The following is a 144179-nucleotide window of genomic DNA, read 5'->3' as shown; positions in this document are numbered from 1 at the left end:
TTATTGTAGCTAATTCAGAGGGCAGTTAAGAGCCATGTTGTGTGGGATTAGAACACATAGGCCAAACCAGGTGAGGGAGAGAGGTTTCTTTCTCTATAACAGGACATTAATGAACCCTTTTTTTAAAAAAAAAACTTCACAGTCATTTCATTGCTAAATTCCCCCCTCCCCCTGCTGAACAGAATTCAAATTCTCAGACTGCATTCTCTAGATTACTCAACCAGTGAGAATCCCTATGCTACCATACATCTCTAATTCTATATTTCAAAGTGGGGTAAGTGAACAAGTTCACATTCTCAGTTTAATCTTGCATTGCTATTAGTACTACTGGATGAGACTGAAAGTTATTGGACTCATGCTTTAAAAAAAGACCAAATTGCAGAACTTCCAGGGAAACTGGGAAAATTAAAATGGGGAGGGAAAATCATTTGGAAAGATGCTAGGACCTTTGAAAATGGAACAAAATGGTCAGCAGTTGCCAATGATGTAAGTTAAATACACTCACGTGACACAGAAGTAACCTTCCTCTGCACAGTAACACTTGTCACAGCCTCTTTCAAACTTCTGACCTGGTTTGAAAATCTTGTCCTTGTGTTTGCATTTTCCTGCAAGTAGGGAATATTGACGTTAAAATAGAAATGTTGGTCAGTCCACCTGCATTGGTCAAGATTAAGCACATTGAGGATAATTTTATGTAGGATTGCCCCTTGTTGAGAATGGTCCTGCAGACCTACCCATTTCAGACTATTTGCTTTAGTCCAGGAGTGACAAAGTAAATGTACAGGAAGGGTTCAAATTTTGGAGCAACATCAGCAGTGACGTTTTGTCCCTGCATATAGACTATCCCACTTACCCGGATGTGAGTATGTACAACTTGGATATTAGCACTTTTCATTAGAAAAATGGGATGAAACATTCCCTCTCTGAATTGGTATCAGGATTGCTAATTTAGATGGAGTTTAGCAGGGTCCACAACAGCACAACGCAAGGTGTAGTAACAGTCTGGTATGTTGACGGCCTGTTAAGTAACTTTTAGAGAGAAAAAAATGATTCATTGGCGTTTCAACAAGTTGTTATTACTTGATTAAACGGACAGTCTGAATAAAGCACACTGCATCAGAATAAGGGTTTGAAAGCACCCTTTAACCTTGCCTTTCCATTGTCCTTCTAGCGCGGATGAAGTGCTAATACTGGCTGCTTGCCAAGAGGGCTGTGTTGGAATAGTCAAGGAAGGGGATTAGAATAGTCGCACACAATATTTTAACTACATTTGCACGACTTTGACTATTATCGAAAGTTCGTAATGTGATTGCATTATTGACCTTAAAAAAGGATTTCAGCTAGCCATCTGCCAGTAAGGCACATTATATTCACATGTGCAAATTCAACATGGTTTCAATCAACCATGATATTGTTGCCCACTCTGAGTGGAACGCCACACCTCCTGCAAGAGCTGTTTCTCAATTGCACCTCATCCATTAAGTGGAAGTTGGATGTTTCTCATCTGTAAACAGTGAATTTGGCAATGTGAATTGGCACCATTATAAAAACAAGAGCATCTGTCTCCTGTAGGCGCCGAATGCACAGTTGAAACCAGCAGCCCGCTAACGCTCCAATTTCAGCTTTCTTTCCCATTGATTGAGTTTTTTTTTTAAAAAGTGACTACTATCCTGTCCATTGCCTCTCCTCCCCGCTTCTAACCTGACTATTTTTTTAAATGATTAGAGTAACTCTGTACACATTTTATTCCGACATTCACAGTTGAGCAGTGTCGGGACAAACAGCAAATTAGAAATCACTAGGTCTGAAATTAAGAATATTAATGCTGAAATACGCAGCATCGGTAAAATTGTCCATATTTCAGGCGTACACCAACATCTTTGGTGACCGACGATGCATTTTTCAGCATTCTACTTCCTTATTTGGAGATTAAAATATAAAATTTACTTGTAGGCCAAAGTAACTGCGTCGAATATTCATCTTTTCCAAAATTTGCAAAATGTAATTCGTTTTGTGTGTGTTAACGGTGCCCTGAGTCTACTAACACAGATTGGTGAAAAAACTCCCGCCAGCTCCTTTGGGATTAGCGGGAATCCGAATGCACCGACTCCACTAGTGTTGTGCCCTCGGCTCAAGATACTTCAGAAATTAAGTTTTACCAAATAGTAAATTTAGCCTTTACAATGTCAGCTGTGAACACAAATAATTTGACGATCTAAAGGTTAGTTTTTTTATTTCTCCAAAAGTCGATACAAAAACATGCACTTATGCTTGAGAACCTGGCTGGAGCAAGACAGACCTCATCGTCAATCCGAGACCATGGATATAGAAACCACAAATTTACAGCACAGAAATCTAATATAGACCATAGGGTAACCCAGAAACTGGGAACACATATTGCAGGAGATAGGGTCGGCTACAAGATCAACAGTGAACCAATGGCAGAGAAACACCTGGATCCCTCATCGTTCCTTGTTACACTGAACAAATCTTGGAGTCTTCCCATCATGAACTTGATATATTCTTCCCATTTTCTGGTTCAGCAGCACTCAACCCCAAGTCAACACTTCCCCTACTAATACACACAGCCTGCTCTGTCCCCTTTTGCACTGGCTGCAGTATGAACACATGGCAGCATCTTCGGGAGGGCTCCTGGTCACATTTTCCTTACCTAGACCGTGATAGACCGCTGCCTCGGAGTGGCTCGACACCCAGAGCAGGATCAAACCGAAGCAGAGCACTACGAAGACGGTCAGCCGATGCCAGGAACAGCTAGGAGCCATCACGGTGTCACAGAGCGGTAGCTTCAGCCGATACAGAGGACGGTAAGCGGACTGAGCGTCAGGCTAACGGGTCTGGCTTTATATAGAGGCAGCCGCCAGCACCTGGAGTCTCCCCCCCGGCGGTACTCGGATCTCTTAGAATCGCTGCCAGGAAAAGTCATTTCCTCCCTGGTGTGTTTTGCTGGGGCTCGCACTGGCTGTTTTGATGATTGCAAACACACTGAAGCCTGCAGCTGTCTCCCTCCGGAGAGCGCCAGCCCCCAAACACCAAATATTGATTTAGTTCACACGTCGGCGCGCCAGGAATCCGTAACATTTCCTCCCCCTTCCGCCACCGCCAGCCAAAAGCGTCGCCACCTCCCATGGCAACAAGCGCTGGGTCCGCCCTTTCTTCCCGGCAGCAGAAACAGCAAGTGCAACCCAGGGACCTTCTGGGTGCTTTGATCTAGGTACCTGTAGCTCCCACCCCGCGGCACAGGTATTAATTTGATATTTACAGAACTGTTACAGCGCAGAAGGAGGCCATTCGGCCCATCAGGCCTGCACTGGCTCTGGGAATGAGCAACTCACCCAGTTCCATTCCCCCACCTTCTCCCCTCACTAACCCTGCGTTATTCCTTTTCAAATAACAGTCTAATTCCCTTTAGAATGCTTCAATTGAACCTGCCTCTACCACACTCTTAGGCAGAGCATTCTAAACGCTGCATGAAAAAGTTTTTCTTCATATAACTATTGTTTACTTTACTAATTATTTTAAACCCATGCCCTCTCCTTCTTGGTCCTTTCACGAGTGGGAATGGTTTTTCCCAGTCAGCTCTGTCCAGACCTGTCATGATTCTGAACACCTCTATCAGATCTCCTTCAAAATACACCAAATTTGCAAATCAAAATAATGCCTTTAACCCCTAACCTTGGTTTCCTAATACATGGAGAGACTGTTAGCTAATATGAAAGGGAATTCAAACATCTTCTGTAGGTAAATAAATAATAAAAGGAGGAGTACGGCCTCTTATGCAATGAGGCAGGGGGCATGGCTGAGGCACTAAATGAGTACTTTATCAAGGAGGAAGATGCTGCCAAAGTCATAGTGAAAGAGAGGGTTAGTTGAGACACTGGATGGGCTAAATCTGATGAAAAGGAAGTATTAGAAAGGCTGGCTGTACTTAAAGTTGATAAGCCACCAGGAAAAGATTAGATACATCCAAAGATACTGAGGGAAATAAGGATGGAAATTGCAGAGGCATCAGCCATAATTTTCCAATTCTCCATCAGTAGGGAAGTGGTGCCAGAGGACTGGATAATTGCGAATGTTACACCTCTGTTTGAAAAAAGGGTGTAAGATTAAGCCCAGCAACTGCAGGGCAGTTAATTTGGTGGTGGGAAAGCTTTTACAAATGATAATCAGGAACAAAACTAACAGTCACTTGGACAAATTTGGATTAATTAAAGAAAGCCAGCATGGATTTGTTAAGGGAAAATGGTATTTAACTAACTTGATTGTGAGTTTTTTTGGTGAGATAACAGAGAGAGCTGATGCCGGTAAAGTGGTTGATGCGTACATGGATTTCCAAAAGGTCTTTGATAAAGTGTTGCATAACAGGCTTCGAAGCAAAGTTAAAATTCCTGGAATAAAATAATAGTGGCAGCTTGGATACAAAGTTGACTGAGTGACAGGAAACAGAGAGCAGTGGTGAACAGTTGTTTTTCAGACTGGAGGAAAGTAAATGGGGTTATGCGGAGTTGTTAGTAGACCACAGTTAGTAGTAACTGTGAGGAGGATAGTGATAGTCCTCAAGAGGACATAGGCAAGCCGGTGGAATGGGTGGACATTTAATGCAGAAAAGCATGGTGATACATTTTGGTAGGAAGAATGAGGAGAGGCAACAACAAGAATAAAGGATACAATTCTAAAGGGATTCAGGAGCAGAGGAACCTGGGGTGTGTGTGTGCACAAGTTGTTGAAAGTGGCAGGACAGTTTGAGAAAATGGTTAAAATGGCATATCTGTTCCTGGGCTTTAAAAATAGTGGCATAGAATACAAAAGCAAGGAAGTAATGGTGAATCTTTATAAAATACTTGTTTGGCTTCAATGACACCAGGCCCAATTCTGTGCACCTCACCTTAGGAAAGAGGTGAAGACATTGGAGACGGTGCAGAAAAGGTGCACAAGAATGGTTCCAAGGATGAGGAACTTCAGTTACGTGGATAGATTGGAGAAGCTGGGGCTGTTCTTCTTACAGAAAAGAAGATTGAGAGAAGATTTGATAGAGGTGTTCAAAAACATGAGGGGTCAGGACATGGTAGATAGGGAGAAACTGTTCCCTTTGGCAGAAAGGTCAAGAATCAGATGACACTGGTTTAAGATGAATGGCAAAAAGAAACATGAAGATAAACATTCTTATGTACCTTGGGTTTAGGATCTGGATTGCACTGCTTGAGAGTGTGGTGGAGGCAGGTTCAATCATGGCTTTCAAAAGGAAATTGAAAAGAAAAATATTGCAGGGTTATGGGGAAAGGGCTGGAGAGTGGGACTAGTTGAATTGCTCTTGCAGCGAGCCAGCATGCACACAAAGAGCGTGCTGTAACCATTCTATAAATCACAAAGCTAACATGCGTGCACAGGAAGCAAATATTATGTTAGCCTTTATTACAAAGGGATTGAAACATATGATTAAAGAAGTCTTATTTTAATTGTGCAGGGCTTTGGTAAGACCTCACCTGGAGTACTTCAAGAGAAGGTTGAGAGAAGATTTCATAAAGGTGTTCAAAATCATGAAGGGTCTAGACATGGTAGATAGGGAGGAACTGTTCCCATTGGTGGAAGGGCCAATTTTGGCCTCCATACCCAGAGGGAGTGAAACAAAGGTTCACTTGAAAGCTTTTTGAGATATGGCCTCTGTCCTATGACAAGAAATTGAGTAGACCATGAACAGATCCAAATCTGCCACACTCATTTATGGCGAGCATAATTTCTCCTGCTTATTACCTGGAAATATCCCAGTTCTAAAGATCGCTTCCAGTTTGCAGCACGATCCAATTCAGTTTGTCCAATCTGCAGTTGATGAAAAATCCAAAGTAGTTATCTTTCGGCCACCCTCCTCCCCCCAGTATGCAAAATCAGACTTTACACTTTGTTTTCTTCAGTATATCCCTGTGTAAAACAGATATCCCCATTTACAATTATTTGCACCTGGTTGCACCATTTGAAATCAGTTATCCACAATTAGAATTGGTTGCTCCCACTTTGCTAAGTTGCCTTCAAGTTAGCGTTTATTTGGTTGCTCCACTTAGAATTGGTTATCCCCATTTAAAATAATGCCCTCTGCTTTCACCCTCCATCTCCTTGTAATAAAGGCCAATGTTCCTTTTGTCTTCCTAATGATTTGCTATACTAGCATGCTAACTTTTTGTTACTCATTTACAAGGACACCCAGATCCCTCTGTTATGCAGTGTCACAACCGGGATGGGAGGCGTGCAAGGATTGCCTCACCCCACTACTCCGCAGGTCGCACCGTTAGTTTAAAAGTTTAATTCACTCACCAAAATGGCCAATTATTTACCTTGGCTGCTGTTGGACCCAGAATAGAAGAGACTTTAACCAGGCTTCTTTCAATAAACTCAGAATGATTGATTTATTATAAATTAAACTTCTTTCTTAAAACAAATTGCAAGAAGTGGTTAACACATAATTTGTAATCTGGAAATGTAACCATCTATCCCTCTTAAAATTCCACAGCGCGTGCACACACACACACACACACACACACACACACACACACAAATAAACAAAGGACAAACAGATAGGGTTAAAGTGAAATACTGCAGATGCTGGAAATCTGAAATAAAAGCATTAAGGGCAGAATTTTCTGCCTGTCGGGCGGGCCATGTAGGAGTGGGCACAAGCAGTTGCAGACCCAATCGCTGCCTGTGATCGGGTCCATGCCGCCATTTTGTACATTGACATTGTCTCCACATTAACTGACCCAATGTTCTTGTTCTTCCTTTCAGCATCAGTGGATCAGGGCCAGGAGGAAGAGGCAGAGGGGCCCCCTCTCACACCTGAGGGTCCTGAAGTCTCTGACCCACCAGCATCACACCATCTCTGCCAGACAGGCACCAGCGTAGATGCTGGCACCTCGGTGGGAATTAGTGTCCTGAGGCACAGCGGTGAGGGCATTTCACAGTCGCTGGAGGAGCTGGCGGATACAGAGTGTGTCCATGGCGTCAGCAGTCGGAGGACTGCAGAGGACCAGGTACATGCTCAGTCGGTGGCTGATGATGTGTCTCTGGAGTCGTCCATGAGGCAGCAAACGCTGGATGTCCAGCAGGATGTGCGGGAGGATCTGGCGGAGGCTATGTTTGGCTTTGTCTTCAAGATGGAGGAGTCCACGCAGACCATCGCCAATGCAATGAGCCTCATGGCCAAGCGCCATGCTTCCTCCATGGACAGAGTGGTGACTCTCATGGAGAGGCTCCTCCAGGAGACCAATCAGAGCTTCCTGGGGATGTGCGCGGAGCAACAAGCCCTCACAGTGGCATTGACCTCAGATGGTCAATGCCAACGTGGGAGATGGTTTGAGCACCAAGTTTCCCAGCTCTGTGCCCATCCATCCATTTATGGTGAGCAGGAAGATCTGAAGTGACCTCATGTCTGTGCAGCAGCTGCCTGTCGTCTCTGCGGGTTCCTCTCAGGACGCTCCGGATGAGGGTAGCAGCTCCTCCACCCCTCTGCCAGTGACTGTGGCATCCGGTGAGGCTGTGACGACTGGGGAGATGCCAGCTGTGGAACTGGCTGCTCCCTCCCTGGCGGGGCCAGCACAGGCTCCACAGGCCAGAAGACGGCCACCAAGGTCAACGAGACCAACAGGGCCGCATGGTGAGCAGGCTGTCTCAGATGCCAGTGCCTGTAAGTGGACAGAACCTAGCCATAGCACCTGAAAGCGTAAATTTAAGGCACCTTAGGCACACCACGGGTTTCTCACTGGTGCTTTTGTGTTGCCCCACATTGAGGTCATGATTAGTTGGTGTGGTGTTTAACACCTTTGTCATTTTGTTTATCTAAGATCATTTTGTTATATCATTAATGTTACCCATGATGTTATGAGTGAGTTGTGTCACATTGAGCTTTATTGACAAGGCCCTTAGTTAATGTTCCTATCCAGGCAGATTTAGCACTCAGGTATCGAGTATGGAGCCTGCAGCACAGGCTTTTGTTGGAGGTCCATCTGTGGTGTTCTAGCTGAAGGTTCATTGGATTAAAACCTCCCGGGTGTCCCTGCCTCCCTGGAGTATGCCAGCATCTACCCCCTCAGCATTTCCCTGTGCGTGCTCATCCTCTGACTCACTGCTGGACTCATCATGTGCAGCTGCAGACACTGCGTCTATATCTTCATCGTCCACAGCGTTGCCCCTTTCCAGCGCCAGATTATGGAGAGCGCAGCATGCAACCACTGTCAGCAACACATGATCTGGGGGGTATTGCAGTGCGCCCCCTGAGCAGTCCAGGCATCGGAAGCACATCTTGAGAAGACCGATGGTTCTCTCCACCACAGCCATTGTGGAGACGTGGCTCCTATTGTACCATTGCTCAGCTTCTGTTCTTGGATGGCGGAGAGGTGTCATGAGCCACCTTCTGAGGGGATAGCCCTTCTCACTCAGCAGCCACCCATCCAGGCGGGCTGGAACACTGAAGAGCCCCAGCACCTGGGAGTGTCTGAGGAGGTAGGCGTCCTGGGAGCTGCCTGGGTACCTTGCACTGACTTGTAAAATTAGCATCCTGTGATCACACACAATCTGCACGTTCATGGAGTGGAAGCCCTTCCTATTGACAAAGGCACCGGGCTCACCTGATGGCCATGTGTGTGCGGTCTATAGCACCCTGGATGCGGGGGAAGCCAGCAATCACTGCAAATCCTCTGGCTTGCTCTGTCTGGCTGGCCTGGTCCCAGCGGTAGTGGATGAACGTCAATGCACGCCTGAACAGAGCATCTGTAACCTGCTTGACACAAGTGCGGACAGCTGATTGGGAGACACTGCAAAGATCACCCACTGAGCCCTGGAAGGAGCCAGAGGCATAGAAGTTGAGGGCAGCTGTGACCTTTAGAGCCACTGGCATGGGGTGTCCACCCACACAGTTAGCTGAGATCTCAGGGCCTATCACCTGACAGATAGAGTTTTCTGTCTCCCTTGAGAGGCCAAGTCTCCTTTGGCACTGCACCTCAGACATATTGAGGTAACTGCTTCGCTGCCTGTATACCCAGGCATAAGGATAGTGGCATCTTCTGTGGCCTCTTCTGCCTTGGACTTCATGTTGGCCCTGTGCCCTTTGTGCCTGTGCCTCTCCTCTCAAAGGTGGCTCCCCTGGAGGTTGAATGTGGACTCCTGGCCTCATCCCCCTTCTGGCCCTCCCTTCCTCCTCAGAGAACACAACTCCCATTCCCAGGCTAAGGGAAGGCTTCCCGAAACCTGCAGGCCCCAAAAAGGATTGTCTCTGTAGAGTGCTGACCTGAAGGTTGTGAGTCCTGTCCAAGCAGCTGGTGTGAGTTTTGAAGTATTTCTGCTCACACAGGCAAGTATCAGTGACTTTCCAAATTAAATATCTGACTGAGCACATTTGTGACCCCACTGACCCCTCTTATCTCGCCTGTGGATGAAGTTTATACAAGTGTCTCCAACCCGCCTGCCCGCTGCACCAGTGCGACGTCCTGATAATCGCACCATCAAATCGGGACACTCGCCCGATGTCACCGTGCGTCATTTTGCGCATCGGTGTTTGGGGCCCATCCATCCCCCACACACCGACGGGAAAATTCTGCCCAAAATGCTGGAAAAATTCAGCAGGCCTGACAACATCTGTGGAGAGAGAAACAGGGTTAACATTTTGAGTCTGTATGACACTTCTTCAGAGCTAAAGAGAGTAGAAATGTGATAGATTTTACACTGGTTAAGAGGTGGTGGAGCAGCTGAAGCAAAATTGAAGGTCAGTGGTAGGTGGGAGCTAAGGAGGGATTGAAAAAGATGTCATGGACACAAGACAAAGGGAGCGTTAGTGTAGGGGTAAGGACTAAAGAAGGTGCGGATAGCGGCAGAAGGTGTTAATAGCAGAACGAAGGTGAGTACTCTGCGAAAGCACAACATAGAAACAAGTGACAGATGGCCCTGTGGGGGTGAGTGGGGGGTGATTGGGGAAAAACTATTTAAAAAATGAATAAATAAATACTAAAAATGAAAATAAATAAGAAAAACAATTATAATTCAAATTTTAAAAATTTGATTGAAAAAGGAGTAGAGATGGAGGAGAGAGTTCATGGTCTGAAGTTGTTGAACTCAACGTTAAGTCCAGAAGGCTGTAAAATGTCTAATTGGAAGATGAGGTGCTGTTCCTCCACTTTTCATTGGACTTCACTGGAACATTGCAGCAGGCCAAGAACGGACATGAGAGCAGGATGGTGTGTTTCAATGGCAAGCAACAGGGAGGTCTAGGTCATGCTTGTGGACTGAGCAAAGGTGTTCTGCAAAGTGGTCACCCAATCTGCGTTTGGTTTCTCCAATGCAGAGGAAACTGCATTGGGAGCAGCAGATACAGTAGACCAAATTGAAGGAGGTGCAAGTGAAGTACTGCTTCACCTGAAAGGAGTGTTTGGGCCATTGGACAGTGAGGAAGGAGGAGGTAAAGGGGCAGGTGTTGCACGTTCTGTGATTGCATGGGAAGGTGCCATGGGAAGGGGATGAGGAGTTGGGGGTGATGGAGGAATGGTCCCTATGGAATGCTGATAGGGGGAGTGAGGGGAAGATGTTTTTGGTGGTGGCATCATGCTAGAGTTGGCAGAAATGTTGGGGGATGATCCTTTGAATGCACGGGCTGGCAGGGTGAAAAGTGAGGACAAGGAGGACCCTATCATGGTTCTGGGAGGGAGGGGAAGGGGTGAGGTGTGGGAGACGGGTCGGACACGTTTGAGGGCCCTGTCAACCACTGTGGGGGGAGCCCTCAGTTGAGGAAAAAGAAAGACTTGTCAGAAGCACCGTTTTGGAAGGTAGCATCATCGGAACAGAAGCTATGAAGGCGAAGGAACTGGGAGAATGGGATGGAGAATTTACAGGAAACAGGGTGTAAGGAGCTATAACAAAAACAAAAATAGAATTACCTGGAAAAACTCAGCTGGTCTGGCAGCATCGGCGGAGAAGAAAAGAGTTGACGTTTCGAGTCCTCATGACCCTTCGACAGAACTTGAGTTCGAGTCCAAAAAAGAGTTGAAATATAAGCTGGTTTAAGGTGTGTGTGTGGGGGGCAGAGAGAGAGAGAGAGAGAGAGGTGGAGCGGGGGTGTGGTTGTAGGGACAAACAAGCAGTGATAGAAGCAGATCATCAAAAGATGTCAACAACAATAGTACAAAAGAACACATAGGTGTTAAAGTTAAAATTGGTGATATTATCTAAACGAATGTGCTAATTAAGAATGGATGGTAGGGCACTCAAGGTATAGCTCTAGTGGGGGTGGGGAGAGCATAAAAGATGTAAAAAAAAAAGGAAGGGGGAAACAGAAAGGGGGTGGGGATGGGGGAGGGAGATCATGACCTAAAGTTGTTGAATTCAATATTCAGTCCGGATGGCTGTAAAGTGCCTAGTCGTAAGATGAGGTGTTGTTCCTCCAGTTTGCGTTGGGCTTCACTGGAACAATGCAGTAAGCCAAGGACAGACATGTGGGCAAGAGAGCAGGGTGGAGTGTTAAAATGGCAAGCGACAGGGAGGTTTGGGTCATTCTTGCGGACAGACCGCAGGTGTTCTGCAAAGCGGTCGCCCAGTTTACGTTTGGTCTCTCCAATGTAGAGGAGACCACATTGGGAGCAACGAATGCAGTAGACTAAGTTGGGGGAAATGCAAGTGAAATGCTGCTTCACTTGAAAGGAGTGTTTGGGTCCTTGGACGGTGAGGAGAGAGGAAGTGAAGGGGCAGGTGTTGCATCTTTTGCGTGGGCATGGGGTGGTGCCATAGGAGGGGGTTGAGGAGTAGGGGGTGATGGAGGAGTGGACCAGGGTGTCCCGGAGGGAGCGATCCCTACGGAATGCCGATAGGGGGGGGTGAAGGGAAGATGTGTTTGGTGGTGGCATCATGCTGGAGTTGGCAGAAATGGCGGAGGATGATCCTTTGAATGCGGAGGCTGGTGGGGTGATAAGTGAGGACAAGGGGGACCCTATCATGTTTCTGGGAGGGAGGAGAAGGCGTGAGGGCGGATGCGCGGGAGATGGGCCGGACACGGTTGAGGGCCCTGTCAACGACAGTGGGTGGAAAACCTCGGTTAAGGAAGAAGGAGGACATGTCAGAGGAACTGTTTTTGAAGGTAGCATCATCGGAACAGATGCGACGGAGGCGAAGGAACTGAGAGAATGGGATGGAGTCCTTACAGGAAGCGGGGTGTGAGGAGCTGTAGTCGAGATAGCTGTGGGAGTCGGTGGGTTTGTAATGGATATTGGTGGACAGTCTATCACCAGAGATTGAGACAGAGAGGTCAAGGAAGGGAAGGGAAGTGTCAGAGATGGACCACGTGAAAATGATGGAGGGGTGGAGATTGGAAGCAAAATTAATAAATTTTTCCAAGTCCCAACGAGAGCATGAAGCGGCACCGAAGTAATCATCGATGTACCGGAGAAAGAGTTCCAAGTGAGGGCACGAAGCAGCAACAGTACAGTCATTGGTGTGCCGGAAAAAGGGTTGTGGGAGGGGGCCTGCATAGGACTGGAACAAGGAATGTTCCACATACCCTGTAAAAAGATAGGCATAACTGGGACCCATGTGGGTACCCATAGCCACATCATTTATTTGGAGGAAGTGAGACAAGTTAAAGGAGAAATTGTTCAGTGAGAGAACAAGTTCAGCCAGATGGAGGAGAGTGGTGGTGGATGGGGATTGTTCGGGCCTCTGTTCAAGGAAGAAGCAGAGGTCTCTCAGACCATCCTGGTGGGAGATGGAGATGTGGAGGGTTTGGATGTCCATGGTGAAGGGGAGGCTGTTAGGGCCAGGAAACTGGAAATTCTTGATATGATGTAAGGCATCAGAGGAATCGCGAATGTAGGAGGGAAGAGACTAGACAAGGAGGGAGAGAATGGAGTCAAGATAGGAAGTAATGAGTTCCGTGGGGCAGGAACATGCTGACATGATGGGTCTACCAAGACAGTCCTTATGGGTTTGGGAAGGAGGTAGAAGTAGACTGTGCCGGGTTAGGAGACTATGAGGTTGGAATATCTGGAGGGAAGATCTTCAGAGGAGGTCAGGTCAGTGACAGTGTTGGAAACAATGGTTTGATGTTGGGTGGTAGGGTCATAGTCCAGAGGCAGGTAGGAAGAAGTGCCTGAGAGTTGGCGTTCAGCCTCTGCAAGGTAGCGATCAGTGTGGCAGACAACAACAGCAGTACACTTGTTGGCAGGTTTGATAACAAAGTCAGGGTTGGACCTGAGAGAGTGGAGTGCAGCAAGTTCAGAGGAGACAGATTAAAGTGGGTGAGAGGAGCAGAGAAATTAAGATAGCAGATGTCACGCTGACAGTTCTCAGTGAAAAGATCAAGAGGAGGTAAAAGGCCAGAGGGAGGGGTCCAGGTAGAGGAAGAATACTGGAGGCGGGCAAAAGGATCTATTGAACAGGGGGGAGGACTCCTGCCCAAAGAAGTGAGCACAGAGATGAAAGCGACGAAAGAACAATTCAGCATCTTGCTGAGCCCAAATCCACTGAGGATAAAAAAAATATTTTTTTTAAAATGAAAATAAATAAGAATAAATATAAAATTAAAATTGAAATGAAAAGAAATGGATTAAGAAGGGAGTAGAGATGGAGGAGAGAGTTCATGGTCTGAAGTTGTTGAACTCAATATTAAGTCTGGAAGGTTGTAAAGTGCCTAGTCGGAAGATGAGGTGCTGTTCCTCCAGTTTGTGTTGGGCTTCACTGAAATATTGCAGCACATCAAGGACAGGCATGTGGGCATAAGAGCAGGATAGTTTGTTGCAATGGCAAGCAACAGGAAAATCTGGGTCCTGCTTGTGGACAGAGCAAGCAGTGACTGTTCCACAAAGTGATCTCTCAGTCTGCGTTTTGTCTCCCCACATTGGGTGTAGTGAATACAGTAGACCAAATTGAACGATAGGGTCTCTGCAGAGATGGGCAGTTGAAGAAAAGACTTTATAAAACAAAGGGTAAAGTTCACAAGGTTTTGACGTTGTCAATCTGGAGCTCCTTTGTGTGAAGAGAGATCAATAGTCCCAGTAGATGCCTGGAGATTCTCACCAATGGAGCTTTGGCATGGAGGAAAATAGAGCCAGATCAATTCTTTTCATAACTGTCTCTTGGGTTTCCGAAGACAGACAAGTTCCACTGAGATGAGGATTCCTAGCTAGGTACTGATAAGCACTCTATTTCAGGCAAGGCAAGGAGACTGCAAGCTGAGTAGCTTCACTTTCTCAGTTCATTCCCAACTGAGTTCAAAAAACTCAAGTTCAAAACTTAAAGCTCCACTGTCAGGTGATTTCCAGTAAATCACCAAACCTTTGCCTTTAAACCAGTTTCACCCACCACCCCCCCCCCTCCATCAATTGAAGTTATTGCAGTTCAATCAGCAAACAGCTCTTTGAGAGGCATGCTTGTTCACATTCCAAGGTGAAATTATGACTCTTTAAAAAAGTCAGCTTCCAAGTGTCCAGATAAGGCAATGTCCTTCCGTATTTTAAAACAAAATATTGTGCTGGAAGATATGGTTCTGACAGCAGCATTCCCTCTCTCCATTTAATTAATATTCTGTTTTTCTATTCTTCTTGCCAAAATGGACAACTTCACGTTATACTCCATCTGCCCAAATTTTTGCCCACTCACTTAACCTATCCATATCACTTTGCAGCCTCTTTATATCCTCCTCAAAACTTCCTCTCCTCCCTATCTTTGTATCATCAGCAAACTGGGTTACAATATAGTTCGCCCCTTCCTTCAAGCCATTGATATAATCTTTTATATGAATCCAGGGGTTCTACCACTTCTTAAAAGGATCACCCCTCTGTAATATCCAGCATTTAGCTGCATGTTCCTTTCCCTCCATACATTACCCAACCCCCATCTTCACACAGCACTTAAGTGCAAGCCTGAGACCCTCAACTGAGCCAATTACCCAAAATGGAGACAAATAGAGATGGTGAATCTTCCAGTCACTATAATCATCCTTTCTGAGCCAGCAGAAAAAGAACTTGAATTAAGATTCATACATGGGTGCAACAATTATATCTGAAAGCTATATGTCGCTTCTGGAACTTGATTATTCATTTTAAGTGTGTGGTGTCCTAGTGGTTATGGTGGTGGGCGAGCAAGCCAAAGGTTGTGCATTCAAATGACAATACAGCAAGTCTGGTAACATGGTTTCACAGTATGATGAGTGTAAAAGCAGGGAAGTCTTGCTGTAACTGTACAGCACATTGGTGAGACCACACCCAGAGTGTCATATACAGTTTTGGTCTCTTTACTAAAGGTGAGATGTACTTGCATTAGAAGAAGTTCAGAGAAAGTTCTGATTCCTGGGATGAAGTGTTTGTCTTATGAGGAATGGTTGAACAGGTTGGGCCTATACTCATTGGAGTTTAGAAGATCTTACTGAAACATGTAAGATCCTTATGGGGCTTGACAGGGTAAATGCTGAGAGGGTGTTTCCCCTTCTGGGGGAATTTAGAATTGGGAGGGGGGCACATTTTAAAAATAAGGGGTCTCCCATTAAGATGGAGATGAGGAGGAATTTCTTCTCTCAGAGGTTAGTCTTTAGAATTCTCTTCCACAGAGAGCAGTGAAGACTGAATCATTGAATATATTCAAGGCTGAGCTGGACAGATTTTTGATCTATAAGTAAGTCAAGGGTAATAGGGGACAGGCAGGAAAGTGAGTTGAGGCCACAATCCAATCAGCCATGATGTTATTGAATGGCAGAGCAGGCTTGATGGATCAAATGGCCTACTCCTGCTCCTATCTCCAATGATCTTTATAGAATCACCTTTCACAGACTTTGATCAGTCCCTTAAGCATATTGCAGTGTCAAGGGAATAATTGCTGTATATTAACTGTCCCTTTCTTCCTCTATCTCATTCTTACTGATACACAGTTTCTGATCACTTGTACTATTGGTATAGTCCTTCATGTCCAATGTGGCACAGTTTTGTATGTTAGGGGGTTTCTGAACGATTCCAAGTCACAGGTGGATAGAGATAAGCATGGACTTTTGGCTGGTCTAGAACAAATGTGGTCTCTCATTCACAGCTGCCAATGACTTCTGCAGTGACTCCAGCATTTCCCATATGGGAGTCCATCCTTGTATTGATTACTGTGTGTGAAAAATGGCCTGCGTAGCCTAAATTTGGTTCTCACCAGTTTGACTTTGTTCCCTTGTCTTCCGGTCACAGTTTTACTTGACATAGCGATCCAGATATAGTCTTTGTACACCATTTAACATTTTATATACCTCTCTGATACATTAATCCTCTTTCTTTTAAGGCTGAAAAGTCCAAACTTCTACAGTCTTCCCTCATGTCAATGGTAGTGAGTTTTTCAGAATATGATTTTGAATTTTGCTGCGCAATATTGTCTGTTATTGTCTGTCTGTTTCTTGCAATTCTAGAGAGATGGCTGCTTGAATTCCTTATACAGGGGGAACTTGCAAGTGGAGGCTGGAGAAATAGCGGAGGTGTTGAATGATTACTTTGCATCTGTCTTTACAAAGGAAGAAGTTGCTCCTCAGGCAGAGGTGAGAGAGTAGGTAACTGGTACACTAGAAGAACTAACAGTTGAAAGGAAGGAGGTGTTGGAAAGGCTATCTTTACTTAAAATAGATAAGGTACCAGGACCAGATGAGATGCAGCCAAGGGTACTGAGGGAAGCGAGAGTGGAAATTGCAGAGGCACTGGTAATAATCTTCCAATCTTCCTTAGATACAGGGGAGATGCCAGAGGACTGGAGAATTGCAAATGTTCCACCCTTGTTCAAAAAGGGGTGCAAGGATAAAGCTGGCAACTACAGACCAGTCAGTTTGACCTCAGTGGTAGAGAAACTTATGGAAACTATAATATGGGATAAAATCAATAATCACTTAGAAAAGTGCAGAATAATTAAGGAAAGACAGCATGGGTTCAGAAAGGGAAAATCATGTTTATCTAACTTGCTGGAGTTTTTGAGGAGGTAACAGAGAAGGTTGATAAAGGAAACACTGTTGATGTGGTGTATATGGATTTTCAAAAGGCATTTGATACAGTGCCACACAACAGACTTTTGAGCAAAGTTCTAGCTCATGGAATAAAATGGAAAGTAGGCACTTGGGTAAGAAATTGGCTGAGTGATAGGTAACAGAGAGTAGTGATAAATGGTTGTTTTTCAGATTGGAGGAAGGTTTGTAGTGGAGTTCCTCAGGGGTCAGTGTTGGGACCCTTGCTCTTCCCGATATATATTAATGACCTAGATTGTGGTGTGCAGGACATGATTTCAAAATGTGCGGATGATACGAAGATTGGAAACATTGTTAACTGTGATGGGGATAGTCTTGAACTTCAAAAGGACATAAATATTTTGGTCAGTTGGGCAAACAAGTGGCAGATGAAATTCAATGCAGAAATGAGTGAGGTGGTTCATTTTGGCAGGAAAGATATGGTGAGACAGTATAAACTAAAGGGAGAGCCTGTAAAGGAGGAACAGAGGGACCATGATGTACATGTGCATAGGTCAGAGCAGGTTGAGAGAGTAGTTAATAAAGCATATAGTTTCTTAGGCTTTATTAATAAGGGCATTGAGTACAAGAGTAAGAAGGTCACGTTAAACTTGTATAAGACACTAGTTAGACCTCATCTGGAGTACTGCGTCCAATTCTGCACACCATACTTGAGGAAGGACATTAAGGCATTGGAGAGAATACAGAGGAGATTCACAAGAATAATTCTCGGGATGAAGAACTGTAGCTATGAGGATAGATTGGAGAGATTGAGACTGTTTTCCTTGGAGAAAATAAGGCTTAGAGGAGACTTGATAGAGGTATTCATAATCCTGAGGGGAATGGACAGAGTAAGTAGTGAGAAACTGTTCCTACTCAAAGGAACATCAAGAACTAGAGGGCACGGATGCAAAGTAATTTGCAAAAGGAGTAAATGTGATGGGAAAAAAAATTTTCACCCAGAGGGTGATTGGAGACTGGAACAAACTTCCTGAAAGGGTGGTGGAGGCAGGTTGGATCGAGGTATTTAAAAGGGAATTGGATTGCTGTCTGAAAAGAGAGAATGTGCAAGGTTGCGGGATGAGGCACGGGAGTGGGACTAGGTGGAATGCTCTTTCAGAGAGCCAATGCAAACTCGAAGGGCCAAATAGCCTCCTTCTGCACTGTAAAGATACTGTGATACTGTGATTAAGTTATTATGGCACAGAAGGAGGCAATGTCAGACCTTTGTAGGACAATCCTGTCAGTTCCATTCCACTGCACTGTCCCCAGAGCCCTGTCCATTCAATTTCCTGTTGAAATCATTGATTGGCTTTGTTTCCATCACCCTCGTAGGCAGCAAGTTCCTGGTGACAAGATCATAAAATAATTTTGAATGAAGAAATATCAAGACAACTAAGATAGAAAGAAGCTCGGTTTTGTAATTTGGAGGGTGTGGCAGTTATTTCACCTTCACCTAGATGTGAGTCTTAAGAGTAACACAACTGTTGGTCAGATGGCTCATTCTACTGATGTGACAACATTGTGATATTACTCAATCCCTAGATGATGGCTGAATGTGGAAAAGAAAGACCATTTTGAAAGAACACATTGGTGTTTGAATAAATTACATTGTAATACCTGCGTTAAATAAACCCCAGCAGCATGTCGCATAGTAAAATTTAAAATTGCCTGTACTACGTATAATCATAGAAATTACTGCATAGAACAAGGCCAGTTGACCCATCTGCACCAACCCTTTCTCTTTATCTGTGGTTCCCTTGTCTAATTCCATTTCCTTACTCTGTCTCTGCACCTTTTCATCTTACCAATTTTCAAATGATTATTCAATTTAAATAAAATAATGTTATAGTCTCTGTCTGAATAGCCACCTGTGGTAAAATACTACAAGTTCTTTCTACTAGCCCTTTGTATGAAAAAGAAAAGCAATTGCACCCTTTATCCTTGTTTTGTTTCATTCATGGGATGTGGGTGCCACTGTCCATCTCTAATTGCCCTTGAGGAGGTGTGGGTGAGCTGCCTTCTTGAACTGCTGCAGTCCATGTGGTTTAGGTACACCCACAGTGCTGTTAGGGGGGGGTGGAATTCCAAGATTTTGACTGAGTGACATTGAAGGAACGGCGAAATATTTCCAAGTCGGGATAGTATTTGGTTTGGAGGGGAACTTGCAGGTGGTGGTGTTCCCGTGCACCTGCCCTTGTCCTTCTTGGTGGTAGAGGTTGTAGGTTTGGAAGATGCTGTCAAAGGAACTTTGACAAGTTGCTGCAGTGCACCTTGTAGATGGTACACACTGCTGTTACTGTGTGTTGGTTTGAATGTTGAAGGTGGTGAATGGGGTTCCAATCAAGCAGGTTGTTTTATCCTTGATCATGTTGAACTTCTTGAGTGTTGTTGGAACTGCATTCATCTAGACAAGTGGAGAGTATTCCATCATTCTCCTGACTTGTGCCTTGTAGATGGTGGAGAGGCTTTGGGGAGTCAGGAGGTGAGTTGCTTGCCACAGAATTCCCAGCCTCTGACCTGCTCTTGTAGCCATAGTATTTATATGGCTTGTTCATTTCATTTTCTTGTCAATGGTAACCCCCCAAGATGTTGATAGTGGTGGATTCAGTGATGGTAATGCCATTGAATGTCAAGGGTTGGATTCTGTCTTGTTGAAGATGGTCATTGTCTGGCACAAATGTTACTTGCCACTTATCAGCCCAAACCTGAGTGTTGTTCAGGTCTTGCTGCATATGGACACGGACTGCTTCTAGTAATACAGCCCTCTTGTTCCTGATTTGTCAACCAGTGGAAATTTTCATCCATTATTTATCTTCCCAAAATCTTTCACCATTTTGAAAACTTCAATTGCATTCCCCTTTAACCACTTACATTCCAGTGGAAAAATATCAACATTTTTACACCTTCTCAATTACAAACTCTCACTTATGATATGATTCTAGTTAGTTTTCACTGTACCCTTTCCATGAGTCTAATATCCTTTCCCAGATTGCGGTAACCAAAACTGTATGGAATACTCCAACTGAGACCTAACCAATGTCTTGTACAAATTCAACATCATTTGAAGATTGCATTTATTTTTCTTCATCACTTTTTCAGCCTACAATTCTGAACGTTCCTAAGAGAACCTGCAGCTGTACTTAGACCCTCTGCCAGGCATTCCACAGTGGGCTGCAGATCTGTGAAGCAGTCAGATGGCACTGCCCAGGTGCAACTGATGTCCTCCTCCCACAGCTGATGTACTCTTCCACAACAGCTGTCATTCCTTGCAAGCTGAATACTTGCCACAGATTCCAATCATTGTCACGGTTCAAAACTCCTAGTCATGCAACAAAGGGCTTTCTTTGGCTCATGCAAATCCAGGACTGTTTTGTGGAGTGAATTTGTGAAGAAAGTGAGGGAAGGCTTGATGGGAAAGATACCTCTGGCCTAAACCAACCTGTTACTCAGCACTCTGACAAGGATGGCAGTTGCGTTGTGGATCTGTCTCTTTGCCAATATGAGAACCTGAATTAAGCAGTGGGCAAGCAATGGAGATCTTAGCAGCCACCTGTGCTGGTAAGTTGCGTGGTTTGGACTGGTAAAACTGCACCGTATCCCTGCATTCACTTGAGGATCCCTAAACCTCAACTCTTGCCAACTTGGACCTGACACCTGAACTTAGCCAGGGAGGGTACATACTTCAGATTAGGCACACAGTAACTGTGCCCATGTAGATATCTAACTGGCCTGATTTGGAGATTGCTAAACATAATGATGAATTTTTCTGTATTGTTACACACCCGGTTGACCACACAGAAGAAAACCAAACATTGAAGCATTGTAATAATTAGGACAGACTTTAATTTGCATATATTTACTTCAAATTGTTTAGTTAAGCCACCCCCCTTTGGCTCTCCTTGCCATACACTGAGCAGGCAAAATATCACACAGGTAATCTGTTTATAGGACTTCCTTATGTCCCTTGTGTCAACTACAAGGCATAACACAATTGATGACATCCAGGAAAATCTTTCTGCCAATACTCTCTGTCTTCTATTCTGTGGAGGGCCATCCATTCTGCAATGAGTTGAGTCTTAGGGACGACTGAATATAACTATGTATTTTCTTTAGCTACCAAGGCTGAATTGGAACATTCAATAAGCCTGAGTGATAAGCAACCCTGAAACTTGACCTCCTCACCTTCAGATTGGGGTAACAGGTGAGCACCTGAAAGATGAAGTGTAACATTCTAGAAAACAAATGTCATTGAGAACAAGTAAAGGCTAGGAGGATAATTTCACTAATTATCCAGGAAACGTTTCCATTCAAATATAGTAAGTGCTGTATTGAATAGTGGTGGACTTTGGTCAGGAAGACAAACAGGTAAGCCTTGTAAGTGGCCACATTCCTGCACAGCGCACAGCGGTAAAAAGCATGTCTCGAATCTCACTGAAAACACTCAGACATCCTCCTACCGGCCACAGGATGAGAGAACAGGAACAGTCTGTGCTGTTTCATACATAGACAAAATAAACAGAGAAAATCTCGAACCACAAAAATCTCAACTATTTCTTCTTACAAAGGTCATCTGGCTTGCCAAAAAGTTGTTTTCCAAGAAGATAAAATTAGAAACATTTCCAGTCAACTTCATTCTACTGACTCATATCAGGGTGTTCCTTTAACCAAAGACAATCTCTCAAATAAGACTACCTCACTATGGAGGTAGATTTGACAAGGATACCTTCCGCTGATTTTTCAAAGGCGTTTATTCCATGTATACGGGCACAAACACTGTGGGATTGAAAGGGGACAACAGGGAAGATTTGGAAATGGAGTGAATCACCCTCATGAGTAAGATCTCTAAAACTTGTTTGTCATTTGGGCCTTGTGGTTTGTGAGTTCATGGAACGAAGTGCATGGCCTCATTATTGTGTATACTGAGAATACTGTTGATGATGATGTTAAGCTCAGAGCAGATTTGATGAATGAATGAGACCAGTGAGTTATACCAATTTCCATCACCAGCAGAATATATTTTTTTTTAAACAGAGGGACACAACAGGTTTCTTTCATCATGTAAAAAGATAAAATAATGTATATTTCAAGGCGCAAACTCTTCTTTCAGAACAAGTCTGGCTGAGGATCTACACCAGGTATTAATCTCAATAGCTTCTTTTCATATCCTGCTGTATTTTCCCATTTCTGTTTAATTACAAGTTACAATTCAGTATATTGCATTTATTACTTTTAGTCTATCGCAAAAGAATTAAAATATTAGGGTAAAGAAGATTTTCTACAATTTTGTAAGGCTTTGTGAAACCACACCTTCAGTACTGTGTACAGTTCTGGCCTCCTTAGCTAAGGAAGGATATATTTGCCTTATAGAGAGTGCGAGGTATGTTTACTAGACTGATTCATGGGTTGAGGATGTTTCCCCTGGCTGGGAAGTCTAGAACTAAAGGTCATAGTCTCAGAAAAGGAGTTTGGCTGTTTAGGGCTGAGGTGGTGACAAATTTCTTCACTTAAAATGTTTTGAATTTTTGGAATTCTCTACCTTAGAGAGCTCAGTTGTTGAGTATATTCAGGACAAAGATCAATAGACTTTTGGACACTACAGGAATCAAGGAATATGGGGAGAGTGTGGGAGGTGGAGTTGAGGTGGAAGATCAGTCATGGTTTTACTGAATCACAGAGCAGGCTCAAAGGATATTTTGGTCTACTTCTGTTCCTATTTCTTATTGTCCTTTAGTATGTTCTGACAGGGCTGCCAACCCTCCCGGAATAGCCAGGAGTCTACTGGAATCAGCATCAATCTCCTGGTGGCCAAAGAAAGCAATCCGGGAGATTTTAAAACGATATTTTAAACAAGACCTATTGAAGCTTTTTGTCTTGCATTCTTCAGAACACTTTGCAAGAATACCAATATGGGGGGAGACAGCAATTTATACTGTATGTGACCAGTGAGTCTCTTCACATACGGTATAAATTGTTGTCTTCCCCCTATTTTGGAATCCTTGTGAAGTGTCCTGATGAGTGCAAAACGAAAAGCTTCGACATGTCTCGTCTTTAAGCAATACTCAAGTTCTATACTACCAAATGACTATTGATATTTTAAACAAATCAGTTCCATAATTCATCACCGGCAACCACTAAGAAGAAGGAGAAACTACAACTCCCATCATGAGGCACTACCACACTGTGACATCACATCAGGTGCTGCACGGCCCAATCAAATACAAACCAAAAAAAAAAGCCAGGAGGGCTCCGATTGGCTGGGATTTTAGCGGGCTGCGAGGGGATTGGTGGGTTTTGAATTTAATTGAGGGAGCAAGCGTGAGCAGTGAGCATTAGTCCAAGTGTGAAGGGACCGAAAGAGGGTTCGGATCATTTTATTTAATTAAAAACGGAGATGCAGAGAGAGAAAAAACAAGATCTGTTCAGTTTTAGCAGCTTTTAATATCCCTGCTTGAAACCATGCCACCGGATTTGCATCGAGCCCCTTAAGAGTGAGTAAAGCTTTTTTTCCTCTAAACTTTAACTATTATTCACCCTTGCTGCAAATTCATCCCATTTGCCTAATTAAAGTTGGTGTGTTTTCCTCTCTTACACTCCCCGTGAACCTGCTCACGCCACTCTACCAGCTTTCCATTTCATCACTTCCACCATCTTCTCCTGGAATATTTCCAGTCAGGAGTTGGCAACCCTATATTCTGATGCAGGGTCTCCACCCCAAAACAGTAAATCTACATTTGCCTTTTCAGAGGCTGAGGACCATTCATGTTCTGCTTTTCAGCATGTTTAGCTTTTATTTCTACTTTCTTTCCAGTTGCCTGCACCATGCTATTCAACCATTTAATATTCAACCATTCTACCTAAATGACAATGATCTCAACTCCTGTGTTTTGTAGCTAAAAAGTAAAAAGTAAATTTTTTGTTACGAGTGTGTTTTTATGGTCCACTTATTTTCTTTATACAAGAAGTTTGTGGGTTGATATTTTGGAATGTTTAAGTGCGGTCATGGTGAGTGGGTTGTCATGGCTACTGTATATATGTGTCTAAATTCTATTTACTTTTAATTAGCAATAGCTCGAGGAATGGTTGCTGTAGTTGGATTATTTCTCAAATCCATGGGATAAATTCCAAATCTTTACTGAATGCTGTATGCACTATGCTATATGTATCTGTGCTGTATGCACTGTGCTGTATATATCCGTACTGTACACTGCATGCTGTACTAGATGGTGGGCATTGCCCATAATAGGCATTGACAAGTAATAAAGATATTTGTATAAGATTAGATGGAAACAGTAAATGTTAAAAATATGCTTGACAACTTTGTAGCACTGTCAAGACAACTTCATTAATTACAGAACCAATAACTCCTTTAAAGTGTTTCAAAAAAATATTTTTCACTCTCTACTCCAGTGTTTTCTTTAATGAGCTGTACCTCCCCAATGCAAACACTTCCTGTCAACTGGCCAGAAACATCTCACTATTTGAAAAGCAGCTTTGTATTTAGTGGACACAAACAGCAGAAGGCATTAATAATGTCCAGGCTGCTATGACCACAGAACATTCCAGACTCTTTAGTGATGTCTCAGGGAAAGACCACTTTGCATTGCAGTAATCTCTGAGAATGTACAGCTATAGGTCAGTCAAATTGACTAACAGGAACCGCAAATCTTTACCACAAACAGTGACGCACCACAGCTGATGGAGTGGTGGTGAGATTTTATTTTTTATTATTCATTCATGGAATGTGGGCTTCGCTGGCTGGGCCAGCATTTATTGACAATCCCTAGTTGTCCTTGAGAAGGTGGTGATGAGCTGCCTTCTTGAACCGCTGCAGTCCCTGTGGTGTAGGTACACCCACAGTGCTGTTAGGAAGGGAGTTCCAGGATTTTGGCCCAGCAACAGTGAAGGAACGGCAAGATATTTCCAAGTTATGATGGTGAGTGACTTGGAGGGGAACTTCCAGATGGTGTGTTCCTATCTATCTACTACCCTTGCCCTTCTAGATGGTAGTGGTTGTGGGTTTGGGAGGAGCTGTCAAAGGAGCCTTGGTGAATTCCTGCAATGCATCTTGTAGATGGAAGACACTGCTGCCACTGTGTGCCGGTGGTGGTTGGAGTGAATGTTTGTGGATGTGGTGCCAATCAAATGGGCTGCTTTGTTCTAGATGGTGTCAAGCTTCTCAAGTGTTGTGGGAGCTACACTCATCCAGGCAAGTGAGGAGTATTCCATCACACTCTCGACTTGTTCCATTTAGATGGTGGACAGCATTTGGGGAGTCAGGAGGTAAGTTACTCATTGCACCATTCCTAGCCTCTGACCCGCTCTTGAAGTCACAATATTTATATGGCTAGTCCAGTCCAGTCTCTGGTCAATGGTAACCCCCAGGATGTTGATAGTGGGGGATTCAGTGATGGTAATGCCATTGAATATCAAGAGGCAGTGGTTGGATTCTCTCTTGTTGGAGATGGTCATTGCCTGACACTTGTGTGGCATGAATGTTACTTGCCACTTGCCAGCCCAAGCCTGGATATTGTCCAGGTCTTGCTGCATTTGGACATGGATTGATCCAGTATCTGAGGAGTCGTGAATGGTGCTGAGTATTGAGCAATCATCAGTGAACACCCCCACTTCTGACCTTATGATGGAAGGAAGGTCATTGATGAAGCAGCTGAAGATGGTTGGGCTGAGGACACTACCCTGACGAACTCCTGCAGTGATGTCCTGGAGATGAGATGACTGATCTCCAACAACCACAACCATCTTCCTTTGTCCTTTGGATAAGATGTTAAGCCAGTTCTACTGTCCAACCTGACTTCTCTGCTGGCTTAGGTGGATATTAAAGATCTACAGTCAGCTCTTCTTAATTTAATTTAAAATTGCTTAATACAATTATAGGAACATTCAATCCAACACAGAAATTCCACATTGTCTGCTACTTGGAGAATTACTAGAGAAAAATGCAAACAAAAATTACAAGGATGTTACCAGAACAGAAAGATTATTATTATAGGGAAAGATTGGACAGGTTGGGGCTATTTTTCTTTAGAAAAGAGAAAATTCAGAGACCTGATAGTCATAATTTAAAATTATGAAGAGGCTACACAGGGGAGATGTGGATAGAAGGTTTCAACTTGTGGGGAGAATCCAATGCTTGTGCCCATAAATACAACATAATTACTAATAAAAACAAAAAAACTGCGGATGCTGGAAATCCAAAACAAAAACAGAATTACCTGGAAAAACTCAGCAGGTCTGGCAGCATCAGCGGAGAAGAAAAGAGTTGACATTTCGAGTCCTCATGACCCTTCGACAGAACTTGAGTTCTCAAGTTCTGTCGAAGGGTCATGAGGACTCGAAACATCAACTCTTTTCTTCTCCGCCGATGCTGCCAGACCTGCTGAGTTTTTCCAGGTAATTCTATAATTACTAATAAACCCAGTCAGGAAATGAGGAGACAATTCTTTACCCAGAGAATGATTAAAATATGGAACTCAGTACCATAGGAAGTGGGTGAGGCAAATAGCTCAGATGCTTTCAACAGGAAACTAGATGAGCACACGAGAGAAAAGGGAATAGAAAGGAATAGAAAGATAAGCTGAAAGGTTGAGATGAGGCAAGTGGAACGGGAGGAGACGTACGCGAATATAAACACCAGCACAGACTAGTTAGGCCTGTTTCTACCCTGTATATTCTCTGTTAAATTATTGGTTAATTCAAAATAATTACAAGCAAAAAAAAAAACTCCTTAAATTATAAGGAGTAGAATACTTTGAAAAAGGGCAAGAATCTGTCTTGGAGTATTTGACATTTCTGCCCCAGATGCTAACAAAACTGGTCACTTGTAGGAATTTTTTTGCATGAAAAACGGTTAATGCGTTTGCCTTCATAATAAAATCACTGCATTTCAACGTAGTTCATTATATGTGAAGTGTTTTGATTTATTTCTGAAATGTCACAGGATTGTATTTAAATATAGTTCTTTTAACTTGAATTGCCAAAATCTTGCTGGGGGTGGGGTGGGGTGGGGTGGGGGGCTGATTCCCCCCCCTTACCCTTACCCTTACCCTTAAGCTCGAAATGTCTTCACCCTGTAAGGTGCAGCAGTTGTGAGCTGATACAGTTGCAATGAAGACAGAGAGGCATTCATGATAGTGAATGGCAGGATGAATAGCCAGCCTCCTTAATCACTGAGTTTTAAGAACCAATGACTTTTACTGAAATCAACATAGAAGAACGACAGAAAATGAAGGAGGTGAATTAGAGTCAGATCAGGTGCAAAGAGCAAAAAAAAAGCGCAAGTGAAAGAACGATTGTAGTAAGTGACAGCGGGAAAAAGATTGATAAAAAAAATGTCAAAATGTTGAATTTAACCATTAAAAAACCTCCAACTACAATACTACATGAAACTTCACAGTTTAAATGATTCCCTTTCTGGGCTGGAGAGGCTGATTGGCTTTGAAGCAGCCTAACTCCCCTCATTAAGAAAGCTGTTTAGTAGAAGCCTTAACTTTGGGCGGCGGGTTTAATTGGGAATTAATGTGCAAACGCGGCAATTTCATGAAACTCACGGGGAGGCGGAGGGCGAACTGTTGTTTTTCTGAAGCTAACAACCGAGCAGCACACATCGTCTGGCCGCTTGTGGAGATTCCTTTCCTTGCTACAAGTTTCTGGTCAATTTCCACGTTATTAACAAAATTCAGTAAGCCTCAGAACAAAATCTGGGTTATTAGAGTCAATGGAGGAACCGAGGTCGCAAAACCATGAAGTGAACACTAGAGGGCATGCAATGTACATATAATATGAATGGATACAAAACAAGAAGCTGAGAGGGGCCACATAATCCTGAAGATTCATTTAGTATTAAAGTGCCGGGGAGATTTATCCCAACTGGTAAATTAGTAACATTTTTAAATGACCTCTCCAAAGCTGCGACCTTTCATATACTCAATATAAATTAATCTGATTAAGTCATATGATTAATAACAGTAAATAGATGCTCTCCTGTATTTACAATCTGTGTCCAATGAGGGAGCTTGAGTTAATGAATGTCACAGTGATAATAACAAAAATGAGGTCATTTGATGGCACCTTCTTGGTGAATAACTATGGGACCTATAACCTTTTAACTTCTAAGTTTCGTCCAGTTGAGGTTGTAGGGTAAACCAGCTCCTACATCCTATTTGGCAAATGTCTTGCAGATTTTTGTGTAAATTGCAGGTCTGAATTCTGAAGGGCTTCGACAGGATGGATGATGAGAGGTTGTTTCTCCTCATGGGAGAATCTAGAACAGTTTCAGAAGAAGGGCTGCCTATTTAAGACAGAGATAAGGAGGAATTTCTTCTCCCAGAGGGTAATTAATCTTTGGAATTCTCTACCCCAGAGAACAGTGGAGGCTGGGTCATTAAATGTACTTAAGGTTGAGTTAGACAGATCCTTCACCCACAGGGAGTCATGGCTTGTTTGGGGTTAGGCAGGAAAATGGATTTGAGGTCACAATCAGATCAGCCATGATCTTATTGAATGATGGAATAGGCCCAATGGGCCAAATGACCTACTCCTATTTCTTGTGTTCTTAAGAATTAGTGGGTACCCGAGTAGACTCATAGAATGATTACAGGACAGAAGGCAGCCATTAGGCCCATCTTTTCTGTGCTGGCCCTTTGCAGGAACAATTCAGCCACTTGCTCATTGACCTGCATGTTTTTACTTTTCAGAAAAATGTGAAACCAGCTCCAATCAGCTATTAACACTGTTCTGAACATTGGCTTTTTAATAATAATAGACTTGTCCTCAATGGGGCACAGCTCCAGTTTTGCCTTTTCACAAGTAGGAAATTCCTTTCCTTTTAACAAAAGAGAAAGCCAGAGTAAAACTACTGGATGGAGTAATGCAGGGAAATAAGACATCCCACATGAGACAAGAAAGGCACCACATCCAGATTGGCACCACATCCACAAACATTCAATCCCTCCACCACCGATGCACAGTGGCAGCAGTGTGTACATCTACAAGATGCACTGTAGGAATTCACCAAGGCTCCTTTGACAGTGCTTTCCAAACCCATGACCACTACCGTCTAGAAGGACAAGGCAGCAAGTTCCCCTCCAAGTCACTCACCATCCCGACTTGCAAATATATCATCGTTCCTTCACTGTCGCTGGGTCAAAATCCTAGAACTCCCTTCCTATCAGCACTGTAGGTGTACCTACACCACATGGACCGCAGAGGTTCAAGAAGGCAGCTCACCACCACCTTCTCAAGGGCAACTAGCGATGGGCAATGAATGCTGGCCCAGCCAGCGAAGCCCACACTCCCTGAATAAAAGAAAAGGAAAGATGAAACAGTCCAGCTCAGTCTAAGATAATGATGCCCCATGCAGGCCCACCACTACTTTTAAGAGGCTGTGAAATGAGGCTTGGAATGGACTTACATGTCAAGTAGTGGAGACATAAACTGTGGTGTTATATTAGAGGCTGTCATGATGGAGGGCTATAGTGTATTTTTTAGATTGATAAGTTACCTTGGAGCCTTCATAAATCCATAACCATCTTGGGATCCTTAGGATTTTCTGTTCATTTTCAAACTCTTTTTGCTTGATGCGCTCCTTTCCAAATGGATCAGTAATCACAGACCCTCCCACCTAAATTATAACACTCATAATATGAAAGTGCTGCATACAAAGAATGTTTTAATAACATGCTTACAAAAACAGACATTCTCTTACAGATATCAGTGAGATGGGTGTGCCTGTTTCTCATTGCAGGCTCTGCCCAACCTTGCATGCTCCCCATCTAGGTGAGACAACCAGCCATTGTCCACTGCCAGCCGAACACCACACTTGCCTCCCGCTCGCACTTCACATTATTTCATGGGCTCCATTGGACTCCAGGGGCCCATGGACCCCAGTTTGAGAACCAGTGATCTACATCAAACCTCAGACTGTCCTATCAGAGAAGGCTGACTATTCAGAAGCATTGAGGATGAAATTTAACCTAATTGGAGCACAGAATGGATGTGAATGGATTGACCAATCATTATTCACCCTGCTTGATTTTCCCCTTCATTGACTTCATGGAAACGCTAGATTTGTACATGGCAGCAATAGGCAACAATTAGGGCACGGTGTACAATTTTTAAAAAATATTCTTTCATGGAATGTGGGATCGCTGCCTAGGCCAGCATTTATTGCCCATCCTTAATTGAGAAGGTGGTGCTTAATGTTTGGGCATTTGGTTATAGACAGGACATAAAAACATTAGAGACAGTGCAGCACTGATTCATCAGGTACCTATGATGAGAAATTATAGTTATGAGTAGAGATTTCAGATACTGAAAGCAGATAGAGGATTTTTTTTTAATTCTGAAGAGTTTTGATAGGAGCAGTAGGGAAAGACATTTTTCTCTACTTCTAGAGTCAGTGAGGAGGGGTCATCCATTTATAATTGTCACTCAGAGAATGAAGGGAGTTTAGAATAATTTTTCTTTATGTGGAGTTGCTGGAAGGAGGAGTGCTTTAGCACAGAGCAATTGAAGCAGAGACCATTGTGTCTTTAAACAACAACAGTTTATATTCATATTGTGTCTTTAACATAAAGAAATATCCCAAGGAGCTTCACAGAAACATTGTAAAACAAAGCAGACTCCGAGCCACATAAGGAGATATTAGGTCAGATGACCAAAAGCTTGGTCAAAGAGGTAGGTTTTAAGGAATGGCTTAAATGAGGAAAGCAAAGTAGAGAGTTAGAGACGTATAGGAGGGAATTCCAGAGCTTGGGGCCTAGACAACTGAAAGCACAGCCACCAATGTTGGTGTAATTAAAATTGGGGATGCACAAGAGGCCAGAATTAGAGTGGAACAGATATCTCAGAGGGTTGTGGGCTGGAGGAGATTACAGGGACTGGGAAGGGCAAGACTATGGAAGGATTTGAAGATAAGAACTGGCTGACAGTATAGGTCAGTGAGCACAGGCATGATAGGGAAATGGGACTTGCTGTGAGTTAAGACATGGGCAGCTATTTTGGATGACCTCAAGTTTACAGAGTGTAGAACATGGAAGACCAGCCAGGAGTCCATTAGAATAGCCGAGTCTAGAGGTAGTGAAGGCATGAATAAGGGTTTCACAGCAGATGAGCTGAGACAGGGGTGACATTATGGTGTTGAAATAGGCAGTCTTCGTGATGGCATGGATATGAGGTCAGAAACTCATCTTGGGATCAAATATGACACCAAGTTTGTGGACAGACTGGCTTAATCTCAGACTGTTGCCAGGGAGAGGGATGGAATTGGTAGCTAGGGAATGAAGTTTATAATGGGGATTGAAGATAATAGCTTCAGTCTTCCCAATATTTAATTAGAGGAAGTTTCTGCTCATCCAGTACTGAATGTCAAATAAGCAGTCTGATAATTTAGCAACAGTGGAGGAGTTGAGAGAGGTGGCGGTGAGGTAGAGTTGGCTGTCATCGCCGTGCATGTGAAAATTAATGCTGTGTTTTTGGATGATATCACTGAGGAGCAGCTTGGAGATGAGAAATAGGTGGGGGCCAAAGATAGACACTTGCAGGACACCAGAGCCAATGGAGCAGGAGCAGGAAGAGAGACCACTGCAAGGGATTCTCTGGCTACAATTAGACCGATAATAATGGAACCAGGTGAGAGTAGTCCCACCAGCTGGGCAACAGTGGAGAGGCATTGGAAGAAGATGGTGTGGTTAACTGTGTCAAAGGCTGCAGGCTGATTGAGAAGGACGAGGAGGCAAAGTTTACCTTTTTCACGGACACTTCGGATGCCACAGAATCACAGAATTGTTAGAACACAGAAGGAGGTTATTTGGGCCCACTTGCTCTCTGAATGAGCAAATCCCTTAGTTCCAGTCACCCTGCTCATTCTCCCTTTTCAGATAACAATCTAATGCCTGTCTGAATGTTTCGATTAAATCTGCCTACATTATTTGTGACTTTGATAAGAGCTGTTTCAATACTTTGGCAGAGGTAGAAACTGATTGGAGGGAGTCTGGATAAGATGGGCACAGAGGTGGGGGGGGGGGGTGGTGCTGTGGGGGTGGGGGGGCATCAACATTCATTGACTTTTGAGAGGAAAGGGAGGTTTGACATGGGATGGTAGTTTGCAAGGAGGCTGGGGTCAAGGCTTTTTTTTTGAGCAGAGGGGTGATGACGGCAGACTTAAAGGAGAGAGGGGCAACACCCAAAGATGGAGAACCGTTAACAACATCAGCTAACTTGGGGGACCAGAGGAGAAGTGGGGTGTTCAGCAGTTTAGTAGGTACAGAGTCAAGGGAACAGAAGGTGAGTCTCAGGGACAAAATGAGCTTGGAGAGGGCAGAAACCCTCATAACATTTAAGAAGTATTTGGATGTGCCCTTGCGATGCAATGGCATACAAGACTATGGGCCTAGTGCTGGAAAATGGGATTAGAATAGTTAGGTACTTATTTGACCGGCACAGACTTGATGGGCCAAAGGGCCTTTTTCTGTGCTGTAGACCTCTATGACTCTATGACTCAGATAACAAAATGGCTTTCTCACGAAGTGATTTCTACAAGTTCAAAATCCTTTTTCAGAAAGGGGGTGATTACACATCCTGTGATGTTGTTTGACACTTTGAAATTCACCCAGTCTAGTATGGATGAGGGGCCATAATAATACAATGGAAGGTCAATGGGATCCATTCACATTCCTCTAACACACTGAGTTTCGATGTTTCTTTTGTCCATGGTGAAACAGAAGGATTTTTTTACACATCCCATAAATGAATTAAAAAAAAAACGATGGGCCAGCTGGAATGCTATGGTCCGTTTGTTGATGGCCTATCCTTAAACAAAGGGATGTGTGAATTCCCCAGAGGGTGGTGAATGTCCATATTTAGCTAGGTATTTGTTTGAGCCTCAGGATCGCCCGGAGCTCAAAATGTCAGAAGGTTGCATGATTTGCAGGAGCCATTTTAATTGTCTGTTTGTGTTCAAAATTTTTAAGTATTGACTGAAGATACTGGATAATTACATATATATAATACATTGGAACATGAAACATACCAATGCTCCTTATAGCAGAGCAGGGAGACAATATATATACCTGTAATTCTGCCACATAATGAATTCTTGAGCCTGGCTTTAGGAGGGTAAGTGCAGATCACTCTTTCCTTACAAGGACGGTGTTAAAAGTATGGTCTAGACTTAGATATTTTCAAATTATAATAGGGCTAGGTAGGTACAAAGATTGCCCAATATCTAACTTTAAAATGGGATAATCCAAGAGTATAACACCCATTTGAAATTAGAACTAGATATTTGTATCTTTAGCATATACCCACAAGTGCACCTCTCTAATGGTTTCAAAGTTGGATCTAGAAAACACTAGATGGAGTGAGGCCAACTAATAGCTGTTAGGATAATTAATATCTCTGCTGGTAAGTGGCCATATGAAAAAAGTGAAAATATCTAAGTCTAGACCACACTTTTAACACCGTCCTTGTAAGGAAAGAGTGACCTGCACTTACCCTCATAAAGTCAGACACAAGAATTCATTATGTGGCGGAATTACAGGTATATGTATTGTCTCCCTGCTCTGCTATAAGGAGCATTGGTATGTGTCATGTTCCAATGTATTATATACATGTAATTATTCAGTATATTCAGTCAATACTTAAAAAATTTTGAACACAAACAGACTATTAAAATGGCTGTTACATACAGATGCACATAATTCAAACAATTCAACACAAATTTGCATAATAATACATAACAATGAACACACTATGCTTCCTCACATTAGTGGGACATCTAGCTTGACTCCAATAAAATGATTTTAAATTATCCTCCTGTATTCTAACCTTTTTTAATTCTTTCGTGGGATATGGGTGTTGCTGACAAGGCCAGCATTTATTGATTTATTGCCCATCCCTAATTGCCTTCGAATTGAATGGCTTGCTGGGCCATTTCAGAGGGCTGTTAAGATTCAACCACATTGATGTGAGTCTGGAGTCACATGCAGGCCAGACCAGGTAAGGACAGCAGACTTCTTTCCCTGAAGGACATGAATGAACCAAATGCGCCTTTACAACAATCGACAGGGATGGATGAGACGGTTGCCAAATTTGCTTATGACACAAAGATAGGTAGGAAAGTAAGTCTTGAATAATCTACATATAGCAGGTTAAGTGAGTCCAAAGATCTGGCATAGAATATAATGTGTTCCATTTTGGTCCTACTCCTCCTTTTACCACACTTTTACTATTTATATGCCTATAGCAGACTTTGGAAATCTCTTTTATTTTAGCTGCCAGTCTCTTTTCATACTCAATCTTTGCTTCTCTTATTTGCTTTTTCACCTCCCCTCTGAACTGTCCTTATTCAGCCTCAGCAATGGTGATGTACTGGTAATGCCACTGAACTAGTGAGCCAAAGGCCTAGACTGATTCTTTGGAGATGTGGGTTCAAATCCCTCTTCTGGAGCTGTTGGAATTTAAGCTCAATTAATAAAATCTGCAATCGAAAACTAGTCTCGGTAATAGTGACCATAAAACGATCATCAATTGTTGTAAAACCCATCTAGTTCACTGATGCCCTTTAGGGAAGGAAATCTTCTATCCTTGTCTAGTATACATGTGATTCCAGACCCACATCAAAATGGTTGACTCTGAACTGGCCTAGCTGGGCATGCAATGCAATGGCAGTTAGTGATGGCAACAAATGCTGGCTTTTCCAGTGACACCCATATCTCATGGAAGAATTTTTAAAAATTCAGCCTGCTTCCCAATTGTTTTTTCTATCTGTCATAAGCACACTTTTTCTTAATTTCTATCACTTCTGTCATCCAGGGAGCTCTGGATTTATTTGCCCTACCTTTCCCTTTTGAGAGAATATACCTTGACTGTGCCCAACCTATCTCTTCATTGAAGGTAGCCCCTTGATCAGCTACCATTTTTCATGACAACCTTTGGCTCCAATTTATTCAGCCCAGATCCATTCTTACCCCATTGAAGTTGGCTTTCCTCCAGTTGATTATTCTCACTCTGTATTATCCTTTGTCCTTTTCCATAGTCAGCCTAAATCTTATGATACAATGATCAATGTCCCCTGAATATTCGCCTACTGACAAATGATCTACTTGGCCCACCTCATTCCCAAGAACCAGGTCTGGCAGTGCCTCCTTCCTCATTGGAGTGGAAACATAATGTTGTAGAAAATTTTCCTGAACACACGCTAGGAACTCTTGCTCCTTTCTGCCCTTAACACTATTGCTGTCCCAGTCTATATTTGGATAATTAACTATTATAACTATTCTATAATGTTTGCACATCTCTGTAATTTTCTTGCAAATTTGCTCCTCTACATCCTCCCCACTAGTTTGCGGCCTATAGATTATACTGAGCAATGTAATTGCAACTTTTTTGTTCCTTAGTTCGAGTCAAATTGATTCTGTCCTCAACTCCTATGGGACATCCTCTTTCTCCAGCACTGCAATGCTCTCCTTAATCAAAACTGTCACCCTCCCCCTTTTCTTCCCTTCCTATCTTTCCTGAACACCTTTTATCCAGGAATATTTAACACCCAGTTATGTCCTTCCTTGAGCCAGGTTTTTGTTATAGCCACACCATCATTTTTCCATATGGCAATCTGCGCCTGTAACTTGCCAATCTTATTTACCACAGTCCGTGCATTCACATACATGCACAGTGACCCAGACTTTAGACTTTATTACTTCCTCCCTTACTATGACCCCATCTATTAACTTACTATTCCTTATTCTAGTTCTATCTATCTCTCCCAGTAACCTGTGCATGATGATATTCCTCTCTGATATTATCTCCTGGTTCCCACACCCCTGCCAAGTTAGTTTAAACCCTCCCGATAGCACTAACAAAATGCCCCACAAGGAACTCATCCTGGCTCTATTTAGGTGCAACCCGTCCAGCCTGTACAGGTCCCATTCCCCACAGAGCCAGTCCCAATGTCCCAAGAATCTAAAGCCCTCCCTCTTGCACCATCTTTCCAGTCATGCATTCATCTGCTTTATCCTTCTATTTCTATACTCACTTGCGTGTGGTACTGGGAGTAATCTGGAGATTAGTGCTTTTGAGGCCCTGGTTGCTAATTTCCTACCTATCTCCCTAAATTCTGACTGCAGGACCACATCCCTCTTTCTGCCTATGTCATTGGCACCGATGTGGACCACGGCTGTCGGCTGTTCAACAGCCACCCCCCTCCAACCTCCCCTCAGCGTGCTCTGAAGGACACTCAATGACAACCTTGACCCTGGCACCAGGGAGACGGCCACAGAAATGCCTGTCTATTTCCCTATTGAATTACCTATCACTATTGCTCTTCCATTCTTCCTTGTATGCTCTTGGACAGCTGAGCTACTTGTGGTGCCATGGACGTGGCTGCACTCCCAAATGAACCATCACATTGAATACTGAATACTAGTAGATTGGGATGCACTTAGGGGACTCCTGCACAACCTGTCTGTTTCTACTTGACTGTCTGGTGGCTACCCATTCCATCGCTGTCTACATACCTTTAAATTGTGGGGTGACCACATCTGTAAATGAGCTATCCATGAAGTTCTCCACCTCATGGATGCACTGCAGTGATGCCAACTGCTGCTCAGGCTCCGAAACCCAGAGCTCAATCTGCTGCAACTGAGGACACGTCCTCCACAAATGGTCATCCAGGACACAGGAAGCACCCTGGAGTTCCCACACAGCATCAAATGTGCACTTTAGAGGTTTGAGCAGCCCCTGCCATTTCTTTGTGAGTTAATAACCTTGCTGCCTCTAATTAATCTTACCACTGCGAAAAAACCTTTATCAAAACTAATAAACCTTACTAACACTCAATAAACCGTACTAACACTCAATAAACCGTACTAACACTCAATAAACCTTACTAACACTCAATAAACCTTACTAACACTCAATAAACCGTACTAATAGTAATCAACCTTGTTTCAAAAAAAAGAAAGATAAGACTCACCAATTTGATCCCTAGTTTAGATAAAATAAAAAGGAAATACTCCAATCAGCTACCTGCTTCCCTGTAATGTCACGCTTTGATTTTTCTTTCTGAATGTGGGGTCTGACTGGATCCTGGCAGCAGTGATGGATAGCTGTTTAAAGCCCCGCTCCTGATCTCGCTCTTTCCCGCTGCTCATTGATATGCATATTGCTACTGCTATCTTGGCACTGATGTTATTTTCACCTTCTTGAGAGCTGTTATATTTTCTTTTACCAATGTTGTCCCTCTGCTTAGCTTAACTGTCAGTCTTTACAAAACGGTCTGTACTTCTTAAGCTCCATCACCTTGCTGTGAATGTGCGACTTTTGATGCTATCTGGCAGAGAACACTGTAAGGCAACTCTGTGAATGTGATGAACTTTTGATGACATCTTTTCAAAGCACACGGCACCATGGAAAGCCATAACATATCTTAAGTGCTGAAATAATCCTTTATGTTCCCACAACAATCTGAATGCAAGTTTAGTAACATGTACCGGTCTGGGAAAATGGGATTAATTAACTGTAATTGGCTAATTGTAATGAATGAAATGATGTGCAAAACTTATGTTTAAAATCACATCACTGGCTAGGTTAGTGAGGCTTGAAATCAGCTAAATTTGAATTAAACGTTGTGTAACCTAAAGAAATCCACAATCAGTATTTACATTTTAAATTAATCTTTTGCTTAATTAATCTTCTGTGTTAGTTATTTATATATGTCATGGTTTTAAGGTTTTACCTTTATCTGGTAGAAGTTATATTTTGTCCATTATTTTGATATTTTGTTTCTTATCTCTGTTGTGCTATTAAAACCTGAGTAATTCAGGATATGTTGATCTGGTTCCTTAGACTACTATTACTCGAAGCAACATCTAATTGCCAAGTCAGTGAACATCCTTATTGGCTTTTCTTTCATTACTTCTCTTCCTTTTGGTCCATACAACATGATCCAGATGAAGGACATGTCGGTGTCTGTTGTTTGCTATGCTCGTGAAGCCTCGCTTTTTTGCTTCTTCCATGTGGATATGAAAATGAGTTCTATTGAGCTGCTTTCTCTCCCTCTTGTCATGACCTGGACCAAATTTGGACCTTGCCATGTGGTGAATGGGCACCATAAATCCATATCTTTTTGGCTCTGTGGCGCTATAAATTGGCACAATGACCAGTTGAGCCATAGAGTTGCTAGGGACCCATGATTACCCATTTTTGAGAGGTTTCAATATATCACTTGATCACTTGGTTGAATCTAGAACCTGACTGGCTTTGCTGTTCATTGTTAATATAGATAATAAATTCTCTCCTATTACATCATGAATCATTTACTTTTCTTTTATTCGTTCATGGGAAGTGGGCATCGCTGGCTAGGCCAGCATTTATTGTCCTTCCCTAGCTACCCTTGAGAAGGTGGTGATGAGCTACCTTCTTGAACCGCTGCAGTCCCTGTAGTGTAGGTACACCCACAATGCTGTTAGGAAGGGAGTTCCAGGATTTTGACCGAGTGACAGTGAAGGAACGGCGATATATTTCCAAGTCAGGATGATCTGTGGCTTGGAGGGGAACTTGCAGATGGTGGTGTTCCCATGCATTTGCTGCCCTTGTCCTTAAAGGTTGTAGTGGGTTTGGAAGAAGCTGGCGAAGGAGCCTCAATGGATTGCAGCAGTGCATCTTGTAAATGTGCACATTTACTCTTCAGTCTCTTCTTACTAGAAAGAAAGGCATGCATTTATCTAATACTACTTACCGGATTCTCCCTCTCCCTTCTTCCCTACTCCCTCACCTTTCTCTCCCTCTCTCTCCCTCCCTAATCCCTCTCCCTTCATCCCTCTCTCCCCCTCTCCTTCCCCTCTTATTCCTTCTCCCTCCCTCCCGATTCCCTCTCCCTTCCTCCATCTGTCCTCCTTTCCCACCTCCCTCCCCCTACCTCCCTACTCCCTTTCCCTTCCTCCCTCCCTTCCCCTCACCTTCGCTATCTCTGTCTCTCTCCCTCCCCTTCCCTCTTTCCCTCCCCTGCTCCCTAGGGGATTGGCACTCGTGTTCCCACTCCCCGGGCCCTGGGACACGTGTTCCTGCTCCCCAGGCCCTTCTGCACATGTTCCCGCTTCCTGGGGCCCTGGTACTCATGTTCCCGCTCCCTGGGGCCCTGGTACTCGTGTTCTCGCTCTCTAGGGCACTGGCACTCGTGTTCCCGCTCCCTGGGGCCCTGGCACTCATGTTCCCGCTCCCTGGGGCCCTGGCACTCATGTTCCCACTTCCTGGGGCCCCGACCTTCGTGTTCCCGCTCTCTAGGGCACTGGCACTCGTGTTCCCACTCCCTGGGGCCCTGGCACTTGTGTTCCCACTCCCTGGGGCACTGGCACTCGTGTTCCCGCTCCCTGGGGCCCTGGTGCTCGTGTTCCTGCTCCCTGGGGCCCTGGTACTTGTGTTCCCGCTCCCTGGGGCCCTGGCACTCGTGTTCCCACTCCCTGGGGCCCTGGTGCTCGTGTTCCTGCACCCTGGGGCCCTGGTACTCGTGTTCCCGCTCCCTGGGACCTTGGTACTCGTGTTCCCGCTCCCTGCAGCCCTGGCACTCGTGTCCTCGCTCCCTGGGGCCCTGGTACTCGTGTTCCCGCTCCCTGGGGCCCTGGTACTCGTGTACCTGCTCCCTGGGGCCCTGGCACGTGTTCCCGCTCCCTGGGGCCCTGGCACTTGTGTTCCCGCTCCCTGGGGCCCTGTTACTCATGTTCCCACTCCCTGTGGCCTTGGCACTTGTGTACCCGCTCCCCGGGGCCCTGTTACTCATGTACCCGCTCCCTATGGCCTTGGCACTTGTGTTCCTGCTCCCTGCGGCCCTGGCACTCGTGTTCCTGCTCCCTGGGGCACTGACACTTGTGTTCCCACTCCCTGGGGCCCTGGTATTCGTGTACCCGCTCCCTGGGGCCCTGGCACTCATGTTCCCACTCCCTGGGGCCCTGGAACTCGTGTTCCCCTCTCCCTGCGGCCCTGGCACTCGTGGTTTTGCTCCCCAGGGCCCTGGCACTTATGTTCCCCTCTCCCTGGGGCCCTGGCACTTATGTTCCCCTCTCCCTGGGGCCCTGGCACTCGTGTTCCTGCTCCCTGGGGCCCTGGCACTCAGGCTCCCGCTCCCTGGGGCCCTGTTACTCATGTTCCCGCTCCCTGGGGCCCTGGCACTCGTGTTCCCCTCTCCCTGGGGCCCTGGCACTCATGTTCCCCGCTCCCTGGGGCCCTGGCACTCGTGTTCCCGCTCCCTGGGGCCCTGGTACTCATGTTCCCGCTCCCTGGGGCCCAGGCACTCGTGTTCCCGCTCCTTGGGGCCCAGGCACTCGTGTTCCCGCTCCCTGGGGCCCAGGCACTCGTGTTCCCGCTCCCTGGGGCCCAGGCACTCGTGTTCCCGCTCCCTGGTGCCCTGTTACTCGTGTTCCCGCTCCCTGGGGCCCAGGCACTCGTGTTCCCGCTCCCTGGGGCCCAGGCACTCGTGTTCCCGCTCCCTGGGGCCCAGGCATTCGTGTTCCCGCTCCCTGGGGCCCTGTTACCTGTGTTCTCACTCCCTGGGGCCTTGGTACTCGTGTTCTCGCTCTCCAGGGCCCTGGTACTCATGTACCCACTCCCTGGGGTCCTGTTACTCGTGTTCCAGCTCCCTGTGGCCTTGGCACTCGTGTTCCCGCTCCCTGGGGCCCTGTTACTCGTGTTCCCGCTCCCTGGGGCCCTGTTACTCGTGTTCCCGCTCCCTGGGGCTCTGTTACTTGTGTTCCCGCTCCCTGGGGCTCTGTTACTCGTGTTCCAGCTCCCTGGGGCCCTGTTACTCGTGTTCCAGCTCCCTGGGGCCCTGTTACTCATATTCCAGCTCCCTGGGGCCCTGGTACTCGTGTTCCCGCTCCCTGGTGCCCTGTTACTCGTGTTCCAGCTCCCTGGGGCCCTGTTACTCGTGTTCCAGCTCCCTGGGGCCCTGTTACTCGTGTTCCAGCTCCCTGGGGCCCTGTTACTCGTGTTCCCGCTCCCTGGGGCCCTGTTACTCGTGTTCCCGCTCCCTGGTGCCCTGTTACTCGTGTTCCCGCTCCCTGGGGCCCTGTTACTCGTGTTCCCGCTCCCTGGGGCCCTGGTACTCGTGTTCCCGCTCCCTGCAGCCCTGGTACTCGTGTTCCCGCTCCCTGGGGCCCTGGTACTCGTGTTCCCGCTCCCTGGGGCCCTGTTACTCGTGTTCCAGCTCCCTGGGGCCCTGTTACTCGTGTTCCAGCTCCCTGGGGCCCTGTTACTCGTGTTCCAGCTCCCTGGGGCCCTGTTACTCGTGTTCCAGCTCCCTGGGGCCCTGTTACTCGTGTTCCCGCTCCCTGGGGCCCTGTTACTCGTGTTCCCGCTCCCTGGTGCCCTGTTACTCGTGTTCCCGCTCCCTGGGGCCCTGTTACTCGTGTTCCCGCTCCCTGGGGCCCTGGTACTCGTGTTCCCGCTCCCTGCAGCCCTGGTACTCGTGTTCCCACTCCCTGTGGCCTTGGCACTCGTGTTCCTGCTCCCTGGGGCCCTGGTACTCATGTTCCTGCTCCCTGGGGCCCTGGTACTCGTGTACCCACTCCCTGGGGCCCTGGTACTCGTGTACCCACTCCCTATGGCCTTGGCACTCGTGTTCCTGCTCCCTGGGGCCCTGGTACTCGTGTTCTCGCTCCCCGGGGCCCTGGTACTCATGCTCCCACTCCCTGGGGCCCTGGTACTCGTGTTCCCACTCCCTGAGGCCCTGGTACTCATGTTCCCGCTCCCTGGGGCCCTGGTACTCATGTTCTCGCTCCCTGGGGTCCTGGTACTCATGTTCCCACTCCCTGGGGCCCTGGTACTCATGTTTCCACTCCCTGAGGCCCTGGTACTCATGTTCCTGCTCCCTCCAGCCCTGGTACTCATGTTCCCGCTCCCTGGGGCCTTGGCACTCGTGTTCCCACTCCCTGAGGCCCTGGTACTCGTGTTCCCACTCCCTGAGGCCCTGGTACTCGTGTTCCCACTCCCTGAGGCCCTGGTACTCGTGTTCCCACTCCCTGAGGCCCTGGTACTCGTGTTCCCACTCCCTGAGGCCCTGGTACTCGTGTTCCCACTCCCTGGGGCCCTGGCAGTCGTGTACCCCCCCTGCATCCCCCAAAAGAAAACCTCTTTGCAGCAACCCACAGCTGCTGGTGTTCGCTGCTCCTCCAATCACAGACAGTTTCTCTCCCACATTTGCTGCTGATAGGCTCACTATCTAGTACAGGGGAGGAACGGCCTATGATTTACAGAATCTTCCACTCCAATTTAACTGTTTGTCCAGCCTTCTGAAAACTGGCTCCTGGGCCACATATAATGGCTTCAGTGGCCTGTGAGCTGTTGGTTGGACAAGCCTGGTTTAGAATGTGGAGGGGCAATCTAATCAAGATGTGCAGTATGATAAAACATTCAATGCAGAGAAACTATTTTTATATACAAGTGAAATCTGGAAGCATTTCTTCACACAGAGAGTAGTGGGGATCTGATATCTCTCTCTAAAAGGACAGTGGATGTGGAATCAGTTGAAATTTTCAAGAGTGATGTCAATAGATTTTTTGTTACATTTTTGATACAGGAGAAAGGTGGGTAAGTGGGAGTTCATTTACAGATGAGCCTTGAGCTCACAAACCGGCAGGATAGGCTCAAGGAACTCCATGTCATACTCCTGTTCCAATTTTCCTATGTATCTCTATGGTAGTAGTGACTAGACCACCCTACTCTATTATTGTCGCTACAGAGCCTCCACATTTACCGTTGTAGATAATGACAACCCCATTGCTAGAGTCCGAGCTGCTGACCTACCATATTCTAAGGTTGTCGCAATTGTATTATTTTGTTGTCGCATTTTAATTACTCGGCCACCCTGTTTTGTTCTCTCTTTGCTCTACTCTGGAATGGTAGCTATTTGATTGCTTTGCTCTTGCTTTAGCAGCTGCTTTAGCTTTTCTTACTTTTTTTTTTTGGTTATATCTCTTTTATAATCAACAGGCAATAGTTATGGTAGTTAGCCATAGTCCACAATGGACCATAGCCATCTCTCTTCATTAAAGAGACACAATTGGTTAGATAGCTTGAGGGGCAACACTCCACATCAAGGGCGGAATTTTATGGCCCTGTTGCTGCGAGAGCTGTTCAAATGTCCATTGACTTCGGCGGGACCGTAAAATCCCATCGGCGTAAAATTCTTCCCCAAGTGGGGAGCAAAGCAAGGAGGCAGGCCTCCGTGAACTACCACAGCCGTTTATCAATTAAAATAGATAACATGTCATTATCTGAAAGAGGCCACCACTAACAAACAAGGATAAACTGTAAATTTAAAGGAATCTTCACTCAAGAGGACCATTGCTAAGATTAGCAGATTTCTACCTCATTTTAGTCAACCAACTCAGAGTCTTTAACAACTGAAAGAGGTAATAAGTGCTCTCTCCTTAAAGGGACATCAGTAACAATAAACCGTAACAAAATCCAAAACTTTAAAGGAAATGAACAAATCAAATTAAAATAACATTTCTGGGAGTGATGATGCCCTCTGGCCGCTGAAGGATTCAAGCTCCTGGAGAACAGTGAGCTCTGCCTCTCCAGGGACACCTAGGTCCAGACGTAGCCGCAAATGAGAGGCAGGCAGTCAGGCTGAACAACCCCACTGGCTGTTCCCTCTCACTGATTTTGATCCTAAACTGCAGTGTGATGGTGTGACACTGTGAATTATGGTCCTTGGTACTATAACAGATAATCCCTGGAAAGCCATAAAGTCTCCTTAATGGAAAATGTCAATGTTTGTATAATTAAATGTTAATGCTTTAAAAATATGCTTGTCTTCCTATTCAGGCAAATTTAAACAGTCATCTGTGTAAAACAATTTAAATTAACCTTTAGAATCTAATTAGGTTTCATGCTTGATAAAGACCCCTAATGAAACTGCATCAGAACACGAAGTAAAATATAGCAAAATGACTAAGAGTAGTGAGTGCTTCTTTAAAAGAAGATTTTGATGAATTTCCGTGCTCAACAAAATGAGAGATCTTGGTGGTGGGACTAAAAGCTGAAAACTTTAGCTATAATCACATTGCTCAGTTGTTCCACTGGATCTTCCAGTGGCCATTTTGGATTTGGAGGAGGAAGTAGAGTTTAGACAGTGAGAGAAAGGCAAGTAAACCTTTGTGTTACATTTTACATTCTACCTTTCATGGTCTCCTTATTTGAAAAAAATATATAATTGTGCTAGAAGCAGTTCAGAGAAGGTTCACTTGACCCTTTCCTGGGATGAAGTGGTTATCTTATGAAGAAAGTTTAAACAAGTTGGGCCTATACTCATTTGGAGTTTAGGAGAATGAGAAATGATCTTATTGAAACATATAAGATTCTGAGGGGATTTGACAGGGCGGATACCAGGTGGATGTTTCCACTTGTGGGAGAGACTAGAACTAGGGGACACAGTTGAAAAATAAGAGGTATATCGTTTAAGACGGAGATGAGGAGACTTTTTTTCTCTCAAAGGGTCATTAGTATGTGGAATTCTTTTCCCAGAAAGCAGCGGAGGCTGGATCATTGAACTTATTCAAGGCAGGGTTAGATAGATTTTTGATAGACAAGGGAGTCAAGGGTTATGGGGGCAGATGGCAAAGTGGAGTTGAGACCACAACCAGATCAATCATGATCTTACTGGATGGCGGAGCAGGCTTGAAGGGCTGAATGGCCTACTCCTGCTCCTAAATCCTATGTTCCTATGAACTGCTCCTGCTCCTAAATCCTATGTTCCTATGTTACATGTTTGGGGCCAACAGACCCTTGGCCCAAGGAGCAAGACTGAGGCCACAGCCTACCCGGCTATGCTTTTTTCAGGCTTCCTTTTGCCATTGTTGCTTCATGGAAGTGACCAGCACTGGGTCATTTTGTAGACAAGATCTAATACAGAGACAGCTTTCCCTGTTGTTGTGAAGGTGACCACAGCATTGAAATTTTATGAACCCACATCCTTTCACAACAATACCAGTAAGGCTTACCTCAAATTTTGATCCACTGTTCCATCAAGCAGGTTAGAGAAACTTTGCATATGGAACACTTTTGTCCTTTCCCAATAGAAAGGAGATGAGAGCATCACAGAGAGCTAATAATGTGTTTACCAGGTATCAGGCTTCCCTAAAGTGTAGTCCCTGAATTATGGCATAGAGGATGCCATCAAGGCCTCTAACAACCACCCTTAGCCTAAAAGAAAATGATTTTGTTCTAGCAATGTTAAGGTTCACATGAACAAAACAATGCAAGTGAATACCCAGGAAGCTGGTAAAATGCCTTCAAATAGTCCCATTATCCAGTGCCAGCAATTATTCTGAGAAGCCTCTTTGATCCACAAGTAACAACATGAGTGAGGAACCACTGAACAAGAGTGCAAGGAAATACAGTGAAGTTTAAATTTCTATCCGCATTCTGCTGGAATAGTACAACAGACATGTTGAAAGAAAAATTCCGCTGCCAGGACAGATAGAGTGGGGGTGGGTACTGCAAACAATTCGCAAATTATTAGCATGTACATAAGAGAGGGAACACATTCAGCTATCTGGTTGATAGAGGTAAAAATATCTCAGGGCCTCACATGCAGTCAGAAGCAAGTCTAATGCTGTCAAGGGGAAAAGTAAAATGAAAATTACTTGAAAGGCTTCTTTCTCAGTCCCAGTAACAATTAATCAAAGCTCCTGCATTTGGGCTTAAAGGGCCCTCATTTCCAACAGTCTCAACTGTCACTGGCCACAGGTCATCCTGATAAATCCTTAACTGAATGACTTATCCTGAACTGTGAGTCTGGAACAGCAGCCAATGGCCTTCATTTCGATTTATGTAAATGGTCTCTCATCTTATTGAATGGTGGGGCAGGCTTGAGGGGCCGAATAGCCTACTCCTGCTCCTATTTCTTATGTTCTTATGGAGGTTTGAAGGGTGGACAGCAGGAAGGACTAAACTATGTTTACAAGTTTGGGTGTATTGATTTTGGAGGTGGAAAACCAGCAGAAATAACTTGCAACCAAATTTCCAGATCCATGTGATTCAGTTGCACCAATTGTAAACTGCAGATACGCCAAAAAAGACAAGGAGTTTCAGAGCTCCTGTGTCTACACAAGGACCATATCACACTATTCCTGTTACTCCAGGGTTCTTTTTAAGCTGCCGAGTTTTTAATGACCTATTGATGCATATAAAACTTTTAATTTTGCTCTATATTTGATTTATAAATGTTTCATGTTGCTTGCCATCTGGCAATACCTGGACTGTTGGGATGACCACACTCCATGAATGATATTTTAATAAGCACAAGAGAAATAGCCAGTGAAAATTAGCAGGTGATGAAAGTGGAAATTTGACAAGTTTATCCCCAATTCTGATCATTTTCTTTCCACTTTACCTTATTATCTTCATTTGTGGGCTCCATCATGGAGTTCTCTATCAATTCTTTCTATTTTGCAATTTGTGAAGTTTGATAAATATATCTGAGCTGACAAACGATAAAAGAAAAATCATGATTACTCTCCATTAATTTTTTTTATCTTAGCCAATTTTGGTTTTAATTGCAAATTTAATAGATATAAATAATGCAACTGTTATTGAAGTTTGTTTTAATAATGATTAGATTACTATTAATATAACAGTGAAGTACATAGGAAAACTCATAAATTGAACTCAGCCCTCTGTGCTGTCACAGGACATCTAACGGCATCTGCCAATTAGTTAGATTTTCCTTGCATGTTTGGGTTTTTGTAATTTTTGCCTGGCAAGTTGCTGAGAATGTGAGCTGATAACATTGCTGCGAGGGCAACAGAGCAATCAACTGCATATCTCCTTAGCCAATCAGACTGAAGACTGTGAAATAAACAGTGCAAGGCCTGAGAAGGAAGTGTAAATTAGAGTGGGTGAATTCTACGTCAAATCAGGGACAGAAAGAGGAATAAAAAGAGGAAAGGGAAGATTGCATTAAGAGAGAGCAAGAAAAGAGATGGAAAGGAAAAGTTTTTAAAAAAATCAAAATGATCTCCCTTTTTCTCTACATAACGACATAAGAAATAAGAGCAACTAGGAGTTGGAGTAGTCCCTTTGGCTCTTCATGTCTGCTCCACCACTCACTGAGATCATTGCTGATTCTCCAGCTCAACTTCACCTTCCTGCCACATCCCTTCAAACCCAAAAATCTATTGACCTCCATCTTGAATATGTTCAAAGACTGAGCACCCACAACTCTCAGGGGGTAGAGAATTTCAAAAGTAGACAACCTGTTGAATGAAGAAATCTCTCCATATCTCAGTCCTAAATGGCCGCCCCCTTACTCTGAAACTCTGACACTATGTTCTAGATTTCCCAGCAAGAGGAAACATTTTCTCAGCATCTACTCTGTCAAGCTCCTTAAGAATTTTATGTTTGAATGAGAACTTCCCCTCATTCTTCTAAACCCCAGGAAATTTAGGTCTAGTCTATTCAATCTCTCTAATATGATACTCAGTTTGGATTCCATCAGGGTCATTCGATTGCAGTCCTCCTCACAGCCTTAGCCCAAACATGGGCAAAAGAGCTGACATTCAATGACTAAATGAGAGTAACTGCTCTTGACGTCAAGAAAACAATTAACTGAGTGTGGATCAAGCAACCCTGGCAAAATTGAAGTCAATGGGAATGTTCGCTGGTTGCAGTAATACCTAACACAAAGAAGGATGGTTGTGGTTGTTAGAGGTCAATCATCTCAGCCTAGAACATTGCTGCAGGAGTTCCTCAGGGTGGTGTCCTAGGCCCAGCCATCTTCAGCTGCTTCATCAAAGACCTTTACTCTAACATAAAGTGAGATGATGAGTACCATTTACAATTCCTCAGATATTGAAGCAATCTGAGTCCATATGCATTCAGGCTTTGGCTGATAAGTCACAAGTAACATTTGTGCCACATGTGTGCCAGGCAATGACCATCCCCAATAAGAGAGAATCTAATCATCTACCCTTGATGTTCAAGGATGTTACCATTGCCAAATCCCCCATCATTACATTCTGAGGGAGTTACCATTGACCAGAAACTTAACAGGACCAGGCACATATATACTATGACTACAGGGACAGTCAGAGGCTGGGAATTCTTCTCCCGCTCCCCAAAGCCTGTCCATCATCTACAAGGCTCAAGTCAGGAGTGTTGGAATACTCTGCACTTGCCTGGATGAGTGCAGCTCCAACAACACTCAAGAAGCTTGACACCATCCAGAACAAGGCAGCCTGCTTGATCGGCATCCCGTTCACCGCCTTAAATATTCACTCCCAACACCACCAGTGGACAGTACTGGCAATATGTACCATCTACAAGGTGCATTGCAACAACTCGCCAAGCCTCCTTCAGTAACACTTTCCAAACTGCAACCTCTAACACTTAGAAGAACAGGAGCAGCAGATGCATGGGAACACCATCACCTGCAGGTTCCCCCGCCAAGTTACTCACCATCCTGACTTGGAAATATATCGCCATTCCTTCATCATTGATGAGACAAAACCCTGAAACTCCCTCCCTGGCAGCACTGTGGGTGTACCTAAACCACATTGACTGCAGTTGTTCAAGAAGACAGCTCATCACCACTTTCTCAAGGGCAATTAGGGATGGGTAACAAATGCTGGCCTAGCCAGTGAGGCTCACGATCCATGAATGAATGCAAAATTCCTATCATCCCAGGAACCAGTCAAGTGAATGTTTGTCGCACTCCCGATCGGTCAAGTTTGTTCCTCCATAGGTAAGGAAACCAAAATTGCACATAGTAATTCATTTGTGCCTTACCAATGTCCTGATCAACAGTTATCAACAGTTGCTACACTTTCTGCCACTTGGTGTTTGGATGGCTGGAAAGCAGTAGCAACCAGGGCAGGTACCAGAGGATTCATTACCCGTAAAACTCAAATAATTTTTGATTCCTAACTTAAAAACACAAGAAGAATGTTAGGCGTTTTTTAAAAAAAAAAATGCTTGACAGCAGTGCACATTTTTCTACTGAGAAGTTTTGCCTCTATTCAGAGCTCATGCTAAGCATTATCAACTTCAATGTGTAACAGGAGGTTTATATCAGAACAGAAAGAAACCAAAGCAACATTTGCATTCATGTAGCACCTTTCAGGATCTCAGGATATCCCAAAGCACTTTACAATCAATTAAGAACTTTTGATACATAGTTGCTATTGTACTGTAGGAAACATTATAGCATAGAATGAAATAGGGAGAAGGGCTCCTTGTATTAACATACTGAGTTTGCTCTTGTATATTAATTGCTTTTTCCTGTTGGTGATTTAAATTTGTGATATTCTGCTTATATATTTTTGAGAAACCTTTGGCAAACTATATGATTAGGCAGAAAAAGCCTGATTACAAATGACAAGGGGAAAACTGAATGTCTAAAAGAATAATTATCGTTGACACCATTAGGATTTTGCAAATGTATCTTGCCTCGCTGAATACTTGCTAATGGTCTAGCAATCAAAGGCATATGTGACAAATGATCCAATAAGTGTGAATTGCAGAGAAAAAAGTGAACTCTTCATTGAAAAATGAGCATGCAAATCAGCGCATATCTTCTTCAATAAAATGTTCATTATTTAATTGGTTTGTGTGTCCGTGTGCATATTTCTCTCGTTTTTCCCTTTTTATATGTTGTTAATTTGTGACATTCTCTAATTCTGACAAAAGGTCCACACCTGAAGCATTAACCCAACTGTTCTCTCCACCCAACCTGCTGAATGTTTCCAGCAGCACGTTACAGTTAATGTTCAGTACTGTGCAACAGTGAAAGATGACTCCTTATATCAGTGGTTTTGAATTGCGACAGAGTATTGGTTCTGCATTGTTTTGACAGCTTGGTCTAACCTCACCCTAATTTAGGAGAGAAACACAAGGGACTTTGATCTTTCAGCCACTGAGAAACGGGGGCAGATTCTGGAAAGCTATCTTTAGTAGCTCAATGATAGAACTCAGTGGGTGAAATTCATGTTCATCCCTACCTTCTCAACCCTTCTTCACCCTCTTACTTCCAGCAAGTCTCCTCTTCTCCTAACACAATGGGCGTTTCTGCTACCACTGCGCTAAAATAATAGAAAAAGTTCAAAGAATGTTTGTGCAAGTACAATTTTCCTTCTTGAATTTTTCCCCACTTTAGTTTCAGTGCACAAGTGACAGAGGAAGTGAGTGAAGGTGGTGATAGGAGATGAAAAGAAAAAATGACCTGTAAACATTGAAACAATAACAGATGTTGGAAATAAAAGCTGGTCAGTCAGCATCTGTAAAGAGAAAAGCTGAGTTCACATGAGCATAAGAGATAGTAGTCTGGCTTTATAGGCCTCCACTTATTAGGCAAGGGAATGCTTGGACCTCTTGAAGGTAACAGAGCCTCTATAAAACCTGCAATGTTCCTTTTATGTGTATTGTGTAACTATTGCACAGGTCACCGATTCCATTAAGAGTATCATTATAGGCCCAGCCAGCTGAGATCTTTCCCCAATAACTTCTACAGAGTTCATATTAAAATATCCCCAGATATTTCTAATGAAATATGCAGTTTGACATTCCATTTATTGTTTGCGACGTAAGGATCGTTGATGATTGTTGCTGCAGCGAGAGCTGCTCACCAACTGTAGGCAGGTGAAGTAGGAAGACTGCAATCATCTGTGAAGCTTTGTCCACTGATCAAGACATCCTGGTTATATGGCAGCCCACATATGTCGACCAATTGATTTGGTGTCTGTGGGAGAGGAAAATAGAAAGAAAATAATAAAGCGAGAATTGTCTGAAGAGAAATTGATGCTGACAGAAGGCGCAGCAAGAAAAGAAACAAGGGAAAGAAAGAAAGGGACAGAATGATTGCTAGGTAGAAAAAAATGTACAGTGGCCAATTTTTAGTGGTAGAAGTCTTTTCACCTTAAATAAAGGATCAATGATTTACACTATATTAAGATGTGTCCTGTAAGAAAACCATAGGAGTCTTCAGAGTCAACTAAGAGAGTCTACATCAAATAACCCCTGCCATCCACTCAACTTGATATTTTGATTTTAGATCACAGTCAGCAATTATATGGTCCTCTGCTACTTGGTGGAACCAGACCAGCAACTCAATGGTTTCTAAGTTCAAATCATACAGTAGAAAATTGTGAAATTGAATTGAATAAATCCAGCAATTTGTGGTTTAGCACTGAAGGGAACAAATGAGATTGAAAAAATGAAGCCTGCCGCAAAGTGTAGCCTCCATATGACTCTCCACTCCACATTATATAGTTGCCCCTTAATGCTGTCGGGGCAGCTAGGAATGAGCAATAAATACTGGTATTCCCATTCCCAAGAACAACAAAACTATCACATTTAGGGAACACTTTTAAAAAGAGAGGAGGCCAGTATCAAATGATATTAGCATTCAGCGATGATGTAATGACATAGGGCAGAATATTGAGCTCAGTGGGAGGATGTGCGTCCGACCTGGCTGAGCGTAAAATGACGCACGATGATGTCGGGCGAGCGTCCTGACGTCATCACATAGTCCCAACATATTTTGTTTGGTGGGCATGTGCCAGAGTCAACAGCATGCCTGCCAACAATTAGAAGGCCTATCAAGGCCATTAAAAAAGTAATTAAATTCAAATTTACGCTGCCCGTCCAATTTTATGGTCGGCGGGTAGGCAAAACACCAAGCGGCCTTTGCACTTTTTTAGGAAGCCCCATCTACAGGCGGGATGAGGTTTCCTAAAGCAAATAAAAATAAAATAAAAATTTGACACTTGAATTAAAAACATGTCTCTGCTCATGTGACAAAGTCACATGAGGGGACACATTTTATGGCATTTTTATTTTGTTCATTAGTTTTGTTTAAACAGCGCTTCATAGCCCTGAGGCACGGAGCTGCCTCAGGGAGATTGAAGTGCTCTTTCTTGCGCATGCGTGAAGTTTGCGCTAGGCCCACTCACCCTTCTCCCCTCGCCCGCACAAACTGTTCTGGGTGCTACCGCTCGTGTTCCATGGTGGGTGGGCCATAATTGGCCTGCTCGCATAAAATCGCAGTGCGGTGCCGATTGCGGGCGGCTGTCGGCTTCCTGACTACCCCCGCCCGCTCCTGCCGAGCACCCCACCAAGGGCAAAATCCTGTCCATGGATTTATTTCCAGATAAGAGAAGCAAGAAATATATCAAATTATTGTTTGCAATAAAGGATGCTGGACATTGTTCCATCTATTTTTCTGATTTGAGCAGAGGAGGGATGGCAGGAATACATCTCGAGGTGGAAATGAAGATAGTGGGTAAATATTAGCATAGGTTGTTTGAGAGAGATGTTGTCTTCAGCTAAATTGATAGCTGTCCTAGCAAAATGAAACTCATATTGCTCCTTTAAGAGGGAATAAGCAAGAGAGGGAGTGATGAAAAGGTGTAATCGGGTGCGGAAAATCAGAGATACAAAAGAAAAAGTAATCAAAAACCCTTTGTCTCCTCGTGGTATGAAGTGGTTTCTTTATTTTAACATCATTCCGACTACACAGAAGCTAAAAATTGCATTGCTTATATTTAACATTATTTTGTTAAACTAATATACCTAAAAGATGAAAATTTGCTTGAATTAATGACACAATATTTCTCCTGAAATGATCAAAAACTCTTGTACATATAGATTTTTTTTTCAAACTACAGACTTATTTTCAGATACAGCACAGTAACTGTGGTTAAAAAAAACAAGAGATTTACAGCTTTACCCAGTATCAAGAGGAAATTGTAATAAACATTTAGTCAAATGACTGGTCAGTCAGAGGGCTCATTGGTTTTTAACACTGGAGTCACAGGTTCTTTGATATATAATGTGCGACTGTTGTCACATTGAGAGAATTGATCAGTTGCAATCAATTATTGGTTTGATTAATCAATATTTACAATCAATGTTATGATATAAATAGGGCCCATATGGAAGGCAGAATACAGGAGGGCTACTCCAGTGATTTCTTTTCTTGACCAAGTCTGGAGAATTCTGATTCTGCTTGGTTGGTGGGGAATCTGAATAAGAATGAGATTGGATAACCCTCTGATACTAAAAAAAAGTAATTACATTCTCCTCCTGGGTCATACACTGCCACTCCCTATCACATGAGAGGCAGAATTTCACTTAAAGAGAATTTCTTTGTTTGCCTGGTTTTCTTTCAAACTCATTTGAATCTTGCAATGGTATTTTGCAATATGCAATAGTCCCCAAATTTCTGCCTTTGCTCCTTCAACCAGGAAGGGCATGATGGTTGGGCCTGTGTGACTTTCTAACACTATACTTACTCCTTCAGGTACCAGTGATTGATTGGTCTGGGCAATGGGGCTTCTAGTCTTTCTGTTTTATTCTTGAGTTTAGAGAGCCCAGATGGCCAATAGGTCATCCAGTTTCCATTTTTCCTTCTTTGGCAGAGGGAGTAGAAAGATTTGGAGTTAGGCTTTTCTGCTGCATGTTTGTTCCTTCAATTGTGTACAAGATATGTAAGAAAGCCTGAGAAAAGAAGCCCCTTATAGCTGCATTTGATCTTTCAGCAAGGACGAACGCAACGGGCAATAAGCGTACCTGCATCCATATGCTAACCTTTAGCCTGCAGAACAGAACGGTAGGGACCACAAACTTACTGACAGTCAGCGTAGGTGTTACAATGGGCCGGTGGGTGCAGTACTCATACTAGGTGAGACTGTTCATAATAGTCATACCTACTGCTTCCCTACTCCCCCAACATTGGAGCATCTAGCAGTCCAGCTGAGATCTGATAAAGTAACAATGAATTTCAAGACTCTGGAATCTTAGCAGATGGTGTTGAATGCCATGAAGGCCTACACAATGCATACTGGAACCTATAGAAGCTTACTCAATGAAGGAGGAAATGACTGAATATCTATATAAGCCAAGAATTTTGAACCCCTGTCCATTTGAATTGGACTTTTGATGTGTCACTATTAAGAACTACCAGTACCGTTTCCTTGACATGTCAATTCATATTGTTGTTGTTAAAGGATTTCGTTAGGTGAGGTGCAATGCAGTGACAGAGAATAATGTAAGTTTGGTGAAAAATGGCTTCAAGGACAAGAAATGATACAGTGTAGGCCAACATTGACCTTTGTTCTTGAAGCAAAACTGAAAACAAATTTTAATTCACTATACAGAAGATCTTGAAGGACAGCTTTGTTTTCAGATTTGGTGAATGTGCTGGTGCAGATAATGCTATTTATTATCTTTTCTTGTGCTACTAAATTGAGACAAGAAATTTAAAAGAAAAGGATTAACTAATTATATTGGGCATAAGATGGCAATCTTCCCATCTTCTTTATATTGCTTCTTAGTTACACCTTTATTACAAATTAGTGTTCAGGACTGCATTTAAATAGGTATGAATCTTTTGGATCTTTGTATTACATGCATTCATCCCTTAAACAACAGATCAGTCATTTCAATGTTTGTAATTTTGACCATAGGCATTATTTTTAAAAAATGATTGATGGGTTGGTAACAATTCTGTCTAAATGTTTCAGTATATATTCAAAAAAGTCATAGCTGTCATCACTTCCTCCTACAGATGAGGAGGATCATGGATATCTGCATATTAATGTTTGGTGTAGAGCCTCTTACAGATGCACAGCAGCAGACACCATCATAGTAATACCACAATAGCATCAAAGTCAAAACTTTCGATGTTCATTTAGTCCAATGGATTAATATTCAGCATCTTAGAGAACGATTTCAGTCTAAAGCAAGCATGCCAACATCGTGGCTATGGTCTAAAGCTTTGCAGTTTGTGTTTCTTTTATGTTTTGCGATACACATGGACATTAGTATGTCCCTGGAATCATCTGTGAATTTCAGCAGAAGTGCTGAAATCTCAGAATATTGAAGTTCTCTTAGAGATGTTATCTAGCGAATGCAATATTTCCAAACGAACTGTGATGGAGTAACTGGCTGCCTCCTCAATCAGGGTAGTTGTTTACTTGTGAACGCAACCGAGAGTGACACCATTACAATCAGTAGTTTTAATAGCCAGTTTTTGAAATTTGTAAAGTATAGAACCATAAACACATGGCAAATGTAATGGCACCACTGCTCATAAAATTTTCATGTCAATTTTATACAGACCATTTAACTCTGGGGTGCATACTGCACTGAAGCCACTCTGATTACTGCTGAGGTCACTACTGCACACTCTGGATTCTTCAATTTGAGCTATGCAGGACAGAATGGTGTAGTCAGATGAAACACAGTAGCAGTATAAAATAAAAGCAAAAAACTGTGGATGCTGGAAATCCAAAGCAAAAACAAAAATACCTAGAAAAACTCAGCAGGTTTGACTGCATCGGTGGAGAGGAACACAGTTAACGTTTCGAGTCCGTATGACTTAATTGGATGGGGTGGGGGTGAATTTGATCCCTGTACTTGCCTGGTGTGAGGAGCACACTTGACAACTTTCACTCCAGAACAAAACTTGTTGAATAGGGCTAAGGTAATAGGTAGCCTAGAAGTAATTCCCAGTCAAATGGCGACAAGGCTGCTGAGAGTTCAAAGTTATGTAGTTTTTAGTTACTGTATATCTCACAGGTCAGCTGTGACAAATTAAATCCTATCTAAGAACAAGCTTTCTTTTGTAGATAAAAATCATTCCTTACTACAGTGTAAATTATTATGCATAAGATTAATTATACAATATCAGATTCTGCTTAATGTTTATTTTTTGTTCATGACTCCAGTTAAGGGGCTTGTGAATCTGACGTTTTTCTCAGTCCATTGTGGAATGAAATAAAAATAGTAAATGCTGGAGCTATTCAGCAGGTCAGGCAGCTGAGAGGGAGAGAGAGAGACAGAGTTAATGTTTCACTCTGATGAAAGGCCATCGACCTGAAAAATGAACTGTTTCCTTCCTCAGATGTTATCTGAACTGCTGAGTATTTCCAGTATTTTTGGTTTTTATTTCAGATTTCCATCATCTGCAGAATTTTGCTTTTGTATGCCTTCCAATGCCTTCAACACACCATTCAATGAAGTTAAGTATAAAGAAGTGTTGATGATGTATCCTTTCCCAACCATTAGATGTTTCTAATAGGTTTTTTATATGTACTTATACGGCAGTATTTGGAAATCCTCCAGGCCACTAGAGATAGAAACACAGAAGAAAATAAAAATATTTCTCTTTGAGGGCAATGTTATTCGTAAGATCAACTCCACTTTAGATCAGTGCTGTAGATCAGTATCTACAATAATCTGAGATTGATCTCATGAAGCTTCCATTGTTTCTAGAAATTAACAGCTGTACCAAAACTTCAACTAAAACAATGAACCCCTGGGCTCAAATTTATGTCAACAGATGGAATTAATTTTTATTTTTGTGTAGAAAACATTTACTGGCCTTCTTTCGTACCATATTTTCAACTCTAAGGCATCATGTCATGGTGGTAATAATAGTCATTGGTAGAAATCTACCATTACACCACTAGAGTGCAATGATATATTCCCAGCTGCCTGTCTCTTTTGCTTCAGAAGCTCCCACATGGAGCTAAAGCTTTGTGTGTAATGGAGTTTTCCATTCTTGTATCAGCTATTAGTTACTCAGGCAGTCAAATAATTAGGCACATGCAAAGGAAATAGTCTTGACTGACCCATATCGCTCTGAAGCAAATTACTTGACATAAATAATCTTACATGGTATTTGGAGTTAATAAGCAACTGAGGGACACAAGGCCCTACTGCTGGTAGACTTCCACTTACAGCATGGTGAGTTATCCTGAGTAGGTGTGCTAAGTTTAACAGTAAATGGAATGAAAATCAGACTATGATCTGACATTGTATAATTAAAAATAAAATAATGTATAATTACTGAATACAGTAAAACAAGAATAATAGCAGTTAAAATGTCTTCACACACATGAATATATCATCTATGTCTCATTAGGGATTTTAAGTTTGGTCAGTCAACTGTTAACTAGCTTTTGGAAAGGCTAGCTGGTGTATTAAGGAAGCCACCATTCTACTTAATAATGTTATACTAACTTTTCATGCTTCTTCAGCTTCTTTTATAGACAGCAAACAAAATCAAAGGAAAGCGCTTGGTGATGGATCTTGTAGGTATGAAAATATAATTTCTTGTTTCCACTGATATTTCTCCACATGAGGATCATATAAAAATGTTTCACCTGCTGATTTTTCTTAATACATCTACTGAATTTTATTCAGTAGGGCCCTCCCTAACCAGAGCAGAACCACTCGCCTTTCCTTAAGCAGGCTGGTAGCTATTAACAAGTTAGTCAGTGCATGGGCTTGAGATAAGATGTAGTTTCATAAATGTATGATTCATTGATTCAAAGATTTTGATGTAGAAAGATGTGCCATCTACACTGTGCTGACTCCCACAGTTACAGGAATCACTGTCATGTGTATATTGTGGCATCAGGTGAACATACTAATTCTCAATTCCGGATAACCTTGTCTCACACACACATTTGATAACCATTTATATTTGCACAGTGTGAAAATACCATCACTACCTAGAACAATACTTCAGCTCTTATCAGTTCAAAAATACTTTGGCAAAATTTCAGGTGCCATTTATTTTTTCACAAGCCCCATTACAGGATAGGAAGAAAGGCATCTAGTCCTTTTGGTCACAGTCATTTCTAGGACAGCCCTGAGGAAATTGCTTAAAATAGGACATGGGTTAATTTAAACCCACCTTGTCACCCTGTTCACTTTTATGATTTATAATTATTTATGCACCTTTTAGGGCTACATTATTTCCCCCATTGACTATGGATGTAGCCTTTGGCGAAATGGGATTGAAGCTTTGCCCATAAATACACAAATAAAGCTAATTTGTGAAAGAAGCTGTTGAAAAAAAAATCTTGAAATAAATGAATACCCATTTTCTGGCTGTATGTTTACAGCCCAGCAACTAGCAACCAGTTTGTTGGATTTCAGCTAGACTAGTCTCAGGTAAAGTGTTTGCCCCCTTCTAATATGGATATTGAATAATGCTGTTATCTTGGAATAAATTCACTTGCCCTGCAAGAAATCCTTCTTGTGTTCTTGGTAAAATAATAGGTAATTGTAGTGGTCAACATTGTGACTGTATAAGAATAGCGGGGACTAAATCAGAAAGTGGCCATTAGGGTTGCGATGTGCCATTAACTGATGGCCGTTGACAGCAGGTCAACTGTATTTTCACGCTGCTGGACCTGCCCATGATGCAGTGTTCGTTGGCCCATGTTGCAGCTTCCATTGCAGTGTGGACAACAGCCACCCAACATCTGAGTTTTGCAGTGGATGCTCAGATTGATGTCATGCAAGGTCAGCTTGCTGCCATCATTGCAAGGTGTCACAGCAGTCCAGCAATCCATCCTCCTACCAAGATTGCTGAGGCACTGCCCGGGGGGAGTGGCTCCTTGGAGCCCAAACCTGCTGTCCTCTCTCAGGGACACAGCATTCAGCAACCTAACCCTGCCACTATGCTAGCGCCCTTGCTTGCTTGCCAGCCTAGATTGCCACCGAGCACACTGAGATGGTGCAGTGCGCAGTTGGACCTTCTAGGCCCAGAGTTGCTCAAGGTCACCCTCAAAACCCATCCGCAGATTCCTTCAGTGAAAGTCAACAGCCTTCCACCAACCAAGCAGCCATTGGGATAGCATTGTGTAGAAGCCCTAGAGCAGGCAGTCATACACAGAAGACAGGCACAATGGGAATGCACAAGGGTATTTAGTAATGGTCAGTCTCAGAGGGAAGGTAAAGTGTAGGACTGTTGATGAATAGGAGATTAGGGTTGTGGTTGCAGGCATCACGCTCAAATGAGTTCTTCGTGAACAGCCTGGGCAAAAAGGCACTGTCTAGGTTGCTCCTCCTTTTTCTCTTCTTCCTCCCCCTCCTCCACCTCATGCTCTCAGCTACTCACCATAAAGCTGGTGGTAATGGCTGTGCCCACATAATTGCGAGGTTGTGCAGCATGCAGCAGGTCATGATAAATCTTGACACCCGCTCTGCGGAATACTAGAAGTCCACGCAGCAGAAGCGTTGTCCCAGCGTGCCAATCATCCATTCTATAGCACTTCACGTGACAGCATGGCTTTCATGTGTGAGTTTTTCTGTGCATCGGAAACCTCAGCCCTATCAAGTGGTAGTCCTTGTCACCCAATAGCCAACCTTCAGCTTTGCCATGGTGGATCAATTGCAGCTGGCACGGCAAAATACCACTAAATAAATGCATCATGACTGCTGCCAGGATACAGGCATTGTCCTGCCTGATTTGCTGCCTTTGGTCACACACCAGCTGGATGTTGAGTGAGTGGAGCCCGTTTCAATTCCAACATAAGGTATAATTGGTATGCGGTGTGTGCACAAAGCAATGTGCATGCAGTCAATGTCTCATGAGAAGCCTGCAATCCTAATGAAGCCATGTGCTCATTCTGTCTGCTTGTTTCTGGTAAGAGATAATAAATGTAGTGAACCCTTTTTGAATAGAGAGCCACACTATTGTAACTTACAGAAGTGAAGATGGCTCACACAGTGTTCCTCGCTGAGGTTCAGGTAGGAGAATTGGTCTCTGAGCCCCTTGGGCTGATGTAGCCTCCTGCTGAGAGGCCTTCTCCCTCCCTCTCCTCCTCCCTCTTCCAGCAGTTTGTCCTATTTTGCGTGGACTCTTTTCATCCTCCAGACCATATTGTATTCCAAGCACCCATGCCTGGGAGCAACAGGTTTTTGCAGAAGCCTTGAAGTCAGTGAAAGCTCCTTCAGCACCTGCCACAAGTGCAGATTATAGTAACTTGAAACAATTACAGAAAACACCAACCACTTGCAGAATCATTACAACAACAGTCAAAAGAAATCAACCCACCAATTAACCTGTAAGTAGATGATGATTCCTTTAAATTGTACAGGTTGGACAGTGGATTGGCTTGAGGGGAGTGGGGGGGGGGGGCGTGGTGGGATGGTGGTTGGCAGGAGGGTAGTGGAGAAAGGTGGGATGTTTCTTCCTGCTGCTGACTATGTGTTCAACTGTGTGAGGCTACAACAGAGCATTAGCCGGAGCAGGGAGCTCAAAAATGGCGTCACTAGTGTCAAATCAGAGTTGCTCGCAGCTTGTCATCATGCTCTGCTTGTTCCACACACTTCTGACAGATGTTCACTGTGTGTGCTAATACCTGGACCAATATGGCATCTGGCGCAATTCATCCCACAAGTGTGCACACATAGGTGACATTTTGAAGCTCTGAGGGTATTTGTACCACCTAAAAATAGGAGCTCAAGCCCAATTTCTCACCCAACATATCTCATTTGCACACACTGAACATGCAAAATCACCTATATGTAAAACCTCATGTCTTTGAAGGAGTCACAAGTTACACATTCCATTAGAAATGGTTGTTCAATATTATCCAGACATAGGATCTATATTTGTGCTTGCTATTATATCAGAATTAGACCTCAAATAGCTTCCAACATCACTGATGGCGCACTGTGATCACAATGGCCAGTAAAAAGCGTGCGGGGTTTTTACTGCAAGTCAGGATGATTCTGGCAGTTAACTGAGCTTCAATCAGGTGATTTTGACTGAAGTTTGGAAAACCACAAGGCTCAGGTCCATAGAACACTTTACATACCTGCAGTTAGATGGGTGGGCCATTCATTAAAAAGAAAAGTAACCACTAAGCAGAAGCTACTAAACATAGATTAAAATTATTTTCTTTTCCTTAGTTAAGCAGTAAATGCAGAGGTGTGGGTATTGCTTCACGCTCATTACCTGCACAATCTTGGCTAGTTGCTTCAAGGTGGGTAGGGCATCTGGAAAATGTGGCCAAGCAGTAGCTACCAGAAGAGCCTGCCCAGCTTCTCTACTCCACCTGAACCCGCAACCGGTATCTCTGCCGCACCCAATCTGTATTTCCTCGCTGCTCTCTGTGTTTTTGAGTCTATGGAAATCAAGGGGGAGAGAAAAAGGATCCAAAGTCCAGATTGTAACTAGGAGTTACGACTTGTCACTTGAAAACAGTTTTTAAATTCAGGTTTCTTTTTCTTGAATTTGTGAAGAGCCTGCTCTGTATTCAGAATGAAGGGCATTGAGGAGAGATCCAGCGACATGGGTCGGACAAAGAGCTAAAGGGGTTGGAGCTGGACGTGAAACCGTGCACAATGTATTTTTTGTATATAATTCACCTTGGAGCAGGTATTTGTCATTGACTTATTTTTAAGATAAAATATTTTTTAAAAAATCATGTTGAACAATCAATTAGCACCAAACAGTGATCCCAGTCCCACTCCTCTCACACAGCCTGATCCACAGACCAGTCGATCTCCAGAACCGCCTCCTTCCAGTTGCAAATTATATGCAAATTTTAGCACCAAACATTAAGGCCCAAGTGAGTGCCGATTTTCAGGTCCACTGCAGCAAGTAAACCAACCTATATGTCTAGGGAATAATGTTCTTGCAATGCTAGCAGGGGGTGGGGGGAGATTGAGCAGCACCAATGGTTGTTTTGGGGATTGATGCGCATGAATGAAGTTCTTTCAGTTTCTTAGTCAGGACTGAATGAGGTTAAATTTTGGGCTGGTTCTGGGGTTGAAAGGTCTGAGTCTGGTTCACCATGGGTCTTGATTAGGTTTGGGCCAAATGTATTGTCAAACAATAGATTCCACTCATAACAAAATAAGTTGGAGGGAGGCCAATGAAAGCAATGCAGAGACAGGTAACTTTCTCCTGTGTGTTATTTACATATACACATTGAGTTGACTGTGCCTCAGCATATTGCAGCATCATTCCTTACCCCCCCTACCTTGAAAGAGGATAAATAAGTTATCTGGAACACAAGCACCAGGGAACCCTGCCCAGACCAATTCAGTTCTTTGGGGTGATAGGATGAACCATATCAAGCTCGCCCTGAAAAGCAGTTCAAACCCAGGAGTAGGTGGAGTTTATAAAGCAGTCTGAGTGTAGTGTTTTTGTAAAAACTGAAAATGCCTGCATGGTCTGTCCACTGTCGTTCCTGATATATAACAGATGATCTACTCTGAAGCTTTCTGGCATGTAGCAACTTTTTTGTTAAAATTCTTTATACATGTGCCACTATATCCTATCTTACCCTGTATTCAGTAGAATTTACATTATATATTTCATCATTTTTAAACTTTGTACAGAAAAATATCAAATCAACTTTACAGTCTTGTAGTCAAAGTACAACAAAGTACAGAATCAGATACCAACACTGTGCTGTATACAAAGATTGTATGCACCTGGTGTCTGCGAAGTCGATCCTGATTGGTGAATACATACTGTTTGATCCAGGGTCCTTGCAGTGTAGTACATCACTCGCTGTTGTGTGGAGAATGTCCCAGGGGAAGGATTTCTCTAGAGCAGCAATTTTGTACATCCTTGTGGAGGAGGGGGCATGGCAGTCTTTGCAGATGTAATTTTTGTTGTTGTTGTTGTTGTTTTTCCCTTGTGTCATTTTTTTTTTTCCATTTTGTTTTTGATTTCAGTAAAAAGGTCTGTATTGTTGTGTTGGTGCGGTGCTTAAAGGCGTTTTTAATCTCAGTGATGTTGGCAAGTAATGAGGCGTCTGCAACACTGGGCTTCAATCTGAGGAGGGAGGAGGAAAATCAAATTAAGTATGAGGTTTCATAAACACTATAGAAGTCAAGCTCAATCTTTTAATATCAAATTTGGTTGAGAGGCCAAAATTCCATAGTAACGTATTAATAGTTTCAGATAGCAGTGCTTTTGACCTGACTAGACCACTCATCCACAGTGTTCCCTTGGTGCAATTCTACTAACCCAGGCTGTCAGGATTCAAGGTGGTTTAGTGGTTAGGATTTTGTGCTCTCACTGCTGTGGCCTGGGTTTGATTCCCAGGCAGGGAAAATGACAAAGTAGCTAACCTTTTAGATCAGATTTTTTGGCGGAGGGCAACTGTGCTTACATTAAACTCTCTTCCTCAAAAGGTGGTGGAAGCAGAGTCTTTGAATTTTAAAAAATTCATTCATGGGATTTGGGCATCACTGGCTAGGTCAGCATTTATTGCCCATCCCTGATTGCCCTTGAGAAGGTGGTGGTGAGATGGCTTCTTCAACTACTGCAATCCCTGCGTTGTACACCCACAGTGCTGTTAGGGACAGAGTTCCAGGATTTTGACCCAGCAAATCTTTTTAAGGCAGAGCTAATATATTTTTGATAATCTATAGGCTATCGTGGAAAGGTGGGAATGTAGAGTTAAGGTTCAATCATATCAACCATGATCTTACTGAATGGTGGAGCAGGCTGAGCGGCTGAGTGGCCTTATCCTGCCTATAGTTTGTATAAGACCATAAGACATAGGAGCAGAAATTAGGCCATTTGGCCCATCGAGTCTGCTCCGCCATTCAGTCATGGCTGATAAGTTTCTCAACCCCATTCTCCTGCCTTCTCCCCGTAACCTTTGATCCCCTTACCAGTCAAGAACCTATCTATCTTGGTCTTAAATACACTCAATGACCTGGCCTCCACAGCCTACTGTGGCAATGAATTCCATAGATTCACCACTCTCTAGCTAAAGAAGTTGCTCTTCGTATGTTGTCAAGAATCTCTCCAGTTCCTTCTTGAAGCCCATTAAATTTTTTTATTCTGCCAGGTCTGCCTGTTATCAGTTTCACATGCTTATGACTGTTTTAGCAAAACGTTTCCTTGCATTTTTTATTTTAATTTGTTTTCCTTAATTTGTAAATATGACTCATGTACTTAATCTGTACATGGCAGCAAAACTTACCTGGATACGAGTTGTCCGATTTGTTTTCATTATTTTAAATATTTTAAATATCAAATCCCATCTCAAAATTTTCTTTTCCAGAGAGGAAAGACCCAAAATGGACAATTTTTCTTCACATGACATTTCCAAAAGCTCTGAGATCAACCATGTATCCCTTCTCTGTATCCCTCCGATAACTGAATATCCTTTTTGAAAAACTTATTCTATCTGTTCCCTTTGTCTTTTGCAGGCAAAACCAGTTTGTCTCACCAACAGCTTTCATTACCTAAGAGCAACTTGCATTTATCGGGAACCTAAAATGTAAAGAACACCCCAAGACACTTCACAGAGGGAGGAGAGAAATGAAAAAATATGAAGGGGATAGGGGATAAAAACAGAAAATGCTGGAAAAACTCAGCAGGTCTGACAGCATCTGTGGAGAGAGAAACAGAGTTAACGTTTCGTATAACTCTTCTCCATATGTTGAACAGCCAGCACTGAGCGCTGTAGTAGACCATTGGCCAATCTTCTCTAAGCACTGCTCCCTTGTCCAAGATGGACTCTGTTCCGGGAAGGTGTTTCCACAGCTGTCCGGACCCAGGTTGGAAGCATGCTGGGCAGCTTTAGAAGCAGACCAGCGTGCCACACTGTATCACAGGCAGCTGTGAGCTCCAGCAGCACCATGCCTGGGTTCAAGTTCTTTTGGAAGCCATTTTCGATGTAGGTGGTGAGTGCCAGAATTTAATCACATGCTGCGTCCCTTACGGAAACCAGCTTGGTCATCATTATATTGAATTCCTCTAAAACTATATTCCACCTCCACAATGCCAGTGCCAAAAAAGAACTGCATATTTAATGGATGGTCAGAGACTAAAGCACGACCCCAACCCAACATACTTGGGAATGACTCTAGATAGGACTCTGGCCTTTTGGGAACATCTGAAGAAAGCAACAGCAAAGGCCCAAACCAGAAACAATTTATTAACCAATGCTGGATCTATGTGGAGCGCAGCTGCCACAACACTCCAGACCTCAGCACTTGCCCTATCATACTCAGCAGAAGAGTACTGTGCACCTGTCTGGCACAGGTCATCACACACACACACCTCTTGTTGACACTCAAATGAACGCAACAATGTGCATCATAACTGGAACTCTCCACTCAACACCCCTGGCTTCCTGACCTCGTAAACATCACTCCCCCACATAGCCGCCAACTGATGAAAACCTACAAGCTGGTTGAAAACATCTGTGATGCGCCTCACTGACCACTCTACAATGGATATATCCAGTCCACCTACTGCCTGCCTTCCATCTTGGTGCCCCATATAGAGTAATCTACCTGAGCAAGGTCTACCAGCAGACATCATTTGGACCAAGGAATGGGAAACACAGGAAATCACTAATAAGCTGCTTGTGACAAACCCCACCTGTCGAGTAGCAGGCTTTGATCTGTCAAGGCAGGATTGGTCCTTGCTAAACAGGTTCAGGGCAAGTCAGGGCCCCTGTGCAGCCAAGCGTCACAGCTGGGCCTCAGTACAAGCCCCTTATGCACTTGTGGAGAGACACAAACAATGCTGCACATTACCAAGTAGTGTCCCCTCTAAGTGGCAGACTAATCACCTTAAATTCAGCAAATGGTGAAGTGATTGCTTGGCTCTGGGGATTTGCATTTACTAAATAATAATAATAATTACAATGGCATCTCATCAATGTTATACCATTACACTGCAAGTGCTATGCCATCATCCCACTACTATACCATCTCAAGAAGGTTACATTATTACAGTATGTAACTCACCAATTATATGTTTATAACAGAGTACTGTGTCACCAAAAAACACCATCACACTCAAGCATTTCACTGCCGCATTACTGTTGTATCACAATATTTCATTTTTGCACTCTTACCATTGGAATAACTAGTACAGAAGATGAATGATTAATTTAAGAACCAGAGATGATATGTTTAGTCTTACCTCACATCAGATCCTCTGAACAGCAGGAAGCAGAACAAAGAACAGTGGTGAAGATTTAATCAAGAATCACACAAAAAAAATCCATTGCAGAAGTCTTAATCTCATACTGAATAAACCAGTGACATTCAGGATGACATGCTTTACACAAATCTTCTGCACTCATGAAATAAAGTGCGTACATTCCTGCTCTTATTTGCATAATCAGTCCAGAATTTGCCCTAAAATTCTATTGAAGTGTTTTAATTTCTTACTACAGCAAAGTAAATTATGCTGAGGTTTACTGCCCAGGAAGAGACTGGGTAATTGGAATCTCTGCCAAAAAACCCTTCTCATGTAATTGATTGATGTTTTTCCCTGAATTAGGTCTTTCCTTACTGTGTACTGAATGGGTGTGTCCCAGCCTCTGCCAAGCAACTCTGTAATTAACTTTCATGGGTGTTCATACATCTTTCTGATGGTTTCCTTTTTCTCCTTTACCTCTCCTCACACCAAATACAGATCAAATTAGCTCCTCCTCAAAATAAGGGAAGCTAAAACTGCAAATCTTTTCTGTTACATAAGAATTTGTAATGAATTTCTTTTCACAACACCAAGAAGTGTGAAATGCGTTACGAGTCCTAACCACTCTTACGTCCTTCATTAGAGGAGTACTCCAAGAAACTGCTTCATGTTTTAGTTATCAGACCGTGTTAGAGTTTCCTGCCAAAATCTACACTGAACGCATGGTTTGCTAATTTTAATTCACTAAAGATGAAAATACGATTATGGAAATTTGCAATGTGAGTTCATTACAACAATGAGCTGGGCTGAGCCTGTCCAAGTGTGTTTCACCTAGGACTTTGCAAGCAACAGGGTTAGTAGACTCTCCAGCTGAATAGTGTTTTTTATATAATTGCATGGCTTTTTGTATTCACCTCAATTCTGCATACAGTGTATTCAGATACTAAAAGTAAGATCACTGAACACCGCCTCAAACAAAATTATTATGCTTGGTATAGAAATTTTACTATTTCCGACATTCATAGTCCTTCATACCTGTCTTAGTGAATTACTAATACAAAGCACTAATTACAAATTAGGGGCAGGTTTTTTTTTTGTAATGGTTTCATGGTCACCACCAATTTGCTTGTGACCATCAAACTTCAATTCAATGGGTATGGAATGAATTTAAGCCCAGGTTCCAAGATGTCAAAGGACAGTGTGTTTGCCCACTGCAACAGGTCTCCAATGTTTTGACACCAGTCATTCATATCTCCATTTTCTTGGCCCCCACTGAACCTTATTACCTAAAGTAAACACTCTTTATTGCTGAATAAGACACAGCATTGATATTAGGAAGAAACAATAAGCAGGCATTATTAGACTGGGAAGCACTAGGATTATAGATGGTTGGGCTGGGCAAAAAGCCCACATAGCAAGAGATGTCAGGACCTTACACTTCACATGCAGCCACCACTGAGCACAAGAAAGATGAACCAATCAATCTGTGTGATTACAGATTACTTCATTCATGGACAGCAAGGAATACATAACCCATGACTTCGAATCAAGGAGGCATTGAATGTACATGGGAAGCAAAAGTTCCTGCTCGACTCAGCATCCGGTTACTGGCAAGCAGGGTTAACTGAGGGAAAACAGCTTTCAATATGCCAATGGGTTTGTGTATGAAGTACACGGTGGCCTTTTTGTCTTCAGGATGAACTGCCTAGCATCTCACAACAAGATGTGCAGGTCAGAATTTTAACATGTGTCTAATTCCTTTGGGTATCATTCCATGTCTCAATTATACTTCAAAAGCATTGGAGCCAGCATGGATTGGTACTTTGGCACATCAGCATGAGTTAAAGGTGAAACACTGAAAAGAAAACTTCTCCTGAGACTGGAAGGCAGTTCCTTGTGATATGCCTTGTCTGTATATATCAGATCTGCTGGTCGAGAAATAGATTTTTTTTATTTGTTCATGGGATGTGGGCATTGCAGGGTAGGTAAGCATTTATTGGCCATCCCCTAATTGCTCTTGAGAAGGTGGTGGTGAGCTGCTTTCTTGAACTGTTTAGTCCATGTGGTGTAAACACCCAAGGTGCTGTTAGGGGTGGGGTTCCAGAATTTTGACCCAGCGACAGTGAAGGAACGGCGATATATTTCCAAGTCAGGATGGTAAGTGGTTTGGAGGGGAACTTCCAGGTGGTGGTGTTCCCTTGTGTCCCAGTCCTTCTTGAAGGTAGTGGTCGTGGGTTTGGATGTTGCTGTCTAAGGAGACTTGTTGAGTTTCTGCAGTGCACCTTGTAGATGGCACACACTATGCGTCGGTGGTGGCAGGGGCAAACGTTTGTGGATGGGGTGCCAATCAAGCGAGCTGCTTTGTCCTGTTTGTGTCAAGCTTCTTGAGTGTTATTGGAGCTGCACACATCCAGGCATATGGGGAGCATTCCATCACACTTCTGACTTGGGCCTTGTAGATGGTAGATAGGCTTTGGGGAGTCAGGAGGTGAGTTACTCATTGCAGGGTTCCTAGCCTCTGATCTGCTCTTGTAGCCACAGTGTTTATATAACTAATCCAGTTCAGCTTCTGGTCAATGGTAACCCCAGAATGTTGATAGTGGGGATTCAGGCAATGGTAATACCATTAAATGTCAAGGGGTAATGGTTAAACTCTCTCTTGTTGGAGTTGGTCATTGCCTGGTACTTGTGTGGCGCGAATGTTATTTGCCACTTGTCAGCCCAAGCCTGGATATTGTCCGAGTCTTGCTGCATTTGCACATGGACTGCTTCAGTATCTGTGGGATCACAAATGGTGCTGAATATTGTGCTATCAGTGAACATCCCCACTCCTGACCTCAGGATGGAGGGAAGGTCATTGACGAAGCAGCTGAAGCTGGTCGGGCTTAGGGCACTACCCTGAGGAACTCCTGCAGTGATGTCCTGGAACTACATCGGTAGGAGTGACCATTGCATAGTCCTTGTGGAGACAAAGTCCCGAATGATTGACCTCCAACAACCACAACCATCTTCTTTTGTGTTAGGTATGACTCCAACCAGTGGAAAGTTTTCCCCCCCGATTTCCATTGACTGCAGCTTTGCTAGGGCCCCTTGATGCCACACTCAGTCAAATGCTGCCTTGATGTCAAGGACAGTCACTCTCTTCTCACCTCTGGAGTTCAGCTCTTTTGTCCATGTTTGAACCAAAGCTGTAACGAGGTCAGGAGCTGAGAGATCTGGCAGAACCCAAACAGAGTTTCAATGAGCAGGTTATTGCTAAGCAAGTGCTACTTGATAGCACTGTTGCTGATCCCTTCCATCTCTTTACTGATGATCAAGAGTAGACTGATGGGGCGGTAATTGGCTGAGATGGATTTGTCCAGCTGTTTGTATACAGGACATACCTGGGTAATTTTCCATATTGCCAGATAAATACCAGTGTTGTAGATGTACTGGGACAACTTGGCTATGGGCACAGCAAGTTCTAGAGCACAAGTTTTCAATACTATTGCCAGGGTATAGTCATGGCCCATAGCCTTTGCACTATCTGGTGCTTTCAGCCATTTCTTGCTTTCACACGGAGGGAATTGAATTGGCTGAAGACTGGCATCTGTGATGTTTGGGGACCTCTGGAGGAGGCTGGAGATGGATCATCCACTCGGCACTTCTGGCTAAAGATTGTTGCAAATGCTTCAGCCTTATCTTTTGCACTGATGTGCTGGGCTCCGCCATCATTGAGGATGGGGATATTGGTGGAGCTTCCTCCTCCAGTGAGTTGTTTAATTGTCCACCACCATTCTCAACTGGGTGTGGCAGGACTGCAGAGCTTAGATCTGATCCATTAATCGTGGAATCACTTAGCTCTGTCTATCACTTGCTACCAAGTTGTTTAGCGCGCAAGTAGTCCTGTGTTGTAGCTTCACAAGGTTGACACCTCATTTTGAGTTATGCTTGGTGCTGCTCCTGGCATGCCCTCCTGATTGAACCCCTGACTTGGATGGTAATGGTAGGGAAGGGGATATGTCAGGCCATGAGGTTACAGATTATGGTTGATACAATTCTGCTGCTGCTAATGGCCCACAGCACCTCATGGATGCCCAGTCTTGAGTTGCTAGATTTGTTTGAAATCTATCACATGATGGTGGTGCTACACAACATGTGAATTCAGAACTTTGGCACCACAAGGACTATGCAAGGGTCACTCCTACCAATACTGTCATGGACAGATGCACCTGCAGCAGGCCAGGTTGGTTGGTGAGGATGAGGTCAAGTATGTTTTTCACTCTTGTTGGTTCCCTCACCACCTGCCACAGACCTTTAGGACTCAGCCAGCTCTGTCTATGATGGTGCTGCCAAGCCACTCTTGGTGATGGACTTTGAAGATCCCCCACACAGCATTCATTGCCTGTACGGTATGATTCCATGAAGATGACTATATCAGGCTGTTGTTTGACTAGTTTGTGAGACAGCTTTCCCAATTTTTAGGCAAGCCCCCAGTTGTTAGTAAGAAGGACTTTACAGGACTTGGTTTGCCATTTCCAGCACCTAGGAACATCCAGTTTCATTTCCTTTAGGCTTTTTAGCAGTTTTGATGCAACTGAGAGTCAACCACATCAGTGGGTCACAAGTAGATTTCCTTCCTAAAGGGCATTAGTGAATCAAATCGGTTTTTACAACAAACAGATTTTTTATTAGATTCAAATTTCACCATCTGCCTTGCTGGCAGAAGCTGAACAATGGCAGAAGATTGGTGGGGCTCAAAATGGGCAAGTCCATGACCCCCTATGCAGGGTCACATTTAGGAGGCCCCAACCCATTTCAGCTTTGTGCATCATTTACCATTATCCACTGGCAAAAAACAACAGCACCTCACCAGCTTCAGACCTCAGAACATAAGAACATAAGAAATAAGAACAGAAGTAGACCATTTGGCCCCTCAAGCCTGCTCCGCCATTCAATAAGATCATGGCTGATCTTGTGTTTCGATTTTCACATTGCCATCTAACCCCGATAGCCTTTTGATTCCCTTGCCTAACAAGAATCTATCTACCTCTGCCTTAAAAATATTCAAAGACCTCGCCTCCTCCACCTCCTGAGGCAGAGAGTGCCAAAGTTGTACAACTCTCTGAGAGAAACAATTTCTCCTCATTTCTGTCCTAAACGGACGAATCCCTAATTTTAAAACAGTGCCCCCTAGTTCTGGACTCACCCACAAGAGGAAACATCCTTTCGACGTTCACCTTGTCATTGTTCAGGATCTTGTATACTTCAATCAAATCACCCCTCACTCTTCTAAACTCCAGTGGAAATAAGCCAAGTCTGCCCAACCTTTCTTCATAAGACAACCTGCTCATTTCAATTGACTGGCCTCTGCATGGAGCAAGGTAAGGGCCTGTTCATGAGTGCAGGGTATCACGAAAGTATAATAATTCTGGGGCAGTCAATGAAAATGGGCCAGAAGAGTTTTTTGAGCTGTACAACAATCTTTAAAAGAAATTTACCTTTTTGAAGCGGTCACTTTAAGGACCATTTATTAGTCTGTTCAGTGCCTGGTCAGACTGGGCCCAGCACACCCTTCACGTGCCCTGTCCTATTTTCCATGAAAACAGCAACTGGCTTAGGCACATTGAAACAGCCTCCCGCCTACCTTGACTGTGATTGTTCAATGCCCATTGAAAGACCTGGCTGCAAACAGTTGGACAAATGGGTGTCCAAGGTTCTCAGCAAGTTTTCCTCCACTGATCACCCACCTATTTTTCAGGCAAGAAACAGACACATGTGTCTCCCTCTAGCGTAGATTTTCAGTGATATCCATTATCACATTACAATTCGATCAAGTATAGTTCGTTACCCGTTGATATCTATGACCATCAAAGCTAAATTAAAAGCCAGTGGCCAGGATGGTCCTTCGAGCTGATATCATGTGATTTTGATATCCAGTATGGATCTGGCAAAGACAACAAAGCTGGAAGTTCCCTCCTATCTTCTTTGTTATCTGATATTTTCTTATGCTGAAACCAACCTCAAATTAAACTCCATTTACTCATGCTGGCTGATATCTAGGAATGATTGTATTGAATGTATTACCAGCTAATCTCATAGTTTATTTGTTGTCATAGTTGAGAGATCTTAATCTCTCAATCATTAATTCTTGGTTCCCCTGCACAATGTCAAAATGTCAAAATCTCAAGAAGCTGATACATGCTGAAAAATCAACAACTCAAAAACTGTCTGAATATATATCTAATGAAGAGATAAGCTAGGGTTGAAAATGCAGCAGGGCAGTGACTTGTTGTAATGTTAGGTGCAAGCTTGCTCAACATTTGATCAATAGCAATTTGTGTGAACAGTGCTCACAATTTCTAATTAACAGTGTCATGAAGAGATATTAATGTCTATCATGTTATCGGAAATTATCTTTTTAAATATAAAGTTCTAATGGGGTCTGTGTCTATGTGTGTGTCTGTGTGTGTCTTAATTGAATTAAAGCCAGCTAGTCTTGGTGCTTTGATGTATAGTTTTGAGATGTTAATTAGGTAAATGTAAGGAAGGTAGAAGGTAAAGTGTAAATTTGCATTTGTTAAAATAAACCATTTAAACCTGTGGGTGAAATCTTACACCTAGCTAGAAGATGCCAATTAATGTGTTTATTTTTTTCTACTAATAAAATCGATGGGATAAAAGGATGTTATTGTTAGAAAAAGTAAAGTTAGGAGCCTAGTGATACAATGGAAAATTGACATTCAAAGAAAAAGATATGTATAAAGGAGAAAGGAGATTGTATATAAAGTAGAGGCATTTTAAAATCCAACAAGTATGAAAAGCCTCCAGCAATGATGGCGTGAGTGAAAATGGCAGAAGATGCCAAAATATGGAAGCCCCACCCCAAACCATTTTCGCGGGGATGGGAATGACTGCATTGAAGGTATTGGTATTGAAGGTTGGAATTTGTGCATACCCGTTTTGCGGAGGTAGCTCCCTACATAAACAGCAGCTGCCTTCAGCCATGTTCTTGTTCTTGTAAATCTAGCCTAGTCTGTAATTAGCAGAAACTGGGAAGCACTACGTAAGAAGACTAAGCTTCTTTCTTTCTTCCAGCCTTAGACAGGTAAATATACTCTGCTGAGAGATCTGAGTAGCTAATTAGCAAACTGGTTGAATCTGGTTTCTCTAGCCCCAGTTCAGTTTACTATAAATTCAGGGTTCTTTAGTGCAGCCAAGGCAAATGAATGCAGCTGAGGAACTGAGCACATACCTGAGAGTTTGATGAGTGGGGGAGTTGGGGGAAGGAGGCGTTTGTTTCCTTTTGCTTTTTCTACCTTTCTCACCCTGTAGGAGTTGCTTCTAACTTTATTACAGGGAAAGGAGCTAGCAGTTTGGTGAATAACTGATAAGTAGTTAAGGTCTCTTCCAGTTCTAAGGTTTAAAATAATACACAAACTGGTGGTAAAGTTAATAAAATATATTAAAAAGGAACATAAATAAGTGAATAATATAATTAAGTAATTAATTAAAATACATTAAGGATGGTAAGACAGGTGATGTGTCAAGGCTACAGCATGTGGGAACTCAAGGATGCCAGTGTGATCCAGGGCAAATATGTCTGCAGTAAGTATTCGCTGCTCGAGGAGCTTCAGCTCAGAGTCATTGAGCTGGAGGCTGAGATGCAGACACTGTATCACATCAGGGATGGGAAAAGTTACCTGGGTGTTTTGTACCAGGAGGCAGTCACACCACTTACGATTAGGTCTCCTGATTTGGTCAGTGGTCAGGGAAAGGAGGGTGTGACTGTGACTGAGGCAGGTAAGGGGCAGGAGTGCCAGCCTCTGCAATTCCCAATAGGCTTGAGGTTCTCTCAGTTTGTTTGGATGAGACCAGGGGCTGCAGGGTGGGTGAGCAAACTGACCATGGCACCGTAGTACAGGAAGCCATTCAAGCTGGAGGAGCAAAAAGGAATGTAGTGATAGTTGGGGACAGAATAGTGAGGGGGATTGACAGTGTTCTCTGCAGCATAGAGCAAGAGTCCAGATGGCTGTGTTGCCTGCCTGGTGCCAGGGTTTGGGACATCCGGTCAGGGCTAGAGATTAACTTGCAGAGGGAGGGGGAAGATCCACTTGTCATGGTCCATATAGGTACAAATGACATAGGTAGAAGCAGGAAAGAGGTGCTGCATAGACAGTATGGGGAGCTAGGCACTGAATGAAAAAGCAGAACCTTAAATCATTACCTGAGCCACAAGCAAATTGGCATAGGGTACATAAAATTAGAGAGGTGAATATGTGGCTCAAAGACTGGTGTGGGAGAAGTGGGTTCTGGTTGTGGGGCACTAGCACCAAACAGTATTGGGGAAAGTGGGGGCTGTACCATTGAGATGGTCCACACCTGAACCATGCTGGGCCAGTGCTCCTGTGAACCACATAATTAGGGAAGTAGAGAGGATTTTAATCTAAATAGTGGGGATAAGGGGAGGATCCATCATCTGTGGTTAACTAAAAAAGTTAAAGACAGTATCAAACTTAAAGAAAAAGCATATAATTGTGCATAGATGGGTGGTAGGTCAGAAGATTGAACAGAATATAAAAAAGAGCAAAGAATGACTAAAAGATTAATGCGAAAGGAAAAATTAGAGTATGAGAGAAAGCTAACTAGAAATATAAAGACAGATAGTAAGAGTTTCTATAGATATTTTAAAAAGAAAAGAGTTAACAAAGTGAGCATTGGTCCTATAGAAAGTGAGTCTGGAGAGTAAATAATGGAAAATAAGGAGATGGCAGATGAATTGAACAGGTATTTGTATTGGCCTTCACTATAGAGGATACAGGTAACATTCCAGAAATGGCTGTAAAACAAGTAACATTCCAGAAATGGCTGTAAGTCAGGAACTGGAACGGAGGGAGGAACTCAAAAAAATTGCAATCACCAGGGAAGGGGTACTGAGCAAATTGTTGGAAGTGCGTGTTGACAAGTCCCTGGGTCCTGCTGGATTTCATCCTAGGTTCTTAAAAGAAGTGGCTAGTGAGATAGTTGATGCTTTGGTTTTAATTTTCCAAAATGCACTAGATTCAAGGAAGGTTCCATTAGATTGGAAAATAACTAATGTAACTTCTTTATTCAAAAAGTGGGGGAGACAAAAAGCAGGAAACTATAGGCCAGTTAGCTTAACTTCTGTTATTGGGAACATGTTAGAAGCTATTATTAAAAATGTTATAATAGGGACTTAGATAAATTCAAAGTAATCAGGCAGATTCAGCATGGTTTTGTGAAAGGGAAATCATGTTTAACCAATTTATTGGAGTTCTTTGAAGAAGTTACAGGTCCTGTGGATAAAGGGGATCTGGTGGATGTACTGTAATTAGATTTTCAGAAAGCATTTGATAAGGTGCCACATCAAAGGTTATTGTGGAAAATCAAAATTCATGGTGTAGGGGGTAACATATTGACATGGATAAAAGATTGGCTCACTAACAGGAAACACAGAGTAGGCATAATTGGATCATTTACTGGATGGCAGGATTTGACAAGTGGTGTGCCAGAGGGATCAGTGCTAGGGTTTCAACACTTTGCAATTTATATAAATGATTTGGATGAAGGGAGCAATGCTAAATTTGCTGATGACACAAAGATATATAAGAAAGCAAGCTGTGAAGAGGACAAAAGGATATAGACGAGTTAGATGAGTGGGCAAAGATCTGGCAAATGGACTGTAATGTGGGAAAATGTGAGGTTAATAATTTTGGGAGGACAATAAAAAAGAAGCATATCATCTAAAAGGTGAGAGATTGCAGAGCTTTAAGATACAGAGGGATCTGGGTGTCCTAGTGCATGAATCGAAAAAGTTTAGTATGCAGGTGCAGCAAGTAATTAGCAAAGCTAATAGAATGTTATCATTTATTGCAAGGGAAATTGAATACAGAAGTAGGGAGGTTATGCTTCAGTTATACAAGGCATTGGTGAGACCACATCTGGAGTATTGTGTACGGTATTCGCCTCTTTATTTAAGCAAGGATGTAAATGCATTGGAAGTCGTTCAGAGAATATCTAGATTACACTAGATTAATATCCGGAATGGGTGGGTTGTTTTATAAGGAAAGGCTAGTCAGGCTAGGCTTGTATCCATAGAACAGTAAGAGGTGACTTTATTGAAACATATAAGCTCCTGAGGGGCCTTGACAGGGTGGACTTGGAGAGGATGTTTCCTCTTGTGGGAGAACCTAAAACAAGGAATTATTATTTAAAAATAAGGAGTCACCCATTTGAGACAGAGATGACAAAAAAATGTTCTCACAGAGGGCTGTGAAACTTTGGAATTCTCTTCCTGAAAAGGTGGTTGAGGCAGAGTCTTTGAATATCTTTAAGGCAGAAGTAGGTAGATTCTTGATAAGCAAGGGGGTGAAAGGTTATCGGAATGTGAAATTGTTTAAATTAGATCAGCCATGATCTTATTGAATGGCAAAGGAGACTCGAGGGGCTGAGTGGCCTGCTCCTGTTCCTAATTCATATGTTTGTATGTTCATATGTCTGTTAGCCAGAAGTGGGAAACACAACATGTGCAGATTAGACCTGGTAGAAGCAGGCCTGAACTTTGTGGAGTCCTTTGGAGAGATAGGGTTCCCATCTGGAGAGGTAGGGTACCTCTTTGGATATGGTCCCAGGACATGTTTTGGGGAAGTCAGGTGCCCTTTGGGAGAGGTAAGGTGCCCTTTGGGGTTGTTAAAAGTGAACATGAATGTGCATAAACTCATTGGAACTGTCAAGAAAAATTGTCAAAATGTCAAAAACAACTGTTAAGAGAAACTGTCAAAGATGTGAAAAGCAACTGCCAAGCTGTCAAGGAATTTAAAACTCCTGCCCTTTAAATCTTTGAAAGAAAGCTGTGCGGAATGTTAAAAAGAAATCATTTTACTCTGTCTGTTGACATAAGCCTGAGTGCTTTCATTACTGGATTTGTGCTGCATGACTGATTTCACAACTTTCCAGTATCAGATTGGAGTGCCTTCATTTCACAGTTTGATTGACAGCTCCAAGCAATGGCATACAAGGCTATGGGCCTGGTGCTGGAAAATGGGATTAGAATAGTTAGGTACTTGTTTGACCAGCGCAGGCTCGATGGGCCAAAGGGCCTTTTTCTGTGCTGTAGGCCTCTATGACTCTATGACTAAGCAGCTATAGACCCTTTGAAGTAGAATTTATAGGGACTATGAATTCCAGTGATTCCTTTTATCAGGGATTAAGCACTTGAAATACATATTTGTTCTTAAAAGGGCTTATGTAGTTAAAGAAATATAAATATAGTGAATGGATTTTCATGAATGAATGTTTTTTTTAAAAAAATCAATTTTTTAAAAGATCAGTTTTTAAAAAGTCTGCAATAGATGCTTAGACATTTACTTTTAACCTCAGCATAGCAACTGTGGTCTGCCCATGGTGCATACCGGGTGAGTTAGCAAGGTAGGTGTAAGGGGAAATGGTGGTGGGTGGGGTGCATTGGGGCTATAAAGGGCCATGGGGGCTGGGTAGAGAGGCATTAGTTGGCATGGAGGGTATGAGGGGTTATGAGGTGTGGGTGGAGGGTCATAGGCTGGAATGGAGGGTATGAAGGGTTATGGAGAGTGGGTGCAGGGACATAGGTTGGCATGGAGGGTATGGGCAGTTTTGGGGTTGGGTGGGAGGCATATGTTGGCATGGAGAGTGTGAAGGGCCATGTGGGTGGGTGGGGAGACATAAGTTTGCAAGAAGGGCATGAGGGGCCATGGGAAGTGGGTAGAGGGCATGAGGTGGCATGGGTTGGCAAGGATGAAGCATAGGGTATGTCTGGGGGGGGTGAGGAGTGAGGGCTGTTTTTAGTTGTAATGCATTTTAAAACATCATTGACAAGGTGCTGGTGCACTGAGGCAGACTTTCCTCCCAGCCTACCTCCACACTCACTCTGGGGTCACCCAGCCCAACTCCCAGAGAATCCCATCACCCTGGATTGAAAATCTCAACTTCTGAGGCACTTTCTCTCAGGACTGGTTTGTGGAGCTAGAAAGTGTCCCAACTCTGCACTCTTGACCTGGGGGAGAAAATTCAGGCTTGATCGTTTGACATCCAGTGCTGGAGGTGAGGAAATTTCCTCCAATTAGATATTTTATTTAATCTTAGCATGGCACCTGAGGTCTGCCCACGGTGGGTACTGGGTGAGTATCATCCAAGCAGCTATAGACACTTTGAGATCATTACCTTCAATCCCTGCCACAAACTCTGTTCCCTAGCCATTGACTCCATCCTTTTCTCTGGGAACTGTCAGGCTGAACCAGACTATTTGCAACCTCGGTGTCATATTTAACCCTGAGATAGGCTCACAATCACATATCGGTGCCATCACTAAGACCGTCTATTTTGACTTCCATAACAATGTCCGATTCTACCCCTGCTTCCGTTCAACAGCTGCTGAAAGGCTCATGCATGCTTTTGTTATCTCTAAACCTGGTATCATCCAAAACTTTTTTGTTTTGCTCTTAACTTGCACCAAATCCCGTTCATCGATCAACACTGTGATATCACTCTGAGATAGCGGCACTTCCCTAATTCTGGCCTCTTACTTGAGCATCCCTAATTTTAATCACTCAGAATGGGTGGCCAGTCCTTCAGCCTTCTAGGCCCCAAGCTCTAGAATACCCTCCCTACACCTTGCTCCCTCTCTACTTTCCTCCTTTAAGACACTCCTTAAAACCAACCATTATGACCAACTGGCTTTTGGTCATCTGATCTAATATCTCCTTTTGTGACTCAGTGTCATACTTTGTTTTATAATGCTCATGTGGAGCACCCTGGAGGTTATGCTATATTTAAAGGTACTACATAAATATAAGTTGTTTTCTTTTAACAGTTCAAATACTATGGCCGGGATTTTCCATGCCTGCTGGCGTCAGGTGTGTTCGGTGGTGTGGCTTCACTACGGTGTGAAACCAGTTTGCGATCGTCTGCTCAGCTCACGGATGGTGGGCTGCGTTTACCGGATGTCGGGAACCTCATTGTTATATGTCTGCGTATCATTATTAGGCCAGCCTGCCAGAATCGTGCCCTCCTATGCTGGATCACCCGCCCACATCGACAGGAAGAGATGCCAACGTGTTTCGCAACAGCACATAAGCGATGTGGGCTACACTTTGCTCGGGACCTCGAGACTTGTTTGCCTATCTTGCTTCAGTCAGCACTCGCAGTCATCAGTGCCAGGCTTCACAGACAGCACCACATTACTTTTAGGGGGGTTCACAGATAGGTATCTACCTACCAGATCAGCCATAGGTGGGTGGCTTTTCAATGGCTGCAGGGCTAGGGCTTGCTTGGGGAAGGGAGAGAAGTGGCCTCAGGCAAGGGAAGAGGCTGCAGGATGAGAGCTGAAAAGGGGAAGGAGGGTAACCCAGGGTGTGGGCGAGGGCACATGTCGATCTGTGCAAGTGGCCTCAAGATGGTGAGGACTAAGCAGGCAGTCTCCAGAGGAGATGAGGCCAGATGGACATGTGAGGGTATGTGTGTGAGAATGGGTGGTGATGTCCCTTGAGTTGGCAGTGAGTGAGATGCCAGTGAATGTGTGATGGGCTTGAGTGTGTGAGTTTAGAGAAATGAGATGGTTGCCATACCCTGGCTGCACGAATGAGATCATGCATCCTCTATCTGCACTGGATGGCCAAGGTCTTCTGTGCAGCATTGGCACTGATAACCACTGCCATTGCCTCCCAAGCCTGGTTGGTCACGCTGCTGCCCATCCTGCGGCCAGAGTGGGGGTAAAGGACATCACGGCAGGCAACCATGGCATCAAAAAGGCATTCCAGTGACGTGTCACTAAACCTGGGGGCTGCAGTCTTTTTGCCTTTCACTGGACATCTTACCTGCAGTAGTCCTGGGCTGGACGCACAGAGATGTGTCCATGCGGCTGGACTTTAAATGTGCCTCGGACACGAGGAAGCAGCGAGGTGATGGCGTGGTGGGCAAATGAGAGCCTGCCCGCCATCAAAACAGCGTGTTTCCCGGCAATGCATAACTAATGTGACGGGTTTGGGACAATATGGCGTGAAAACCTGCCATTGTGGCTGGTGGGTAAAATGTCGTTTTACCCGCCCAGTACTGCACTTATGGCAAATCTGGGATGATTCGCCCTTCCTTTTCTGGGCTGGAATGATTTGATTGGCATTGCAATAACAATTATCACAAAGTTATTATTACAATGGGAGATGGTGGCATGGTGGCATTGTCAGAGGCCCAGGGGACATGGATTCAAAGCCGGCAGCTGGTGGAATTTAAATTCAATGAATTACTGAAAATCTGGAATTGAAAGCTAGTCTCAGTAATGATGGCCATGAAACTATTGTCGATTGACATAAAACCCGTCTGGTTCATTAATGTCCTTTAGGGAAGGAAACTTGCCATCCTTACCTGATCTGGCCTACATGTGAGTCCTGACCCCATTGGTTAACTCTTAACTGCACTCTGAATGGCCTAGCAAGTCATTCAATTGTATCCAACCACTGCAGAAAAGTCAAAAAGGAATAAAATCGGACGGACCACCCAGCGTGTACCTAGGCACTGGAAACAACAATGGCACATCCAGCCCTGTCAATCCCAACCTACTGCCAAAATTGGGAAAGCTGTTCCACAGATTAGTCAAGCAGCACCCTGAATATTCACCAAAAAAACTTACAGCCCATGTCCCAGACACCACCATCATCATCCATATGGGCTGAATTTTACTAGGGAACATATTGCTCACTGTCTCCCACTGACACACCACCCAACCCACCCACCCAACCCAACACCCCCACCCCACCCACCCCACTGTTACAAATGCTGGTTCCAAACTGACCGACTTCATGAGATTTGGACTGCAGCCCCTCAGTGGGAGGAAGTCCCTCCCTTAAGATCTGCTGGCCAATCTGACTGGTCAGCAGCTCTAACAGTCCCAGCAGCACTGGAACTCAATAGTGTTCTACAAGTCTAGACTAATGTCAAAAATGGGATCCACAGTGGTAGAGGTGCCATTGGCTTGAAATTTGAGAAGCAACAGTCTTAAGTTGTAATTATACACACATGGAGTAGTTATTAAGTGAAGCCAGGAGCCACAATGGCATTGGCATTTGTTAGGGAAGGGCTGATATCTAAACTGTTGCTTCTTAACAAACTTAATAAGCTACCTTAAAATTACTTATAAATACTCAGCTGCCTATCTTAGGTATCTGTGGCTCCTGAGCCCAAAATCTTAGGCTACCAGACTGCAAGCAGGCAGGGACAAAGAGCAATGGATCTTGGAGTAAAGTAAGTCTCAGGATTTTAGGGTGGGAAGGGGTCGGGGAAATTAGGGAGCGGGGGCCAAGGGTAGCGGTGGGGGGGCGGTGGGGGGGGGGGGGTGGTTTAAGGCCAGGCAGGGAGGCACAAAGGAGGGGTATCATCTTAGGTGTGTGCCCCTGATGAACACAAGCCAAAAGATGCATCCCACTGTTTCTTCCAACTTTTTCACCCCAGATGGTGAAAAAGTGGACTCCCCACTCTTGCCCACCTGTTCACACCAACTGCATTCTGGTGTGGGCAGCGTAATATTTGGGTCAAGTTTTAAAAATTCATTTATGGGATGTGGACATCGCTGGCTGGGCCAGCATTTATTGCCCATCTCTAATTGCCCTTGAGAAGATGGTGGTGAGCTGCCTTCTTGAACTGCTGCAGTCCCTATGGTGTAGGTACACCCACAGTGCTGTTAGGAAGGAAGTTCCAAAATTTTGGCCCAGTGACAGTGAAGGAACGGCGATATATTTCCAAGTCAGGATGGTGAGTGGCTTGGAGGGGAACTTCCAGGTGGTGGTGTTCCCATTTATCTGCTGCCCTTGTCCTTCTAGATGGTAGTGGTCATGGGTTTGGAAGGTGCTATCTAAGGACCTTGGTGAGTAATCAGCTTGTCAACAAGCTCAATTGTCCATTAATGATTTTTTTCAAAATGACAGGCAGGCTGCTGATTTCAGCCCCTGCCTGCCTACCATGTTATGGGGACTAGGTCAGGGGTAGGCAGGAAGGTGGTGAGCTAACCACCAATAATATTTTATGTGCACCCCTGTCAAAAACACACCTGGCTGGGAGTGGGGGGAGGTGGAAAAATGTAGCCCTATGTCCTGCCCCACTGACAGGACAGACCCAGCAGAGGCGGCAGTACTGTGAAGAGGGACTTGCCCTGGGAGTCCTCAACATTGACTCTGAATCCCATGAAGTCTCATGGCACCAGGTCAGCCATGGGCAAGGAAACCGCCTGCAGATTACCATCTGCAGATTTTCCTAACAGGATTATTTTGTCCTCTCTGGCCTGGGAGCCACTGCTGTCCACTGGCTGCAGCACTGTTGTTATGAATGCAGTGAAGTACACTGTGTCGTGTGCTGTGTAGTATGCAGAGTTACAGGCAGCTGCTCCTTTAAGCATATGGAAATAATATGCCAAAGGGCTCTTCATTTACCAGGCATTCAGAGAATGGAATCTGACAGGAAAATGAGAACCGTAAATCGCAAGAAGAGGAAGAGAAACTTGGTGCTTTGATAGAAATAATGCAAGGACAGGAATTTCTTGCACTGCTCCATGTGTTACTTGCAGGGTAGTGACTGTGCAATGCTTAACACCGCTACAAGCCTGTGACATTTTTTGAGCTCCAAGCTGTGTGTTGCTTACAGTAGCTTTGGACGTCTTAATTAGTTACCCTGCTCCTGAGATCAATCTGGAGCCAAACCTTTCATAATATCAAAAACTGACCTACCTGGGGTAGGGAAGGATGCAAGCAAAGATATCATGGCTTAAGCAGTTCAATTACACATATTTAAAAATATATATAGTCCACATAAAAATGCACCTTTGGAATATTTCATGACTATCATTATCACAGATCTGAAAATGGTTTTACTTGGTGCGGTGCGCAGAAGCAAAGATACAAATGTGTTCTTTACAAATGTGTTTACAGTTTTGTCACACATGCCTCACAGAAGAAACCTTCCCTTTATTGCAACAGATGTCTCAGGGTAAGTTTCCACAGGGGCTTGTTCTCCTGTGGTAAACTGAGTGGAAAAGCTGCAGAAGCCCAGGAACCATGGCATAAACATCACGGCAAATGAGAAATTCACCCCCATTATTTTCAAATACCAAGGAGCCTGAACGTGATGTGCTCTATTTTCTAAAGCTCACCCCTCTTAGGTTAAGAGAGGGTCTTCTACGTATTGAAAATTAAAAAAAGAGGAATGATGTTAAAGCAATTTTACATAAAGTTAGATAATGAAAGAATTAAACTCACCTGGCTACAACAAATAATCTGATGCTATCATCTACATTATTATGCAGGTGCGGACAAATATGTGGTACTGATCTGTCTAACATTTTTTTAAAAAGCTACAGAAAAAATAAAGTGACATAAAAATAAGTACTCTGGGTCAACAGAGCCAGAGGGCAGAGCAGGGAAGAGGAAGCAAGTAATCTCTTTCATTCCCATCTCCAAGCACTACCATGAACACATTTTCTTTTTAAAACCTGCTCTAGTAAAACATGCTACTTTTAAACCTGCCGCTCAGCACAGTTTCTGTTCCAAAATTAATCACAGAATCTCACAGTGCAGTAGAGGCCCTTTGGCCCAGCGAGTCTGCACCGACACACGAGAAACACCTGACCTACCCACCTAATCCCATTTACCAGCACTTGGCCCATAGCCTTGAATGTTATGACGTGCCAAGTGCTCATCCAGGTACTTTTTAAAGGATATGAGGCAACCCACCTCCACCACCCTCCCAGGCAGTGCATTCTAGACCATCACCACCCTCCGGGTAAAAAGATTTTCCTCACATCCTGTCCCTCACCTTGAACTTATGTCCCCTCGAGACTGACCCTTCAACTAAGGGGAACAACTGCTCCCTATCCACCCTGCCCATGCCCCTCATAATCTTGTACACCTCGATCAGGTCGCCCCTCAGTCTTCTCTGCTCCAACGAAAACAACCCAATGTATATGAAAAAAATATTCTGCCCTTTCATCTTGCATTTTGGCAGATGTTGTCATCATCTCAGCCATGCCATTAGCTATGATGTTAGGTGGTGAATCAGGTGAATCTCCACAGGTGAGGGGAAGGGATGGGGGAAGGAAACAAAACACGGAATGGAGTCAATCCCCTCCCCCTTCTTCTGGCATCTCTCTTAGCTCTCTTGGCCAATTATAGTTCATGTCCATGGGAAACTAAACGAAGGGAAAGTGCAAAAGAGGTTTACCACATTTAAGCTTTCTTAAACAACTTCAGGCAGTTTTACTTCACAATATTCAAAGTTAGCAACATACAGAATATTGTTCTGACATGGCTGTTACTGCAGTGAATGAGTTAAAGCTAGTTTGAGCCCCTTTTATGGTGGATTCTGTCACAAGGTCAAAGCAAGCAAAGAAGGAGAATTGAGCTCCTTAAACCAGACTTGTGAAAGATTAGTTCATCATAAACAGACCATAAAATATTTAACTGTCTGCAACTATTGTGAATTAAAGGTTAGTTCATTTAATAATTGTAACCTCATCAGCTCATCAGATGACTAAGATAGATTTATAATCTGGTTCATTATTTGATTACAGATAAATCAAATGAAAGAATTTCCTCTCAATTCCGAAGATTGCCCCAGAAAATAATGGTTTGACATCTGCAGTGCTCATAGTTCTGTTAATCTTTTCCCTTTGTTTATGATAAAGGGGCCTAGTGATCACCAAAATACAAGATATTGACAAAAAGCTTAGATGCTCCACTTCTGAAATAAAAGCAGAAAATAAGAAACATTGAAAGCACATTTTCACTTTTGGTATCAGGCACTCATGGGTGAATTTAGCACACACAGATGAAGCCTAAAACTCCCTCTATTCTCCACTATAATGTCTTAGTCTTTATCTCACAGAGATCTACTGGACCAATGGGATATTTTGATCTCCCATGTCAATCATCTTTACGGCCTTTGTAAATACACCTCAGTTTTGTGCCAATATATGGATACTTTTGTACTGTGGACTCATGGCCACTGAGAACTGAGTCGAGGCTGCACAATTTATTTCATTTAGAACCATTATAGCCAGGAGAATGAAGTTGGCTTTAATCTGGATGCATTGGACCCCAGATTACACTTGGTTTGCAGAAATGAAAGGGCAGGAGAATAATCCATTCTGTAGTATCCAGTCACTTTAGTAAACTCTCTTTAACCATTGTGGATTGGAGCACTTCCACAGTTTCAAAGCACCCTTAAATCTTCATTTATTAAATCGTGTGTTTTGAGTGGTGAAGGTAAAATATTATTAATTTAATTGGAAGATATAAATAAAATCTGATCTAAAAGACATACTGATCGAGAGACATGTGCATATCCAGATTTCATTATATCTTATTCATTTGCCTGTTTTGTCACTTGCCAAAACTTTCATGCTGAAAATCTCTTGACACAAATCTTCTCGATTTGTTGAAATGGATCAAACCCCTTTTCATTCTCTGGTGAATTTCCTGTCCATTTACTGTCATATATTAAACATTGATTTCACATGGAAATCTGTTTCCTTTACTAATTTTCCATCATCCATGCTACATTTATTTGGGAAGAAGAGATGCATTGTTTTTGTTAGCTAAATTATCCCATTAATACGGAGCAGATATGACCAACTCCTGAGGTTGTCTGAAAATCTCCATGGATTTAATCTTCCATCAGAAGGGTGAAATTACTCAGATGCAATATCAAAATTGGCAGAATCTCCACCCGGGTGTCAATGTTATTTTTCACATCTCTGATCTGGATTATCCTAGTAGTTGTCCTCTCTGGTGCAGCATGAAATGCAACAGATTCTATGACAGGAAGATGGGAGTGGGGAAACTGATCTTGATACATATGCATTCAGATAGTTACAGGACAAGGGCTTGGAAGATCAAGAGCGTCACATGAAAGCTCACAGGAGGTGAAGGACAACACAGAGATCTGAGATTTGATTGTTCCACATCTGAACACCATCCAGTCAATCCCCTTACTCTACGTGTGGCTTTCAAAGGTACACCTACCTTGACTATCCTTTTGGCACAAGGTCCTTCAAGCTTCTGGCAGGGATTGTTCAGAGGCCAGTGTATATGTTGATTGAGGCATTCAAGGTGCATTCTTCATTCTTTGTAGATTTCTCCACTAGAGAACAGTTCAGAAGGCAATTGAAGTTCTGTACTGTTTCATGGTTTTCACAAGTTCATACTGTGTTTGGCTTCGCACAAAGTGGGCACCCTTGAAAATTCTTTTGTCTGGAAGAGGAATTCCATTCCCAGATGCACTGTGGGGCACAGCATCTCATCATACAGATGACTGTGAAAAGTCCCTGTGTCAGTACATAATCCTTTTATTTTACACAAATCATGTGTAGCAGCATTGATTGAGGAGAACAGCAGTGTGCGAGTTTGCCTGTTGGGCTTGCTGATGAACCTAGTGTAAAACCCATGGAGTAAAGCAGAAGGAAACTTCAGCATTCCAGGGGGATGTTCCACAACTGATCTGGTTGATCTGATGAGCTTGACTGCAGCCAAGATGGAGGTATCTCATTTTGCCAGCCAGGGATTCGAATCTTTACCATGTGTTGTATAATCTGGCAGTAAAGATGATGTTCAGTTTGATGAGCAGTGAATGTGTGCAATGCAAGCAGAGGTCAAGGATCTTGAACAGCCTGCCCAAAAGGGTGATTGTCTTGGCACTTGGCTTGGAAACTACTTCATATGAAGAAGTGACAAACTGCCATTTTTGTGCTGTTTATAGAAAGAACATTGATGCTTATAAAATACAAGTCTATATTTATCTTGAATTGTAGGGAATAATCATATAGGATTGCAATCATATAAACATGAACTCAATATTCAAATATCCTGCACGAAAGAGAAATACTTTCATACAGTTCATTCACTATACATGTGGTCTTGTTCAAATTTTAGAGGCTTTACAAATAACTGAAGCAAATACAAGAAATTAAATGACATTTTTTATTTACAAATTGATGAAATGTGCGTGCCTAATGTTTGTACTGTGGTAGTTTTTCCAGTGTAACTTTACAACATCTTTTCAGTGAGTGTCCACTAGTGCTGGACTGCGACCCCATCATAGCAATATCAGTTGAAGAAAGAGACACATCAATTTGTGGAGTGTGAATAATGGACACAGAAGAAGCACTAGCTGATGTCTGTGCGTCATGGCAAGTGATCTCTTGACACATCTGCAGGGCAGGCCCAATGTCTACTTGATATGTTTCTGTGGTTATAGTACTTGAGCTTGTCACCAACAAAGCCAAATTGCTGGCATGAGTACCATCGTTTGGCCTTTGATGTCCAAAGGTTTGTTCCAATGTGCTTTCCATATGCTCAAGGCGGCCATCCAGTTGGTTGAAGCCAGTTTTCATGGCATCCCTGAGCTCTGAAAAACCTTCCCTGATAGCTGTCTGCAATCCTTCTTTCAGATCCACCAGCCCTTCTTTCAGAACTGATACCAAGTCACCAACCCCATGGGTGACCATACAGGTCTGCACAGCACCCATTCTTGCATCCAACACTTCATTGAGATCAAAGAGAGATCCTTGAATTTCTTCTAATCTTTGATCCACAGACTTGTGGAAATGCTTCACTGCCTGGTGAATATCCTGTTGATGCACCAATACTTTTGCTTTGAAGGCTTGTCCACCAATATCTGTCTCCACATTATCATGTTCAGGTGATTCCTCTTTATGAGTGCTGCAGTCTGCAATAGACCTGTCCAATTCACCATCCTCAACTGGCACTGCTAGTTCTTCTATGCCATCAACATTTTCATGTGCAGGAGATCTAACCAATGATTGTGATGAAGGCGAAATAGGAGCTGTGCTGGTGAGCACAATCTGAGCAGTGGGCGATGCAGATGCTGTTGTCGAGGTAGATGTTGTTGGATGGGCAGGTACCTCTGAAATTGGTGGCGAATTTTGACTTGTAGCTGAGGCAGAGAGTCCTGATGTATCTGTGGAGAGGGGAATGTAAGTAAACTAGTGTCACTCTGCCTTCAGAGTCCTCATAAATAGACATAAATTGTATATCACGCAATAATATCCAACTATTAATGTAAGTAATGCATTTGTCTGTTCTGGATTCATAGCATTTGTTAAAGTAACTCATTTATTGTTAAAGGTAAAAACACAATAACAATTACTTACCAGAGTCTGTGGAGACAACTCCTGGCTCATGGTTCCCCATATCATGCAGGGTTTCAGCAGGCAAGGGTTGGAGGGCTTTCTCTTTTGCCATTGTTAATAGTTTATGGCTGTGTTGCTCCACTAGTTCCATTTTGAAGACCAGTGTTTGCTTTGCTACTCTTTGGATATTATTTAAACATTTTCAGCTATCCTGCCTTGATCTTTTTGCAACACACGGGGTGAGATTTTAACTCATTCACAAAGCCCATTTGCTTACACAGAGTTAAAATCAGGCGCATGGAGCATTTATTGATGAGTAATTGCCTCCCTTCTAAATGTTATTGGTTTGTTCTTTTTTAGTGTAGCTATATATTGTTGAACCCTAGCTATCAATTTGTCCACCATAACCTAATCCCTCTCTGTAAATTTTGGTTAATTCGTTGGATGTTCAATCTTGACTCAACCTCTGTTTATATTCTTAAACAGACCAAAGGTTTAATTTGCAGCTCATTGTGGTAGTTCATTGTAACTACAATTACTGTTATGCACTTGACTGTCTTAATTCACTGCTGGTAAAGAATTCCAGTGATGGAAATTTTTGGTAAATGGCTTGTGGAGCAGCTGGGAAGAATTTTTCCCCAAGTTTTATTTAAAAATCTGCCGAATGTGACCTTATGTCCACAGTCTGGAAGATAAGCACTTTTGAAATGATAAAAGCAAAACTGCGGATGCTGGAATCTGAAATAAAAACAGAAAATGTTGGAAACGCTCAGCAGGTCTGGCAGCATCTGTGGAGAGAGAAACGGAGTTAACACTTCAAGTCTGTATGGCTCTGAAGAAGAGTCATATGGGCTTGAAACATTAATTCGGTTTCTCTCTCCACCCATGCTGCCAGACCTGCTGAGCTTTTCCAGCATTTCTGGTCTTTATTTCACTTTTGAAATGCACCTGTTAGTTCCTATTCAATTCTTGCCTTTTTGAGAAAGCTGCTCTTGTTTGATACGCTTGCCCCAGGTGACCTAATATGTGGGATTGGATATGTGGTGATATCTGAAGTCTTTGGCGTATAGCTGAACCTAGAGTAGGTAGTTCTGAACTAGAATCAATCTCTTCACTGTCTGGTCTCATAAGTGGTTACCATGCCTTATGATTTCATAGCAGTTCATGCAAGGCCAGAGAAATCCCATTTTCACAGAACACTGATTTGTTCTCGCCTGTTTTGCGTGGGAGCACTGCTTGCCTACCTCCCAGCCTATTCCAAAATTACAGTGAGCTGCAGGTTGACAGGAACGTCAGTGTTTCACTACAATGTTCACCACATCAGTTTCCTTTGCCCCTCCTCCCACCAATGCCTCTGGGATTTTGGTCCAGATGTATTCATGACTGATGGGGCAAAAGACTTTCTCTCTACCTACATGAATAACGATTAGGCATTTTCAAATGAATTGCTAATAATCATGAGCCCACCTGATAAAATTGCTAATTATGTTATAAAACTAACACTAAAGTAACAAACATTGTTATGCCAAGTCAAGAACTACACGTTAGTGTATAAGGGAGTACTTTTCTGAAAGAGAGTGGAGGCAATTACTCTGAGTTTTGACTCTTGCTTTAACTGCTGGGAATGCTTGGTACCAGAAATTGAATGGTCTGATCCCTTTACCAGCATAGAGACTTGGGCCAAATTGTACAAAATTAAAACTTAGCAAAATGCTCTGTACTGAAAATGCTCTCTGGTTTAAGGAGTCATTTCTATGTTGCATTTTTCCCAATAAAGGCAGACAAATGCCTGACATTTGAGGTAGAACCACATTCCAATATTTCTACTATAGCTTATAAGCTATTTACCCTATGGGGCAGTGGATGGCAAAGAGGAGATTTCCTCTGTTTGTTATATATTGTGAACTTTAAACTGTATGAGGAATATGTTTATGATAGTGAATAGAGGAAATCTCACATAATATGCACAGATTCAGATGATTGGTGAAAATTCCCATTCTGATTCATAGCTTCATGTGTGAAATTAATGGTCACGCCATGACTGTTCAGTAGCTGAGATTAACTTAGGCATCTCTCAACATCATATCAAGTAATGACAGAAAAATCCTTTGGTAATTAATTGCATTTATTTCTCAATAAACCTGCACTGATGGCATCACACAATGCTTAATCTGTGTGTGAATGTCATCATGTATCTGTTACATGGTGGACACAGACTGTTGGTATCAGCACTGGGAGCTGATTCTAGCATTGTGTATGATTTCAAAACTAAATAGAATTCCTTTTGGGCCAAAAACACTAGTGACAGAGTAATAGAGCCAATGGCATTGTATTGCTGAACAAAGAGGCATGCCGTCAAAGCTTTTTGTCCTGCACTCATTAGGACAGATACAAAAATATCAAATTTCAAAGGAAACCAAAATTTATACTGCACAAGAAAAGGGATGCTGATTGGTTAGCAAGTCAGCTCTGATTGGTCAAGATACTTCCATGGCGAATGAACCAAGGAGCTATAAATTGTTGTTCCCTTTGAAATGTGACATTCTTGAATCTGTCCCAATGAGTGCAGGATGAAAAGCTTCCTCAGCATGTATATCTTTTCAGCAATACTCAAGCTCTGTGCCAATCAACAATGGCAGTGTTACTGGCTTGGTAGAATGTGAATTTACACTCACAATTCTGTCCTTTGTGTCTTCCTATTTGAACAATATTGTCATTGGGAGGGCAAATGACAAGTTTCAGGTGAGTATCCAGAAGGACGAAGAGGGAACTGGAATGCAATTCCCCCTGGGTGTCGGGGTAGGGTGGGCTGAATCCTATAATGTCTGTGTTTAGGGCAGCAATGGAAGAATCTAGGAGTAGGTTATCTACCCACTTATTGGGTAAGTGTGGTGTGGGCCACAGTGAGACCAAGAGGAGAAAAATAAGCAAGCAAGCCTTCAAATATGAAATAAAACTAATTGGTCTGTGAATATAAATATGCATGTTTACACCTGTAATGTAATCTTGCAGATTTTCATGATGGTGATAAGAGCTCAAGCCTCCCTCCTGTGGTCTGTGATGTAATTTAAATTTAGGCACTGACATGTAGGTGCTCCCAGTTTATCCATTATTCTCAACATATTGCTTTAAAACGAAAGTTCAGTACAGCTTTACAGCCAAGGCTGAATGCACTCCTGTCCTGCCAGTAATCCTATTCCAAGCATCATGCTGAAAGTTAGAGACGTGGCTTTTAAGGGTCAGGATGTTTAGCTATGTCATGAATAGAGCCAACACATGCTCAAGTCATGAAACCCACTTTTTCCTCATAACCTGGATACAAAGCTAGCAGGTTAACATCTAAGCAATTTCTAACAGCAATATATATTGGTCAAAGAGTTTTAACACTAAATATTAAAAGCAAAAAAGCCATTGTAAGGCCAATTTCAGGAATATATTTATTTAAAAAAACAAGACTCTGTGTTTCTATTGAGTCTGTTGCGTCACCCAAACAAGCATTCTTTTTGTGTGGAGTTACACACTGACTGAGCATAGTCCAGCACAGCAGTCCCACTCCTCACTTAACTGTGAGTAACCAGATAGTTAACTAAATATCACTAATTTAAAAAAATGAGAAACATTTTGGCGCAGAAGTATCAGGTGCACTTTACGAATGGACTTGGTAAATATTTGGGATAAACACCACACACTAACTTCCTTATTTATAATATATACCAGATGCTTACTATAGTCCTATGTCATATATGTAAAGTATTCAATCTCTATATATGTAATATATACAAGGCACTGTATTGTTTGTATTCATATACAAGCAATTGCATTTTTTGTATATACAATATATAAAGTAGTAGATCTTCCTCTATTCAGAATCTGGAGACTAGATTCTGCATTTATTATTTTTATAAGTAAGGTATTATTTTCCACTGTTTATAATATGTGCACAAGGTACTGAGTACCTCTCAGTTTAGAATACTTGTACTTAAAAGTGCTGAATCTCATCGTCTTTGGTATCCCAAAGAACTGCATTTCCTATTGTAGATACATCACATATTACATATCATACTTTCTTTATGACATACAGAGGGCACAATGCTTTTTTATTATGGGACAGTAAAACGAATGCCTGCTATGATTCCCAATAGCAAGTCCCTGATCTAACCTGTGCCATGAGATGGAAGATACCAAGTACAAGCTAGGGAGGAAGGGAAACACCCCAAATTAATAAGCAAACACTTGCTCCAAACCACCTAAGATGCAAAGAGGCATTTGGCAGAGGAATGGGAAGGAGTTCACCTATCTACTGACTCTTTGAGAGATAATAGAACAATGTGGAGAGGTTTAAAGAAGCGGGGAGATTGTTTAAAAAAACAGAAAAAAAGGTACACCATGAATCGAGGGCCCTTTGATAGTTCTAATCGAAGGTAAGCTTTTTATAAATCTCATGTTGACAGCAAGTTCAGAGGTCGCTGATTTTTTTTTGACAATAGGTGTTCCAGTTTCAAAACTTGTTTTGCATTGCACACGTAAACCAGATTTTCTTAACACAGATATTAGATGTTAAATTGGTAGCCTGTATCTCACTGCTCTGTTCGCCAGACGACATTACATGAAATAACATGGTATCCACTTACCGCGGCACCGGTGAAATCTGAAAAACAATAGAAATTAAAAAAAGCAATAAATGTAATGAATAGTTTGTCTTCATAGAAGCACAAGTAAATCATTCCGACTTAAAGCAATTTCCCTCTGCCCATCTCAGTCTTTTGGCATTGGAGAGTTGTCGTTGCACGACTAGTGTCAGTTTCATCACTGAAGTCCATGAGAGCTTGGGCCCAATGGCAACACTGGTCAGTGGGACTTACAATTGCAATGAGAGCCAGATACTATTCCCCGTGTGACTGGGTACTGTCCTTTTGATGTATCATTCAATCATTCTGTTAGCCATTCCTATATTTTCCTCAGGTTGTATCTTTGGCCTTGACTGATGTGGCATTTCTGCTATTCAACTCAGCTTATGTGAGTTCCTGAAAGATGATATAGCTGGCCCGTCAATATGGAGGTGCTAAATGGCTGCGAATTTCTCCATCCTCCCCACCCACCTTCCCAAGAGGGAAGAAGGGAGAAAAACCTGGAGGCTGAATCATATAAAGAGCACTATTGCCACAGACATGTTGCACTGTGAGCAGAATGCTTAAGGTGAAGAATTTGGACAAATAAATAAATACTTGGGTTAATATAAATAAAAGACTAAAAATGAAAACCTGATTCGAAAAAATCTGTTACTTGAGAAAAAGATGAAAATCCAAAACCTATCGCCATTTCAATCCTGGCATCTTACACATTTGAGGTGTAAAATCTTGTTTGGTGAATAGCCTTCCGTCTTCACATTACACTTTTGACCCTGTTGACACTATTATTCACAGCCACCTTTGGTATGATGCAACTTCTATTTTTTTATACTCCACTAAGCTACAGTCAGTTGAAAAGTTCCATGAAATGTCTGTCATACCTCACTTTGTGTGTTTGCCATAATAATGCTGCAATGAAAACTACGCTTGCCTCTCTGTTGCTCTGGGTCTCGAGGACCAGTCCCGTTTTAAAAATAAACTGTATGAAGCAGTGATAAGAATGCTATGATTGCTGGAAGCTTGGGAGGGAAAGATGAATTGCTGGCTAGCTCTCATGGAGGACTGCATCGAAAAACTGTTCGCCTGCCCTTTGCTTTCAGATATTGATGGATCACCTCATGGCCTGGTCCCTCTATCTCTGCAAACTTTGTCAGCCCTCCAATCTCCTAGGTAGCTGCGCTCCACAAAATCTGGCCTAAGGAGCAGTTGTCATTTTAATCAGTTCACCACTGGTGGTCATGCCTTCAGCTGCCAAGGCCCTGAGCTCTGGAATTCTCTCCCTAAACTTCTCTGCCATTCTTTCCTCCTTTAAGGTCACTCCTTAAAATCTTCCTCTTTGGTCAAGCTTCTGGGTCATACATTATAATACCTCCTTACGTGGCTTGGTGTCAAATTTTGTTCCATAATTCTCCTGTGAGACACCTTGGGACATTTTATTATGTTAAAGGCACTGCAAAAATGCAGGTTGCTGTTGATTTGCTGTGCACTTCCAGCATTTTCTGACTTATTTCTAATCATTAGATAAAACCATTTAGATTTTGGGAAAATTCCCATTATTATTAGAATGATGTATGAATTTGGGCAGCAGAAAATTATGGAAGAAATTCATGGTACGTGACACTTTGTGACAAAACAGTCTCCATTGGAAGAAGTTACTGGCAGTAGATTTAAAAAGAGGTCTGTTGGCGTGATTTCTCTTCTAGTATTTTGTAACGAATAGATCATGCATCCTTAGATTATTAGCATTATGGTGAGTCATTTTGCAATAATATCATTGTAAAACAAGTGACTGATGCTGCAACATTATACAGATTATGACTACAATGCTCTTTGGAGTGCTTGTAGTTGACAGGGGCAATGGAGAGATGATAATATGTGTGAGTATATATGTTTTTGCTTGGATTAAACTCTTGTGTCCTACATCAATGGCAGTAGAAAATCACAATAAAAATGTGCTTAAAAAAATCAGAGAATTAAATAATGGGACTTTTTAATGGTAGAAAATAGCAACAACTGAGAGTCTTTAAAGTGTACTTTATGAGACAGCTTTGGTCTGTATGTAGCTGTGATCAATGAGGATGTTGAATTCCAAAATAAGAAAATTGCTCCATTACAGAGATTTGGCATCCTTTTACTTTAAGGGAAGCAAATTGAAGTAAGGGGGAAAAGATAATAAAGCAAGCTGACAGCAATTTGTTGCGCTAAGGTTTCACATAATCCAGGTTATTGAAATATCACTAGTCAATCAATGAAGAGCAAAATATTGATGTAACTTTGCCAGATCCTTCTGGGATTTTCCGGCCCCAGCGTAGCGGCTCCCACCGGGGCAGGTGTGGTGGGCCATTCAAAACCCCATTGACCTCAGCGAGACCGGGAGATCCCGCAGGCAGGAGTGTAGTAAAGTGTAGGAACATTAAATTTCAGAGAGAAAAGGGGATGAAGACAGACCACTTGTCAACATTGAGCCTGCTCTTATCAATGGAACAAGTATTCTCCCCATTGAGATGGAAGTTGTGAAAGCAATGGTGCTATTGCAAATTATCTGGGAGATTGTCAGCACTTTGCAACTCTCTCTGTGGCTTTCATGTTATGCGACTAATTTACATTTAGGACATTCGCAAAACATCTACCGCCAGCATACTAGTCATCCTCCAGGACATTGAATCTCGTTGATCTATCATTGATTTTATTCAACATTCAGGCCAGCAATAAAGAGGGGCTTAACATGGGGATAAATATGGTATAATCGTCCTGCAGCAAAATGATGTGGGTAAATATTTGAAAGCATAGTTATAAGGATAGTAATATTTAACACAAAACCACCAAACAGGTACAGATAAGTAAGGGCATTGGTTCCATCCAAGCTCATCTGCTGCTCTGGTGATGAGTGCCATATAATTTAAAAAGGAAAGTTCAAAGAAAAGTTGCAAATTTATTTTCTTTTAGTCTCTTGAGGCCCCGATCATCTTCACTGCTGGGTCAGCCTGGTACAAAGCTCTCTGTGCTTCCTACTCAGGCCACCAAGTTAAAATTGCAGGGACCAAGTGACATCATCGGGTCCCAACATACAGATATTAAAATGGACCCTGCTGGCTTTGGAGCGTGGCTTTGTTCCCTGTTGGAGAGCAGCTAAAAATCAGAACTTGTCAGCTTCCAGCAGCTCCAGGGGAGCGAAGGTCACTTTGGTGACCTTGACTGCTGGGTTCCAGTTGATGGATAGGGTCAAAATCTCCATTCATGTTAGGGCAATTGTAGTTTTTATGGAGGACCCAGGGTTGATGGACCTGGGGCCTATTCGCATCCCCTATAATTTAGTAATAATTCTGCACAAACTAAATGGCACATTTTGGGGAAGCTGATCTAAAATGGGCAAGTTTTAATATTAGAAGTGGACAGCGAGCCACTCTATGCATTAAAATAAATCGTCAGTACATCAGTTTTTAATGCCAATGCATTTGTCAACTTCTATGAAAACCATTTGCATTGTAGTCCTTATGCATAATCCGAAAGCAATGACATATTTCAATAAGTGCCTTCAGGCTTGGAAATCAGATGAAAAAGATGAATAATTCTGATGTAGACAAATGATAAACCTTGGCACTGCCATGCAATGATAGTTGATATCAGAAGCGGGTATATGTTCAGGAGCAATGATTATTAAGCCTTTCCAACATGTCCTATTTCTCTCCTCTCCTTGCTAAACAGGCACTGGGCTCCCTCAAGTAGCTCACTTAAGCTCCCACTATTCATATTTGGTTGAGACAGAAGGTGTCAGCAGGCTGTTTGATCACATGAGTATCAAAGTCAAGAGTTGTTCTTACACATTTACACTTCCAACAGGGTTTGCTGGAGGACTGAGAATCCTGATTTATTGCATGGTATTACATAGCAATTACAGCACAGAAACGGACCATTCAGCTCAACAGGTCCATGCTGGTTTTTGTGCTCTAGATGAGCCTCCTCCCACCCTATTTAAACTAAGTCCATTAACTTATCCTTACATTCCTTTCTTCCTCATGTGTTTATCTAGCTTCCCCTTAAATGCATCAACACTACTTGTCTCAACTACTCCTTGAAGAGGTGAGTTCCACATTCTAACCACTCTGGAGAAGGAAGTCCATCTTGAATTCCATATTAGATTTATTAGTGAGTGGAAACATCTTTTCTACGTATGCCATATCAAATGCTTGAATTTGTTTCCCTTTCGCTAACCAACTGTAGCCCTTCTATTATTATTCAGAATGCGACTAACTAATATAACAGAGGCTAAACTTTAGATCTTGCTGATTTGTATGCCTTAGTTACTCACTGAATGAAATATATAGAGCTATTAAGGAAGCCCTATTGAAAATTGCCATGGTACCACTTACAACCTCCTCAGTGAATGCTGCCCAGCAATTTTTGTAATGCATAATTGGTGATTTACACAAGCAAATTGGGCTGGATTTTCATCCTTGAGAGGGTAGCAGGAGTTGGGAAAATTCCCAGCTCGGCCCGCCCACCTCAGGGGAGAGTGTCCACAAGGAACGGATTTTCATTGCAGGGGGTGAGTGGTGGGCAGGTGTGGGCTGTAGTCGGGCCAGCTGACCAGGAAAGGTTTGGAGGCAGCTACAGGAGCTGCAGGGTGCTGAGGCAGGCTGCTTAAAAAGCCTGCCTCGGTCATCCCAGGTATAATGAAAACAGAAAGGCCCTTCAGCCCTCACTCCTCGCATCCCCTCACCCCCCACACATACCCCAAGCCCCATCCATACCACGTCTAATGGATGTCTGGGCTCTCAGCCAAGAAAACATAATGGGGCTTGCCTAAGAGCCCAGAAATACATTCACCCATTGAGCCCCAGGGAAACCAGTGCTTGATTGAAAGCTCTGGCTCTCTGCTCACATCTGTCAATTTCACATTATTTATTTACACAAGAAAAAGTGGCTTCAAGTGCTTGCAATTACTGCTATTGATACATTATAGGTCTGGATGATTGACACTTTTATTGGCCTGTTGTAAAAAGTCTTCTTTAAGGAAGTGGGAAGTTATCAGTGAATTACTTTTTTAAAGCTTTTTTTTAACACAACCTATTGTCACTATAGGCTTCACTGGTTCTATGCAGTATATGGTGGGTGAATGGGCATGGAAGTCCCATAGCTTGGTATAGGGGACATGAGGGGCCATAGAAATATAGGAGAAGTAGATTATTTGGCCCTTTGAGCCTGCTTCACCATTCAACTAGATCATGGCTGATCTTCTACTTCAATGCCATCTTTCTGCACTATCCCATATCCCCTAATATCATTGGTACCTGGAAGTCTGTCGACCTCTGCTTTGAACATGCTTAATGACTGAACCTCCACAGCCCCCTGGGGTAAAGAATTCCAATGACTGAAGAAATTCCTCCTTATCCTGGTCCTAAATGGCCTACCCCCTTATCCTGAGACAGTGTCCCCTGGTTCTAAATGCTCAAACAAGAGAAACATCCTTCCTGCATCTATCCTGTTGAGCCCTGTAAGAATTTTGTACACTTCAATGAGGTCACCTCTCATTCTTCTAAACTCTACAGAATACAGCCCAGTCTCCACAATCTCTCATCATTGGACAATCCCGGCATCCCAGGGATTAGTCTGGTGAACCTTCGCTGCATTCCCTCTATGGCCAGGATATTCTTCCTTTAGTAAGGAGATCAACGCTGCACACAGTACTCCAGGTGTGGTCTCACCAAGGTCTATACAACTGCAACAAGACTTCCTTACTCCTGTACTCAAATCCCCCTGCAATAAAGGTGGACATACCATTTGCCTTCTCAATTGCTTGTTGCACCTACATGTTAGCTTTCAGTGACTTATGAACAAGAACTCCCTGGAACCTTTGGACATCAGCACTTCCTAATCTCTCACCATGTAAGAAATACTCTGCATTTCTGTTTTTTTCTACCAAAGTGGATAACTTCACATTTTTCCCGCATTATATTCCATCTGTCATACTCTTCCCCACTCACTCAGCCTGTCCAAATCCCCTTTTGCTCTCTTTGCATTCTCCTCACAACACACATTTTCACCATTGGTTTGTTGGGGGGGGGCATACCTTGGCACTGAGGGCATGAGAGACCATAGGTGCTGGTTGGGAGGCATTCCTTGGCATGGGGGCATTAGGGGCCATGGGGGAGGGGGGGTGGGTGTGGGACGACCTAGTTTGACATAGGGGGCAAGATGTTTCAAAAGGTTCCCTCATGCAGACTATGGGTTCACAGCAGCTCTGAGGTGCCCTGAACAATGACTCTTTGAAAAGCTGGCCCGACTCCATGAAAATTGCAGAGGACTAAGACATGCAAATTTCTGCGATGTATCCGGCCACGTCAAGAGTGCATGCGACCTGAAAATCAGAAACTTTGGGAATGGGGTTGGGAATCCTGGAATTGGGATCCACCCGCCATTTTTGAAGGGCTCCCAAGTCCCGACTTGGCAAAAATCCAGTCCATTATATTGAGTTGATGTTACCTCTGAAACCTGGGAAAAGGATGGGTATAATTTCAACAATATTAAAAGCATCAATTCCAATTATTTCATTTATGTTTAAATTAACCTATCAAAACATAGGAACCTGGAAATCAAAGTAAGCCATTCATTCCCTCAAGACTGTTCTGTCATTCAAATAGATCATGGCAGATCTGTAGCATAGAATCACAGAATTGTTACAGTGTAGAAGGAGACCATTTGGCCCATTGTGTCTGCACCGGCTCTCTGAGCATTTTAACTTAGTGCCAATCTCCTGCCCTTTTCCTGTAACCCTGCACATTGTTTCTATTTAAATAATCATCCAATGCCTTTTTGAATGCCTCAGTTGAACCTGCCTCTGCCACACTTCCAGGCAGTGCATTCCAAACCCAAACTACTCGCTGGGTGAAAAAGTTTTTTCTCACCTCGCATTTGCTTCTTTGCAAAACACTTTAAAACTGTGCCCTCTGGTTCTCGATCCATTTATGAGTGGGAACAGTTTCTCCCTATCCACTCTGTCCAGACCCCTCATGATTTTGAAAACTTCTATCAAGTCTCCTCTTAACCTTCTCCTCTCCAAGGAAAACAGACCCAACTTCTCCAATCTTTCCTCATAACTGAAGTGTCTCATCCCTGGAACCATTCTCGTAAACCTCTTCTGCACTCTCTCCAATGCGTTCACATCCTTCCTGTAGTGTGGTGCCCAGAACTGTACACAATACTCCAGCAGAGGTCTAACTAGTGCCTTATATAAGTTCTTCATAATCTCCCTGCTCTTGTACTCTATGTCCCTGTTAATAAAGCCTAGAATACCGTATGCTTTGGAAACAGCTCTCTCTACCTGTCCTGCCACCTTTAATCACTTATGTACATATACATCCAGGTATCTCTGCCCCTGCAGACTCTTTAGAATAGTACCCTTTATTTTATACTGTCTCTCCATGTTCATTGTACCAAAGTGTATCACATCACACTTCTCCGGATTGAACTTCATCTGCCACATATCTTCCCACTCCACCACTGTCCTCCTCACGGTTTACAATTCTCCCAAGTTTTGTGTTGTCCGCAAACTTTGAAATTGGCCCCTGCACACCAAGATCTAGATCATTTATATATATCAGGAAAAGCAAGGGTCCCAACACCGATCCCGGGGGAACTCCACTACAAATCTTCTTCCAGACCAAAAAATACCCATTAATCATTACTCTCTGTTTCCTATCTCTGACACAATTTTGTACCCACGTTACTACTGTCCCTTTTATTCCATGAGCTACAACTTTCCTCACAAGTCTGTACTGTGGCACTGTATCGAATGCCTTTTGGAAGTCCATCTACACATCAACAGCCAACCATCTCTGTTACCTCTTCAAAAAATTCCAGCAAGTTAGTTAGACATGATTTTCCTTTAACAAATCCATGCGGACTCTTCCAAATCAATCCACATTTTTCCACGTGACAATGAATTCTATTCTGAATAATTGTTTGTAGAAGTTTCCCCACCACTGAAGTTAAATTGACTGGCCTGTAATTGCAGGGCAGATCTTTACAACCTTTTTTGAACAAGGGTGTAATGTTAACAATTCTCCAGTCCTCCGACACCTCCCCCGCATCCAGGGGACATTGAAAAATTATTGCCAGTGCTTCTGCAATTTCCACTCTCACTTCCTTCAATATTTTTGGATGCATCTCATCCGGTCCCTGTGCCTTTTCAACTTTAATTACCAACAGCTTATCCAATACCTCCTCCTTATCAATTTTAAACCCTTCTAGTGATTGAGTTTCCTCCTCTGTCACCATGGCCTGGGCAGCATCTACCTCGTAGGTAAAGACAGATACAAAGTATTCATTTAACACCTCAGCCATGCCTCTTGCCTCTATATGTTAATCCCCTTTTTGGTCCCTAATCAGCCCTACTCCTCCTTTTACCGCCCTTTTACTATTGATGTGCTTACAGAATACTTTGGGACTTCATTTTATGTTAGCTGCCAGTCTTTTTTCATAATCCCTCTTTGCTTCTCGTTTTTGCTTTGTCACATCCCTCCTGAACCCTCTATATTAAGCTTGGTTCTCAATTGTATTTGCTACCTGATGCCTGTCATAAGTTTAACTTAATTTCTATCTCCTTTGTCATCCAGGGAGCTCTGGATTTGTTTGTCCTACCTTTCCCTTTTGAGGGAACATGCCTTGACTATGCCCAAACCATCTTCTCTTTGAAGGTAGCCCATTGTTCAGTTACTGTTTCTCCCACCAATCTTCGGTTCCAGTCTATCCGGCCCAGCTCTGTTCTTGCCCAACTGAACTCTGCTCTCCGCCAATTGATTATTCTTACTCTGGATTGACCAATGTCATTTTCCACTGTCATCCTAAACCTTATGATACAATGATCACTGTCCCCTAAATGGTCCCCCACTGTCACTTGATCCACTTGGCCCACCTCATTCCTAAGTACCAGGTGTAGCAGTGCCTCCTTTCTTGTTGGACTGGACACATACTGCTGCAAGAAATTCTCCTGAACACAATCTAGGAATGCCCGTCCCTCACTGCCCCTTACACTATCATTATCCCAGCCCATATATGGGCAATTAAAGTTCCCCATTATAACTACTCTATGATGTTTACACCTCTCTGTAATTTCCTTGCAGATTTATTCCTCTATATCCTTCCCACTGGCTGGTGGTCTATATATTATACCACGCAATATAATTGCACCCTTCTTATTCCTTAGCTTTAGCCAAATCGATTCTGTCCTTAAATCCTCTGACACATCCTCTTTCCATAACTTCATCCACCCAGCTTAGCTCTGTATCCCCTTCGATAACAAAAAAATTATTGATCTTAGATTTAATATGATCAATTGAGCTAGCATCTATTGTGTTTTGTGGAAGGGAGCTCCACACTTATACCACCTTTTTGCATGAAGGAGTGTTCCTTAACTTCTCTCCTGAATGGTGTGGCTCTGGCTTTAATGATGTGTCCATTGTCCTAGACTCCCTCATCAGGTGGTTCAGTGAAATATTGCAGAACTGCTGCAAGATTCATAAGCGACCCTGTGTCTGTTACTTCACAATAGAAAAAGCATCGGGGAAGGGATATGCAAACAAACCTCTACTCCATCCCTGAACTTGCAGTTGGTGGCCTTATTGTCACTAATCTTCTCTCTTGCAAGATCCAGGATGATGGTGACATTGGAATTAATTGCTATTTTTGTAATGATGACACTTGCTTTAACCCCACCTATTCTTTGCTGGTTTTTCTCCCTTTTCAGCTCCTCCTTTGACATGCATAAATTCACACTCAACCACGGCACTTTGCAACCATAGAAAGTGAAGGATGCATACAGGTTAAAGTGGATTGTGGAATAAATACACATTGGCATACAAAAACAATGCAAAATGCCACCCAGCCTGGATTTTCAAAGGCACTTTCTTCACTCCAACTCAGCAGGGCTAATGTTGACTTTGGGCGATAATGTAAAACACGCAAAATGGGCTCAGTTTCCCATTAAACACTTCTCCTGATTGAGATCAATGGAAACAGAAAACAGGAGAGGTTTTTAAATGGGTGACACTGAACAGCCTGCATTTTGCACTATTGCCCAAAATCAGAATTACTCCCAGTGCCTCTATCTGACAGAAAGCAGTTTCAGTGGCACCATGTACTGGGTGAATTTGCCAGAGGGCAAATCAAGAAATCCCCAATCATTGTTTTCCATTGGCAATCTTCTATATTCTATTATTCCTCAATGTGTAATTTCAAATCACACTCTGTCCTATGGTGTCCTCTAACTCCTGTTGTTCTTCAAAGTATATCATTTACATTTCATAGTTCCCATATGTAGCATCAGCTTAACCCAGTGGTCTGCATCCTGTGGCTCCAGATGCAGCTCTTTCGTGTCTCATTTGTAGCTCCCAACTGATTGGATCGCATTAATAAGATGAAAGCCAAAAAACATAAGTTAAGGGAACTAAGACCTGTGTTTTTATTGTGGGGATAAAAGGCTAATCATTATGCTGCACGTTACGGTTTCAAACGGTTATTTTAACAAAATACATCATTGTACTCTAAATAAGCCTGTTTGAATGGTATCGTTACACTGTGGTTATAGATAATGCCTTTGATTCGAGAAATAGGTATTACAGTTGTGACCATTGATGTTTCTAATATAGCTGAGACCATAAATTATTCTGAACGTGCTATTAAAGCTTTTTTCTTTAAACATGAGAATCAATAGCCAAAAAATTGCCTTAATTCTACGCATCTTAGGTTAAAGTGTGGTTTAAAGATGACTTTACTGACAAAACTATAGTAAAAAAAGATCAAAAATGCAAATAGTTCATAATTGGGTTTATATTAATTACATGTTTTTTACTGATACATAAGTTTAAACTATGCATTTTATTTATTATTGCAAATTATGGATTTGACCAGAGGCACTTGGCAATTTGCCAAATTTTCACCTTGCCGCACCCAATAGCGTTTGTTTTTGGTTTTTTTTTAAGTTCTTCAGGTAATAAGGGTTGCTGACCCCACTTAGCTTCTTATTCTCAAGACTTTTCACTTGTACTGCCCTTGGTGTAATTCAAGGATGTTGCTAATGTGTAGAGATAAGGCCAGGAAAGGAGCAAAGTGCTGTCACTGAGCAAGGCACTAGCAGCTATCTTCTTATATGACACATTCAGAGGAAAAGCAATGCTTGGGGCCATTTTCTGACTTTCCAGAGAGCCTCGTCTGCTGGGACTTCAAACCAAATATTTGGCCATGCGCTATTTATGGCTTTCTGAGAATGCACCAGAGATTTTGATGTGTGCTGCCTGAGTGTGACTCTCCATATCAAAAGCAGAAAGTTGGAAAATTACAGTCTTTAGCTACTCTTAACATTTCTCAAAGCATATCCATTATGTAGGAGACAGTGGGGTAAATTTTGACCTGGTGTGATATTGTAAATCTCCTGATTTCTATTCCCAATAAGCCGGGCAATTTGCTATTTTACACTATTGCACAAAGTCAAAACCTACTTCTCTGTGTTATTAACATTTAATTAAGCTGTTGTTCTACAGATCCACATTTTCACTTGAATTTCTGCAGGAGTTCTTTGTTTGTTGCAGTAACATTGGGGAAGATCCATGGAAACACTGGAGAAGCAGCATAAACAGCTGTTTCTCTGGAATTTTCAGGCACCTTCTGCTAAAATTACAGTAGAACCTCTGCTGAACTCCAACTATTTAAATTCACTATTAACGGATGTCAGGAGGATTGCTATCCACATCTGCTGGCTGCATCAGAAAAAATCTAATGGTTAGTTCAATGGACTGACTACTTCACAGGTCTTTGAAGATTAGAGGGAGAACTCAAACAGTCGAGGTCTTCTCATGTTAAAGAAAGAAAGAATTGCATTTTTATAGTGCTTTTCATGACCTCAGGACAACCCCAAAGCACTTTGCAGTCAATTAAGTACTTTTAAAATGAAATCACTATTGTAATGTAGGAAACACTACAGGCATATTTGTGGACAGCAAGCCCCCCATAACAACAATGTGATAATGATGAGATTATAACTTTTTCTTGGTGATGTTGACAGAGGGATAAATGTTGGCCAGAAGACCAGGCAAATCTCCTCTCCTGACTTTCTTCAAATGGGCCTCTTCTTCAAATGGTCATGCTATGAATGAACTCCTCTCTATTTTAAAATTAGAGTTGGTGAAATTGGCCTTCAGTAGCAATATGAAATGGGTGACAAATCAGACGCCTGTTTTACACTGTGACCAGTTTTCTTTCTGTTCAATCAATGGGAAAGAAATTTAGTCACAGTGTAAAATGTCACATTCACTATTGTCCACTTGTGTTACTAATTTCCCCTGTAAAATTGAATTCATGCCAAACTTCAAAATGCTATCATTAAAGTTATCTGAATACATAAAAATACAGATAATACCATCAACTAAATACATCAGCAATTACACAAACCTTTTTTAAAAAATAAGAAAATGGAAATATTTAACTGAAGTGCAGGAATAGTGAATTATAAGGCTCAAGTAATTTGAAAACCATAACAGGTACATTATCCAAAATTCGTGCGTCCAAAAACTTGACATCTTTTCTCTCGGGAGATCTGGGCGCCGTTCCTGGAACAGAGTAAATGTGGGAATGAAGAGGCCATTCTCGGGCTGATCCCAGCAGATGGAATCAGAGTTGCGCACACGTGGGACCTTAGTGTTTTAGTTGGCAAAGGCAATCCATAAATAAGTCTAGGTTCAATTGCCAGTCTATGCTAAATCAGCTGATCTCAGAAGGCATTGCTAGAGGAATGATACAGTTGGCCTGAGGACCCCTGACTACAGAACATAAATTCACCCAGAGTTCTCTCATCTGTGCCCTGGTATACAAACGTCTGCATCTCCAGGGATGAATTGAATGCTTCTGTGATCAGAAGCAAATATCTGATTGTTTTCTCATAACATGAAAATCACACAAACAACCAGCGTGAATAGTCTTTTCACAAAACAAATATTCTTTCCTTTTATATCAGAGTCTGTCCAATGAACTACCTGACTGTGCATCAGCACATTTCTCCAAATCTCCAGGATTAGACTGTCACACTGGGTTTTTAATGATTATAATGATGGTTGCATCCTTTTAATGTTTAATGGTAACTTGCGTGTAAACTATGATACATTGAGATGGGAGAGGGGAATCAATGATGCACACATACACATTACCCACCAGTGGGTAATCCAAACTCTGGGAAAATCCAAAATCTGGCATGGCCTCAGTCCCAAGGGTGCCGGGTTTTGGATATCGGACCTGTATAAACTGCTTGACAGATACTTGACATCTAAGTACTTATGCCTGGACAGTTTTTGTAAGGCCATTTCACTCAAGTCCAACACTTTCCTCATAAGAATACCACCCCTTATGCAAGGCTCACTGGACAGTAATCAGGAAAGATAACCCCGACTGGTTTGTTTCCCTACCAAGTCTCAGGTTACTGAGGCCAATTTTAGCACACTTACCACTAGCCTGGCTCAGGCCAGCTAACACTGCACAGATCAGGAATCCAAAATGGGATTTCCCTGGCTCCAATTTATTTTACGGCTCTGAATTATTTTTATTGTACGTTCACTTTTCCTTTGCTCACTTCTAGGTATCAAGGTTCACATCTGTAAGAAACCATTCTAGAGGCTACAGAGAGCTTACTGGGCTGGTGGAAGCATGTCTGTTGGGGCATGTGGACATTTAACAGGACAGAAAAATATGCTTGTGTGCACCAGCTCGATATTACATTGATGGGCACATGTACTATTTAAACTGCTGTCACCAGAAGTTCCTCAGGCCTTGTAACCCTTTAACACACAAAGCAGTAAAAAGCAGCTTTGGATTCCACAAAAAGTCAGAAGAAGCAATTCTGCCTTCAAAGGGAGTAGTTTTGTTCAACCAGATATTCTGGCTGCACAAACTCACAAGGGAGCCAATTTTGGACAAGTCCAATTTGGGGCTACCTTGGAGCCGGATGTGATTTTTGTACAGATTTCAAGGCACAATATGGCCCTGATGTTGTGCCATGTGATATCAGCATATGAACATTTAACATACTTAAAATTACACTCTCCTTTCACCGAATACAGGCATTAATCCATTCATTTTAAAGGGGATAATACTGCATTAAAATATCAAAAGGAAGTATCTCAAATGATTGTCAAATGTTCTTGTTCCAGTATCCCATAGTGAATTGTCAGAGCTAATGTAATTTAGACATACAGCAATCACTATCCATCGTTTGTAATTACAAACATCATCGACTGCTCGCTATGCCCTCTCATTACCACAATCTACTCACATATTTCGTACAACTGAAAACATTGGTTTGTTCTGTGGGAGTGAAAGATGGTTTCACTTTCTGCCAGAACAATAACTCACACCAGTGAACATAACAGAAGAAATAATGGATAATGGAGTCAGCTACAACTGGAGACTAATTCAGGGGTTTAAATAGTTCATATAAACAAAAAAATGGATAGCTAATAGTGAATTCCAGGTCTGCAAACTACATCGATGGATTCAGGTGGTTTATATAAAAGAATAATGGATACCTGGGAGTGAAGTACATGTCTGTAATCTGAAGCAAGGCATACCAATGATTGCTATAAAAGTATAATAGATACCTAGAGAAAGCTGTAGAGGTTGTAGTTTATTCAAGGGATTCAGATAGTTCACATAGAAACTAATAGATAACTGGGAGCGAGCTACAGTCCAGAATCTAAATTGAGGCATTTCAGAGTAATGTAAATCATTGAATTCAGATGGTTATATAAAAGAATAATGGGTATTTAGGAGTGAAGTTCAGGCTGTAATCTAATGAAAGGGTTTAGATGGTAACTATATTGAGTCCTGCATACTTGAAGAAAGCTGCGGCTGACATATAGCAGGACTATCTTTGAGTAATATTAGGCCATTTATTTCATGGCATCAGATTGTGTCACAAATCACAGGAGCAACTTGAACAGTTCACATTTTACTGAAGCTAAGATTAGACAGCAGCCTGGAAATTACTCCCTGATACATGTTTATCGTATGAGACTTTTCAGGAGGCATGTGTGTTTGGTTCAGTGCTTGGGCTATAGTGGCTGTCATTGTGGATGATTGTTGCTGATGCTGCAGATCTTCCAACTCACCTTCATTTCAAAGGTGACACCCTAGTTCCTGTACAAGCACTCACATTTTTAACAATAATAAGAACACTTACCTCATTACTTAGCTCACTGGCACACTTTGTATCAAACCAAATGAATGAAGGGATTCGTGACAAAACAGGGAGTTTTGGCATCACCTTGCATCTTCTGCATTTGGCTGGGTTTTCATGCTCATAACAGGTTGGAAGCTCTGTTGTTGGGTGCTCTCCACGTATAACACACAATGACATTCACACAAGTTAATTAACCATTTGACTTTGTCAGTGCAAGTTTATTAAGAAAGGAACCTGGAATTGATTACAGGACAATTCTGTGTCCACTTTGTAACTTGAATTGTTGAGGGAGGGTACTAACCCAGAAAGTTGCTTGTTGTTTTGGGCCCCCTGTGCATATTCTGGGCACCTGTGTAACACAAGCTGCCTGTCTGTTTCTGGAACTATAAACTGCCAATGTTAAACTCTTTAGCACAGAAAATTCAAAACCAACCTTTGTTCTCGACTTTGAGGTCCTCCTGAAGGAGTTCATTTTGTCGGTTCCCAAGTACGAAAGCCAGGAAGGAGAGGATTAATGCATCCAGGATCCCGATGATAGCCAGGATGTAGGCCCAGCGCACAGAACAGTTTCCCAGTGTGTATTTCCCTGTTTTATTTCCACACATGCGTCTCACAGCTTCCGAGTCCCATCCATCAGGAAATATCATGCAGCCCAACACAAGACAAACAGCTGAAGAAAGGATGGAGGGGAAAAAAATAGTCAGGCAAAGATGCTGAAAGAGATTCTTGTAACAGAAAGCTTTCTCCATTATTAATAAAAACAATATAGTGGAAGCATGTCTGGCACTTTAACAGTCCATGTCTCTTCTGATAGGAATTCTTTAAATTGGCTGGGTCAGTAATGCTCAGATGTTACAGAAAATTGCTAACATAAGCTTTTGGGAAACTATTAATTAATATATTGAAAATATTAATCAGAGTAAGTGAGTGCCAAGTTCTCTTCAAACACGATTGATTACTATTTACCTAAGAAACTGCAGGGATTTTGCTTTGTTTTTCAGATATAGTAGAAGATAGATTTAGATCAACAAAGGCCCGTCAGTATATTTTTTTTTAGAATGCCAACCGTACCATCTTCCATGTAGCTGTTTTGTAATTAGATTCAGTGTTCTGTCATAAAACACCCTTCCTGGCAATGTGTTCTGGCTATGATCACCTCTCATTATTCCCATCCTCCCCCTGACCATACACACACGCACAGACATACACACATCTATGTCTTGTTAACAACACCTACACACAGTGGGAAACACTACTTAGCAAACAGATGCTTTCTGTGAGTAAGACCATATCATCCGGCAAGGTAAGAACTCATGTGCTTTATAAAGGGTTTTGCTCACTCAAAATGGGAGACTTGAAATTCCTGACCACCTGTTTCTTGCCTGAAAGATCGATTGTTGGCAGTTGAAAATCCAGTGGGGGTCTTTCGCATCCATTTTCCCACCCGAATCAACTTGCAGCATGACCTTCAAATGGGTGAGCAGCACTCCTGTCTGCTGCAGGCAAGAGATTGCTTAAATACTCAAAGTCCTAAGCCTGTAGTACATCCTACACTTGTTGTTGGGCCAGAATCACAACTTTCAAAGAGAGACTGAAGCTGTCCGTGTCCATATGTAGAAAGATCTGGACAACGTTCAGGTTTGGGCTGATAAATGGCAAGTAGCATTTGTGCCACACAAGTGCCTGACAATGACCATCTCCAACAAGGGAGAATCTAACCATTTCCCCTTGACATTCAATGGCATTGCTATCGCTGAATCCCCCACCAACAACATCCTGGGCACCTACCATTGACCAGGAACTGAGCTGGATTGGTCATGTAAATCTATGACTACATGAGCAGGTCAGAGGCCGGAAATACTATATGAAGTCACTCACCTTTGGACTCCCCAAAGCCTGTCCACCATCTACAAGGCACAAGCCAGGAGTGTGATGGAATATCCTTCGCTTATCTGGATGAGTGTAGATGCATGGGAACACCACCAACTGTACGTTTCCCTCCAAGCCACACACCATCCTGATTGGAAATATATCACCGTTCCTTCCCTGTTGCTGGGTCAAAATCCTGGAACACCCTCCCTAGCAGCACTGTGGGTGTATCTACGCCACATGGATTGTAGCGGTTCAAGGCGGCAGCTTACCACCATCTTCTTGGCAACAAATGCTGGCCCTGTCAGCAATGCTTACATCCCACAAATGAATATAAACATAAGGGGTGTGGAGCATGCCTGTCCCACTTTATTAAGGTATTGAGAAGGCTAACCAACAATCCTTAAAGGGATCGCTCCAGGCTCTGAAAGGTAGGTGTTTTGTTTCTGTTTAATATTTTTGCCAAGCCTAGGGGGGAAGGCTTGCAGAGAAAATGGCCAACTGCTATGGGTGCCAAGCACACCAGGGATATTGTGCCTATTTCTTCCCCAAAGCTGGGTGTGCTACTTTGTTTATGGTGCCCCTGAATATATGGAGTATCTCACTCTTTCTTGCTGTGTTAACAATGCTTGGTGAAAATTTGGCAATTTTCTTGACCTGTCAGTGTTTCCATAAAGTTTTCCAAAAAATAACATTGTCCCATATGAACATATTAAGTGAGAGCAGCACCAGAGTTTGAGGGTAATAGGAAAGAATTATTGGAACAAACAAGGAGAGATTGAAAAAAGAAAATAAATAGTCTGGGGGGGGGGTGGGGGCATGTGTTGATTTTATTACTTGTTCTGTAAGAGTAAATACTGAGTAGAAAGGGGGGAACTTTACCCTCAGATTCTGCGGGGCCTGAGGCAGTTAAAATGGACAGGGGACCTACTCACTCACTTCCTGCCCTGACCTGGCCAACTGCAACTTTAAATAGGAGGTGGCAAGGCCACCTGCCAGAGATCAGCAAGATCCACTTTAAATTTATACATCAGACTCTGATTACCTCATCGGGGAACTGCTTCTATTTTACCCTGGGGCCTGAGTGCAGAAGCCATAGCGGCTTTCCCGCCAGATTTAACCTGCCTGGGTCAGAAGATGGTCAGTTTGGTGAAGTTTTAATGTTTTGTGGGCCAATTCAGAGGAGCAGGACTGTTGCTTCTTCCAGTCTGTGTAAAACTACTCAGAGACTGGCAGCAGAAGTAAGCACACCAGGAAATGTTGCAGTGCTGGAGTCTGATGCTGGCATGTTATGGTAAACCACTCATTCAACCCCAAAGGAAACCTTGGGACTACCCTCCCCCAACCACCAGACCCCACCCCCCCGCCACCACACACGCTGTTCCCCATTTCTCTGACAATTTCCCTCATGATCCATCATTTTGGTGGGTGAGTCATTAAGCAACATGCTAATGAGGCCCGGTGATTAGGATCAGCCAAGATTCCCTGCTGGCGTTCTCAAACAGCCCAGCTTCTCCTTGGGCCGTGCTTCCAATGGAGCTGCCAACCCTCTTGCTTTGTGAGGGAGTCTCCTGAGGTGGACGATTGGTCTCCCAGGCATTGTTGCTGATGATTTAGGGGATAACGGTCCTCATGTGTGTGGTTCATGCTTGCAGGGTGCTCTGGGTGTCATGGCTTACAGTTCCCACCTGGGAGTTAAAATCAAACCGCATATCTCTAAGAGCTGGCAATTCAAATAACTCACCTTATTTTGGGCATACATTAGTCTCTGAAACAGTGGATATCTCTCATTAATTCCTGAGTCCTGGCACCAGTTGGGCAAATGCCCTGCCTGCCCCAAGCTTTCACCCTTGTCTAGAATCATATCCAGTTTTACTAGGGATCTAGTGATGCCCATTTTTACCAAACTGTGCTAAGATGCCACTGACTTGCCTTAGCTTATTGGCTGAAGCACATTGAAGAGGTCAACCATTCCATTAATTGATTTGTGGAAGTGAAATATTTGCTTTACTGTCTCTTCCATATGTCTCCTGGCTATGCAGACAGATATCCTACCTTCGGGCTTATGCCAAATTTTGCCATTGGGTCATCACCAGGGGATGCAGAAGGGTCCCCTGGAACAGCACTGTGGATGTTACCTACACCACATGGACCATGGTGGTTCAAGGAGGTAACTCACCACCACCTTCTCAAGGACAACTAGGGATGGGCAATAAATGCTGGCCTAGCCAGAGAAGCCCACATCCTATGAATGAACAAAAACAAGAGTGCTAATTTGCGATTGTTCCTCTCATGTTCCTTATCTCCCTGTGGGAAAAGAGACTGGTAGCCTCTTCACCACTTCTATCTAAAGACAGAGCTCAGGTTGGAATGCCATTGTGTGGAGAATCAGGGCACTCACTTTTAGATTTATTGAAAACGATTTCAGCTTTTAATCCTTTCTGTCGAGAACAGGGAGTTTGCACACCAGTGCAATTCTGATGGATTAAATGGCAAACTAATTTTGAAGCTGCATTTTCCATTTCATTCATAGTCAACGGGCTTTGAATGCTGCTAATGCAATAGGCTACTGTGACAGCATGCAGAATACAGGTACTATTATGGTTGGTATGGCAATGAGTGGTTTACCATAACATCAGACTTCAGCACAGCAAATTTTACCTGGTGTGCTTACTTCTGCTGTCAGCCTGCACGCAGTTTAACACAGACTGTAAGAAGCAACAGGAGCTGCAGGCAGACAGACATGAACTATGTTTGGGAAACTCCTGCCAGCTCCAATCTGTTCTTACTAAAGCACGGAAATCCTCAGTGCAGTCGTTAATTCATGTGTTGATTCACACATTTTGAAACACTCTTGCTGCCGACTGCCACAATTTTCTTTGGCACCACCTCAATATACAAAATTGTCATTCCTCGTCCTGATTTCACCCTGATATATCCCAGTTTCCAATTACTGTTACAAAATTCTTCCCCTAATGCACCTCTTCAGCACTGAGTGAATCATTTTATTTTCCTGCCCTCTTCGCTCATCAGTGCTAGATGCAGATTTGAGCATTTTCTTACTCTGATATTGTATTGTATTGCCATATATAATATAGTACATTATAAACCTGTTTTATGAGTGGTTTGCCAGCCCTCAACAAAAAAGAAAGAACGTCTTGGATTTATGCAGCTGTTAGGAAGACGTGCTTACATCAAATAGTCATTTGGTAGTGCAGAATTTGAGTGTTCCTGCATTCTCTATGGCAACACCTCCACCAATCAGAGTCCACTTGCCAACTAATCAACACTGTCTCCTCATGCAGTATAAATTGTTGTTACCCTGTTACTGTTGGTAATTGCTTGTGAGCTGTCTGATTGTTTGGTGTGACGAAAAGCTTTGATAGCATGTCTCATTTCTCAGTTATATCAAATATTGATTCTTAACTTATCAGTTGGAAACAGGAATTGGACATTTAAAAAAGACAGATTTCAACATAATCAAGATGACTGACACTAATTTACATTACTATATATATATTCCACATTCCAACCCCAAGGACAGAGATAGTCTGCAAAACTCACCAAAGACTCACTGTAACGAGGCTGTAAAATTCAGCCTAAGATATCTATGAAAATCATCTCCAGTATTAAACAGCTGAAGATTAACCAGTCAAAGGTTAACTGCCTGGACAAAATACTTTGATTTTTGAGATGCTCCTCCAGGCGAACTAACTGAGTTATAATTGGAATATACAATTTAGTTTGAATTATTGGCAGTTTGAGGGAGTGCACATGACCAGCCCATGTCTTTTGTTTGGTTTCAAGCACATGGGTTTTTCAGCAGAATGGAACTAGCAGTTGGGCTAAGTGGAGCTCCTGCCTGTCTCTCTCCAACAAGCCTGCACCATGGATACTAATTTGACCTTGTCTCCAAGCTGCAGTAGAGACAGATTTCTTAAAGAAAGAATTCAACTCAACAGTAGTGTCTCCAGGAAGACAGAAAGACCAGCTATAGCTTTAAACTGCCTCAGTACTGAAAGCAAGATGACCAGATTCAGCCTGCAGCCAGCAGATACTCCAAGCTACAACTGTGAAATTCTTTTATTTCTTATGGACTATAATTTGGCCAAATCTATCCTCCCTTACTCTGTAGCATGTATTTGTTGTGTGAACTTTGAGAGTGTGTGTGTGTGTGTGTGTGTGTGTGTGTGCGGAAGATGGAGCATATTTTTATTACTTTTACCCCATTCAGTTTTGGCATGATAAACCTAACCTTTTTTTTGTTAAACCCAAGAAAAACTGTCTGGCTGTCATTTTATGATTCACAGCATGTAAACAGTTGAGTACACACTAAATTGGCAAAGATCTCTTTATCTTTAAAAAAAAACCTGTTGTGGTCAAACAAGGAGAGGGAAAAGCAGAGAGCCCCTTGATCCCTCCTCACCTGGTCATAGCACAGCCTTTTTCATGACCACTGGATGCCTCAAAGTGCTCTACAGCCAATGAAATACTTTTGAAGTATAGTCACTGTTGTAATGTAGGAAACCAGGCAGCTAATATGCACATTGCAAACACCCACAAACAGCAATGTGATATTGAGCAAATAATATATTTTCTATGACATTGTTTGAGGGATAAATATTGGCCAAGAAACACAGGACAACAGGTAGCCCACACTCGCAACCCCCACCCCCCAACTTTGCCCCCAGCTCTTCTTCAAAATAGTATCATGGGTTCTATTATATCCACCTGAGCATGCAGATGGGTCTTGGTTTAGCATCTCATCTGAAAGGTGGCACAACCAGCAGTGCAGCACTCTCCCAGTACTGCATTGGAATGTCAACCTTGATTTTTGTGCAAGCTCTGAATTGTTCTGGGTACAGGGCAGTGGGCTGAAAAATATGAACATTATCGACAATAATTTGAATATCGCTGAAAAGGGAGACGTGTTGCCGAAGCTTTACTCCTTGCACTTATCAGGACAAATGCAAAAATGGCAAATTTCAAATGATCACAACAATTTATACTACAGGAAAAAAGAGTGCAGATTGGTTGGCAAGTTGACTCTGATTGGCTAAGGCATTGCTTTGGAGAAAACAAAAGGTTCAAGTTTTGCACCTTTTTTGAATTATTCGGAAGCTTGAGGAGCCTGTTGCTTTTTCCAGGGAAATGTCTCAGCCAATCAGCACCCTTTTCTCCTGTAGTATAAATTGTGATTGTTTGAAATTTGGCATTCTTGCATTTGTCCTGATGGGCACAAGATGAAAAGCTTCAGCAACATGTCTCTCTTTTCAGCAATATTCAAGTTCTATACTACCAAACACTGTTTATCAACAGTAACCTGCATTTATATCACACCTTTAATGTAGTTAAATGGTGCTACAGGAGCTTTATCAAACAAAATACGACATTGAGCCACATAAGATGATATTAGAACAGATAACCAAATGCTTGGTCAAACAGGTAAGTTGTTAGGCGTATCTTAAAGAAGAGAGAGTTGAGGAGATTTAAGGAGGGAATTCCAGAGCTTATGGTTTTGCAGTTAAGCACACCTTCCAACATGCAACGCTGAAAATTGAGGATTCCCAGGTGGCCAGATTTTGAGGATTGGAGAGTTCTAAGGCTTAGGGGATACTGAGAATTTCCACTCTTGGCCCCCATTCATATGAACTTGTATATTTCTATCTGGTTTTGTCCTTTCCCATTACTGTACTTCACAGCCTTCTCTTTGGTGCCCTGTATTTCCATACATCATTTTCTACAGCACTATCTCCATCAGGCTAGGACTATTAGAAATAGGTTATTGTATGCAAGGAGGGAAATCATTCTGCCCAACATAAATATAGCAGGAAATATCCACTCTGCAGTAAAGAAAGGAAAGAACTCAGAATGTCCCAAAACACTCCACAACCTTAATTTAGTCACTCATATAATGAAGGAAATACAGCAGCCAAATTGCACACAGTAACCAACTGTAATGAGATAAATGGCTAAATATTTTATCAATGTCAATTGAGCGATAAATATTGGTTAGGAAACTGGGAGACTCCTATGCTCTTCTTCAAATAATGCCATGGGATGTTTTGCTTACACTTGAAAAAGGACTGATATGCCCTTGATTTAACATTTCATCTGATAAATGGCATCTCCAACAATGCAGAACTTCCTCAATATTGCATTGAAGTGTCAGCCTGGATTATGTGCTCAAGAAGGGCATGAATCCACAAACATTTGACTTGGAGGCAAGAGTGCCAGCATTGAGCCAAGATTAAATAGAACAGGCTGCCTGAAGATAATATGACCATGATTACAATGTGGTGATTGTAATACAGTGCTTACAATGATGGTTAATAATAATGAACTTGTACGTTTCGATCTTTAGATTAGCAAACTGCCACACTAACTTCCTTATAAGCGTGACAAGTAACACCAAATTTAGGATCTTTGGCATTCACATATTGTGCAACTACAAGACTCAATAACTTAGATTGTAGCCCTGAGTTATGGAGCAGAATGCTAACAAAAATGAACATATGGGCTTGTTGAACGGGGACCACAGAACCTGCCAAACATCATCTGTAAAGAGCGTTCCAGCAGCTTAAGAACACCCATCACAGATTTAAGGAGCAGAGAGAGCAGATTGGCCTTTAAAGGATTTTGACTGACTTTTACATTGCTTATAGATACCAAATGAAATGTGTTGAAGATAAAACAGAATTAACCCACCATTTTTTTAAAAAAATCTATGAACTAAAACTCCTAATTATTTTGTTGCTGAGACTTGGGTTGTCCTGTGAAGGATGTGAGTTTTTTTTTATCAGCTCTTTTACTTCACTTCACTTGAACTGGAATGTAGCAAATAGAATGTGTAATGAACCATATATCTTATTTAAATGCTTTCAGAGTGCACAGCAAGTACTCTGACAGCTAATGTCATACTGTCACCTCCAAGAGAGAAGAACTGCTCTGGCTTGAAACAAGTAACAACATCAAAATGCAATCTATTTGAAAGCATTTATAATGTTGCTACGGACAGAGATCCGGCAACATCGCAGAACACTGCAGTAACATTTAAAAAATTTTGAATCGAAACCTGTATCTATAAAATAACAAAGTGGCTTAAGCATATTTGAATCCAAAAGCTAGAAAGGGTTAATTGATTTGTCATCAAAGGGGAATCATATGTACTTTCAACAGGTTAAAAATGGCACTAAAGATAGAAAGACTTGCATTTATCCAATGCCTTATTGCATAACCCAGAAATATTCCAAATGATTTACCTCAAAATGCATAAGATTGTCAGGTAAAAAAAGACTTGAAAGGAAGACTTGCATTTATATAGCGCTTTACATAACCAGCAGATGTCACAAAGCACTTTACAGCCAATGCAGTACTTTTAAAGTGTAGTCTCAGTTGTAGTGTAGGAAACATGGCAACCTATTTGCATTTGGCAAATTCCCACAAGCTGCAATGTGATAATGACCAGATAATCTGTTTTTTTGTGATGTCGATTGAGGGATAAATATTGACCAGGACACCAGGGATAACTCCTCCTGCTCTTCTTAAAATAGTGCCATAGGATCCTTCACATCCACCCAAGCAGGCAGATGGATCCTTGGTTTAATGTCTCATCAAAAAGACAGCACCTCCAACTGTGCAATGCTCCCTCAGTACCACACTGGAGCCTCAGCCTTAATTTTTATGCTTAAGTCCTGGAGAGGGACTTGAACCCAGAACCTTGTGATTTGGGTGCAAATATGCAGCTATCAACTGAGCCACCGCATAAGCAAGTGACAGTGACAACAGATCTTGCCATCCCCTTGTATGAGGTTCATAGCTATGCACATACGTGTGAAAGAGAGAATGTGTGGGAAGGACAGAAAGCAACAGTACGGATAGAGGTGGATAGAGAGACAAAGAGAGAAAATGGAAAAGAGGAAATGTTCATGGTGCACTGCTGCAGATATGTGCCCCTGTTCTGCTTGGATATCTGTACTTGCTGGCCGTGGTCCTAATTTATTTTGAAACCTGAATTGAAGTGTAGGTATGCAGAAACATTGGGCACAGCTTTGAAGGATGACCTGGATGCAATTTTAACACTAAATAGGGTTCACACTCCCTTAACTGTTGGGAGCCCATTCAGATGGAATTCTGCCCAATAAAAATAATCTAGTTTAAAACTGAGCAATTAATTGGCTGCTATGGTATTTTGTATTATATTTATTGGCCCTTATTAACTCAGCAACTTTTAATCTAGAAATATCTAGAGCAGGTGAGAATTACTGCCAACCAACTATAATGGGCAGAATTTTACAGCCCCATTTCGGTGTGGACAGGGCTGTAAAATGCGGCGAGTCATTCTAAACCCCAATGACGACAGTGGGAACGTAAAATCCCGCTGTCATAAAATTCTGCCCAATGTGTCTAAACCAGTGTGAAATGAGCAATATTGAACCAGGTTTTACAGTGAAAGCAATGGTGAAGCTATCAGCCTTCACCAACATTAAAAATTAGATCAGGCAACAAATTCCAGCTTTTGCACATACGCAGTTAAATACAGAAAGCGGCAGTCCAATTTTCCTTACTGCTCCAGAGGCTGCGCTACACTGGTACCTCACCAAGGAAGGGCCTGAAGTTACTGTATCTACCTACTAGATAGCCAGTAAACACAGCAGGAGAAGTTAGGTCTTGTATGTTCAAGTGTAAGTGATTTTTTTAAACAGGGTGTTAAGTCTTATTTACTACCAAACAACCTCTCTGACATTGAAAATTTATTTTCAAAGGGTAGAGTCTTATTCGTTCAGATTTTAAGTATTGTTGGGGATTTAAAGGATTTAAATAAAAAACTTCTATTTTTCATTTCTGTCTTTTACTTCTCTCTCTTAGCCCCATCTTTCTTTCTCTGTCTTTATTTCACTTTCCGTACATGATTTTACATTAAACAAAATATTTCAACTTCCACCTGCTGGCTTGGACTCTGTGCTGCTCAGTCAGGATTCTACAATCTGGTTGGTTGAAGAGTTATGTTGTTGCTTGCTTGTTCACACATGTTCCAGAGAATGATGCTGAAATCCAGCAGCTGTGGTCAGTGAGTCTATGATCCTCCAGAAAGTGTCTTTAACAGGATTCAAGCCAGTTGCTGAAGTCAAAACTAAGACACCGAGTGTTTCCTCGCTGAGAGAGTTTATTGACTTTGTCCTGTGTCAACAGTCCTCACCCATCCCCAGTGACCCAGCTGTGCCATATTTATATGTGTTCAAATACCCATCATCTGTTTGCCTTAACAATGTAAATGTTATTAACAAACCTTAACAATGTAATTGACATTTGATAAGAAATAACAAGGTGCACCGTTGAAAACCATTCCCCACCCCTGCGCACCACCCCCACCACACCCCCCCCAACTTCCCCCACAGCCCCACTACCCCACACAGTGTATTTCCTAAGCATTCAAAGAATTGACAAAAACATCCCCTTTTATGCTGTTAGGCTCACTGTATAAACTTTTCAAAAAGTTACACCTTATTGAATGAGGTGTAAATGGGCTTTTGACAGCATGCAAAGTTCATAATCATTACTAAAAGCCCTTGTTGGACCTGAAAGGCTACTTTTATATTTATGGAATGTCAAAATATCTCCTTTATGATAAAAACTTCCAAACATTTTAAGAATATACATTATTTAAGTTTGTTATGATATTTTTGCTTCTATCATGAGTCAATTATAATCATTTATTTCATTGCTGTTGGTCTGGAGTCACATGTAGGCCAGACCTGGTGAGGCCAACATATTTCCTTCCCTAAAGGACATTAGTGAACCAGGTGGTTTTTCACAACAATAGCTTCATGGTCAACATCAGACTTTTAATTCCAGATTTGATATTGAATTTGAATTTCACCATCTGTCATGGCAGGATTCAAACCTGGGTCTCCAAGGCATTACCCCAGGCCTCTGGAACACTAGCCCACTGACAATACCACTATGCCACAACTTCCCCATTGCTGTCTGTGCAAATACTTCAATGTGATTGAGTGCTTACCCTGCTCAATGACACCACTGCTGCTGGATGCCTGGAGATTCCCTTGACTTGGCGCCAGATTAAAATTGCCGTCGAGAAAGTGAAAATCCATGCCACAGACATCACTAAATCTTTTAGGAACTCTTTCTTTGAGGTCAATGACAAGCACTTTTACTTCATTGCTGACCCCAAAATCTAGCCCATTATATATGTTATTTAAACTAAGAGAAGACAAAGCATCAGAACCTGATGGGATGCATCCTGAGACCCTAAAAGAGTTGAGGTCCTATATTTCAGGGCCCTATTGAGCATGCATAGATGCTGGGGGAACAAGAACAACTTGCATTTATATAGCACCTTCGACATAATAGAACATCCCAAGGCACTTCAGAAGAGCAGTGTAAAGCAAAATTTGGCCACATAAAGTGATATCAGGATGGATAGCCAAAATCTTGGCCAAAGGTATAGTGCCTTAAAGGAGGAAATAGAGGTAGAGAGGTGGAGAAGCTTAGGAAGGGAATTCCAATACTTAGGGGAGGTGATGGTTGAGAGGCATTGTCACTGGACTAGTAATCCAGAGACCCAGGGTAATGCTCTGGGGATCTGGGTTTGACTCTTGCCACGGCAGATGGTGGAATTTAAATTCAATAAAAATCTTGAATTAAAAGCCTCTATGAACATGAAACTATTGTTGTAAAAACCCATCTGGTTCACTAATGTCCCCTTGGGGAAGGAAATCTGCCATCCTTACCTGATCTGGCCTACATGTGACTTTAGACCCACAGCAATGTGGTTGACTCTTAAATGCCACTGAACTAGGGATGGATAATACATGCTGGCCTGGCCAACGAGGCCCACATCCCATGATCGAATAAAAAAAAGGCCTTGGCAGATGATGGTGCGGAGAGCTCCCAGTGTGGTACCCATTTTTAAAAGGAGAGAGGTGGTGGCTTAACATCTGAGGTGGGGAAGATTTCAGTTTCTTTAAGGAAGGATGAAATTATCATGTACCTAGATAAAGAGAAGGTATTTAAAGGTAGTCTACATGAATTGCAAAAAGAACAAGTATGCTCTTAGAATTCTTTGAAGAGATAACAAATATACCAGGTGGGTGAATTGTAGTGGATACGGTGTGCATATATTTCTGGAACGCCTTTGAAAAGCAGCTACATGAGAGGTTACTAGAAAAGATTAAGGAGCATAGAATTGGGAGGAGGACACCAAAATTGATTGAACAAGATTTAGAAAAAAGATGAACAGACAATAGGAGTTAAATGACAGATTTTCAGAATGGTTGGAACTCTCAGCATTCAGTTCTAAGACCACTTCCAATTCACTGTACAGCAGGCCTGGAAGGAATGTTGTCAATATTTGCAGATGATACCAAAATAGGAGTCAACTTTGTGTCTCTTCACTACAGCGGCACCTGTGCTTAAATGTTTGTTTTGTTCCTTGGTCACCAGAACCAGCTGAAGTATTCAAGGTGAGATATGAAAACAGCAATATACTGCTTGATCATTCCCTCCTCTAGCCTACTGTTTTGGTGATGCAGGTCAATACCCTATAGGCTTTGTTGATTGTTGCTCTGCATAGAATAGACAGAATGGGCTGGCTTTAACCTTCCCCTGCCGGCAGGTTTGAAGGCAGGGCCACACTAAATCCAGCGTCGGCCGTCTACTATCCTGCCCCTGCCTCCACCACAAGTTTACTAGCGTTGGGATGGCTTCAGCGGACCAATTGAGGCCCCACTTAAGGACCTCATCCTGTTGCCACTGGGATTTAACCAGTAGTGAGAGAGGCTCACACCCAGCGCCCAAACCAGCAGGTTTCCCTGTGTGAGCTGGTGGCGGATGGGGGGGGTGGGGTGGGGGGACGGGGGGAGGCGGGGGGTTGGGTGGGGGGGTGTGGGTCTCTTCTGAACGGGCCCCCTGAGCTCCATCAGAGGGAACCTGCAAAATGTTACCCTGCAGGTTCCCCTCACCCCCAACCCTCTCACCCGTTTACTGGAACCTGCCAGCTCAGCCTCACTAAGGCCACCAAACACCCTTGATTGGCTGGCAGCTCTCCGAGGCAGGACTTAATTCCTGTTCCTGAGGGGTGAAAGTCCACCTCCAGTCTGTTAACAGCCAATCGCTGTTAAATGGCTGCGGGGAAGCCCTTCTTCTGCTGGGCCAGCGGGGACTGAGGTGCTCAATAAATCTAGCCCATCAAGTGTGCTAAAACTCCGAGCTCCCTTTCACCTTCATCTTCAGCAACACCGTTCAAGATCTGTGTGTCATCTATTTTCCCTTCCTAAATATAACACTTTACACTTGTTCCCATTAAATTTCATCTGCTATTTTTCTGCCTACATTATTTACACTTGTCCAACTCATAGCATAACACATGAGCTGCCTCTTCTGATTCACAGTGCCGCCCCACTCCCAATGACTCTTTTATTTTGAGTTTCTGAATCCAGATAATTTTTTTTGTCAATTAGAAACAGTGTGGGCCTCAAAAACCCCACCTAGTCCTTCTCCCCGATTCTGACACAACTCGTGCAACGATTGTTTTATCAGAAAAAAGCATGAAACGTATTGGTATGATCTGGCCTGGATGTGAACGACGTCATGAGACTCAACATCCCACTGGAATGGAACTGAGCTGTTAATAAAATATCAAATTTAATGTCAATCCCTATGGAATCAGGACTGGTTTTTGCTGTAGGATGCAGCTGATGTTGTGATCCCAAGAGACCTCTTTAAAGGATTTGTTTTACCTAAGCAAAATGAGGTTCTACTTAGACACTGAACCATGACATGCCTTCCCTGCAGAAGAATGACTGGCACTAATGCTTGATGCATCGAATTCTGACAGACTGTGGCACAGCCTCAACAACCAATTGTTTTAAGTTGCCACGGATTAATTATTCAGTAAATAGCCCGTTTTCTCTTTGTTTTGCTTTGTGTCTGTTTTGACTCAATGGGTTCACAACACAGCTCGCCCTCGGAATAATTAATTCTACCTTCTGTAAGATTTTCTTTCAGTTAAGCTGCTAATCCCCACCGACGCTGTCATAAATATTTATGAGCTCGATAAAGGATTGCTATGTATATGGAAAGATTGTTGCTGCCGGATCTTTTGTGTAATTGCCCTGGTTCCGTTTGTACTTCTGAAAATAAAATTGCAGCACCACTTTTCAAAATCTAACAGGCCCCTGCCTCAAGCGACATGTGTGGCTGTGACGAGTAACGGTGTGGGAGTCCTCAGGATGTAAGCTTGTCCTTGAATGTATATAGTTAAAACGAGTGTTTTGAGACACCTCAAAGTGCAATATGCCCTGTGGAAAAAAGCTGATTTTTAATCGCAATCCCTGTTATGACAATTTTGAAATCTATTTTGTAATTGTCCTTTCAGGTGTTTTATTTTGAATAAAGCATATTTTTGCAAAAAAAATAAAAAAATGAGTGTATGAGAGGGAGAGGGAGTGTGTGTGTGTGTGTGTGTGAGAGAGAGAGTGAGTTTACCGCACCATGGGGAAAGAAAATACATTTTCCAATTTTTTGCGATAAAGGAACAATTTCATCCTCATTAAATCTTCCCATTTATTAGCACTCTTTAGTTCTTAGACACATCAGATTAAATCTCAGATCTCCTCGGAAATAGAAATGGCATCACACTGTTCTGATCTTCTTTAAAGTACATTAATGTCCCCACAGGATACCCTGGGAAAATGGCCCTCTATTCCTATTCAAGGTAATGAAGGATCAGTCACTGAGAGCAGCTGCTCTCCATATTAAAAGCTCAGCTTTACTCTCCTCTCCTTATAGCGCACTCCCAATCTGCTGGTAATGGGATACATTTCCCAAAAGCTCAGCCGGTTTGAATAATTTATGGGAACAAACCAACGGACTACAATAAGCCGCTGTCACAACTAATCCAATCGCTTTGGTACAACAGAATCAGTTTACAATAGTCAGCTTGAACGGCTGGCTGATTGGGTGAGAGGGAATGGGCAGAAAAGAGCAGAATGGGAGAAAACTTGATAACGCAATCTTACAGAGCAAAATATCAATTTTTTTTCAAGTTTCCAGTTAATAGCACCACGATGGTCCCATCTTGTTTGCGGCGTTAAGTTTGCTTCCTCCTTATTCGAGAGCCTTCAGGAATAGTTCTCAGAAAGCATTCTCCCACAGACTTAATTCTATGAAGTGTAAGTGTATGAAGTTCAATACATTTGATGGGCAAACGACTACAGTACAGGAAGCTGAGAGCTGTTTTCAAGGCCATTTCACAGTTGTTCTGAAAGTTGCACTTTATATCTTAGGCACCCAGCACCTTTGAATACTTCCCGGCAGATAACTGGATGTCCCTGCATTTGCTTTTAGAATGTCATTGAATGGGCCATCACATTTAGTTTATATCAGCAAACATGTCAACTGATTGTGCCGCATTATGACAAGCCAGGAAGATCATGGCAAGTTTTCTTTAACATGTTTCCATCATTTAAAGGAGCTTCAACAACAATAACAACTTGCATTTATGTAGTATTTGTGTTTGAGCGTATTGGGGATAATATTTTCTAATCTCATATTACTTGAGACATGGTCATTTTAAGCCTTTATCATTCAGTTGTGTGCATTTATAGCCTAAGCCAAAAAGCCTGCTTTTATTTAGGTTAACTAACCCCCCTCAGCATTTGAAAGACCTGCATTATCACATTATAATGCAGCACACTCAAGCTAAGAAATTCCTGAAACTAAATCTGCACTGTAGGACATTGTAAACAGAATGATTCTAGCAATAGAATGGATAGGTATACTATTCCTTATTTTATTTATTTCATGACGGGGACATCTAGCATTTAAACATGAATTTACCTTACCTGATCTGTGCTTCATAACATTGCCGACAAGGCCTGCACACTGCAGGTATCCCTGATAGTGTCGTTTGCCAATCACATGGTACAGACAGCTTACTCTTTCTTAAAGCAGCTGTCTCTTAAGCTGGGCAAAAAACAAAAATTGCTGCAATGGAAATTCTTAGAAACTGAACACCAGGGCAGATAGAGGATCCATGTGACTCTGGAGACATTAGTGGCGCAGATGGGTATGAGGAGAGACACCATGGTCCCATGGGGGTGGTGGGGGGTTGGCGACAGGAGTCCTTCAATGGTCACCCTCAGAAAGAAATTGGAGCAGGTTGCCAGGAAGGTTAACTCCTGGAGTTTGGACCTGTGGACCTGCCAGCAGTGCTATAAGAAGCCTAATTCTCTCATGTGGGTGGTCACATTCAGTGAATGCATCTTCACATGACATCTCCTACCCACCACACTGCCATCCTCTCATATGCTCAATGCACCACACTCCCTAGACTCACCCAGCAGTGCTCTTGGAACTCAAAATTTACGCCTAACGTCCAGATACTCCACCTGACTGTCACATACCTATCAATACTGGAAAATTCACACCCATCTTACACTGCCTCCACATACCTCAAGGTATTCAGCAATGACAGGCACATCACCCAAATATTCTTCCCTCTCACTTGCAGGGCAAGGTGGCACAGAATAGGAAGAAGAAGAGCAGAACCAGCAGGAGACAGGGAAATTGCCATTACCTGAGCCCTACAGAGGAGATGGTCCTCTGCATCATGGTGTTAGCTGTAACTGGGCCTACAGCATCTAGTGTCACTGAGAACACTGAGATGAGAGGACCTTCCTGCTTTAAGCTCCTTCTCAACTCCCAGCACACTCTCATCCTGTTATCTGAAGTGATTTGCAAGCTGCATGTGAAGGATGTGACCATGGACCTCCTTCTTCCCACCTCAATCACTTTCCCTCTGAGCCTTCTGAGTTCCTGCTTTCAGACCCCCATGAACTGTGACCTCCCCAGCTACAGGAGCCCCAGGAGAAGGAAAGAGCACAACAGCACAGCACTGATAACTTGAACTGAGCTGACATTGGCAACCACCAGCCCAGACACAGACACTTACTTTGGAGGCTAGCATAGATATGGGATCAGGATACGCAGTGTTACTGAGCACGAGTCAGGGTTGAAGGTTGATTCATTTCCCAGTTCAGCGCAGGGTGAAGTAGCAAAAAGTGCAAAGTGCAGAGGGCATCAATGAGGCCCAGCTCAATGGGGCTGCAGACAGGAGAGCCCTGAATGAACATCACTCAACAATTCTGGTACATTGGCCTGTCAGGCTGCCTCCTGTCACTATCAAGGAGCATGTTGGAATCCAATTCAAAATTGGGAGAGGACAATGCATGAAGATTGCCCTCTCCATAGCCTCTGCTCCATCTCCGTGCCATGCTGCACATCTGGAATCAGCGACACTGCTCAGCCATACCTTTGTGTGTACAGGTCACCTACAGCTCTGCTAACCCCTGTAAGGATACAGCAGAACTCTCCAGAAAATCTAGGAATTCACCACAACATCTCCAAAAACACTTGAGAGCATTTTAAGACACTTTGCAACAGGATCTGTTCCAAAGCTTTAAATCACCTGTCATCAGTGTTCCTAGTCCATTAGATAATACTTCTTGCTGCTTGACACTTCTCTTCTCAAGACAACACAAGTCTTCCCAGGGCCCGCGTTATCCACATATGGAATCTTGAAATCACATAACTCGTTTGATATTTGTAACATCATGATAAAACCAATTCAACATGCTTGATTGAACATAGGGGGGAGAAGGGGCCACAGCTGCCACACAGGGAACATCCAGTGGCACAGCCTGCCCCTGAGGACAGCCAGGTAAGCCTTTTTAGTGCCAAATTTCAGAGCCAAATTGTCCAGCACTGTAGCACGCCCTACACAGCGATTATATTGTAAAACAATCAGTAGTGCACTGCAATAAAGCTTCCAGAGTCCAGCATGACATGCTAATTATGGGCTTAGAGGTAAAAAGGCACAGTACCAAAGAGATTATATTAAATTTGATTACACTTCAGCTGTACAGCATGTTCTGCTGTACTATTTCTACATTCGTTCTGAAGCTCCAAGATCAGAACAAATTCCTCTGAAGGTAATCACTTTGATATCATTTCAAATCCACGCAAAAGGATCTAAAAAAGATCTTTGATTAATTATTGATGGGCAAATGAGATACAGTACACATTAGTCCACTACTGATTAGAAAAGGAAATGTCAAAATGAATTTAGTCTGCAGCCTCAAATTTCAATGCGCACTAGCTCAGTGGGCAATCTGCTGGAGATTCCTCCTGTAACCGCAATTATCTCTCGTGCTAGTACCTTTGTTGTCCCCCAAGAATCCTTCCTTGGCCCCTCCTATTTCTCAGCTATATGTTGTGACAACATCCGAAAACACAATGACAGGTTCCGCGTGTACGCTGATGACACCCAGCCACCTCACCACCTCTTCTCTTGGCCTCTCCATTGTGTTATGCTCAGGTGAGGGGAGATAACCTACCCTCGCTTTTTATTCAACCCCCTCAGTTGGTCACAACAAAGGCTTGTTTAAAATTCTTTCCCCATGTTTTTCCCAATTCAAATGTATTTACTTTTTATAAGGAGCCAATTTAACGAGGCTTCCTTGAGTCAAATAAATAGTAAGTTTATTAGTTACTAAAACCTGAGGAAGAATAATAAAGGTGCCACATACACGCAGGTCAGCAATGAGAATTAAGAGTCCAAATAAAAGTTTAAAAAGAACGTACAAATCAGTCCTTGGCTTGTCCGGTAGAACTTGTTAATGATTGTTGGTTTTGACGACTGTTGGAAACACTTGTTGGCTTGTCCACAGAGGGAGAGATGACATGGTTGTCTCTGCAGGGTTAACTGAAAAATCTGCCCTGTTTCCTTCTGCTTGCTGCCTGCTAGATAACTTGCCCCTAGCACAAGAGAGAGAGATGGAGAGATCGCCTGCCTGTCCCTGCAGGGGTGACTGAGTGGTGTTGTTTCTTACTTCTGTCACTGTCACTCACTGGTCTTCAGCCAGTTTTTAACCTATTTTCTCTGTGTATTCCCAGGAGGGGGAAATAGACATGTCTTGCATCCATAGCTCGTTTTGCTCTCATCTCCGAACTTTTTTACACATTCTGAAATATAAGTTAACAGGAGATGGCTTTTAGGTTTCTGATGAGCCATAAGAGACAGCCCTTTGTCTCTACAAACACAGGAGGTTAAAGTCCAGCCTTTTGCATTTTCCATACCTTTCTTTCAAGTGTCTCTGTTTAAAGGGTCATGAGGACTCCAAAGGTCAACTCTTTTCTTCTCCGTCGATGCTGCCAGACCTGCTGAGTTTTTCCAGGTAATTCTGTTTTTGTTCTGTTTGAAGTAGGCCTTGACGCCTCTTCGAGTGTCTCTTCAAGACATTCCAAATTCTCTCAGGACAGGCCTGTCAGTATAATCCACATAGGAATTTTCCAGAAAGTGGTCACTTTACAGTATCAGCCATCTTTTGATCAGTGTCTTTACTTGTCTCTCTTTAAAAAACACAGATCTTCCTTAAAAATAAGGTCTTCCTTCAGTATGCCTGTAGGTAGTTGGGGAAGCTGTAGCCCAGTTTTGTGTCAACTGTCTTTGATTTGTCATGCTCCTTGACCAACATACAATTATGGATAAGCTGAAATTCCTTCCAACTATACTTTGAGAAGACCAAAGCCATTGTCGTTGGTCACCATCACAAATTTGTGTCCATCCCTTGACCTGACCACTGTCTAAGTTTGAACCAGACTATTTGCAACCTTGGCATCCTAGTTGGTCCTGAGGTGTCATCTGACTAAATGGCCCCTCCATCATCAAGACTGCTTACTTCCAGCTTGTCTGCTCCTAAAACTCTCATCCATGTCTTTGTCACCTCTAAACTTGTAGCTTCCAATGCTATCCTGACTGGCCTCCCATCTTCCACCAACCGTACACTTGAACACATCCAAAACTCTGCTGCCAATATCGTACATTGCAAATCCCATTCATCCATCACTAAAACTTTGGCTCTCAACCCAGCAACTCCTCAATTTTAAAACTTTCATCCTTGTTTTCAAATCTCTCCATGGCCTCTCCCCTCCTATTTCTATGACCACCCCCAGCCCTACAACCATCCCTCCACGCCACCCCCCACCCCCCCCACCCTTGCCCTGCTACTGACATCTCCGTATTTCTCCTGCCTTTTGTGCATGCCCCCATTTTAATCGCTCCATCACTGGCAGCCATGCCTACAGATGCCCAGGCCCTCGGCTCTGGAACTCCCTTTCTAAACCTATCCCTTTCCCTGCTACTCTCCCCTCTATTACGATGTTTCTTAAAACCTCTTGGGATTTTGCTCTTCTATCTGAATATCCCACTATGTGACTTGGTGTCAAATTTCATTTGATAATGGTCCTGTGAAGTGTCTTGGGATGTTTTACAACATAAAAGGTGCTATATAATACAAGTTGCTGTGTACTTAATGAATCAGCCTTATCAGCTCAAACCACCTGGTCCCCCATGGGTAACAGCATTTACTGCCTGGTGTGACAAACATGGCAAATGTAGCAGATATCCATTATCCTCACTATAATATTCTCCAATACATCCATGGTCTTCACTATGACATATTCATATATCATAGTCTCTGATATGTCCCACATTGCAACATTTCCAGTACACATCCTTCTGCACCTCCTGTTATAATGGCCATACATAGCCCATTCCGATACACTTCACAATGCCACACTCTCTGGAGTAGCACTGCTCACTTTCACATGCTCTCTGTGATAACTGTAGCATATGGTTGTTGCCAGGCATGCCGTATGTGTTTATAGACAAAGCTTCCTTCTATGTAAGCAGCACAGGAACGGATAGATGGATTTTCAAGGTATTTCCATTCAAGACATCCAGCACATTAAACATAGAAACATAGGAACTAGGAGCAGGAGTAGGCCATTCAGCCCTTTGAGCCATTTAATATGATCATGGCTGATCCTCTGTCTTCATGTCATATTCCTGCTTTCTCTCCATACCCTTTCTTGCCCTTTATATCCAAAAAATTATCAATTTCTTTCTTGAATATACTCAGTGACCTGGCTTCCACAGCCTTCTGTGGTAGAAAGTTCCACAGGTTGACCACCCTCTGAATGAAGAAATGTTTCCTCATCTCAGTCCTCAATGGCCTGCCCCATATCCTGAGACTGTGGCCCCTGGTTCTAAACTCTCCAACCAGGGGAAACACCCTCCCTGCATCTACTCTGTCTAGCCCTGTTAGAATTTTATACATTTCAATCAGATCCCCTCTCATTCTTCTAAACTCAAGTGAATACAGACCCAGTCAAACCAATCTCTCCTCATATAACAGTCCTGCCACCCTGATATCAGCCTAGTGAACCTTTGCTGCACTCCCTCTATGGCAAGTGTATCATTTCTTAGGTAGGGAGACCAAAACTGCACACAATGCTCCAGGTGTGGTGTCACCAAGGCCTTGTATAACTGCAGTAAGACATCCCTACTTCTGAACTCAAATCCCCTTGCAATGAAGGCCAACAAAGCATTTGCCTTCCTAATTGCTTGCTGCACCTGCCTGTTTACTTTCATTGACCGATGTACAATGACACCCAGATCCCTTTATACATTCATATTTCCGAATATATCACCATTTAAATAAAATTCTGCCTTTCTGTTTTTCACACCAAAGCATTTAACTTCACATTTCTACACATTATACTGCAACTGCCATGTGTTTGCCCACACACATAACTTGTCTAAATAGCCCTGAAGCTTCCTTGCATCCTCCTCATAACTCACAACCCCATCCAGTTTTGTGTCGTCAGCAAACTTGGAAATATATTTTATTTAATTAATTAATGCCTTAGGAAACCTTATCCTGTTCGTGGATGAGGTTTCCTAAAAAATGTGGACTTTTCGCCTGCCTGCCAACTGTAAGGTTGGATAGCCAGCATTAACATTTACATTAATTACTTCCTCAATGTCCTTAATAGGCCGTTTACATATTGGTGGGTGCGAAGCTGACTCTGGTGCACACCCGCAGAACGAAACATCGTGAGACAGCATGATGATGTCAGGATGCATGCCCAACGCCATTGCCCATCATTTTACATGTCGGTATGTCGGGCCCAGTCCCACATGCTGACTGAAAAATCCTGCCCTCTGTTTCTGGTCTGTCAACCAATTCTCAATCCACGCCAGTATATTATCCCCAATTCATGTGCTTTAATTTTGCCCACTAGCCTCTTATGTGGGATCTTATCAAAAGCCTTCTTGAAATCCAAATACACCACATCCTCTGGTTCTCCCTGATCTATTCTACTAGTTACATCCTCAAAAAACTCCATTAGATTAGTTAGGCATGATTTCCCTTTCATAAACCCATACTGACTTTGTCTAATCCCGTTAATGCTTTCGAAGTGTTCTGTTATCATATCTTTTATAATAGACTCTAGCATTTTCCCCACAACTGATGTTAGGCTAACTGGTCTGTAATTCTCTGTTTTTACTCTCCTTTTTTTAAATAGTGGGGTTACATTTGCCACCCTCCAATCTGTAGGAACTGCTCCAGAGTCTATAGAATTTTGGAAGATCAATGCATGCAATAGTTAATAGTTTAATCTCTGGTCAAAGGCCAGCAATGTTGCACAGGGGCCAAAAGGTACTTTCCTTTTTCCCACCCCTCCAAAATTTTGCCTTAGGATTTCCTCATATCCGGTGAAGCATCACGGATTTCCTAGAACATTGTACAATATCACAAGAGGTTATCTCCCCAACCTTGCCCTTAGGTGGAAATGAAACGGAATGCTTCCCTGATTTCCATTCAGTTCCAACAACGATAGCTCTCCAACTCATTCCGTCAATCTTTTTACGTTGACTATTCAGAAGTTAATGATTCTTACTTAATTTGGAAAAAAATTTAGTTTTGATTTTTAGGTCTTCAGAGTTGAAAGAGGGAAGAGGAATGGAAAGAATTCAAACATAGACTCGTAGATACCTGTAAAAATGGTTTATTGTCATCATTATTATCGAAATTTGGTAAGATGAGGTCTGTACACAATCAGTGGATGTCTGGGATTATCCTGAGGCTTCTGTGCCTTATTTGGTAATCGACTCTACACAATGGGCAGAATTTCCGGATTGGCGGGAGGCTGCGATCGGCAGGCCTGAGAGCGGGTGGGGATCACTGACTACGATCGGCCCCCCCGGCCAGCCAGCGTGAAGGGTGCGCAGACAGGCTCAGCGCTGCTGGTGTGGGGGGGCAGGAAGAGGGCGAGCGCTGAAGTCAGCACGGGCACGGTGGGGGAGCGCAGCAGGAAAACACTCTGAAGGCAGAGGGCTGCCTCAGGGAGCTGACAAATTTGAAGTCAATAAAGATACAATCTAAAATCCGGAAAAAATGTCCACGCATCCGAATGAGTCACATGTGCATGGGATGTTATAAAACTACTGCGCGTGGATTTTTAAAAAAAATTAATTATGAAAATCTCATGGATGAGGTTTCCTGAAAAACGCAAAGGCTGCCTGGCCGGTTCACCCGCCCGCCAACCGTAAGGTTGGACGTGTGGTGAAAAGTCTCTGTTAATTGATACTTTAATGGCCTTAATAGGCCTTTTAATTGTTGGCGGGCGCACTGCCCACTTTCATGAGGGCCTGCCAACCAAAATATCACCCGAGTGCGCGATGACGGTGGGACGCTCACACGACAGCGTCACGCAGTATTTTACGCTCGAGCATGTCAGACACGTGCCTGCGCGCCGAGTGGAAAATTCAGCCCAATGGTTTGGGTATTGGATAACTGTAGAGGGGGAGGAGCCGCGTGATGTCACTTGTGATTCCTTTACATCAGTATTTTTCAAAATTTTACATTTAGGGGAACCTCCTGTATCACTAACATGGTGCTAAGACTCTCCTGCAATTACTGATATTTCCCAGGGACCCCTTGAAAACACTGTGGCACATTCACAGACCACCCGCCCCCCCCTTAAAATGCTTGCACGTAGTCTCTCCTGTAAATATTAAGATAAACCTCTTGTGTACTTGGGAACCATTTGCCATAACTTCAAAAGACAGCACCAGCTACCCAAAAGGAAAACTTTGGGCGCATGTTATTTGTGCACCGTAACAGAAATAATATGCTAGTAAATTAGCAAATAAGGACAAGCACTGAAATTGGATAAGAAGGGCACAGATCTGATGAACTCACTGGAGAGCTTAATTTGAAAACCTGCCCTATATACTGATACTCCTTCATCCATACAGAGTGAGTGTTGTGGAGGCTGGTGAGCTGAGGGCTGATCACCAAGGAAGCTTCAAATGAATAATGAAAAGGCAAGTATGCAATGGGAAGAGGAGAACAGTCTTCAGAATTAAGACCAAACCATAAGCAGTTTGGAATGAAGAACTCCAGATAACCCCACAGTGAAACTCAATATGCAAGCAATAAAAAGTCTTGTATTTGGTATCATCACCTCCCCTCTAATTAAGTGGACAATAATCATCCGGTCATTTGTTAATCTTATTAGTTAGAACACCCGCGAGAAAGTGATGAACCAAAGATAACTATTATTAATGAGCCACAAAATTCAGCCGGAAGCCTTGTCTCCATGTACATTAATCAAGCTGACTCAATAGATTGATTCTCCCCTTGAAGAAATCACAGCCCAATTCACCAGCTCCCTGTGGAATCTCAATGTGCTTTCACATTACTAACGTCACTGATTCCTCAGTCTCAGCTCTCACAGTGTTACTGGCACTGACAAGTGCGAAATTATCAGCCTTATTCATCTAACAGCAGCAAGCAGCCACTTTCTCCTGGATCTCCTGATCTGCAACGCATGCTCAGATCTCCCTCCTTAACCTTCTAAATGCACTGAGCCAGTTCACCTTGGCTGCCTCGTGAATCTCTAAAAGCGACTCATGATGCAAGCAGGCATGAAATCACAGTGACAACAGCGCAATTTTCATATGCAAAGCACCTCATTGGCCTGGGGGGTGAGTTTGATGCCCAGTTAGCAGCACCAGGAATGGCCTGGAGGCGGGACCTAGACATTGAAGACCCTTTGAAAAGGTGAACGGCAGCCATGACTGGGTTTGCCATTTGTTGACGCAATGGAGCAGCAGAGATCTCAAAAGGCCAGTGCTGGCACGGGCAGGCATCCACAGGCGTAACCGATGTTCTTGGATGCTTCCCTTGAGGCTTTAACAAATGCAATGACGGACAGGAGAGAAATCTTTTCTGCAGATCCTGAAAGACAAAATGCGTCAAGAGGCACAAAGAGGGCATGGATGGAGGTGATCAGCAGGTGGGGATTCACGGATGTGGTTCAAATTTAGAAAGCGATTCAAGGATCTGATTAGGTCTGGAAAGGTTAAGTGTCAGGTGGGCGATAGGTCTCTAACTCTGTCTACGCCGGCATCTACATGAGCTGACCAGACTGGGTGCTCATAGTCAATATTTTCAGATCAAGTGGCCAATTGCACCATTGAGACAACAGTGACCCTTACACATGGGGCATGTGAGCAAGGGGCATTATTGAGGAGTGCAACATCTCATGTAAGCGTCAAGCTAGAACAGGTGAGGGAGGACATAAAATATTCTCTCCTCACCCTAGAGGAAAAGAGAATGTATAACTCTCGGGAAATATCTCGGATGGGTGCTGGCATGCTGGACCTCCGCACTCTGAGCCCGATGGAGGCGGTGACACTGGAAATTGCGAGGCTGCCATTGCATCAGGCCTTGGCGATGGCGAATGGGAGTCCAGGGTCATTTGATAGCTCAGTCTTCAGGTGAAGAGCATGGAGGATACTCCTGCCCAAAAAGCACTGTGGCTGCAGAATCTATGGGGTTGCTTCTGCTGAGGCTCCTGCTGAGTAACCATCACCACCTTCTCAGGGCCAGTAGGTGGGGAGGAGAATGTCCCAGGCCAGTCATCACCAGCCTCCTCAGTGGGAAGTGTTGTTCCAGAGCCAGCACCATCACCTCATTCCTCTGCATCTTCCACCAGCACAGACACACTCACCTCAACTGGGCCTCAATTAAGATTAGAACAGGGAGCACTAAGTGAGCAGCACATCATGAGAGAGCAGGAGGAGGCTGAGGTGGAGAGTCAGCTGTGGAAAGTCACTTTTGAAGGACAGAGGACAGACGAAGCCAAGCTTCGCTTGGAAGATACTGGGCCTCAGATGCCACTAACAATGAGAACTTTTCTGCAGCAGAGGCAGATGAGTTCCCAAATATTGGAGATCCCTGCGGAACACAACTTTGAGTGAATGTAGGAGCAGTGCACTGATAGGCAAGAAGGAGTAAGATTCTCTTTAGCTCTGTCTCGCTGGTGGGACATAGCAGACTTTTATTCTTGCTTAATATCAAAAGGGGCTTGGATTTAAAGTGGGGGGAGGGTTGAAGGGAGCCTAAGTTTACTGTGATGCCCATGGCCTATGATGTGGGAGAATGTTGGTGATGCGGACCACATCCTCAATGCTTTTGGGTAGTAATGGGATTCTTGCTGAGTGATCTCTCTCTCTCTCTCTCTCTCTCTCTCTGATGGAAGGTGAGTTACAGAGTCATTGTCATAGGGCTAAGAGGCACTCAAGTGAAACTGCTTGAATTAGTGTACTGCTGTCGTTGGGTCAAAATCCTGAAACTCCTTTCCTAACAGCACTGTGGGTGTACCTATACCACGCGGACTGCAGTGGTTCAAGAAGGCAGCTCACCACCACCTTCTCAAGGGTAACTAGGGATGGGCAATAAATGCTGGCTCACCCAGTGAAGCCCACATCCTGTGGATGAATTAAAAAACACTTGTGGCCATACCAGCTTGCCAATTGTCATGAGGGACGGCCTGGGTGGTCTTACTCCAATGCTTGGGACTTGGGAGCACCCCCTTCCTTCAGCAGATGACCTGACTGGCTTGCACTGCACCTACCAATCAAGGCAATGGAAGCCCATCTTCAAGACGCCAATGGTCTGTGCAACGCCGGTTTATATTATTAAATGGCTCTATATGTAGGGCCTCTCTGCAATTGTGCCTGGGTGCTGGACAGATGTCAGGAGCCATCTCCTCAGAGGATAACTCTTATTCTCCAGCAGCCACCCACCGAGTCTGGATCTTGGTCTGAACATGTGTGGCACTTAGAGCTCTCAAAAGGTAAAGGAATCATGACAGCTGCCTGGGAACCAAGCACAGAGCTGCAAGATGTGCTTCCTGTGATCACAGACCAGCTGGACATTCAGTAAATGGGAGCCTTTTCTGTTCAGCAATCTGGCTGCCTGCTCTATCAGGCTACATGAGTACAGCCGATTAATCCCTGGTCCTGAAGGAATCCATCGATTGTGGCAAACCGCAGTGCCCTCTCTGCCTACAATGGCCCATCTGTCTCAAAATCGAAGTATTACCCAGCCCCCCGGAACAAGGCATCTATGACCTGCCTGATGGCTAGATGAGCTGGCAACTGTGCCAGGCAACGTGGCTCTAAACTGATCTCTGGAACAATACACATGCAAAAGAATTCAGGGCTTGACTGCCACAGGGGTCACAAGACATCAGGTCATTGTGGAACAGAGCACAAACGCCCGAGACCAAATGCCTGGATAGGTGCAGTCTCCAGCAGTACCGGTGCTTGTCATTTGCAGGTAGCTGACTCTAGGTTGGTACACCTGATGTTTTGAGCAGTGCCTTCTTCCCCTTGAGGCCCCTCACTGTGCTCTCCTGGCCTCCTTCTAACCAGGAGGATCATTTCCTGAAGCTCCTCCTCACTACTCCGTCCAATGTCAGAGCTGCTGTTCATTCATTCAGAGCTTCCTCTATCAACTTCCACTGCCCAAGTGATGCCAACAGCCTCAACGTCACTGACAAGAGACCAACCACTCACTACTCACAAATGCAAGCCTCTCAGCACCAGCAGTGGCAACTCTGTGCCACTAATTGAGCAGTTGAGTGTAATTTTCTGTTTCTTAAATATGTTGACCAGAGCCATCATGGCTCCCACTGTGTTCACAACAGCTGCACCTTGATGGGTCCCAGATGCTGCATGTTCCCTGTTCCTCCCAATTGTTATTTTCAAACTGCTGCTCAGAAGCCTTTTAAATTAATTCATCAATGAGATGAACAATCACTTAATTGGAGACATGCGGGTTTCCAGCTTCCCCCCCCCCTTCACCCTTCCCTTTGAAAATCGTGTCTCATTCCGGAGGCATCAGGATCTAGTGATGCCTTCCGGGAATGCAGATTACAATGTATGTCTGCACCTGTACTCACCCTCACAGGCAACTGAAAGTCCAGCCCCTTAAATCTAGGGTGACATTTCAGTGTAGTACTGAGGAGGTGCTGTACTTGTCAGAGTTTCCAGATTTCAAAAGGTTGTCCTGGCTGCCCACTCAGAAAGAGGATAAAGGTAAGGTACCATTTGAAAGAGAGCATGTGAGGTATCCTGGCCAAAATTTATCCCTGAGCCAACACCACAAAAACAGATCATCTGGGCATTTGCCTAATTGCTGTTAGTGGGAACTTGCTGCGTGTAAATTGGCTGCTGTTTCCAAACATGTATATTTCAAAAGTACTTCATTGTGAAGCACTTTGGGATGTTGTACAAGGCACTCTATAAATACAAGTTCTTTCTTTGCCTTACCTTCTCTATTACTCTTATTAATCTTGGTTGTACCATGGGATTTTACTCACTGCCCTAGTTCCTCAAACACTGCAGGGGTACAGCAAGGATGAAAGATTAAACCCCGATAGAACTGCTTCTCACACAGGCAAACAGCTTAAGTGTACAAACAAAGCTCTAACAGAGAGTCAAGCACCATTCTACTGCTCCAAGCCAGTGCTAAATAATTCTCTATAATTACAGAAGTAATTACTTTATCCATCTTTACTCGGTCTCTACCCTATGCCTGCCCCTCCTGATCTCTCTTCACTTCACTTATTACAGGTGTTTAACTATATATTAGAATTTTGTCCATCTGAACTATGACCTTAATTAATTTAATTAAGTAACTCTGATAGTATTTCCTTTATTATTAACAGAAACGGTTAATTATGGCACTTGCTTTTTCTGTGACTCATTTATCGAATGGCTTACTCATACTTGGACGAAGGATTACTTCGTTATTTAATCACTTGTCCATTTTGTTCACTCAATCAATCAACATATCCTGTTGCTCATTCAGATACCACTGTTCATTAATTTATCCCCTTACTCTTTCAGTCTGTTATTTTATTATTCATTCATTCTGTTACTCTTATCAGTCTCTACTAACATTTTGTCATTTTGTAATTCAGACATTATGAGCCTGATATTTACAGGATAGCAGGGAGGGAGTGTGTTTGCAGCTGGAAATTCTGGATATGAAGAATTTAATGCCAGGACCTCATTATCACTTTTGATTCCACTTCCTACTTGGCAGCCAGCTAGATTTTGAGGCTGGCAGTGGGGCACGATAACCTGTGGTAGGAAGCTGCAGCTAGGGACTCTTGGGGATGATCGTGGTGATCGGGGCATGGCGGGGTGTCACAGAGTGCAGCTGGGGATAAATAACTGGTGCAATAGTGGGAGTAGGCAGATTGTGATGGGGGTGGTGAAAGTTGGGCAGATTGCGAGCAGCGAGACAGATCACACAGAGGGAGGCACATTGTGGGGAGTCATCAATCGTGGTGGCGTAGCAGATTGTTGGGGTTCAGTGGGTCATGGGTGGGATAGGAGATTGCAGGGATGAGTAAAGGACATGTGTTTGGACAATTGTTTGGTGGTTTGGTAGATTGTGGGGTGGTTAGCAGACAGTGGGGGATAAGAACTGTCAATTTGCTTAGGGGGCCTGGGGGTGGGGTGAGAGGGAGGGGGTTCAAATGGCAGTTTGTGATCTATTCGCAGAACTCCTCCATGTCAGAATCAGCAGAGGAACCCATTAGTCCATTAATCAAAACAGGCATCATAGATATTTATTTTTCAAGGAAAAGACACAAAAGTCCTTGGTTCCTGTGCAATTTAAGAGTGTGGATTTATGTCACCCAATGTCTCAGCCATGGTTGTCAAAGGGATGATCTGCTGTTTCAGGAGCCATTCCTTTGAAAAAGTCTTTGGAAGAAAGCTCCCTCTTTAAAGACTGCCGCATTTGGTACTCAGGTATTACTGTGCTTGGATTGTTAATTGTGCCTCAAGGTGAATGAGGAGCTTGCTTTTACTCACCTTTACCTTAATATCCAATGCTCTGTAAGGAGAGGATTAGTGCAGCAATAGCCGATGGGTAAAGTTAGAAATTGCACTGAGTGTTCACGGAAGAGATTTCACATCAGTTGATTAATGGTCAGTTAAAGTTGGGTGGAATTCCATTTGAATTAATGAGTGACATAACATTACTCTGGTAGCATCATTACAGGCCCTATTCCATTAACAACACAATTTTTAATGTATAAATAATAGATGCTATAATATCGGAACACTGAAATTAATGAGAAATCAGCTTCGGAGCTTGAGGGCAGTTTGAATGTCAAACTCATGATGGTACCACTGTGTTTTATTCAAGATTTACTTTGCCAGCTTGATACTGCAGAGGCACTGAACACAAGACAATGCAGCATAATGTCTTTAAAAGACAAAGCATTTCAATAATTCCTTAATCTGAATGCAGTGAGCGTTACTGTAACATAGGTCAACTACTGACCTCTTTTGGGGTCTGGCAGATTCATTAGGTCCATTTCTGTTTGGCACCTGATGGAAAGTGAGGATGGGTTGGGTATTCCTCCCTATCTCAGTAACTCCCTCCAGCCTTACCTTCCTCCAATTTCTCTGCGTTCCACCAATTCTGGTCTCTTGTCCATCCTGGTTTTTAATCGCTGCACCATTAGTGGGTGTGCCTTCAGCTGTCTACGCCCTAAGCTCTGGAATTCCCTCTCTAAACCTTTTACACCTCTATCTTCTCCTTTAAGATGCTCCTTAAAACCACTTATCTCCTTATGTAGCTCAAAATCAAATTTTGCTTGATAACACTCCTGTGAAATGCCTTGGGTACATTACTACGTTAAAGGTGCTATATAATTATAAGTTGTTGTTGTTGTTGCTGCAGTTGTATAGCTATAGGTCCCATAATCAGAACTGAAAAATAAAAGTACCTGTAGATATCACAGTGAATACTTCAAAGAGACTTGGAAACTGCTGTTTAGCCTAAGCCAGAATTTTGGAGGGCGGGTAAGGGAGTTGTTTGATATTTTCCACCTGTTGACTGATCTATCACAATCTAATATCAAAGAACATAAGAACATAAGAAATAGGAACAGAAGTTGACCATGTGGCACATTGAGCCTGCTCCACCATTCAATAAGATCATGGCATATTTAATTTAATTTAATTCTAATTAAAGATGAATTCACATTCACCCCAGATCGAATCTAAATATCACACTATTAAAAAAGTGTTTTAAATAACAGCAATAAGGACAGGCGATGGCGTAGTGGTATTGTCATTGGACTAGTAATCTAGAAACCTAGAGTAATGCTCTTGGGACCTGGGTTCAAATCCTGCCACGGCAGATGGTGGAATTTGAAATCAATAAAAAAGACTGGGATTTAAAGTCTAATGATGTCGATTGTTGTAAAAGCCTATCTGGTTCACTAATGCCCTTCAAGGAAGAAAATCTGCTGTCCTTACCTGGTCTCACCTACATGTGAGCCACAGCAATGTGGTTGAATCTGAAACGGCCCAGCAAGCCACTCAGTTGTATCATACTGCTACAAAGCCTCAAAAAAGGAATGAAACCTGATGGACCACCTGGCATTGAACTAGGCACCGGAAACAACAACTGCAATCACAGCCCTGATGACCCTGCAAAGTGCTGGGGGCTAGTGCTAAGATTGGGAGAACTGTCTCACAGACTAGTCAAGCAACAGCTTGAGATAGTCATCCTCATGGAATCATACCCTACAGATAATGTCCTAGACACCACCATCAACGTCCCTGGTAGAGGTGACAACACAGTGGTATACAGTCAGGAGGGAGTTGTGCTGCATGTGCTCAACATCAACTCTGGATCCTGTGAAGTCTCATGGTATCAGGTCAAACATAGATAAGGAAACCTCTGGCTGATTACCAAGAACCACCCTCCCTCAGCTGATGAATCAGTGCTCCTCCATGTTGAACACCACCTGGAGGAAGTACTGAGGGTGGCAAGGGTGCAGAATTTACTCTAGGTGGGGAACTTCAATGTCCATCACCAAGAGTGGCTCAGTAGCACCACTACTGACAGGGTCCTAAATGACATAGCTGCTAGCCTGGGTCTGCAGAAGGTAGTGAGGAAAAAACATACTCATCCTCACCAGCCTACCTGCTGCAGATGCATCTGTCCATGACAGTGTCGGTAGGAATGACCACTGCATAGTCTTTGTGGAGACGACGTCCTGTCTTCACGTTGAGGATACCCTCCATCATGTTGTGTGGCACTACCGCTGTGCTAAGTGGGATAGAGTTTGAACAGATCTAGCAACTCAAGCCTGTGCATCCATGAGGCACTGTGGGCCATCAGCAGCAGCATTTTACCTGAACACAATTTGTGACACAATGAGTGCAGAAGAGCATGCCAGGAGCAGCACCGGGCATACTTAAAAATGAGGTGCAACCAGATTAAGCTATAACACAGGACTACTTGCATGCCAAGCAACAAGAGAAAGACAGAGCTAAGTGATCCCTCAACCAACGGATCAGATCTAAGCTCTGCAGTCCTGCCATATCCAGTCGTGAATGGTGGTGGACAATTAAACAACTCACTGGAGGAGGAGGCTTCACAAATATCCCCATCCTTGATGAAGGGAGAGGCCAGCACAGCAGTGCAAAAGATAAGGTTGAAGCATTTGCAACCATCTTCAGCCAGAAGTGCTGATTGGATCATCCACCTCGGCCTCCTCCGGAGGTCCCCTGCATCACAGGTGCCAGTCTTCAGCCAATTCAATTCACTCCACGTGATATCAAGACATGGCTGAAGGCACTGGTTAGTGCGAAGGGTATGGGCCGTGACAATATGCCAGCAGTAGTACTGAAGGCTCATGCTCCAGAACTTGCTGTGCCCCTAGCCAAACTGTTCCAGTACAGATACGACACTGGCATCTACCCAGCTATGTGGAAAATTGTCCAGGTGTGTCCTGTACACAAAAAGCAGGAAAGATCCAAACCAGCCAATTACCACCCCATCAGTCTACTCTCAATCATCAGTAAAGTCATGGAAAGGGTCATCATTAGTGCTATCAAGCAACACTTGCTTAGCAATGATCTGCTCACTGACGCACAGTTTGGGGTCTGCCAGGGCCACTCAGCTCCTGACCTCATTACAGTCTTGGTTCAAACATGGACAAAAGAGCTGAACTCCCAAGATGAGGTGAGAGTGACTGCCCTTGCCATCAAGGCCACATTTGACCGATTGTGGCATCAAGGAACTCCAGCAAAACTGGAGTCAATGGGAATCAGGGGGAAACTCTCTGCTGGTTGGAGTCATGCCTAGCACAAAGGAAGATGGTCGTGGTTGCTGGAGGTCAGTCACCTCAACTCTAGGACATCACTGGAGGAGTTACTCAGGGTAGTGTCCTAGGCCCAAACTTTCTTCCATCATAAGGTCAAAAGCTGGGTGTTTGCTGATGACTGCACAACATTCAGCACCATTTGCGACTCCTCAGATACTGAAGCAGTCCAAGTGCAAAAGCAACAAGACTTGGACAATATCCAGTGTGGGGCTGACAAGTGGCAAGTAACATTTGCACCACACAAGTGCCAGACAATGACCATCTCCATTAAAACAGAATCTAACTATCGCCCCTTGACATTAAATGGCATTACCATCACTGAATCCCCCACTATCAACATCCTGTGGGTTACCATTGAACAGAAACTGAACTGAACTAACCATATAAATACCATGGCTACAAGAGCAGATCAGAGGCTAGGAATTGTGCGACAAGTAACTCAAACTCCCCAAAGCCTGTCCACCATCTACAAGGCATAAGTTAGGAGTGTGATGGAATACTCCCCACTTGCCTGGATGCATGTAGCTCCAACAATACTCAAGAAGCTTGGCACCATCCAGGACAAAGAAGCCCGCTTGATTGGCACCACATCCACAAATATTCACTCCCTCCACTACCAAAAACAGTAGCAGCAGTGTGTACCATCTACAAGATGCACTGCAGGAATTCATCAAGGCTCCTTACAAACACACAACCGCTATCATCTAGAAGGACAAGGACAGTAGATAGATGGGAGAACCATTACCTGCAAGTTCCCCTCCAAGTCACTCAGCATCCTGACTTGGCAATACATCACTGTTCCTTCACTGTCACTTGGTCAAAATCCTGGAACTCCCTTCCTAACAGCACTGTGAGTGTACCTACACCACATGGGCTGCAGCAGTTCAAGAAGGCAGCTCACCACCACCTTCTCAAGGGCAACTAGGGATGGGCAATAAACACTAGCCCAGCCAGCGAAGCCCACAATCCATGAATGAATTTTTTAAAAAAAATCTAACCCTGTGATTTACCCTGTGGCTACCCATCTCCCTGAGGGGAGGATGAATGCTCATGGGACATTGAATTATCTCATGATTCCTTCTGTACTAGTGATTAATATCTGCAAAATGTTTGTGTTATTGCAGGGAGAGGCATAAACGTCTGAAGGGAAAAAACACACAGGCCTGAATTCTCAGCTCGGTGGGCGGGTGCGATCGGTGGGCCCAGGATTGGCCGTGAAATGGACCCCTGACTGCAATCAGCCCCCGACTGCGATTTCACGCTGGCTGGCCAATTAAAGGCCGGCCAGCATGAAGCACATGCTGAAAAGCTCAGCGCTGCTGGGTTGAGAGCAGGAGGAGGGCGGGTGATGACGTCAGTGCGGGCGAGCGCTGAGAGAAAGCTCCCTGAAGGCAGGGAGCTGCCTCAGGGAGTTACAGACCCGAAAACCGGGAAAAAATGTCCAAGCATCACAATCAAGTACCTGAACATATAGATGATAAAAATGCTGTCCGCTGATTTTTATTTTTATTTTATTTAATGACGGAAACCTCATCCTGCCCTTGGATGAGGTTTGATGAAAAATGTAAAGTCTGTCTGGCCGATCTACCCATCCGCCAACCGTAAGGTTGGACGGGCCACGGGAAATTGGAGACAATTGCGTCATTAGCGGGTTTAATTGCCTTCTGAATGTTGGCCAGCGCGCTTCCGGCTTTGGCACGCGACTGCTGAGTGAAATATTGCGCGAGGGCAGGATGACATCAGGACGCTTGCCCGATGTCTTCTCATGCTAGTTTTACCCCGATTGGGTCGGGCGCGTGCCCAAACGTGAGGTGTAAAATTCTGCCATACAGGATGGAAGTTTACGCCAGCGGGATTTTCCGGCCCTGCCGAAGTTAATGCAGTTCAGAATGTCTCGCTGCGTCTTACGGTCCCGTTCCTGCCATGATGGGGCCATAACATCCCGGTCAGAAACTTGAGATGATTTGTTCACACAGGCAGGACAGTGGGTGCCTCATTCTGGGCTGAAGCTTCTTTTGTGCTTTGACTGTATGCCTTTTCCTATCGGAGGAGATTAGTTCCAATTGGAAAAGCAGCTCATTTGGCGCTTCATCAGCTGGTAAATTACAGCCACAGTTGACTGCCTCCAGATCAGAAAACATATGCTGACAGCA

This window comes from Carcharodon carcharias, chromosome 7, assembly GCF_017639515.1.
Source record: "Carcharodon carcharias isolate sCarCar2 chromosome 7, sCarCar2.pri, whole genome shotgun sequence".
Classification (NCBI taxonomy): Eukaryota; Metazoa; Chordata; class Chondrichthyes; order Lamniformes; family Lamnidae; genus Carcharodon; species Carcharodon carcharias.
This window is presented reverse-complemented; position numbering follows the sequence as displayed.